At 39.6% G+C, this 144,179-nt stretch overlaps 5 protein-coding genes across 6 annotated transcripts in view; 3 read left to right on the top strand and 2 right to left on the bottom strand.

Moving 5' to 3' along the window:
- Positions 1-21,989, bottom strand: part of LOC135481034 (coiled-coil alpha-helical rod protein 1-like) — a 26,538-nt gene extending 4,549 nt beyond the window's left edge. Inside the window, exons 1-17 of the mRNA XM_064760964.1 lie at positions 21,947-21,989; positions 20,116-20,245; positions 19,617-19,662; positions 15,047-15,301; positions 14,446-14,633; positions 13,916-14,051; positions 12,170-12,277; positions 11,716-11,768; positions 11,221-11,308; positions 8,668-8,778; positions 8,134-8,240; positions 7,444-7,556; positions 7,162-7,261; positions 5,483-5,610; positions 5,223-5,293; positions 2,754-2,871; positions 1,568-1,669 (exon numbers count right to left, since the gene is read on the bottom strand). Coding sequence (XP_064617034.1) covers positions 1,568-1,669; positions 2,754-2,871; positions 5,223-5,293; positions 5,483-5,610; positions 7,162-7,261; positions 7,444-7,556; positions 8,134-8,240; positions 8,668-8,778; positions 11,221-11,308; positions 11,716-11,768; positions 12,170-12,277; positions 13,916-14,051; positions 14,446-14,633; positions 15,047-15,301; positions 19,617-19,662; positions 20,116-20,245; positions 21,947-21,959 — 1,867 coding nt within the window. The 5' untranslated portion in view covers positions 21,960-21,989. The remainder of the gene's footprint in view (positions 1-1,567; positions 1,670-2,753; positions 2,872-5,222; positions 5,294-5,482; positions 5,611-7,161; positions 7,262-7,443; positions 7,557-8,133; positions 8,241-8,667; positions 8,779-11,220; positions 11,309-11,715; positions 11,769-12,169; positions 12,278-13,915; positions 14,052-14,445; positions 14,634-15,046; positions 15,302-19,616; positions 19,663-20,115; positions 20,246-21,946) is intronic.
- Positions 21,990-22,212: 223 nt separating this feature from the next.
- On the top strand, positions 22,213-38,139 carry LOC135480416 (kynurenine formamidase-like). Its single transcript, XM_064760245.1, has 8 exons — positions 22,213-22,269; positions 25,919-26,009; positions 26,340-26,441; positions 26,869-26,917; positions 27,783-27,868; positions 28,359-28,437; positions 31,564-31,667; positions 38,057-38,139. Exons 1-8 carry the CDS (start codon positions 22,267-22,269, stop codon positions 38,137-38,139), a joined length of 597 nt encoding a protein of 198 aa, XP_064616315.1. The 5' UTR covers positions 22,213-22,266.
- Positions 38,140-46,425: 8,286 nt separating this feature from the next.
- On the top strand, positions 46,426-52,748 carry LOC135480664 (palmitoyltransferase ZDHHC12-B-like). Its single transcript, XM_064760560.1, has 5 exons — positions 46,426-46,887; positions 47,819-47,952; positions 50,238-50,354; positions 51,184-51,350; positions 51,721-52,748. Exons 1-5 carry the CDS (start codon positions 46,785-46,787, stop codon positions 52,046-52,048), a joined length of 849 nt encoding a protein of 282 aa, XP_064616630.1. The 5' UTR covers positions 46,426-46,784; the 3' UTR covers positions 52,049-52,748.
- An 8,535-nt stretch (positions 52,749-61,283) lies between these two features.
- On the top strand, positions 61,284-118,442 carry LOC135481082 (tyrosine-protein kinase Abl-like). 2 transcript variants are annotated; one of them, XM_064761015.1, is made up of 13 exons: positions 61,284-61,584; positions 95,077-95,130; positions 100,948-101,118; positions 102,190-102,488; positions 103,384-103,579; positions 104,030-104,106; positions 108,147-108,231; positions 108,507-108,684; positions 109,113-109,297; positions 111,535-111,687; positions 112,565-112,654; positions 113,093-113,218; positions 115,590-118,442. In XM_064761015.1, the coding sequence occupies exons 1-13, from the start codon at positions 61,482-61,484 to the stop codon at positions 118,019-118,021; spliced, it is 4,149 nt and encodes a 1,382-aa protein (XP_064617085.1). In that variant the 5' UTR covers positions 61,284-61,481; the 3' UTR covers positions 118,022-118,442. The 2 variants fall into 2 exon arrangements, with proteins under 2 accessions (XP_064617085.1, XP_064617086.1); XM_064761016.1 differs by lacking the exon at positions 95,077-95,130.
- A 6,235-nt stretch (positions 118,443-124,677) lies between these two features.
- Positions 124,678-141,145, bottom strand: LOC135480679 (uncharacterized). The gene is made up of 3 exons (XM_064760580.1): positions 141,036-141,145; positions 130,885-131,016; positions 124,678-127,510 (listed from the first exon to the last, which is right to left on the bottom strand). The coding sequence occupies exons 2-3, from the start codon at positions 130,982-130,984 to the stop codon at positions 126,864-126,866; spliced, it is 747 nt and encodes a 248-aa protein (XP_064616650.1). The 5' UTR covers positions 130,985-131,016; positions 141,036-141,145; the 3' UTR covers positions 124,678-126,863.
- Positions 141,146-144,179: the final 3,034 nt, after the last annotated feature.

Below are 144,179 nucleotides of genomic sequence, written 5' to 3'. Positions count from 1 at the left end.
TGATTGATGGGTAGACACATGAAAATTTCAAGTCCTGTGATTGTAAGTGGTTTGTATCTACATGTAGATAAACCAATCTGTATGACTAAAATTTCATCTGAGGGGACTTGATTAAGTATTAAGTAAATGAAGTATTTACGTTTACAAAATATAGGCAGAAGCCGACAGTCTTTCAAACTACGCCAGAATGAACAAGAAATGTTTAGCTGCTGCGGTGCAAACACACGTGTGTAGGTGTCGCTTTAGTCACAGTTTGACATCTTCATCTCGTCTGCTGGTAGGCCTAGTATGCATGCATTGATTCAGGGTATGTTAAATTCTGCTGCAGCTTTGTATAAGGAGTGCCCCGTAGTTTAAACACAGATATTTGCCATGACACTCCACATACATAAAGGTACTGGGTAGTCATGGTGAATCTCCAGATTTTCTCCCAAATTCCTATTTATCACAAAATAACGATAATAAAACAAATCAACCTGTTGCGATGTTCATGTACTAAAAATCATTGTGATTAAAACTGAGGAACACATGATCTCTTGGTAGTGGCAGCATAGACTAACTGCTCAGTGAAGCTTGAGCTTGTTTATTAAATTCATGAACTGTCCACAATCAACGCAATGAATCCTGGGATACACTTTCCGAGTCCAAGGGCGAAACTATAGGTTATTTACCGTATAAGCTATTTTTAAAGAAAATCCAATAACCAATATTTTGATTAATTTATTGGTATTTTATGCCCTGGTCAACACTATTTCACCTATCTCATGGTGATCAGGTTTGTGTGTGAAAAAAAAACCTGGTGTGAAAAAAAAAATCTGGTGGGGAAAAGAAAAACTTGACACTGGTCAAAAGTAGTGTGAGCTATTAAAACAGTTAAAGGGAAGTATGTATGGTTGGGGTTTTACATTGTACTTAATGATGATGAGGAGTCCTTCAATGTGTCATGCATTGTGTCTTATTGTGGCTGGGCAGGTCCATGCCACCAAAGTGCTGCTGCCACTGAAGTATCATGCCAAAGACACCAGACATGACACCCCATCTAATCACATTATACTGACACCAGGTCAACCAGTCCCACTTTCTTGCTCTCACCTCTCAGTGCCGAGTGCTGAGTGACAAGCCAGGCAGCACAAGGACCATTTTTACAGTCTTTGGTATATACAAGCACGACTATATACAGCTGTACATGAATGTAAACTCGCTTAAATCCCACATCATGGTTGACACTGATATTACAGTACCAGACAGGAAGATAGTCTCACCTGCTTTCCCACATCATGGTTGACACTGATATTACAGTACCAGACAGGAAACTAGTCTTACCTGCTTTCCCACATCATGGTAGACACTGACATTACAGTACCAGACAGGAAACTAGTCTTACCTGCTTTCCCACATCATGGTTGACACTGACATTACAGTACCAGACAGGAAGTTAGTCTCACCTGCTTTCCCACATCATGGTTGACACTGACCTTACAGTACCAGACAGGAAACTAGTCTTACCTGCTTTCCCACATCATGGTTGACACTGACATTACAGTACCAGACAGGAAACTAGTCTTACCTGCTTTGGCATGTTCTCTCTTTGCATCGTTCACACTGCGCTCTAGGCCAGCCATCCGGTCTGTAAACTCTGCCACTAGCTCGTCTTCTCGTGTCTTCAGGGCTACAAGGTAAATCTGCCAAGTGTTACACAACACATTAAACAGGGCACATCAGAGGTCAGGAGCAGGTTGCTCAAATCTGTCTAACACTTAATACCAGATTTAAAGCAAGTCCTCAATTTTGCACTTAGCCCAAAAATAATTTACTCTGGACTGAAGCTGTACACTGGACTAAGGCACTGAAGCTTTACTATGGTCTAAAGGTTTACCCAGGATTGAAACTTTTACTCTGGATTAAAGGTTTACCCTGGACTGACGCTTTACTCTGGACTGAACATTTACTCTGGACTAAGGCACTGAAGCTTTACTCTGGGCTAAAGGTTTAGCCTGGACTGAAGCTTTACCCTGGACTAACCGTTTAGCCTGGACTGAAGTTTTACTCTGGACTAAGGCACTGAAGCTTTACTCTGGGCTAAAGGATTAGCCTGGACTGAAGCTTTACTCTGGACTGAAGATTTACCCTGGACTAAAGGGTTGCCCTGGACTGAAGTTTTACTCTGGATGAAAGTTAATACTGGGGCTTAAATCTTGATAAATCTGAACAGTCCAGTTCATTAGTTATGAAAAGCTAAGGAGTGAAATGACTGCAACTCTACAGGTACACATACAATACATGTGAGACACAGGTGGAATAATAGCTACATGTATGTCAAAGTTAACAACAGAACAAAGACGGTCATAACTCTGGCCAAAATGGGAAAAAAACAATCACCTTGTTTTGAAGCCTTTGTGTAAGGTTTCAATTTAATGCCAGGAGGCATGACCCAAAAAGGTGTGTAAAATTGTGGAAATTCCAAAACTGAACAAAACGGCAAATAATTTTGTTGATGGCACCTGATCTGTAAGTCGTCGAGTCAAAGTTGTGTATCATGTTTCAATTCAAGCATTCCATTTTACCATTCAAGTCCGGAAAACTGTTTCAAGATGGGCTAATGGATGACAGGTGTAAAACCAGCAGTGTACAGCACCAGTAGGGGATAAAAAGTGGGCAGAATATACACGAGAAAGGTAAGGCACTGGTGCTGGCTAATAAACGAAAATAAGATATAATGACTAGTGATAAACACAGTTTGTCAGTGCTGGTACCTTGCTGAGCAGAGAGTTGTTGTTTACCAAGTTCCGTCCTCAACTCCTCCAGGCTGTCCCTGCTTTCCTCTAACTCTCCCTCCAGCGTCTCCACCCTCTCACTAAGAAACACGCACTTCTGAAAAAAACACAAAAAAAAAGATAAAGTCATGTACATAATGGATTTCTGAGAAAATACAACACAAAGTCATGTACACAATGGATTTAAGGGAAAACATCAGACAAAGTCATGTACACAATGGATTTAAGGGAAAACATCAGACAAAGTCATGAACACAATGGATTTCTGAGAAAACACAAGTCAAAGTCATGTACACAATGGATTTCTGGGAAAACATGAGGCAAAGTCATGTACACAATGGATTTCTGGGAAAACATGAGACAACGTCATGTACACAATGGATTTCTGGGAAAACATCATACAAAGTCATGTACACAATGGATTTCAGGGAAAACATGAGGCAAAGTCATGTACACAATGGATTTCAGGGAAAACATCAGACAAAGTCATGTACACAATGGATTTCTGGGAAAACATCAGACAAAGTCATGTACACAATGGATTTCAGGGAAAACATCAGACAAAGTCATGTACACAATGGATTTCAGGGAAAACACAAGACAAAGTCATGTACACAAAAGATTTCTGGGAAAACATTAGACAAAGTCATGTACATAATGGATTTAAGGGAAAACACAACACAAAGTCATGTACACAATGGATTTCTGGGAAAACATCAGACAAAGTCATGTACACAATGGATTTCTGGGAAAACACAAGACAAAGTCATGTACACAATAGATTTCTGGGAAAACATCAGACAAAGTCATGTACACAATGGATTTCAGGGAAAACACAAGACAACGTCATGTACACAATGGATTTCTGGGAAAACATCAGACAAAGTCATGTACACAATGGATTTCAGGGAAAACATCAGACAAAGTCATGTACACAATGGATTTCTGGGAAAACATCAGATAAAGTCATGTACACAATGGATTTCAGGGAAAACATCAGACAAAGTCATGTACACAATGGATTCCTGGGAAAACATCAGACAAAGTCATGTACACAATGGATTTCAGGGAAAACATCAGACAAAGTCATGTACACAATGGATTTCAGGGAAAACATCAGACAAAGTCATGTACACAATGGATTTCAGGGAAAACATGAGGCAAAGTCATGTACACAATGGATTTCAGGGAAAACATGAGACAAAGTCATGTACACAATGGATTTCTGGGAAAACATCAGACAAAGTCATGTACACAATGGATTTCAGGGAAAATATCAAACAAAGTCATGTACACAATGGATTTCTGGGAAAACATCAGACAACGTCATGTACACAATGGATTTCTGGGAAAACATCAGACAAAGTCATGTACACAATGGATTTCAGGGAAAACATGAGGCAAAGTCATGTACACAATGGATTTCTGGGAAAACATCAGACAAAGTCATGTACACAATGGATTTCAGGGACAAGGTTTCTGATGTCCATAACAATGGTGCACATATCTGAGAAAGACACACGTAAGACAAGGCTGTGTCAGTATGCAAAAGAATAAGGATGCTCATGTATATTTCTGGGAAAACAAAAGACAAACTTACATGTACACTGACATTACATGCCACTAATTAATCAGACAATGTCATATGCATGGGTGTCATAAACAGTCATCCTCAATTCTAAGAAAACACAACACAAAAATACCCTATTTCTTCTAATTTTTGGTACACCTGGTCTGCTCTTTTTAGCTAGTATATACAAGTGATTGTTGCAAGAATATTTAGTTTCTATTTTCTCACATGGTTAGTCCATCTAATGAACAACATACTCATACCTATATATTCCAAAAAGCTGGGAAAGAAATTTATTATGTATATAAAGGTGAAATGTCAGGATTTCCTTCACTGATAAAACGGATATCTCACTGGCTAGAGTTAGATATCACTTTTGTTTTTACACACCCTGACATCACGACATCAAAAGGAAACATCTTGTTTTATGACATTCAAATGTGAGCTCCAGTCCAATTTAACAGTTCTCACGTCACTCAACAACACGACATCATACACAACCTCATGTGTGACGTGACTCCATATACACAAGTATGTGAAGGCTTACAGCCTAAAACATTGCTTAAACTTGTCACCAAATCACAGTATGGTAAAAAAAATAAATTATGAATAGAATATTGCACAGAGAAGACTGAACATGATAAATACAATTCTCATAAAAAGGTGCAAATGAAAACCCATGCTTCTTCACCTCTCACATGAAAAATATTTATGATTAATGCACAGGACTTAAGATGGCATGATACAACAACAGAGTGGCCTCCCTTGTCGCATATCACTTCACACTAAACAATATGCACATGTATTTGGCACATTTTGTTGAAATGGACTCAAATCTGTGTTTAAATAACCACATCATTGCACTTGCTCGTCCTCACCTCTGACCTCTCCTGAAGCGACATCTCCAAGGCAACCACAGAACTGCGAAGATTGGCTATATCAGACTGAACTGAAAATACAGCAAAACACAAAATGTTGCACGAACTGCTGAGAAAGAAAACTGTTGAGTCTTCAAATATCAGGAATTTACATGAATTATTTTATTTTTTCTCCCTCAAATTTTACACTCTCAAATATATGAAATCTTCACATTTAAGATTCTGCTGACATCAAACTGTTCGGTGGTCAGCTTTTATACCTTCCTGTCTGCAGGAGGCCAATCTTGTCTCCAACATTAGAGCGTCTTCTCGTATCTGAGCAGCAAGCGTATCTCGTTCTCTTGTCACAGCATCAAGCTCCTCTTGTAAGTGGGAAGTGGCACTTAATCTGCAACCAAAGTAAACATTTTTCATACAGGGCTCAAACACCATAATATACGAGTTTCGAGGTCAAAGGTGAGGCAAGTGATTAGTCAATTAATGTCAACAAAACAATTTTCAAAAGTCACATGACACAGTATGATTGTTTTTATCTTTGACAACAAAAGAGTTCCAACTCGAAACTACCATTTTATTGAAAGTCTCCAGGTTTTTTTCATGATCTTTCTGGCCCAAAATTCACTTTTTCCAGGCTATTTGGAATAAATATTTTAGTAAGTCAGCATATTACATGTACAGTATATGTAAAGCTCAGGCTGGTTCTGTAGTCTGCACACAGACTAGTAGTATCACATGTACAGTATATGTAAAGCTCAAGCTGGTTCTGTAGTCTGCACACAGACTAGTAATATCACATGTACAGTATATGTAAAGCTCAAGCTGGTTCTGTAGTCTGCACACAGACTAGTAGTATCACATGTACAGTATATGTAAAGCTCAGGTTGGTTCTGTAGTCTGCACACAGACTAGTAGTATTACATGTACAGTATATGTAAAGCTAACGCTGGTTTTGTAGTCTGCACACAGACTAGTAGTATTACATGTACAGTATATGTAAAGCTCAGGCTGGTTCTGTAGTCTGCACACAGACTAGTAGTATCACATGTAAAGTATATGTAAAGCTCAGGCTGGTTCTGTAGTCTGCACACAGACTAGTAATATCACATGTACAGTATATGTAAAGCTCAGGCTGGTTTTGTAGTCTGCACACAGACTAGTAGCATTACATGTACAGTATATGAAAAGCTCAGGCTGGTTCTGTAGTCTGCACACAGACTAGTAGCATTACATGTACGGTATATGTAAAGCTCAGGCTGGTTCTGTAGTCTGCACACAGACTAGTAGCATTACATGTACGGTATATGTAAAGCTCAGGCTGGTTCTGTAGTCTGCACACAGACTAGTAATATCACATGTACAGTATATGTAAAGCTCAGGCTGGTTTTGTAGTCTGCACACAGAGTAGTAGTATCACATGTACAGTATATGTAAAGCTCAGGCTGGTTCTGTAGTCTGCACACAGACTAGTCCACAGTGCATGTATTGTAAAGACAATTATGAGCCTAACCACAATCCTCCCCTCATTTTCCTGGAGGCCGTACGTGGGAAGGTCTGTCAGCAGCCTGCAGATGGTCGTGGGTTTCTCCCGGGCTCTGCCTGGTTTCCACCTACCATAATGCTGGTCACCGTCGTATAAGTGAAATATTCTTGAGTACGGCATAAAACACCAAATCAAATAAATAAATTTTCCTGGAAAAATAACTTTCCCCATCCAGGCATTTCAACTTTTAATTTAAAATTCCCCATCAGAATAGTGATAATAATAGGCTCTTCTTTCACATTTTTTGTCTCAGATTATTGAAATTAGCTTGTCACCTAAAATCAGTCTCACCATAACATGACTGATTCTTAAACATTCGCAAAACCAAACACGATTCAAAGTTTCACCAGTTTGTACCAATGGCTTACGTGTTCCTACCCCTCATTTCACACTCCTTACCTGTCCTCTGTAGGTGGGGGTGAGGTGTCTCTCTCTGCCGGTGTCTTCCTGCCCTGCTCTATTTGAGACCTCAGAAGTGCTTCCTTACGAGCGAACTGGGCTGAAAACATAATACGCAAAAAAGGACAGTTGTACCAACAAACATAAAAAATGGATTTTCTTTTGAGGCCGTTTGTAAGAGTCACTAATTCCTGTAACACTAGGCTTCATAATCTTTGTAAGCTGTGTATTATACAGTAAGATTAGGAACGAGGTATTAAAAGTGACAGAGGTGATACACACCTTGTAGCATTTCCAGACGTCCTGTGGCAAAGGTAACCCTCTGTCCATATGTCTTCAAAACATTCATGGAATGCTGGGTGGTGGTGGCTGTCTCGCTGAAGAACTGACCAAAACTGTGACATAATGAAACAGTGGAATGAAAATCACAATCACAATCAAAGTGAATACAAACAAACAATATCCCATTTTCACATGTTAAGGATCCACTTGTGCTTCCAGATGAAAGTTGTATATTTACTTCACTCATGTGATCTGGTAATGATAAGTTTGACGTTTTAGCTGTGGATTTACTTAACTCACCCCTTGAAATCTTTGTACGGTGCTTGGCTTTGGACTTTTTTATCCAATGCCAGTTTGATTTGTGGGCTTATCTGACCAATGACTGTTTGAGCTATGGACTTACTGAACTAGCGCCAGTTTCAGCTGTAGTTTTACTTGACTAATGCCTCTTTCAGTTGTGGACATACTTGACTAACGCTTCTTTTAGTTGTGGAATTCTTGACTAATGCCTCTTTCAGTTGTGGACATACTTGACTAATGCCTGTTTCAGTTATGGACTTACTTCACTAATGCCTTTTTCAGATGTGGACTTACTTGGCTAACGTGTGTTTCAGTTGTGGACCTACTTGACTAACGCCTGTTTCAGTTGTGGACTTACTTGACTAAGGCCTGTTTCAGTTGTGGACTTACTTGATTAACGCCTGTTTCAGTCCCTCTATCTGCTGATTACAGTCACTGAGTTGGTCATCCAGAGCAATGGCGATCTGCTGAGCATTAGTCAAGTCTTCCTGCAGTAGCTTCATGATAAACCCACAAAACAATAGTAATTCATTTATTAAAATTTATATACATGTATTTCATTGGTGTCTTACGTCTTTCGCTTTATGATGGGAAGAAAAACGGGCAGAGCCCGGGGGGAAACCCTTGGCCAACTGTAAGTTGCTGGAAGACCAGTAAATTATTTCTTTGTTATAATCCACATTTGATGACAGTGATGTTTCCAGCTAGTTTACACCTACATTGCTGCAGATTCTCTTTCAGTCATGCAATCACAAAAACAGCTGTACATGGAGCTGATCTGGACATTATTTGAACATGCCACTTAACATCACATAAGAAACGCAAATTGGCTCTGCTCTAGGAGATTCCCAACTTGAATTCTACACACTGTGTACACATGTCTTTGTTTTCACAGGTTATACATACACTACACACTAAAATTACCTGGTTCTGTTTCCTCTCCATCTCTAGTTGAGCGTCTCTGTCAGATAAGGAACACGTCAAGACTTCTGCCCGTGTCTTCTCAGATGCTAGATCAACCTCAAGCTTCTTTATCTGAGAGAATTAAAACAACTCTTTCTAAACTGCTGTAATATTTGAGCATATGAAGTGCATTTCTCAAGGCAAACAAAGGTCAGAAGCTAATTTTGGTGCTCAAGGATGTGATCGCACTTTCTCCAAACAAACCTCTACCACCTGTCTGTGAAACATCAAACAGGATTCGGTCACATGGGTAGCTTAGTCTTGGATCAAAACTTTGGTCAAACATGTCATTTATCTTACAAAACTACACAAGGTTCGATTTATATCATGGTTAAGAGTCCATAAAAAGGTGGAGTTTTAGACTGGAAATGCAAGCAAACAAAAATGCAAACATAAAGATGTTAATGTCAACACACAGCCCACACCTCCACCACAAAGTCTATTCACGTCTGAAAAACACAATTACCACTCAACAGCCCACACCTCCACCACAAAGTCTATTCACGTCTGAAAAACACAATTACCACTCAACAGCCCACACCTCCACCACAAAGTCTATTCACGTCTGAAAAACACAATTACCACTCAACAGCCCACACCTCCACCACAAAGTCTATTCATGTCTGAAAAACACAATTACCACTCAACAGCCCACACCTCCACCACAAAGTCTATTCACGTCTGAAAAACACAATTACCACTCAACAGCCCACACCTCCACCACAAAGTCTATTCACGTCTGAAAAACACAATTACCACTCAACAGCCCACACCTCCACCACAAAGTCTATTCACGTCTGAAAAACACAATTACCACTCAACAGCCCACACCTCCACCACAAAGTCTATTCACGTCTGAAAAACACAATTACCACTCAACAGCCCACACCTCCACCACAAAGTCTATTCACGTCTGAAAAACACAATTACCACTCAACAGCCCACACCTCCACCACAAAGTCTATTCACGTCTGAAAAACACAATTACCACTCAACAGCCCACACCTCCACCACAAAGTCTATTCACGTCTGAAAAACACAATTACCACTCAACAGCCCACACCTCCACCACAAAGTCTATTCACGTCTGAAAAACACAATTACCACTCAACAGCCCACACCTCCACCACAAAGTCTATTCACGTCTGAAAAACACAATTACCACTAAACACATACATCATCAAATGAACGAACACTGCATTAAAATTAAAATCTTAAGTCATTTACCCTAATTGTAATTTATTAGTCGTCACTGGTGTAGAATTATTCAACAATACCATTAAAACAATGCAAAGGGACCACTGACTGATTGACTGATTGATTGGTAGAGGTTCTTCGTTATTTCACTTTTATAAGAGTAGTAAGTTGATAAATTGAGACATTTGGAGGGCCCAGAGTATACCAGCGGCCTCGGATAAGGAAATGATCAGTTTTTCCACACCCAACCTACAAAATTTTTTCCATCCGCTTTAAACAGCAAGGATAAATTTGCATGCAATTTTATACAGAGACAAGTACATGTATCTTAACCATATATGTTAAATGTTTGTTAGAAGTTTCAGCTCCTAAAGTTATGTATTAGAATACTGATAAGCTTCTATAAATGCTCATTTTTTGGTGAGATTTTAGGGCATTTACCCAACAATCTGTCAGCAAAATCAGGATGTTTGTGGTACCGTTATCAAATCTGTCTGTCAGCTAAATCAGGATGCATGTAGTGCCGTAAGCAAATCTGACGGTCAGCTAAATCAGGATGCATGTAGTGCCGTTAGCAAATCTGTCTGTCAGCTAAATCGTGATGCATGTAGTGCCATTAGCAAATCTGTCTGTCAGCTAAATCAGGATGCATATAGCACCGTTAGCAAATCTGTCTGTCAGCTAATCAAGATGCATGTAGTGCCGTTTGCATATGTGTCTGTCAGCTAAATCAGGATGCATGTAGTGCCGTTAGGAAATCTGCCTGTCAGCTAAATCAGGATGCATGTATAGCCATTAGCAAATCTGTCTGTCAGCTAAACCAGGATGCATCTAGTGCCGTTAGCAAATCTCTCAGTCAGCTAAATCAGGATGCATGTAGTGCCTTCAGCAAATCTCTCTGTCAGCTAAATCAGGATGCATGTAGTGCCATTAGCAAATCTGTCTGTCAGCTAAATCTGGATGCATGTAGCGCCGTTAGCAAATCTGTCTGTCAGCTAAATCAGGATACATGTAGTGCCGTTAGCAAATCTGACTGTCAGATAAATCTGGATGCATGTAGCGCCGTTAGCAAATCTGACTGTCAGCTAAATCTGGATGCCGTTAGCAAATCTCCCCGTCAGATAAATCAGGATGCATGTAGCGCCGTCAGCAAATCTGTCTGTCAGAAAAATCAGGATGCATGTAGCACCGTTAGCAAATCTGACTGTCAGCTAAATCAAGATGCATGTAGCGCCATTAGCAAATCTGACTACAACCTGTAAATGAAAGATCTGTCCGATTTGGGTTCTCAAAAATTAGTTCTCAACAAACAAGTACCTTTTCTTTCCAGTTCTGGAAATCTTTCTTGGACACAATATCAGCTGACCTTTGTTGAACCATAAGAGCAAACACTTTCTCTCTCCACCTAAATGTTAACATACAAAAGTAAGTATAACTGCATGTACTAGGTGCTGATCTTTACCTATAATATTAAATAAATAAATATTTATGTATTTTGTGAGTTGTGACTTCCAGTACTTGGTATACACATGTTCATGTAACGTTCACGTAACATTCAAGTAACATTCATGTAACATTCAAGTAACCTTGATGTAACGTTCATGTAACATTCAGGTAACATACATGTAACATTCAAGTAACATTCATGTAACATTTAAGTACATTCATGTAACATTCAGGTAACATACATGTAACGTTCAGGTAACATTCAAATAACATACACGTAACATTCATATAACAATCAAGTAATGTTCATGTAACATTCATTAAAACATGTTACAGACAACTATTTCCATGTACACAGGTACATACCTTGTCAGCAGAAATGTCTCCAGCTTGGATTTATCAACACTTTCGACCTTTGACTGCCATGAAAACAAAAACAACAGACATGTAAAAAAAAAATTATGAAAATTATAAAAAAGATAAAAGTATTAGGTTTTTTTGAGTGGATTCCGTAAGTGAATACAGATGCAACAAAGACTCATTAACAATCACTTCTCCTCAACTACTTGTACATGTGTACAATGGCATGTCATATCACAAAGGGAGATCACTCCACTGTGAGAACATTTCACACGAGAAATTGCTTCAGGGAGTTTAAAAGCTGAACAATGATTCTTTACTCTAAAACAATGTAACAACCCCAATTTGAGTTCTTTTCTGGTGCTGAGTTTGTTTTAAATACTTGCAATTGACGACTCGAGTTTCAAGTTGCTTGACAAATGCGGACACTGATCCATTCATTCCCTAGTTCCAGTCCTACCTTGGATAGTTCTTTCTCTTGCAGGGTGAGAATGTCATTGGCAGCAGACAGGCGGATGTTTAGCAGCTGAACAGTCGACAGTAGGCTTTCCTTCTCAGTAGACAGTTCCTGAAGGAATCAAAAATAGACAACTTACTAATTTCACCCCAATACAGAGCAAACATAAAACACATCAGGCAGAGAAAATACCATGTGTGGGTTACATGCACTTTGATCCTCTAGACATACAACAGAGGCTTTAACGCCATACTCGAGAATATTTCATACCTCTTCAGACCTCACTATTTGTTTCTTTTCCAGCTCAACCCCCTCCTTCTTCCACACTTCCTCACCCACACTCCTCAATGTACCTCTTTGGAAAACTCACCATTTGTTTCTTTTCCAGCTCAACCCCCTCCTTCCACACTTCCTCACACACACTCCTCAATGTACCTCTTCGGACAACTCACCTTTCGTTTCTTTTCCAGCTCAACCCCCTCCTTCTTCCACACTTCCTCACCCACACTCCTCAATGTACCTCTTTGGAAAACTCACCATTTGTTTCTTTTCCAGCTCAACCCCCTCCTTCTTCCACACTTCCTCACACACACTCCTCAATGTACCTCTTCGGACAACTCACCTTTTGTTTCTTTTCCAGCTCAACCCCCTCCTTCTTCCACACTTCCTCACCCACACTCCTCAATGTACCTCTTTGGAAAACTCACCATTTGTTTCTTTTCCAGCTCAACCCCCTCCTTCTTCCACACTTCCTCACCCACACTCCTCAATGTACCTCTTTGGAAAACTCACCATTTGTTTCTTTTCCAGCTCAACCCCCTCCTTCCACACTTCCTCACACACACTCCTCAATGTACCTCTTCGGACAACTCACCTTTCGTTTCTTTTCCAGCTCAACCCCCTCCTTCTTCCACACTTCCTCACCCACACTCCTCAATGTACCTCTTTGGAAAACTCACCATTTGTTTCTTTTCCAGCTCAACCCCCTCCTTCTTCCACACTTCCTCACACACACTCCTCAATGTACCTCTTCGGACAACTCACCTTTTGTTTCTTTTCCAGCTCAACCCCCTCCTTCTTCCACACTTCCTCACCCACACTCCTCAATGTACCTCTTTGGAAAACTCACCATTTGTTTCTTTTCCAGCTCAACCCCCTCCTTCTTCCACACTTCCTCACACACACTCCTCAATGTATATCTTCGGACAATTCACCTTTTGTTTCTTATCCAGCTCAACCCCCTCCTTCTTCCACACTTCCTCACCCACACTCCTCAATGTACCTCTTCGGACAACTCACCTTTTGTTTCTTTTCCAGCTCAACCCCCTCCTTCTTCCACACTTCCTCACCCACACTCCTCAATGTACCTCTTTGGACAACTCACCTTTTGTTTCTTTTCCAGCTCAACCCCCTCCTTCTTCCACACTTCCTCACACACACTCCTCAATGTACCTCTTCGGACAACTCACCTTTTGTTTCTTTTCCAGTTCAACCCCCTCCTTCTTCCACACTTCCTCAAACACACTCCTCAATGTACCTCTTTGGACAACTCACCTTTTGTTTCTTTTCCAACATAACCCTCTCCCTATTCCACACTTCCTCAGGTAAAGGTCCTTTCTCATACTCCCCAATGTACTTCAGACAACTCACCTTTTGTTTCTTTTCCAACATAGCCCTCTCCTTTCCCCACACTCCCTCAGACAAAGGTCCCCTCCCATACTCCCCAATGTACCTCTTCAGACAACTCACCTTTTGTTTTTTTTCCAGCATAGCCCTCTCCTTCTTCCACACTTCCTCAGGTAAAGGTCCCCTCTCACACTCCCCAATGTACCTCTTCAGAGAGCTCAACTGATTCTCCAGTTTGACAATCAATTCATCTTTAGTTCTAGAAAGCAAACATATAACCTACAGGTTCTTGTCTATCTCCTACACTACATGTATGAAGGCACGGTAGATAAATGAGTTCATCCTCAAAAAGCTTCACAAAACAAGACAACTTTCAGGCCCACAAATAATATTTTTTCCAAAGAATAAGCCACACTCACATCTGAGGCTTGTTACTAGAGTATACCTGCTACAACAGGTATAGCCTGCTCAATGTGGTTCAAATCGTCCACCATAGAATCCAAATGTTCTACGCATTTTATTCAATGTAAAAAAAAAAAACATTGGAGTCAGAACAAAATGACCTTTGAGATGGTGTATACAGTACGTCTATTTAAAGGAGATATCTCCATTTAATGGACCTGTACGGACAGGAACCATGCTATAAAGTTTACCGTTGTGACTTCTCTAACTCCTCGATCCTGCTACAACTCGTCTCTGTGACACTCTGTAGCTGAGCCTGGAGCTCCGAAACTTTCTGCCCAAAGGACGTCCGCGTGGTCTCGAGCTCTGAGGTTAACTTGTCCAATCTGTCTGTCAACTCCTCCACCTCTTCCTGGTGGGCTGAGCTCAGTCTGTCCACCTATCAATTAGCGCCCCCCCCCCCCCCAAAAAAGCAACCGTAAGTTTGTGTGATGGAGTCTTGTTTTTTTGTCCATACGTCATGACAAGTGTCATCATTTCCAAGTTATCTTCATACAAAGATGAACTTCTTTGAAAACAGAAAACTGCACTTTCGGATGCTCATAAAGGCTTAAAATGATACTTTTGATATTCTTTTAAGTTTTTGGGATAAGAAATTTATCAAACTTCCAAAAAAACTCTTACATGAGAATACAAGCCATTCTCACAAAAATCTCAAATGCTCTTGAAATTAAAAAGCCTCAAACATTTTATTTCAAATCAGACACATAAATGATGGAAATATGCATTTCTGCTATTTACAGCACACTATGTAAAGAGAACTTAATTTTCCCACACTGCATATTTTCTCACCTGATACTCATAGTTATCTGCCCTTGTTTTCAGCTCTGTCTCCACCGAGGCCATGGCCTGTAAGTGCTGTCTTTCCTTCACGGCAATCTCTTTCTCCAGCTCTACAACCTCCTGTTTATGATCTGCTTGCAGTGTGCGCACTTCCTCCTTCAACTGAGCGATCTCTGCTGCCTGTCTCTGAATGAGCTCATCTAAATGACGGCTGGTGGTCTTGTCGTCCCTTGACTTGTACAAGTCTACCCGAGCTCGGATGGCCTTCACATCAGAAGAGTTCAGTAAATACACATGGTTTTACATGACTGTAGATTATGCCAGGTACATAGCACTCTCGGGTTTTATGTTGTACATAACCATGTTTCAGTCACATGCTATGATGTGGAGGAGTCTTCTTGTGGCAGGGCGAGTCCATGCCTCAAAGTGCTGACGCCATTAAATTATTATGCCCATGACACCAAACCTTACACATGACCCAGTAATATTATACTGACACTGGGCCAACCAGTCCTGTTTCCTTGCTCTAAGCCCTCAGTGCTGAGGCATCAACAAGTACCATTTTTTAAAGGACAACAGAGAACCTGGCTAAAACATATACAATCAAATGCATGATCCTCAAGCTTTCTAATTCGTATCATACTTTATTATTTTAATGAGACTTCACGGAATAACATGTAAAACAAAATGTCAATACTGCACAAATAGCTGGGATAAGTCAAGGCAGTCATCTTGAGAATTTTATCCAATCAAACATGCTGCAATCAGATTGTGCTGCATAAGCTGTGACCCATTCACTCCATGGAGTGACACATGATAAGACAAAACTGCTGCATAAGACATCATTCTGAGATTCTCTTACAACAATTTAGATTTTACAAGGTGTTGTGGGGCAGGTCAGTATCATTTATGGACCACCACAGATGCAAAATCAGTTGATTTACAAGCCATGTAATATATCACAAATTATGACAGACAGTAGCATACGTCTCCAAACCACATTCATCTCCTCAAATACATTTTTTGTCATTAATTTTTGCATTTAGACAGCAATTTCTGAATAACAAACATTCAAATCAGTGCAAAAATTCATTAAGGATTGCCGAAGGGTTTATGGGAATGATTGAGAAGACGGCATCTCACCAGACAACGCTTAAATTTTTTAAAAATCTTGACATAATTTTTTTTCTCTGAATTTACTATAACTGAAGAATTTAAATTTTGCTCCTTCGTCTTTCTTGCATAAAAGGGGTGAATTTTTTCCACAATCCTACATTAACTTATCTGATTTACGTGTGACTGCCACTGTACATGAAAGCTGACTGAAATATTCAATTGTTATTCTTCACAGGAAAACTACGTGATAGATTCTCAATGTTTATTATATAAACGCGGTGTTCAAGCAAAGGTGATTTCTCGTACGTCCAAGATAACTAGGTCAGCACTGCTTTCATCTCAGAAAGCACCACTACAAAACTGAAGCATAAAATCCAGCAACACACAAATGCCTAGATCCGCCTCAGTCGTACTTAGATTTATTTACATTTGTTTCAGGACTGAGCTTGACTCTAGGTGTACAACAATCCTACTGTAATTTTGTAAACATTTAATTGGGGTCAAAATCACCAGCACAACCCCTTAGGAGGCTATGGCCTGAACAAGGAATACCGTGCATCTGCAGCTGGGCTATTGAAACTGCAGCTAGGCTAAGGGTCATTGGAGATCGTTGTATATGATAGTAGACTGCTATATCAACAGTTCAAGTAACGGAAGAAGTATCCCTCCAGTTGGTTCAGTTTCCAAGAAAACTATATTTATCACTTGGGCCTTCATCGTCGCAGTCCACAACTTTTATCTGTCATAGATAAACGTCAGAGAACTAGAGTAAAAGTTACGTCACCTTGCCATCCATAATGGAGACATGCAGAAGCTGTGTCAAGGTGAAGATTCATTAAACTTTTACTGGGTTGAAAACAATCTAAAAAATATTTAATGGCCGTTTAAGATACATGAAAAGATACATAAACATTAGTCAGGTGCTGTCTTTCACTTTTAAGTCTCCAGTATGACCCACCTCAGGTGTGATCCCAGGTCTCTTGACTTCGAGGTGGAGGCTTTCACAATTTTGAACGTATAAAATGTAGTAAACCTCTCTACATATGGACAGTGATGTACAGATTTCCACAAATACAGGGAGTTCTGAGTGCATGCCATACTGGTGGAAGGGTTAAACTTAAAGAACAGAGCCCCTTTAGATAAACTCTGCATCATCCAAAACAGGCCATTTCATTTTTTCAAAAAATAAAACGTTAAAAAATAGAAAATATTGAATTTATACAATGCACATCTTGGAGATATTGAACAGGGCTTAAGCATAGTGACATCAACAATGTTTGAATAGTCTTTAAACATGTCCTTCTTAATACATTTCCACATAAAATACAAATAAATGTAGTACCACATGTACACATGGAAATATATGTATAGCACTCAATCTCATGGTATGCTTAGCACCTACATGTAACTGGAATCTGTGATGTCACTGTGGGTAGTGTGCTGCAGCCAGTTCAATGCACTCAATCTCACAGTATATTTAGCACCTAACTAGAATCTGTGATGTCACTGTGGACAGTGTGCTGCAGCCAGTTCAATGCACTCAATCTCATAGTATGTTTAGCACCTAACTAGAATCCGTGATGTCACCGTGGACAGTGTGCTGCAGCCAGTTCAATGCACTCAATCTCATAGTATGTTTAGCACCTAATTAGAATCTGTGATGTCATTGCGGACAGTGTGCTCCAGCCAGTTCAATGCACTCAATCTCATAGTATGTTTAGAACCTAACTAGAATCTGTGATGTCACTGTGGACAGTGTGCTGCAGCCAGTTCAATGCACTCAATCTCATAGTATGTTTAGCACCTAATTAGAATCTGTGATGTCACTGTGGACAGTGTGCTGCAGCCAGTTCAATGCACTCAATCTCATAGTATGTTTAGAACCTAACTAGAATCTGTGATGTCACTGTGGACAGTGTGCTGCAGCCAGTTCAATGCACTCAATCTCAGAGTATGTTAAGCACCTAACTAGAATCCGTGATGTCACTGTGGACAGTGTGCTGCAGCCAGTTCAATGCACTCAATCTCATAGTATGTTTAGCACCTAACTAGAATCTGTGATGTCACTGTGGACAGTGTGCTGCAGCCAGTTCAATGCACTCAATCTCATAGTATGTTTAGAACCTAACTAGAATCTGTGATGTCACTGTGGACAGTGTGCTGCAGCCAGTTCAATGCACTCAATCTCATAGTATGTTTAGCACCTAATTAGAATCCGTGACGTCACTGTGGACAGTGTGCTGCAGCCAGTTCAATGCACTCAATCTCATAGTATGTTTAGAACCTAACTAGAATCTGTGATGTCACTGTGGACAGTGTGCTGCAGCCAGTTCAATGCACTCAATCTCATAGCATGTTTAGAACCTAACTAGACATTGTGATGTCACTATGAGCAGTGTGCTGCAGCTAGCTGAATACACTCATTCTCACAGTATGTTTAGCACCTAACTAGAATCTGTAATGTCACTGTGGACAGTGTGCTGCAGCCAGTTCAATGCACTCAATCTCATAGCATGTTTAGCACCTACATGTAACTAGAATCCGTGATGTCACTGTGGACAGTGTGCTCCAGCCAGTTCAAGGCACTCAATCTCATAGTATGTTAAGCACCTAACTAGAATCCATGATGTCACTGTGGACAGTGTGCTGCAGCCAGTTCAAGGCACTCAATCTCATGGTATGTTTAGCACTTAACTAGACATTGTGATGTCACTGTGGACAGTGTGCTCCAGCCAGTTCAATGCACTCAATCTCATAGTATGTTAAGCACCTATAAGAATCCATGATGTCACTGTGGACAGTGTGCTGCAGCCAGTTCAAGGCACTCAATCTCATGGTATGTTTAGCACGTAACTACAATCTGTGACATAACTGCGGGCCATGTGCTGCAGCCAGTTCAATATAGAAAAAAAAGCTCACCACAGAGCTTCAATCTGTATTTGTGTTTTATTCACTGAGAAAAAAAAATTGATGAAAACCACATCTGGAATCAGCATCAGTCTTTTAGATGATGCACACTTTATTCAAAGGTGGTCTAATTTATTTTTTTTAAACAACCTAATCATAAGACATAAGAAACTAAATGTATCAGATGGTTATGTCTGGGGAAAATCACTTTATACCACAAAATATGGCTTTGCTACACGTACATGGTTGCCATTTTATGTGCCACATTGGCATAAAAACTTTACTGCCTGGAAACTTTATCAACAATTGTCACAACCTGCAACACCATTGTACCATCTCCAAGAAGTGGGACCTACAAGTACTTCAGTTATGTCATGACAGTCACAACTATGCTTTTTCAGGCAACACACAATTTAAATGGGGGAGAGTGAAGTCAAGGGAGGTAATTCTGTGTGTGAGAGCAGCCACAATATTAGCTTTGCATCCTGTACATGGATTTTCTGATTACTATGTATGATATAATCCACACAAACAATAAATGTAAGTCTTACTGTACCTCATTTGGACAAATGACAGCTTGTTGTGGTGCTTTTTTCTCCTGTCTGAAATGAAGAATTATTATATTCTGGTAATTCTGAAATATCAACTGTAAATGATCTGAAAACCAGGTGAAACGAAAGCATTTTAAGCCTAAAAGCATACAATCATGCATCTATAATGATAATTCTTACCACTCCCTTTAACAATTTAATATTAAACACACCTTTCCAGCAATTATGACTGATTGTTTTGATCATTTTTTTTGGGGGGGGGGGAGGATTTTGTTTTCTTGGAAATTGAGCTAGTTGTCTATATTTAAAATTTTCTCATCACATCAAAGCCATTCTTCTGTTAATACCAGTTTGTTGATTCCTATTGAAGTGTATGAAACTATTATTTAGTTATTTACTTCAATGGAGCTTTAATGGCATGCTGAAAAACATTTCACCCACTGTAAACGACAATCAAACATTTTAACTGCTACACCATTAGCACCTGAAGAGCTTGATGATTACCTCAGCTGTTGGTTTTCCAACCGCAGGTGAATTAACTCTCCTGTTGTTTTCGCTAATTCTTTCCAAGGATCACTTGATCTTTTGCTTTCAAAGGCTGAAGGTGGTAGAAGGTCCATATTCCGACTTGATCCTGCAGGGTTTAAAAAAATAACTCTAAATACATTTTGCAATTTAGTTGTAATTCAAATGAACATGATATTGATTCTTTATTTGTATGATGGTTTGAATCACACTAAGAAAAACTGTTGGAGGACTCTGCATGGATAGAGACTTTTGGACACCACTGTTATTCACCAATTACTTAATTACTTGACATTGTTCAATGTTATACCCATACCCAAGAATTTTCCACATAATACATTATGGCAGTTACTTTTATCTGTAGAGGAAAGCAGAATGCCCAGGGACAGGTAAACCATCAAACTTTGGCAAGTTATTAACAACTTACTACTGAGCCACATCCACGTGCCCACTGTACACCCCTAGGTAACCAACCAATATCCAATCTATTTTCCACCCATATGTAGTTTTTCTAGCTCTCAAAGAAGGTATGCACATGTAGAGGGCATGTATTTTACTGTTTGGAATGACTGTTACACCATTATCATAAACTAATCATATTTTATCAATTTATTTCATTTCATTGCTTTTTAGTAATGCCATATGGACTCAAGACTTTTCCCCTTATAAAATGGTAATCAGTTTGATTTGGGAAGGGAACTTGAGTGTCTGGGGTAAACAGCAGATTTTTGACGAGTCACCAACAAACTTTGTGAACAACAACATTCCAGTGTTAATTTTGAATACAGGTTCTAATGTTTTGCGGACCAGTCACTAAAGTTGTACTAAACACAACTCATGCCAACCATGGATTTAAATAAGCCTCAAAGATTTGTAGAATCAGTCTTTGATCACTTAGGTGGCGGTTTCTGACTGTCCTTGTCAAACATGTGTGAGATGTTGTCTCAGTTAAGCCACTTGGACTTTTCTTGTCCCTTAACTTAACTATATTCATGCACAATAAGCCACATTCCCATTTCAGACAGTCATCAGTTTATTAGCTGAAATGTTGCAGGATCTCACAGTATACGGGAGCTGGGTGCTAATTTTCATTCAACGGCAACTGCATTAACCTGGCGTTGACATACATATTACATTAAATATGCACTTCATTGAAATTCTACATCAGAAATGATATCCCCATTCACAGCTGCTCGTAGTCAAAACAAAAAAACTGAAACTGTGAAGTAGAAAGACTTAGTTTGAAATGTTGACCCTTTAATGACCGTGGAAAGCATCTGCAGTACCAAACTTCCGAGGCCACTCTCTGCGGATGGATGTTAATTTGACCTCGAATGCAATTTTGTGGCAAGTATGTTACCGCAGTCTGCAATCTAAATGTGGCTTATTTTATAAACCCTGCTGTGAAGTCTGGCACGTTGTCCTACAGTTATTGTAAAACACAAAGAAAACACATAGTAAAAGAACATAATTTGTCAGTACAGTGTGCAGCCTACAAATCAAAATACAATTATGAAATTTCGTTTATTCCATGAGTGTCGGTTCTTTCTATTACATCTACTTGATTGTTCCATAATTGCAAAATTGAAGAACTATACCGGAGCACATCCACGAACGTCAAATCAAGCATTGTCAAGTTTCGACATGTCAAAAAAATTGAGTGAGTAGTCGGAGCTTAGCTCCAAACTGAAACTAAACAATTGTTACAGCATGTCTATTGCAATCTAGCACAATACACAAATATGTATTGTTCTCAGTTCCGTGCAAGCTAAATTAAAGATAACTGGCAACTACAAAACTGTTTCAAAACCTTTCCCATCCATGAACTTGCTCGGTGGATTCAAACCAGCCGCCATATTAGGATACGAGTGCGCGGCACTACAAGCGTAAAAAAATTTTTCAGCTCAATTTTGCAAAATATTTAAAACTACAGAGCAGTAACTTGTTCTTATATTCTTATATATATACGTGTGTGTTTTGAATTTGAAGTCAGGTCAATTTTATACGATATCGCGGCTGTGTATGAATATGACCTTGTGAAATCACATGACCGTCTGCTTTGCGGTAAGTACAAAAAATAAGTTGGACATAAAGATCGTGTCGAGTGTAACGTCTCACCTGTTTTTAATCATGGTAAGTGCAGATTTTAATTGCAAACATTGGCATATGCATGTATTTTTTTAACTAATGAGCTTTAGAAATCAAAATCACCGTGCCACCACTATAGAGGATAAGCCCATTTAGCTCCTACTCTAGATAGTGTCAGTGAAGGTGTTGAGCTATCTAGATATAAATTTTACTGTAGTACGTACCTACCTACATGTAAGTCACAAAATACAACACTTGGATTTTTCCTATCCCACTGGGACTTGAAAACCTTAAAATCACTTGCATTTTGTTGACCGTTTTTCAAGCCTTGAATTAAAGTCTTTATAGGAACATACCGCCGACGTCGAAAAAATTGCGTTGTTGTTTTAGACATCATCTACATAAAGCAAAAACTTCAAGATGTCTACTGCTACATATCTGACTTTGAGTGAACAATCGATTGCTGAGTTTTACCATGGGTTTCCCTTCGACCATTAACCCAGTCAAGTCGCTGTATTTAGAATGCCGGTGACATGTACCTCCCCTTGTTGTCTTGACAACAGGAAGATTCTTAGAGAACTTCAAATGTCAGACATTATATTGTGTTGTAATTATGTGGTCCACCATGTACCGGTAACTTCATTTCTGCCATAGAGATCCTTGGGAATTACGAATACTTGATAAAGCATTGTCGACAGAATGGAAGATCGTACTTGATTTACCAGACTCATAATTCATTTACATGTGCAAGCCACAACGAAGGTTGCATTGTGGGAATCTTTGCGCTGCCTCATTGGCATGTTATTTCGTTGGGAGGACTGTTTAGACCAGTGATGGATTTACCTTCATAATTCCATTAGTTGACATTTTTCAGAAAGTATAGAACCAAAAGGTTTAGTTAAAAGTCAAATGCAACTCATTTTTGTATTTAGCTGAATTAAGTCAAAAATTCTGAATTTCTTTTGATGGTGAAGATTGGTGCACTTGACCTGATTTCCAGCTTCAGCGTACTGTGTTAGATGCAAAAAGTTGAACTAGTACAGGCAAGATTTTGACCCGTGTTATTTGTGGTTAATGGGACGGCTGAAGTAAATGAACAAGGTTGGGAGAAACTGAAATTAGAGGTGAGAATGTTGGATATTTTTCAGTGCTGGCTTTCCAAAATTAGGCATAGTAGACACATTTGTATTGTTTGTAGATGATTTCCCGTATCTTGTATGCGGTGCCATTGATGTTTTTCTGCTGCGATCAGATATGCTTCTACTTGTACATATATTTCACCAATATTTAGTATATTCCCTTCTCTGCCATTTTCTGTGGAACAAAACTCTCTAATATTCAGTGGTTCTGCCATGAGTTTGTCACAGAAATGCAGATGATAAAATCTCGTAGTAAAAAAAAGTAGTCCAGACCATGTGTACCTTTTGATTGGCTGATTTTTATGATTGAGCTCCTGTGAGCCAATCAAGTGGCGGCGATATTACGATATATACGATATTTATCCCCCCCCCCCCCCCTCCCCCTTTATCCCATGTCCTGAGTCACATTTATGGGATAAAATTGATTATGGCAATGTTTGACAATGTGACAGCCACATCAGCTATCAGATCGTCAGATATGGTAACAATCAATATGTGGTTTAATTGAACTAATACAAGATAGAATTTTGGGTCCTTGAAAGTCCTTGCAAAATATTTTCTTTCACGGTTGTGAATCCGGCTTTCAATTGTATTTGGAAAATTGAATGGTAGATGCCCCACATTTTTCAGCTACATCTTGATTACAGAGACTTCAGCATCACACACATCCATGTGCCGTCATTGTGAAGGTCCATAAAGCATAGATTTTTACGTAAATGTCACTGTGAAGCAGAGTTCGGTATAAATTTCCATGTTATGTTGACCGGCCCGGATAGCACAGTTGGTAGAGCGTCCGCCTCGGGACCGGTAGATCCAGGATCAATCCTTGATCGAGTCACACCTAAGACTTTAAAAGAGGAAGTTGTAACTTCCTCGCTTGACGTTCAGCATGAAGGGGATAGTGCAACTACTGGTTGACCCGTATCAGTATAATGGCTCGGACGGGGCGGCTTACTTGCCTTCGGTAAGTCGTCTCAGTGAAGCAGCACTAAATAAAAGAGCGGTGGAAATCCGTCCTGCAACAAGGAGGCACATTACATGTACATGCACCCTAAGGATTCCTTCGTCGTCATATGACTGAAAAATTGTTGAGTACGACGTTAAACCCCAAGCACTCACTCACTCACTCACTCACTCACTCACTCCATGTTATGTTGACAGTGTGTGATTTGGTGTACATGTACTTCTTATCTCCAGAAACCATTTACATGTGATCTCAGCCATATATTATATGTAGTGACTGATTTGTACAGCTGGTAATAAATGGAGATTACAGTATGTTAGACAACATTAAATATCTTCACCCTTTATACATTGTGAACGTCAATAAAGCATGTTTTTTTTACTTATATGTCACGATGAAACCGAGTGTGGTATAAACTTCCATGTTTAATGTTGACAGTATTCCAAGGCTGTGTCTATCTGGCATAGGTTTAGCCATGGTTGTGTCTCACTGTCTTTGACATGCCCTATTCTGACAAAATTAACATGTGAGAGGTAGGGAAAATAGGAGAAAATTGAAAATGAGGCTGATTTTGGCTAAATCTATGCTGCGCGGACATGTGTGATTTGGTGTACCTCTTATGATTTTATCTCTAGAAACCGTTTACACTGACAATAACTAGATCTTCCCTGTGGAGCCTCTTATAATTGCACCAATTACATTAATTAAATCAGTGACTGGTACTGTGTGCATGTGATCGCTGGAGCCTGACACACCAACAGCATTTAACCTTATCATGTGACACTTAAGCTCAAGTGATCTTTTTACATGATTGTGCTATGTGTACATGTATGTGTTACTGACTGTCAAAGCACAAGGTGTAATTCTTCATTGACATTCTCATGTATTTCTTAAATATGAAAATGAGGACATTTCAGGGGTTAAAAAAGAAACGGGGCAACAATTGAGATAAAGCTTGAATATCTTTTATAGTCCATTGTCCATTGCAGTGATTAATCCTCATTGGTGGTGGATTTAGTTTTCCACCTGCAAAGAGTTCAAACTCTTTTTTTGTTGAAGGTAAAAACAGCCCTTCTATATCATGTGACTTATGAAAAATGTTATCCAACCTTTGTAGACATTACTTTAGCAATCACTTGTCTCACTGTGTTGCAGAGGCATGAATGGCACCTCTTTCCTTTAGAAACTTCCCAAGTTTACAGATGTTCAGATCCTCAATTTTCTCTTTGGATTGTTTACTCTAAATAACTTTTGGCAAAACTTTTTTTCAGACGTCCAGTGTGATTCCGCAATAGATGCCTAACACTTTTGACAGGTCACATAGTACAGTAGGACTCTATTACTTTTTGTGGTAAAAAAGTTCAAACTCGGAACTGCCCTATTAAGGAAGGCTACATCATCGGCTGATTACTTGTACAGTATGTCATCAATAAACCAGAACTGAGATGGTATAGGTTTTTATTGTTGAGTAACCTCTTCATGAAAATAGCTCACTTGATAGCTGAAATCATGGAATTTAATATGTACAGGTAGAAATCTACCTGTTACACATGCGTAAATGGCTGTTTTTTCTTGATGTGTTTAATTTTAGGACAAAGACCAACAGTATTCCCCTAGTCAGCATTCCCATAGGATGACAGCAGGAGAAGTCATTGATGCTCATGTCAGTCATCTCACCACAGGTGTGTCTGCCTATCATCACCACTTTGATGCAGCGAAAGAGGAAAACGTGTTAAGTGATACATGTAACCTCTCTCACTGAAAGCTGAATTTCAGTTTCACAAACTGGTTAACAAATAACAGTTCTCTCTGACACTGATGTTTGCTGATGAGATGATGTTCTATCACTTGAGCAAAAGGCTATGTAACACCAGCGTATTATAACTTATACGCATTCATTATAACAGAAATCACACCATGATTTATATCTCCAGATTTCTGTCTGTATTCTCTATGAGAAAGCATTACATTGGTGTGTTCTGTCAGATGAGATGATTGGTCTATCTTCACAGAAAGTCAGAAAGCAAGGGAGACAATCGAGTTTGAAGAAGTGTCGTATGGTGACAGAAGTGGGCAGAAACTTCAGATATTTGGAGCCAAAACATTACCTAGTGGTTTGTAGCCTTTTATTGCAGTTTTCAGGTGTTTTAATGTTTGTGACGCACTCCCCTAGTTACATGCATACTTTTTTCTTCGCTTATCTCATCTTAACCTCTCAGTGAAAACTTAGTTTTCTCCAGGGTACAGAGCTGCACCATGGACCTAACAAGGCTTGAATGATTTATTTATTTGATTATTGTTTAATGCTGTACAGATTAACTTTACACATACACATAGGGAGTCAGTTTTATGGGTGGAAGAATCCAGAGTGCTCAGGTTAACCGCTGACCTTGTAGCAAACGTTTCACCGCTGAACTTTCTCACATGTGACCTATATGTCCACCCTGTAACCGAAGGTGCATACCATATAATATTGATAGAGACAAGTGGTCTTTAGGGAGAGTGAATACTCACCTCTGTTTTGTTTTGTTTTTATCGCAGATGCCCCCATTTTGGTTTACATACACGGTGGATACTGGCAGGAGCTAAGGTAAACCATGTCAACTGCGGTATTGACATTTAAATCATAGATTAGTTCTTTTTTTATATTCATTTTTTCAATTTTACTTTTTCTATACATGCGCTTTGTCTAGCCCGACACCTCGGTCTAAAGGTGGCTTATATACACTGAAGCGCAGGGACCGCTGACCAACCTTAGCCCAAGAATTATGTTGACCTGATTTCACTATAATGCTTACAAAGAGCTACATGTACCCCATTCAATTCCGATGCATGTGCATTATATTCGTCCGTAAGCTAAGATATTTACGCGCATTTTGCCACAATCGCTTCTTGCCTTTACATCACCATTCTCCTGTAAATTTTAGCCCAAGTCAAAAATAGGCTCGTATTTAGCAGGCCGCTGCATGCTGCAAAGTTTTTAAAATCTGGGTCAGCGAGGCGCGCATGAAAAGTAACACAGTTGACCTATTTGTGAAATTTAAAATGGAATGGTTGCTGAAGATAACCCCTATTTTTTTACTGCAAACTTAATTTGACATTTTGCACAAATTGTGGGGTTCGTCATTCTGCTCCATAGGCTTTAGACAGGCGTTCTGATGTTCTTCGCCTGTAAATCTGAAAGCTTTCAGTTCATATGGTGCAGTTTCAGTCTAATTAATATGTGTTTTTTGTACAAAATAATTGCGGAGATTGTGTTCAGTGTTGTAATCAGATGACAGTGTTGTCCAGTTCATGTTATGCGCTACATGTATATGGTAGTCTGTCTTGCTTTATACAGGCTATACATTTATAAAGGTATACATACCTCCAGCAGTAAGTGGAAAGGTACGCCTTGCCTCTACACGGCCATACCCATGGCTCACACTCAGTGTTTTAACTTATGCCTGTTTCAGTATGGAACTCTCCAGTTTCATGGTGACTCCACTCTTCAAAGCAGGCTGCATTGTGATACCCATTGGTTATGATCTGGCTCCCACAGGTGAGTTTTAGGTTCAATTCATCATCTTATCTGTTTATAAACGTACGTGAAAGGTACAACAGGGTCAGATTAGTAGAGGTAGATGCCATGTAGAAAGTGGTCTGAGGTTCAATTCCCAGAGCGGTCTTGGCCAATTTTCAGCACTAGACTCAGTTCTGTGTCCAGAAAGTATTATCCTTAAAAATGACAAAACTGTTATGTACAGCATGGTGTTGTATTGAAAAAGGAATTTGGGAAATACTGTAAATTTGGACACAGATTAATGAATGGAAAGTGGCAAAGAATTTTTTGACAGTGGTGCATAATAATAATAATAATAATAATAACAAAACAATAATAATAATATCTTTATTTATTGAAGGTAATTCACTCAATTAGTACAAAACTGTTCTTCCTTAAGGCCTTCACGTACAAATACAAAACAGTACATAGAATCAGTTAAACAGTGACAAAGGACAAATGTGACTACATTTATGATATCCCTTTGCAGTTAGCATGACAGAGATTGTGAGTCAGGTGAAGAAGGCTGTGGGGTATGTATTACACATGGCCAAGAGGAGAGAATCCAGGTAAGACCATCCTGTCGTATTTAAAAAATATATCAACTTTTTCCCCACTTTCACAAAATTTCATAAGTCGACTTTTCTCTTAAAGCACATTGCATCATTTTGGAAAAAAGTTATGAGAAATTTGATTTAGGAAGTTTTGTGAAAGTGGACTCTGCTTGTTTATTTATACATGTATGATTGGTGTTCATTTGTGGTAGGGAAAAAACAAGCATAGCTCGTTGGAAACCCACAAACATCCTCAGGTTGCTGACAGACCTTCCCACCTATGGCTGGAGAGGAAGCCAGGATGAGCTGGAGCAGGACTTGAACTCAGAGCGACCACATTGTGCGGAGGCTCCTGGGTCATTGCTAACCCCCTTGGGACTGGTCTTGTACACTGTTTCTTCAAATGTTCCCCTGGTGTTGATTTAAGCCAATTCTGAGGATATCTTGATTAAACACATGATTTTTTCTGTGAAGCCCTGATATTGGAAAACTCACTAAAAACATAAATTCTCACCATTGAGGTGGAAAAATTGCCTTCATAGTTGCCGTCAAACATGCAAAAAGGTTGAAGAAATAGAGTGTTCAATAATTTTTTAAACCGAGCCTTCAACAGGAAGTTTGTAGTTTACCACACTCTCTGCTTCTGGGGCTTAATTTTTGGTGACAGTAAGTAATTGATGACCCTCCTGTGACCGTTCGTATGGTCTGGCATGACCCTCACATGACCCTTCGTATGGTCTGGCACATCTTTCATGTGACCGTTCCTGTAGTCTGGCATGACCCTCACATGACTGTTCGTATGGTCTGGCACATCCCTCATGTGACCGTTCGTATGGTCTGGCATAACCCTCACATGACCTTTCGTATGGTCTGGCACATCCCTCATGTGACCGTTCGTATGGTCTGGCATGACCCTCATGTGACTGTTCGTATGGTCTGGCACAACCCTCATGTGACCGTGCGTATGGTCTGGCATGATAACCGGCCCGGATAGCAGAGTTGGTAGAGCGTCCGCTTCGGGACCGGTAGATCCAGGATCAATCCTTGATCGAGTCACACCTAAGACTTTAAAAGAGGAAGTTGTAACTTCCTCGCTTGGCGTTCAGCATGAAGGGGATAGTGCAACAACTGGTTGACCTGTATCAGTATAATGGCTCGGGCGGGGCGGCTTACTTGCCTTCGGTAAGTCGTCTCAGTGAAGCAGCACTAAATAAAAGAGCGGTGGAAATCCGTCCTGCAACAAGGCGGCACATTACACATACATGCACCCTAATAATTCCTTCGTCGTCATATGACTGAAAAATTGTTGAGTACGACGTTAAACCCCAAGCACTCACTCACTCACTCTGGCATGAAACTCATGTGACCGTTCGTATGCTCTGGCACGATCCTTATGTGACCGTTCGTATGGTCTGGCACAACCCTCATGTGACTGTTCGTGTGGTCTGGCACAACCCTCATGTGACCGTTCGTGTGGTCTGGCATATCCCTCAAGTGACTGTTCGTATGGTCTGGCATAACCCTCATGTGACCGTTCGTATGGTCTGGCACAACCCTCATGTGACCGTTCGTGTGGTCTGGCATATCCCTCAAGTGACTGTTCGTATGGTCTGGCATAACCCTCATGTGACCGTTCGTATGGTCTGGCATGACCCTCATGTGACTGTTCGTATGGTCTGACATGACCCTCATGTGACTGTTCGTATGGTCTGACATGACCCTCAAGTGACTGTTCGTATGGTCTGGCATGACCCTCATGTGACCATTCATATGGTCTGGCACAACCCTCATGTGACCGTTCGTATGGTCTGGCACAACCCTCATGTGACCGTTCGTATGGTCTGGCACATCCGTCATGTGACCGTTCGTATGATCTGGCACATCCGTCATGTGACCGTTCGTATGGTCTGGCACATCCCTCATGTGACCGTGCGTATGGTCTGGCATGACCCTCATGTGGCCGTTCGTATGGTCTGGCACATCCCTCATGTGACTGTTCATATGGTCTGGCATGACCCTCATGTGACCGTTCGTATGGTCTGGCACATCCCTCATGTGACCGTGCGTATGGTCTGGCATGACCCTTATGTGACCGTTCGTATGGGCTTGCACATCCGCCATGTGACCGTTTGTATGGTCTGGCATGACCCTTATGTGACCATTCGTGCGGCATTGCATGACCCTTGTGTAACGGTTCATGCGGTCTGCCATGACTCTCATGTGACTGTTCGTGCGGTCTGGCATGACGCTCATGTGACTGTTTGTCCGATCTCGCACGACCCTCATGTAACTGTTCGTGTGGTCTGGCACGACCCTCGTGTGACTATTCCTGCGGTCTGGCACGACCCTCACGTGACCTTTCGTGTGGTCTGGCATGACCCTCATGTGACTGTTCGTGCATTGAGGCATTTGTTAAAGACTGATAAAATTGACGGCCATCTTATGAACAAGTGAACAATTTCAAGTGTGATATTGAGCAACAAAAATAAGTAATTTTCTGCTTGCTTGGAAATTTAAAGTGTCTGAAGTAAACCACTGCCCTTTGCCAGTTACCTGATAAAAACTGCTTGACTCCATTGTCATAGTCACAGGTCCTCAGGAATGTATGAAACAGCCTTTTCTTAAAACTCTTTTTTTTAACAGCAATGATAACAGAGAAGCTTCATTCTTTCCAATGATTAATATAAGTTGACAGTTTCAAGAAGTAAAACTGTGTTTATGTAATTATGCCTCGATTGTGTTCGGGTGGAGGAAACACGAGCCTCAGTACCACATATCTTGGACTATTTAATTCAGCAGTTTGATAGATTAAGCCACTTATAAGGCAGTACTTTCATATTTATTTATTTACTTATTCATGTGTTGTTTAGCATCATACTCAAAAATTTTTTTTACCTGTGCCAATAATGGTCACTTCCTTACATGTGGAGCACAGGTATGCACAATACATGTGTAAAGGACGTGGACTTCGGCGTAGGTAAGAATGCACACATGGTCACACAAGCTTTAGCAACCACTTATTGTCACAATTGTGTACAATTAAGATGTTATTAGAACAGATGACATGCTTTTCCATCAGAATAACAACAACAACAGAATATTGCCCATTTTAATCCACTTAACCTCTGGTTTGTTGTATAGGGGTGTCTACCTGTGTGGTCACTCAGCAGGAGGTCACCTGGCTGCCATGATGCTCGCAGTTAACTGGATTGAGGAGATAATGGTCAGCTCCAGCCTAATTAAAGGTGAGTAAAGGTAAAACAAGAACATGTTAGAACATCCACATAAGGGACATTTTCTTTAAAAGGAAAGACAAAAAATAATATAAAGTTAGTTATTTTGAAAAAAAGGTCAGAAACAGACCTAAATTGTCACAGCTGTTTTCTTCTGACCTGGTTGCTAACTCTATAAATCAGCTTTTAATCAGTGAAATTCTCACAAAGCCATTGACCAAAGCGCACCATGTTAAAGCAACCGAAAACATGATGTTGCATCACTCGTACACCACCTACATACACATGTATGATTAAAATGAAACCGGGGTTTGGGACGACCTAAGTGAATCCCCGGGATACAGGCACAGGGTTTTTATTTAGAATTGGAGAAGGGGGTCAAAAGTAGGTGGCTGAATTGAAAGCAGTTATGCCACAATTTCTATTGATTTATATTGTAAGCATATTCAAAGTAGACGGCTACAGGAACAGCAGTAGACATCCGCGTGCAGCCTGCTACTTGCCCTTTTTGTACACCCTGCAGGTACGTTTTTAAGTCACACCTGAATGGTCATTCATTGATAACATGGGTTCCTGGATGGTCGTGATTTTGCTTACGTTGAACTGCGCTATTTTGGTTGTGCAACATGACAAAGACAAAATGTTATGCTTTTTGAAACTTCATGCAGGATACTTTAGTGCATATATACATCTAATCTGGTGTTGTCTATTCTTTGAATGCCAAACGCTGCATGTACCCGTCCTCTTCATGGAGGTAAACAATGATGTTGTAGGTGCAATGCTGATGATCAGCATATATGATGTATGCGAGACCACATGTATAGACCTACATGTATATTACTCGTCCTCTTTATAGAAGAAAACAATGAAGTTGTAGGTGCAATGCTGGTGATCAGCATATATGATGTATGGGAGACCACATGTATAGACCTACATGTATATTACTCATCCTCTTTATGGAGGTAAACAGTGATGTTGTAGGTGCAATGCTGGTGATCAGCATATATGATGTATGCAAGACCACATGTATAGACCTACATGTATATTACTCATCCTCTTTATGGAGGTAAACAGTGATGTTGTAGGTGCAATGCTGGTGATCAGCATATATGATGTATGAGAGACCACATGTATAAACTTACATGTATATTACTCGTCCTCTTTATAGAGGTAAACAATGATGTTGTAGGTGCAATGCTGGTGATCAGCATATATGATGTATGAGAGACCACATGTATAGACCTACATGTATATTACCCATCCTCTTTATGGAGGTAAACAATGATGTTGTAGAGGCAATGCTGGTGAGAAGCATATATGATGTATGCGAGACCACATGTATAAACTTACATGTATATTACTCATCCTCTTTATGGAGGTAAACAGTGATGTTGTAGATGCAGTGCTGGTGATCAGCATATATGATGTATGGGAGACCACATGTATAAACCTACATGTATATTACTCGTCCTCTTTATGGAGGTAAACAATGATGTTGTAGGTGCAATGCTGGTGATCAGCATATATGATGTATGGGAGACCACATGTATAGACCTACATGTATATTACTTGTCCTCTTTATGGAGGTAAACAGTGATGTTGTAGGTGCAGTGCTGGTGATCAGCATATATGATGTATGCAAGACCACATGTATAAACCTACATGTATATTACTCATCCTCTTTATGGAGGTAAACAGTGATGTTGTAGATGCAATGCTGGTGATCAGCATATATGATGTATGCGAGACCACATGTATAGACCTACATGTATATTACTTGTCCTCTTTATTGAGGTAAACAATGATGTTGTAGATGCAATGCTGGTGATCAGCATATATGATGCATGCGAGACCACATGTATAGACCTACATGTATATTACTTGTCCTCTTTATTGAGGTAAACAATGATGTTGTAGATGCAGTGCTGGTGATCAGCATATATGATGTATGCGAGACCACATGTATAGACCTACATGTATATTACTTGTCCTCTTTATTGAGGTAAACAATGATGTTGTAGGTGCAATGCTGGTGATCAGCATATATGATGTATGCGAGACCACATGTATAAACCTACATGTATATTACTCATCCTCTTTATGGAGGTAAACAGTGATGTTGTAGATGCAGTGCTGGTGATCAGCATATATGATGTATGCGAGACCACATGTATAGACCTACATGTATATTACTTGTCCTCTTTATTGAGGTAAACAATGATGTTGTAGATGCAGTGCTGGTGATCAGCATATATGATGTATGCGAGACCACATGTATAGACCTACATGTATATTACTTGTCCTCTTTATTGAGGTAAACAATGATGTTGTAGGTGCAATGCTGGTGATCAGCATATATGATGTATGCGAGACCACATGTATAAACTTACATGTATATTACTCATCCTCTTTATGGAGGTAAACAGTGATGTTGTAGATGCAGTGCTGGTGATCAGCATATATGATGTATGGGAGACCACATGTATAAACCTACATGTATATTACTCGTCCTCTTTATGGAGGTAAACAATGATGTTGTAGGTGCAATGCTGGTGATCAGCATATATGATGTATGGGAGACCACATGTATAGACCTACATGTATATTACTTGTCCTCTTTATGGAGGTAAACAGTGATGTTGTAGGTGCAGTGCTGGTGATCAGCATATATGATGTATGCAAGACCACATGTATAAACCTACATGTATATTACTCATCCTCTTTATGGAGGTAAACAGTGATGTTGTAGATGCAATGCTGGTGATCAGCATATATGATGTATGCGAGACCACATGTATAGACCTACATGTATATTACTTGTCCTCTTTATTGAGGTAAACAATGATGTTGTAGATGCAATGCTGGTGATCAGCATATATGATGCATGCGAGACCACATGTATAGACCTACATGTATATTACTTGTCCTCTTTATTGAGGTAAACAATGATGTTGTAGATGCAGTGCTGGTGATCAGCATATATGATGTATGCGAGACCACATGTATAGACCTACATGTATATTACTTGTCCTCTTTATTGAGGTAAACAATGATGTTGTAGGTGCAATGCTGGTGATCAGCATATATGATGTATGCGAGACCACATGTATAAACCTACATGTATATTACTCATCCTCTTTATGGAGGTAAACAGTGATGTTGTAGATGCAGTGCTGGTGATCAGCATATATGATGTATGCGAGACCACATGTATAGACCTACATGTATATTACTTGTCCTCTTTATTGAGGTAAACAATGATGTTGTAGATGCAGTGCTGGTGATCAGCATATATGATGTATGCGAGACCACATGTATAGACCTACATGTATATTACTTGTCCTCTTTATTGAGGTAAACAATGATGTTGTAGGTGCAATGCTGGTGATCAGCATATATGATGTATGCGAGACCACATGTATAAACCTACATGTATATTACTCGTCCTCTTTATGGAGGTAAACAGTGATGTTGTAGGTGCAATGCTGGTGATCAGCATATATGATGTATGCGAGACCACATGTATAGACCTACATGTATATTACTCATCCTCTTTATGGAGGTAAACAATGAAGTTGTAGGTACAATGCTGGTGATCAGCATATATGATGTATGGGAGACCACATGTATAGACCTACATGTATATTACTTGTCCTCTTTATTGAGGTAAACAATGATGTTGTAGGTGCAATGCTGGTGATCAGCATATATGATGTATGCAAGACCACATGTATAAACCTACATGTATATTACTCATCCTCTTTATAGAGGTAAACAGTGATGTTGTAGGTGCAATGCTGGTGATCAGCATATATGATGTATGCGAGACCACATGTATAGACCTACATGTATATTACTTGTCCTCTTTATTGAGGTAAACAATGATGTTGTAGGTGCAATGCTGGTGATCAGCATATATGATGTATGAGAGACCACATGTATAAACCTACATGTATATTACTTGTCCTCTTTATGGAGGTAAACAGTGATGTTGTAGGTGCAATGCTGGTGATCAGCATATATGATGTATGAGAAACCACATGTATAAACCTACATGTATATTACTCATCCTCTTTATGGAGGTAAACAGTGATGTTGTAGGTGCAGTGCTGGTGATCAGCATATATGATGTATGGGAGACCACATGTATAGACCTACATGTATATTACTCATCCTCTTTATGGAGGTAAACAGTGATGTTGTAGGTGCAGTGCTGATGAGCAGCATATATGATGTATGCGAGACCACATGTATAGACCTACATGTATATTACTTGTCCTCTTTATTGAGGTAAACAATGATGTTGTAGGTGCAATGCTGGTGATCAGCATATATGATGTATGGGAGACCACATGTATAGACCTACATGTATATTACTCATCCTCTTTATGGAGGTAAACAGTGATGTTGTAGGTGCAATGCTGATGAGCAGCATATATGATGTATGTGAGACCACATGTATAAACCTACATGTATATTACTCATCCTCTTTATGGAGGTAAACAATGATGTTGTAGGTGCAATGCTGGTGATCAGCATATATGATGTATGCGAGACCACATGTATAGACCTACATGTATATTACTTGTCCTCTTTATGGAGGTAAACAATGATGTTGTAGGTGCAATGCTGGTGATCAGCATATATGATGTATGCGAGACCACATGTATAGACCTACATGTATATTACTCATCCTCTTTATGGAGGTAAACAGTGATGTTGTAGGTGCAATGCTGATGAGCAGCATATATGATGTATGCGAGACCACATGTATAGACCTACATGTATATTACTTGTCCTCTTTATTGAGGTAAACAATGATGTTGTAGGTGCAATGCTGGTGATCAGCATATATGATGTATGGGAGACCACATGTATAGACCTACATGTATATTACTCATCCTCTTTATGGAGGTAAACAGTGATGTTGTAGGTGCAATGCTGATGAGCAGCATATATGATGTATGGGAGACCACATGTATAGACCTACATGTATATTACTTGTCCTCTTTATAGAGGTAAACAATGATGTTGTAGGTGCAATGCTGATGAGCAGCATATATGATGTATGGGAGACCACATGTATAGACCTACATGTATATTACTCATCCTCTTTATGGAGGTAAACAGTGATGTTGTAGGTGCAATGCTGATGAGCAGCATATATGATGTATGCGAGACCACATGTATAGACCTACATGTATATTACTTGTCCTCTTTATAGAGGTAAACAATGATGTTGTAGGTGCAATGCTGGTGATCAGCATATATGATGTATGGGAGACCACATGTATAGACCTACATGTATATTACTCATCCTCTTTATGGAGGTAAACAGTGATGTTGTAGGTGCAATGCTGATGAGCAGCATATATGATGTATGTGAGACCACATGTATAAACCTACATGTATATTACTCGTCCTCTTTATAGAGGTAAACAATGATGTTGTAGGTGCAATGCTGGTGATCAGCATATATGATGTATGGGAGACCACATGTATAGACCTACATGTATATTACTCATCCTCTTTATGGAGGTAAACAGTGATGTTGTAGGTGCAATGCTGGTGATCAGCATATATGATGTATGGGAGACCACATGTATAGACCTACATGTATATTACTCATCCTCTTTATGGAGGTAAACAGTGATGTTGTAGGTGCAATGCTGGTGATCAGCATATATGATGTATGGGAGACCACATGTATAGACCTACATGTATATTACTCATCCTCTTTATGGAGGTAAACAATGATGTTGTAGGTGCAATGCTGGTGATCAGCATATATGATGTATGGGAGACCACATGTATAGACCTGCATGTATATTACTCATCCTCTTTATGGAGGTAAACAATGATGTTGTAGGTGCAATGCTGGTGATCAGCATATATGATGTATGGGAGACCACATGTATAGACCTACATGTATATTACTCATCCTCTTTATGGAGGTAAACAGTGATGTTGTAGGTGCAATGCTGGTGATCAGCATATATGATGTATGGGAGACCACATGTATAGACCTACATGTATATTACTCATCCTCTTTATGGAGGTAAACAGTGATGTTGTAGGTGCAATGCTGATGAGCAGCATATATGATGTATGTGAGACCACATGTATAGACCTACATGTATATTACTCGTCCTCTTTATAGAAGAAAACAATGAAGTTGTAGGTGCAATGCTGGTGATCAGCATATATGATGTATGGGAGACCACATGTATAGACCTACATGTATATTACTCATCCCCTTTATAGAAGAAAACAATGAAGTTGTAGGTGCAGTGCTGATGAGCAGCATATATGAGACCACATATGCAGACCTACACGTATGTTACTGTATAGTATAGTTTTAATCACATCAGATGTAATATACTTTTGTGTGTCTGTTGCAGGTGCAATGTTGGTGAGTGGTATATATGATGTGAGACCACTGGTGGAGACATACATCAACAAGCCTCTGCAGATGACCCAGTGAGTCGTAGTGTACCTGTATTTGTGAAAAGCCAGTTTTATTATGTTTTTTTTTTCTCTCTCTCTCTTGCAAACCAGGACCAGGACCAGAGATGATATCATGTTTATCTTAAATTGAAACTAAATATGCAAGTAGTGTTTTGGGTTTTTTTTGGTACTAGATATTAGTTGTTTTCATTTGAAGAGTTCATACGCAAAAACCGATAAACACCATTCTGGGTAAATTTAACGTTAGCATGCCTCTACACAGTTCGAACCGTCCCCTTCTTGTCTGTGAAGTCAGTTTTCCTGCAAAAGCCGATTAAGCCCTTCTGTCGAGCAGCAAAATATAATGATTGTTTTCAAACAGCGATAAGCGCCACAATCTATTTTTAACAACTCCCGATATATCCGTTCAGCCACTCAGCGGGTTGAATTGAGGTCACGTGTGTTGCAGTTTTGTACAAAATGGCAGCGCACATGTTTGGCCGACGTGTGACCGTTTGACAACACAAGTCGCTTCTAAAGTAACATAAACTGCGTGGATAACGGAAAACTTCAATGATATCCTTGAGCAAGTCATTCAGTCCCCAAGAGGACAGAAGCAAAAGCGGCTGCCAGGGAAATCTGCTCGAGCGATAGCGAAAAGGGTTCGTCATAGTGGGGATGAGAAAACGCCTGTGATATCTTGTAACCACAACAACCATAGTGTGTGCGTCGCAGCTTCTCTCTGAACACGACGTTAAACACCATTCAACATTAATAATTAAACTAATTAATGCCATTGTGTATTGTTTAAACTGTTAAAAATCGATGAAAATGTGGATTTATCTGGATTTGATTAAAACGTACCATGGGTATGTCTGTTTCTGACATGAAACAGACACTAGAAGTGAAGTTTACCTATTATTTCTCAAAGCTAGATTTTTGATGATGTTGCTGTTTAGGCCTACTACATGGGTTGCACTCTTAAATTTACAATAGGTAATGTTTTACCAAGACTTGTGAAAATATGACGATCAGAAAACAAGAAATCTATCAAAATGGAAAAAATGGATTTATCTGCTTTTGCGTATGAACTCTTCATTTGTACATGTGATCATCAGTCCAATAGACAAGATCAAGCGTTAATTTGACATGTATGTCTTGACGCCATGTTAACATTTATGAATTAGGCAACACCGTTTTTATTTTCTGTTTCATAGGCAAACTGACATAAAAAAAATCCAAAAATGGTTCAAAAAATTGTGAAGTGTCTGAACTTAATGTTTGCAATTTTCGACTTTTTCTAGGCTTTCCATTTATGTGTGTCATGAACAGGAACAGTATCTGTGACAGTTCACACTTCCCACAAATTTGGCTGATTTGTCAGAAACAGTTGCTGTCACAGTTCACACTTCCCATAAATTTGGCTTATTTGTCAGAAACAGTTGCTGTGACAGTTCACACTTCCCATAAATTTGGCTGATTTGTCAGAAACAGTTGCCCTGACAGTTCACACTTCCCACATGTTTGGCTGATTTGTCAGGAACAGTTGCTGTGTCTATTCACACTTCCCACAAATGTGGCTGATTTGTCAGGAACAGTTGCCCTGACAGTTCACACTTCCCACATGTTTGGCTGATTTGTCAGGAACAGTTGCCCTGACAGTTCACACTTCCCACATGTTTGGCTGATTTGTCAGGAACAGTTGCTGTGTCTATTCACACTTCCCACAGATGTGGCTGTTTTGTCAGGAACAGTTGCTGTGTCTATTCACACTTCCCACAAATGTGGCTGATTTGTCAGGAACAGTTGCTGTGACAGTTCACACTTCTCACAAATGTGGCTGATTTGTCAGGAACAGTTGCTGTGACAGTTCACACTTCCCACAAATGTGGCTGATTTGTCAGGAACAGTTGCTGTGACAGTTCCCACTTCCCACAAACTTAGCTGATTTGTCAGGAACATTTGCTGTGACAGTTCACACCTCCCACAAATGTGGCTGATTTGTCAGGAACAGTTGCTGTGACAGTTCACACCTCCCACAAATTTGGCTGATTTTTCAGCTTTATTTTATTTTTACACTCTCTGCCAACATGGAGAAAAGACTCTCTCTGTTAAACAGAAATATTAATTGGTTTAGCCTTACTTCAGTTTAGTGCTGTGTCCTGATCTTCACATTATCAAATTGCAAGTTTTGTTTGATACAAATGTATATAGACATCAGTACTTACACCAATTCAGAATTGAAGAATTGATCAAATTGGTTAAATTCTAAATACATTTAGATTTGACATATATGGTGTAGGTCGGAGTAAGGTCAGTCCTCGTGACATTGTGTTGGGGAGGATGTGTTGTGTTGTGATTGTGAAACTCGTGCACTATCCCGCTCAGTGTGGATATAATAGGCCTGTTCTGAATTACCTCCCTTGTTAAAAGAGGTAACGAGACATCGAAATGTTCATCCTCTTCAGCTTAGGTAAAATATATATATATATATATTTGTCAGAGTTTGCCAAAGATGTCTGTTGTATCTGATGATGGCCAGAATTTTTGTATTACATGTACCTTCAAATGGATAACAAAATAGATAACGTTTACCCTAGGCTATCCAAATTAATTTACAAGAAAAAAGTCTGTCTTAAAGCTATATCTTCAACTAACTTTATGCCGCTTTCACTGCGAAACTTGCCATTAGCCATTTTTTGAGGCTCCACCTAACCACATCTTACTCCTGTGAATGCACTTTTTGAACAGGAGAATGACCTCAAAGAAGGCATTTCAGCGCAGCCCTATTACTGTAGTTTCCAATACATCAAGGACCAGATGAGATAGCTGCTGTTAAAATTGAGCAGTCCTACTTTTTCAATTTTTATTTCCTATTTTTACATGTTTTAAACATAGAATTGCATGCATGTTATTTTCAGAGAGGAAGCTTGGGAGAACAGTCCAGACCATGTGATTCAGTCTGTTGTGAAACATAGCGCTAAAAGAAGACTTCTGATTGTCACAGCTGAGCATGATCCCCCAAGTTTCCAGGCACAAACTGAACACTTTAACAAGGTAGGTGCTGGGAGTCATATCAGCCTTGAGTGTTTTTGTATGTGATTTTTACATACCCGTGTATGTACATACATACAGGTTGTATTATGGTATGGCATCATTCACCCATCTGTAAAGTTTTTAGCTTTACCACTTTATTAACCACTTCAGGGTCCTAACAGTTAAAGCGTCCGTCTGGAGTTCGGAAGATCCAGGATCAAACCCAGGACGGGTCATACCAAAGACTTTAAAAATGGTACTTGTTGCTGTCTCGGTTGGCGCATGGCACTGAAAGGTTCAGAGCAAGGAAACAGAGCTGATTGGCCGATTAGCTTATGTTGACTACATGTGAAGCCGCTGCTATAACACCCGTGTTTGTATGTTGTAGGAGTTGGTTGCCAGTAGTATCAACAGTAAGCTAGTATATATCCCAAACACTGATCACTTTGATGTCATTGAGAAGCTGAGTGATCCAGAGTATTCACTGACAAAGGTAATGATGCCAAGATCAATTTATTGTTGATTTAAGTGAAATATTTATGATTTTAACAGATTTGTGAAAAGTTACGTTTTCGAAATCCATATTTAGTCTGTGTCATGTTTCAGCATGCATGGGTAGAAAGCTATTCAGTCTTATATTGGAGTGTAAAAATGGCTTTAAATGTTAAGGTGTGTATGGTCTCAGCTGTCAGCCAAAGTTAATGAACATCGTCAGAACAGCTTTCAATGGGAAGAATAGTGTGTGTGTGTGTGTGTGTGTGTGTGTGTGTGTGTGTGTGTGTGTGCTGGTGGTAGTGGGGATTTGTGGGGGAGGAGGGTGTGAGGATTGGGGGATGTGGGGGTATTGTTTAAGTCTGCATTGGGCCCTACATGTACACCTTCCTCATTGCTATGATTTTCACCACTGGCGTAACATTTGAATCATCCTGAGTGCTGTGGGAGAAAATGTGCAGTGTCGTGTGATTACAAGAAATGTATGCATATGTGGGCCTCAGCAAATAGAAGAATGAATGAATGATTACAGCTAAAAGCCACACTGGCAATTTTCCATCCATATAGTCCGGACCGAATAGAAGAATAACTTTCGTCTAATAACACAGCTTAAACACAGAACATTTACAATCATCCTTTATTAGTTACATTTCATGAATTCTTTATGGGGTAGTATGCATTTATACTGACTAGGAATTTCTAGTTTGTCAATCTGGCTGGTTGGCAGACTGATGTTAATGGATACATGTTGTAGAGTTTTGTACAATACAACTGCGGTTGCTGTGAGTTCAAGCCCAGCTCATGCTGGCTTCCTCTCCGGCCATAAGTGGGAAGGTCTGTCAGCAACCTAGGGATGGTCGTGGGTTTCCCCCTTGCTCTGCCTGGTTTCGTTCCACCATAATGGTGGCTGCCGTTGTATAAGTGAAATATTCTTGAGTATGGCGTAAAACACCAATCAAATAAATAAAATAAATATACAATACAACAGTGGGTTTGAACCCTTCGGAGACATCTTACCTTAAAAACAAAGGGTCAAGATTAGTGCTGCTCTGCTACATTATCTTGAGGACATCATACATGACAAATCGCCCTTTGTATCTTTTCAACATGTTTGTATTTATAGTTTTACTTATAAAAAAACAATGATTTGCAATTACAAATAATTGCGGATCATTGTTTTTTGTTGTTGTTTTTTTTTTTAAACATACTCTTTACACATGTGTATAATATATCTTGGCCTTTTATTTTCAGGAGCTCATCACTTTACTGAACGGTTAATAAGACCTTTACCGTGTCGGCAGAACCAAGTGTAAACTAGCCGAGAGGTGTGGGACAGTATCACGTGACCACGATAATATCCAAGTGGACAGTATCAAGCATTTTTCCCTGGTTGCGTGTAAAGAAAAGAATATATCTGATAGACATTATTTTGGATAATTTTGTTTGATTTGATTGATTGATTAGTGTTTTACATCGTAATCAAGAGTATGTGACTGATATGATGGCGGAAAGCATTATGCTGACGAGGAAACTGGGCAGAGCCTGTTGAAAAACCACCACAATCTTAGAAATAAGTCACAATTTCAAAAATTAAACCTGGTATTATCCATAATTGTTTTTTATAATAACTTACCCAGAATTTACTACAGCAAGCCTTATTTTGACCAGGTTACAAGAAATAGCAATTTAAAAGTGGTTTGAAATTTTGACTTAAGTCTAATATCACTTCGTGATCCACCTCAGCCCCTGATGATTTTACATAACTCTGGTGAAAATGATACACTAATAACTGTACATGTATTATAGATATGTAAGAAATCTTGCAACAAGATGTTCAGCACATGCCTTAAAGTATCTGCATAGCACTGCCATTGATCTCTGAACTCTTGTCTTTTTTTTATGTACGTACTCATATATTAATCTTTCTATGGTGCTGGCGCATGAGGCAATTAGAATAAGGAAAACAAAAGAAAAAAATTCCTCGGAAACAACTATAAGGTCACAAATTTACTATGCAGACAGTTGTTTCTTATAATTTTAAATAATGCTGTATACATATACATTTATGCATATATATATATATTACATATCCTGGCTTTTTGCCATAAAAAATAGTATTGACATTTTGAGGTAAATTGATGTTGTCAAATCTGTCTTATTTTAATTGCTGTGATGTATGTGACTAGGAATCTGAAAATAAAGGACAGCTAAAAACCTGGCATACATGTGGTAGCACAACCTGTCAAACGATGGGCCTGGGGACATGTTTTAGTCAATGCACAATGCCAGCATTTTTAATCATGCTAATGGAGTTTTTATTCATTGTTTTGAATAACCCGGTAAACACAATTCACTCATGATGTTACATTGTTGTTCTCTTTGATAATAAATGCATTCCAAAGTAAAACTCTACTGACACTTTTTTTGAATTGATGTAATTTGGGATATTATGATACTAAATTTCATTTTTCAGTAGAATTTCTGCTTGTACTACATGTAATTGGCTGGCAAAATTTTGTATGCACTTAAGGTGGAAAAGTTTTAAAGAAAACAAGGTCATCACTACGCATGCAATCAGAAAACATATTTTTTCAGTTTTGTTTTTAATTTGAACAATATCCTTCAAACTGGCAACAACAGATTTTGCTCCTCCTTTTAGTAGTTCTTGTCACTGATTATTGTCATTTTTTTTTTTTTTTGGTGTGGGGGATTTGTTTGTCTTCTTTGTTCACTTGTTTTACTAGTCATATTGTTGTTATCGTGAAAAAATTCCACCTGTCACTATTACTGATTTCACTTTATGTTACAAAATTTATTAACTTTTTTTGTCCGTCTCTGCCACCAGAAATAAACTGTTAACCACCCAAAGAAAGTGAGTTGCATCACTTTGAAGTTAATGGGGTTATTTTTCGTTTTCCTGATATATATTAATTTTTGAACTTTTTTGAACAACAGGTTTTATAGGGGCATGGCTAAATTTTCAATAGCCATAAATGTGATTGCAGTCATGGAAGTAAAATTTCTTGAGTACTGGTAATTGTCCCCAAAACAGGCAGTTAACCTAAAATTTGAGGTGAATGAGTCATTGACTTATGATGTGAAATTTTACATTCACATTCACGCATTATGATAATATTGGAGATATTGCCAGACTCTAATTGTTGTGTAACAGCTTAATTACATGGCCAGTTATTAAAAATTCTGGAAACTGATTTTTTCTTAAGGTGTTTGTTGATAATGACAACTGGATTTGTATGGCTTGTTCTCTGTTGCTTATAAAGTCAACATATTGTTGTCATTATGTATTGTATTGGTATTCATTTTATAAACCAGGGCTTAAACATGGAGTTTAGTACATTGTATCATATTGTTTTCTTGTTTTTTGCTGGGTTTTTGTTGTTGTTGTTGTTGTTGTTTTATTACAGTAAATGACCTAAAAATTTGCCCATGACAAAGTTTCACGTTCTACCTTATCCTCAGGCTGAAAGTTACATTGATCTTAGAAAGGTGTATTGAGGTTGTTTTATTAGGTAGGATGATATTCTACAGGTACTGGAAAAGCGGAAGAAATATTTTTTCTTCCATTTGTTTTCCTCTAAGATGCACTTTTTGGGTGAAATTTTAGATAATTAAAACAAGACTATAAGGCCTTCTCTGCAAGAGTATTAAAATTGAATGGCATGGTATAAAAAAAGATCTTCACCAAGTTCTTTATTTTGTTGGTCTAATTTTTGTATGAACGTCCTTAGATATTTCAATAATGAGTTTGTTGTCAGTTGCATGGGTGGTATAAACTACTACTAATAATACAAAGCGACAATCCTGAACAAAGCGACAATCCTGATGATTTTTTGTAAAAAGTTCATTTGTCTTTTTTTTTTATTAATTTCCATACTTTTATGAACTTTCAACTTGCATTACCAGATATGAATGGTAACATGCATAGATATTTTGTGAAAGGTAAAGATTATTCAAGCTATTATAAAATAATAACAAAAATTGGACTGGATTTGTTCTAATCAGCTTTTTTTTTTTATCTTTTTTTTTTTGAACGAAAATCCTCTATAGCCACTTTTAAAACAATCTGATTGAGTGGATATTTCACACAGGGTAATTTTCATCATTGGCATCAAATTTGCTCAGCTTTCCGGATTCTCTTATTTCTTTATATATTTGATTGGTGTTTCACGTCGTATTCAAGAATATTTCACTTATACGAGGACGACCAGCATCATGGTGACAGGAAACCGGGCAGGAGGTCTGCCAGCAACCTGTGGATGGAGAGGAAGCCAGCCTGAGCGGGGCTTGAACTGACAGCTACCGCCGTTGTGAGAGTCTCCTGGGTCATTACGCCGCGCTGATGTGCTATCCACCTCAGCCTCGGGCGCCCCTTCCAGTCTTTTAGAGGTTTTGTGTACATTGAGAACATATACCTTGTACGCCTGATTAAAAGCCAACAGATCAATCAGATAACAACTATGAGAGGCCTATCAACAGTTTTGATGTTCGCATGTACAGGTTGGCCTACATGCATTGTAGTCGTCTTTGATAGACATGCATAGACTACTTGCAATGACTGGGGGTAATGAGGTAACTATTAACAACCACTGTTCACATGAAAGCGTGCGTGAAAAACAACAGTTCTTGTCAAATTTAGAAATTCAAATTTGTACTGTAAAATTTTAGCTGAAAACCGCATGTTGATATATGATGTACTGAAACGATTTGTCCTTGCGAGAAGTTTGGTGAATGTCAAGGACGGTGGGTCGTGACGTCAATCAAGATGGAAACGATATCAACTTTATTTTTTCTGCGGCTTGATTATGCACGGGACTGATTTTGTCTGCTCCAGAGACGCCAGATCTATAGAGTTCAGGCGTATTGTAAAAGATGGTTGATTCTGGCTGATGTAAAATCGTAATTTTGCCTTTTATAACCAAATCACTGGCTCAGTATAGCGGTTTTTGGTTGACGCTAAGCCGGCAGATGAAAACAACAACAACATGTAATGTCAGAAATCTACCAGTCGATTTGCAGCCGTGGTTGATGAAGACAGCGCTCACTCATGACTTGCGAACATTCGGCCATTGTCCAGACATCTGCAGAAATTAGCCATCATATTTCTCATTTAACTAGTAGAAGTTGACATCAAAAATGATTTGTAGAAAGTGCCGATGTGGTGTGAACATTTTCATCCGAACTGTTCACACTGCTCTCTGTCTGGGCGTTCCGATAACTTTGATGGTAAAAGACACGTGTAAGTATCCTGGAATTACCAGTGGAAAAATTGTCACTATCTTAACTAAACTTGTGATGTCTTTTCGGAGAATCTTGTCATTTCGTACCCAGAATGTCATCCCTTGTCATGTTGTACCCTAACTGTGTCATCCCTTGTCGTTTCGTATATAAAGTATTTATGTTGTACCTTGTTTTCAAACAGTAAAAAGTTCATGAAACACAACTCCAGACCATTATTTACAATATATCAGCGTATTTCATGGTAAGATGATAAACTTTGATGTTTGTACAAATGTCCGTTTAGCCTGAGATTTTCATGATGTTAGGTATAGCGAGGGATGGTCCTCGACTTAAGAACTTGATGCAGTTACTTACACTTGTCAGATGTGTCGAGGCTGTCAGTGCAGCCATTCGCTTTGAGAATCACCAAGGAATCTTGGGGCCCACGCATTCAAGGAAATGGCCGATCGACATTGTGCTTGTCATAAAAGATATGTAACCCAAGTGTTTGCAAATTCAAAGCCATGGAGAGATATTTGATGGGTAACGCCGTGAACTGCGTTAGGTTTTTAGATGGAAGGTGCTCTGATATTAGGGTCGTCCTTGGCCGAACAAAAATTTGCCAAACCCAACGTTAGAGCAATCTCGAACTAACGTCAGATTTATCTTGAGGTAGGCTTGTACTGACATTCTGTAAGCGTCGTATGTTTTACAATTTCTGGTATTCAGAGCTTCTTTGAAAGTTACTTTTTGTCATGATTTAAATGAACACCTTCAGGTACCTGTGTACCTGTTTTTGACGACAGTGTAAGGGTGTTTATGTCGCAGATATGTTAATTCACAGCGATGTGGCCGTTAACTTTCGGAATATTAAATATCGCCACAGTCAACGTTTAAAATTTAATACGACTACATACTTGCGTCCTTATGCAGCTGGCGCTTTGTTTCAGCTCTGAGTCGTTCAGTGTTGCATCTAGAGGAACCTGCATATGGGATCAGCTACCTGGGACTTCTGCTGCTCTCCATGCTGATGTACTACTGTGCATGTCTGGTGGATCCAGGGTTTGTCCCTCTACCCAACAAGGTAGGCCTTTATTTATTGACTCAAGAACCCATTGGGCAGAAGTTTGAATTTTATACAAACAAGAACTTTATACAGTGCATCTAGACATTGTCACAAGTCTAACGGCCAGGTGCAGTTCTTGTCAGAAGTTTCATCATTTAGATTAAAGAGTTTCCAAGTGTGGCGCATGTGACTGAAGCAGTTCGTGCGCACACAGTTGCAGGTACACAAGGAAAAGTGTGAACAGAGAAGAGATCTCAAAATATTGTTCAAAAAATGGATTTGCAAGGCATATACATGTAGATAAGTGTGGATGCGGAGATAAGGTGAAACAAGAGGATAAGGGGAGTTATTTTGTAACTCCCTTTTCATATGTGTCGCAAGAGACATCTCCCACTCACTTGGTTTGTTTCTTTACATGTGTGTAGGGGGTTCCAGCCAGCGGAGGGGTAGGAAGGGGTTGGCAATGGCCGTCTCCCACTACCTTACTTCTCCTGCTGGTTTGGGCAGTTGCAGGGACCACACTATTGGCTGTGTTGTTTTTTTGTATGTATGAATGTATATAGCTTCACTTTTCACTACATGGTGCTTTATCTTGTTTTATAGATATATTATATCTTGTTTATCTTGTATATATTGGTCTGATTTTTGATTGGGCTCTGAAGTACATGTGTCCTATATATTTGTTTTCTCTGTGAAGGCCTTGGGGAAGAAGAGTTTATAAATATCAGTAAATAAAGATATTATTATATTATTATTATTGTAAAACACTTCCACATGCTTTTTAACCTTGACAGTTCTGTTTGCAGTCACAGGGACTGATAAACACACTTAACTAACATGCTCTGTCACTAAAAACAATAAAGCATTGTACATATACTGGATTAGATAATCCCGTTCATAATAAACAAGAAAGTATTATACATACAGTGTCGAGTTGGATGACGGTACAAAATCTGGGACAACTTTCATGCACAAATTTTTTCATAAAAGATGCTATCTAGGTTGTAGTGATCTCATTCACAATAAAGCAATCTCATTTTATAGGAGAAATGATAAGAAAAGTTGATTTACAAGGCTTTGTGAAAGCGAACCATGGTCAGTTAGAGTGAGTGATTGTTTGGAGTAAGCCATAGACATCTTGTGTAAGACTTGAATTATAGTTGAACAAAATGTGGTGCTGGGGGAAAAACGCCATTTAAAGTCCACCCAGCTTCAACACATCTATTCTTTAAGTCACAGAGGAACAGCGTTAACCAATATATCTATTCTTTACGTCACAGAAGAACAGCGTTAGCCAATATATCTATTCTTCACTTCACAGAAGAACAGCTTTAACCAATATATCTATCTTTTACGTCACAGAAGAACAGCGTTAACCAATATATCCATTCTTTACGTCACAGAAGAACAGGGTTAACCAATATATCCATTCTTTACTTTACAGAAGAACAGCGTTAACCAATATATCTATTCTTTACGTCACAGAAGAACAGCGTTAACCAATATATCTATTCTTCACTTCACAGAAGAATAGCGTTAACCAATATATCTATTCTTTACATCACAGAAGAACAGCGTTAACCAATATATCTATTCTTTACATCACAGAAGAACAGCGTTAACCAATATATCTATTCTTTACGTCACAGAAGAACAGCGTTAGCCAATATATCTATTCTTCACTTCACAGAAAAACAGCGTTAACCAGTATATCTATTCTTTACGTCACAGAAGAACAGCATTAACCAATATATCTATCCTTTACGTCACAGAAGAACAGCGTTAGCCAATATATCTATTCTTCACTTCACAGAAGAACAGCGTTAACCAATATATCTATTCTTCACTTCACAGGGGAATAGCGTTAACCAATATATCTATTCTTTACGCCACAGAAGAACAGCGTTAACCAATATATCTATTCTTCACTTCACGGAAGAACAGCATTAGCCAATATATCTATTCTTTACTTCACAGAAGAACAGGGTTAGCCAATATATCTATTCTTTACGTCACAGAAGAACAGCGTTAGCCAATATATCTATTCTTTACTTCACAGAAGAACAGCATTAGCCAATATATCTATTCTTTACGTCACAGAAGAACATCGTTAACCAATATATGTATTCTTTACATCACAGAAGAACAGCGTTAACCAGTATATCTATTCTTTACGTCACAGAAGAACAGCATTAACGAGTATATCTATTCTTTACGTCACAGAAGAACAGCGTTAACCAATATATCTATTCTTTATGTCACAAAAGAACAGCGTTAACCAGTATATCTATTCTTTGTCACAGAAGAACAGCGTTAACAACAATTCGGATGAGGAAGCAGAAGCGGAGGACAGTTGCATGCTGGGTACTCACAAACCAGGCGACTGTAAATACAGACGATGTGACTACTGTGAAATTCAGGTAACATTATGGTAATTGGGTGACAATAATGCTGTTAAATAGGCCACAATATGTACATTGTGAATAGGTCAGATTAATGAATGAATGAATAATTATGGTTTAATAATAATTTTCAGTATCCGTGTCATCATGGTAGTGTTGAGAACATGACAGTATGTTAGAACCAGGAAAAAAGTTGTTTTTTCACATGAGAATAATAAACATGTACCCTAATTGCTCAACCTTTTTGCATATAAAGGAGTCTTTCAGTGCAATTTATGCACATTTGTAATTTGATTTTAGAGACAGAAATACATTGGTTGGATTGGCCAGTTTCAGGGCTTCACAAAATGTACAATTTTACCACTCAACACAGAATAATGCCTTCAGGAAATGCTTAAATAAATAGCTTGTAAACAGGCAGAAAGGTTGAAGAATTTCAAGACTTTGTAAACCAGCCAACATGTAGGCTAGTTGATCAGTTACTTGTCTGAGGTTGGTGGTTTACTCCAGGGTTTCTTGCCCTATTTCTGTCTTGTGTAAGACTTTCTGTTTCCAATCACAAACAATATTGTACACAATTGTAAGAAATGTTTTCAAGCTCGAATAATATAGATGCACTTTTCAAGCCCACAAAGGCCTTAAGTGATGCTTTTGATGTCAACACTTAAGTTTCCCTCATAAGAAATTCGCAAAAATTCGAAAAAAAAACTTTAAAATGGATAAATCAGTCAGAATTGTGCATAATATGTCACTTGAAAAATGCTTTATGTGGAATAGAGTAGAAAGAAATAAGTATATGCGTATGTAAACGAAGTCCCATCAACCATCACTCGTGATGTATTTGCAGCAACCAATGAGAACGAAGCACTGTGAAGACTGTCAGCGTTGTGTAAGGAAGTATGACCATCACTGCCCCTGGCTAGAGGCCTGTGTCGGAGAGAGGAACCACAAGTTCTTCTGGCTCTTCCTCCTCACCACAGCTGTCCTCGTCTGGTGGACACTGCTCATTACGTGGTAAGTTTGGGGATGGCAGTGTTTCAAGGCAAGGATTTGTTTATTTATTTCAGTTGTATTTTAGACCGTACTCAAGAAAATTTCACTTAGAGCCAGTATTAGGGTGGTAGGAAACTGGGCAGAGTCCGGGGAAAATAACAACCATGGAGGGGAAAGAAACTTGTCACATACATGTATGTAAAGACCCCATGTTACTGGAACCATGACAATGTAAAACCTCTAATCGTAAATACGTACATTTGTAATCTAAATCAGTGAAATACCTATGTTCTTGAGTAGCCCGACCAAGTAAAAAAGCAAATATAAACTAAAATAAGCAAGTATAGTACAGTTTACAGATAATGTTGGTTTTGGTTTTTGTGACTCTCAGGAAAGCCATGGCGTTCCAGGTCGAATGGGGAGAGTGGTTCCATGACAACATGCTGTTTATCCTGGATATGATCGTGCTTCTGATAGGTGGCTTTGTGGTGACTGGCCTGCTGGCCTTCCATACATACCTCATGTCACGCGGCGTCACCACATGGGAGAGCGTCTCAAGGGAGAGAATCACGTACCTCAAGTACCTAGACGAGGACTACAATCCTTTTGATGAAGGCATCATCAAAAACATCTACAACTTCCTCTGCACCCACAACATTCGACGCTGGGAGCTCATCTACTCCAAGAAAGCCGAAGTGAAGAATTCTGGGATTGTGTGATGCGGTCCCGTGAAGATGTGACCACATAACTGCAGAAACTTAAAATCCAACCCAGTGACCTTGTTTGTATGTTTGTTTGAGGGTTTTTTGTGTATGTTTTCTCGGCATCTTAGTGCCAAACCATCTTTCTTGCTGAATTTAATGACAAAAATGTTTTTACCATTTCATAGAATTTTATCACATGCATACTCATTAACTAGACACATTTCCATGCCAAGTTGTCTCCTCTTGCCAACAGAGGGTGTTTAACCCCACAGAACAACATGCTACCTGTTAACAAGTCGGAGAACTTTGTGTGAACTTCATGATTGTTGGTGTGACATCTCAAACTTGTCAATTCACACATACATGTGTGTTGTGAACATTAAACCAACTTGATAGATGATGTTGCACAAAAAACCCCAACCTGATAACTTGTCGGAATCTCAGAGTCTGCACTTTTGAATGTAAAAATTAGCCTAAATGACCAGAAATTTTGTCCATGACTAGCTGGCCCATTTTTCATGATTCTGAGAGTTCTAATTGAAATTTGAGAAAAAATATTTTGAGGTTTGCATGGAACATGAAATGATAACTGTACTGGAAAAAGTTTCAGCGCGAAAAAAAAGTATTTTGTGACATTTATTTGCCCCTAAAAATGTACTTTTGTGGACAAAATTTTTGGTCATTTAGGGTGATATGTATCGTTCAGGGGCAAATAACTCTTACACATCTAGATGAGATGCATTCATTAGGTTACACTAACTTCATTTTTTCTTGTTTTTGGCAGCTTGTTTTGAGCTATACCTTCAGAGCTGTTTCATGCGCATGTATTTCAACGAAACAGAAAAGAAAAGATGAAAATTTCCGAAAGGAAAAACTATTGCAGTATTTGAGTGAAGCGCAACTGAACTGAATGTGATTATACTCTACCGTATGTAAATTTGTGTAAGAATTTTTGTGACAAATTGATCTCGGTGTTAAATACCTTTCCAATTTATTTTTGGGGGGGGGGGGTGGGGAAGAAAACGTACATCTTTGAATTATTTTTGTTGTATTTATGAATTTTTGTATGTATCTGTTTCTGTATATATAGCTTTTTTTTTTTTTTCTTTTTTTCTTTATTTCCTTACTGCCCTACTCTTCACAATGAAGACAGCTTTATACCAAGTTGTATTGTCTTTAACCCAATCTCAAACTGGTTTGAAACTGATCAAGGTTATAAATACACAAAAGTTACCACATGAGGAGTGTTAGCTTTACATGTCAAGACATGAAAACAATGTGAGATGGGGAGAAATCAGGAAACGAAAACAATGCAAGACAGGGGAAAAATCAATTTATTTGTGACTAGAAATATCTTTTAATAAACAAACTCATTACATGTATATCCCTGCAAGGTTTGGCCACGTTGTATTTGCCTTTAGACCTGATTTTACTTGGATTGGTACAAGAATATGTGCGATACTCTCGTCGTCTTTTTGGCTAAAACGAACACTGTCTCTGGGTGATAACTGTACAGCAGCTGGCCTCTGTGGTGTGAAGTTATTTCTTTCGTGAGTGGATTTGGGATAATCTGTGCAGTTCTTCATAACTCCTTGTCTTTAGCATGAGTCAAGATGTAAATGTACTGAAAAAAATTTTCCCTCCTGATGTTTACTGTGTTATAGAGTTATGTGTGCAAACTGTTTAAGCATAAATTCCAAGGAAACACATTGATTTACAAACTTTTGTAAAAGAGGGTCCTACCACTATATTTCTCCTTTGATACATCTAAATCTAATCTGAATAAAGGCATTAGAAATAATCATTTCATTGAGTATGATGGAAAGTATGCTAAAGAACATTATTTCTGATTTCAATGGAGGTAAGAAAGATAATTTTGTTTATTCTCTCAGTAATAACTAATTACATGTACATATGTAACGATTTAAAATTTTGTTGACATAACACTGGATGTTGCCACATGAAATTCAGATGACCTCTGCGTCATTGAGGGCTGCAGTTATGTACAGCCTCATACGGGTACGTATGATGATGAGGAAGATTCCCCGGTATGGAGGTCAAGGTGTTGTGTACAGGTGACCTAAGCTATACAATTCTTTTCAGAAATCAATCATTTTATCTTTGTTTCCTTTTGCAAGCTACAAATTAAAATTAAACAGTTCATAGGTATGTGATGGAAGCTGATGAGCTTCATTTTGGGATTTTTTTTTTTTTTTTTTTCTTATTTTGTCACAAATCCAGATTGATACATGTAGTCAGTACTTTGTGCTGTGTGAAATGGTCAGAAAGCGTTCACTTAGCTCCATTTTGTTGTACACCATACACTGTCTCTGTAAATACCAGAGAAAGAGTCGATGTTTCATTTCTTTTAGAAGAGGCCTAAGTACATTCCTATTTTATAGTCTGTGATCATATTTTATGGTTTGAAAACTGGTGCAGTATAGTATATTTTGTGCATTTCAGTAATTTAGCATTGTACATGTTCAGAGCGGTGAGTGATCTGCTGTTAAGTACAGCGATGATATGTAAATTGTCTGGGTGTTTTGAATCAGCACTACATGTGTAAGTACATGGATCCATGTTTTGTGAGAAATTTGAGAATGGAGTCATTTTACTCTTGCACAGAATATTGACAGAAATGTCCAATTTTTAGGTTGGAGTGAATGTGTGAAGATTAGGAGTCAATTCTGCAAAACCATTTGTGATTTCAGTCAAGATTTCAAATGTTACTTCTGAGCTTGTTTGACCACCTCATACATGGTGTTTAAACTTATTGAGAATAAATATGTGAAAACTTCAACTTCCAATACCAGAAACTAATCATTGTGAAGATGTTTTAAATTATGGCTGAACTCTGGAGTGGCTTAGTGGAATTGACAACTGGATTTTCAGGCATGTCTTTGCTGATCGTTGTCGTCGTCGTCTTTTGTTGTTTTTTTGTGTGTGTGTTTGGGGGGGGGGGGGGCGTCTCACATGGCCACCCATGATTTATTTGTGTGACAGACTTTTAGAATTGTTGCTTCATATACTCTGGCTAGTCTGTCATTGTCATGATGATAGTTTATACAGACGGTCATGTTTTGTAGTGATAGATCATACATACATGTAGTTATGTGTATGTCCATTTATAGGCCTCTGTATGGGACTATGTACACATGAATGTATTAGCAGTGGTCTGTTAGCCTTAAGTATGTGAAATATTCCCATTTACTATGTACCTATTACCTTACCATTTGTAATCACACTTCTAGGTCATTTACACCCCTGATGTTCATATATGGAGCAGTGTATTTGACGGAAATATTTCACCTTTGATGGTATATCTTTACCATGATGTACAAAAACTTTTATGCGCTATATACACAGGATTATTTGGGGGGGTATTGCTTAATTACTTCTGGGTGATAAACAACTTGTGAGAGTACATGCTATGTACAGGCATGTTTACCTGACAGTCAGGTTTGTTTGTATAACGACACATAATACCATATTACAATGATAAAGTACATGGTAGCTGTAAAGAGGAAATGTACCAGTCACAGTACAAGATAAAGTACACATATTTATCCTGCAGATAAACACATGGCTATTGTCCAGTTTCTTGAGCTACTTTAGGTCCACAGGATTGGGTAAGACGTTAAACCTCAAACATTCATTTATTCATCCCTTCCGTGGAATTGGTAAGTTGAAGTGGAAGGAATTGCCTCTGTCATGTGGACAAGAGGCTTACAAAGGCTGTAAGTAAGTTGGATGGTTTCCACAAAGCCATTTTTGACATAAGACATTGTCAGTTGCATTGTGTATATCCTTAACAAATCAAAATTTGTACCTTCCTTGCTCCCACTGTCCATATATGGAGGCCTTTGTGACAGAACGTCTATGACTGGACTGGTGAGACCATTTGCCCAGTCTATAATCGTGTTTTCCAGCAGTATGATGTGCATATGTGTTTGTCACATATCGGAAAACTCATCAGTTACATGCCAAAGGTCAGTGGTTTATCCTAGAGTCTCTGGTTTCATCCAAGGTGTGAAGAATCATTCGCTTTAAATAGGACTAAAAATATACACAAGAAAAAAAAAGACCGGGGGTTTTGTGCGTTATAGAAACTTATATATGTTCCTGTTTAAAAGTTATGCCACAATTGGCTGTAGGAAACAGTGGAGTATTGCCCAAGTGAAATGAAGTCCTGTTACACTGATGCCCAAAAACAGAGCATTTGCACCACCCAACTCATGCATTTGTCTGAAAATATGAGTTTCACCCTAATTGTGAAATAATGTCAGTTTTAACATAAAAAGTCAAAATTTGAGATGTGATGTTAACTTTTATGAAAGGTAGAGTTAATTGTGGGAAGACTTCACAAGCATTATTTTCAGACAAACCTGTCCAAATTTCTCGCGTCATGAGTGCCCCATGGGTTAAAACTTGTCTTTGAAAAATCTCGAAACGCATTCTTGATTCATGCGGAGTGAGGTACCCGTGTAGAAGTAATGCACTCGAAACTATTCTAACTTGCGCTTGGCTGGAACACGAAGTCGCGTTTTTGTTCGCTGTCGTGTTTACGTGTAAGCTGGTCAAAGGCGTGCATTGGATCTATCGATCGTTCTTCAACTGTTTAAACTTCATTATCACACTCCATTTCTTCTTCAAAAGGTGAAAAAATAATGTTCAAATATAGAACACGTAAATATGTCAAACACTGAATATTGCAAATACAGAGTGAACTTTATCACACTTCGTTTTAAGTGGAGGAACACCGTTTCCGGATAGGCTTATACCGTGGATTTTTTTTTGGAATCTTGAGGGTGTGGAGAGAGAGGAGTTTAAATCACGATTTAGGAGTACATATGCAAGGCTCAAAATGATCTCAACCTAATAAAGAAGATCGTACGTATTGATTTATGTATTTATTTGATTGGTGTTTTACGCCGTAGTTAAGAATATTTCCCGGGGAAAACAGAAAACCGTATATTAAAGTATACAACACACATAAACACGGGCCTTGAGGATAGCGCCCCGTTCACATCTACGATGCGATTAAGTGTCGAATCTAACCGTCTAATTTGACAAGTTTATTTCATGCGATTATAGCATTCGACTTGTCAGGTTTTCATCCCACTCTGTGAATTCGACGAGTCCATATGATAAATCGCATCATTTGAATGTGGTTTGACGCCAGACATGCGAATGACAAAGAATCAGTGGGCTCGGTTTGAGATTGTGTACTTGGACAAATAGGAGTTCCATATCTGTTCTGATCCATCAATATCTATATATATATATATATATATAGTTTGTTATATACAGTACCTCACTGAGGAAGCATTGTAATTCTGACGCCACAGAAGATGTCGCCGTCTCACCTGAATACGTATAAAATGGTAAAGCAATCAACTTGGTAACTTCGTGTTCCATTGATAGTTCAACGTTTAATACACGAGAAGCGTAACTCCAAAATACGAACGGCTTATTCCGGCTATGATCCATGCATCTATATATCCAATTTTGATTTAACACTTAGTCCGCATTTTGTGGCTTTGTCTCCATAATTATGGTTAATGCTCCCCATGATTGTTAATACTTTTGATGATGTGCCGAAATATCGCGTCAAAATCATGCATGTGGGTGTTTCGGAGTTACACTACCTGTGTATTACGTCAAACATTATGCAACCTATAACATAAATTTTAGTAGACATTCATTTGTAAGAATGTTTTCTAAATTTGTTTCTGGTCCCTGTCTTTCCTTATCAGTGGCAGGCCAGTGTTGGTTACAATATCCGTTTGTGAATAACGTTAGTGTCGGAAATACTGACATAGTTCTGGCGGAAACAATACTAATCGCAGTTTTTGAAAGAACCTTGCCCGAGATCAACTGGAAAAGGTTTTACACGGATTGTACAGCATATCGGTTTCGTAACAGCTGGAACCATCTTGCATCATTTTGTCTACATCTTGGACAGGTGTGCTCACGGTATTGCTTTTGTTTTCCTATATATATATATATATATATATATATATATATATATATATATATATATATATATATATATATATATATATATATATATATATATATATATATATATATATATGTATATATATAGTGGAATAATATATACCAGTATGACAGTATTGAAAGTTGTTTGCCTTACATAGACCATTATAAAATATGCCCACGATATAAAAAGTAAAAAAAGGAACAAAGGGGTCGGGATTGTGTTGGACGGGAGGGAGTGGGGTCGGTGTCGTGTTTGGTTGAGGTGATAGACTCGAGGAATCGTCGATATTTCGTTACATTGCATGCACTGTTCTAGAGCTTGGGGCGATCTACTGTCCTCCTCAAAAACAAAAATTATTCGGAAGCAATACTGATGAATATACACGAGCGTTATACCGACGACACAAACGTTTTGGATGTGGATGACATCCGAAAACGATTTGGAATTGAGGAATAAAGAAATTTAATCAAGGTAGCGGACTAAGCCTCATATATATAGTGCACCTTGATATCCAAGCGTGTCTCGATATAAAGCACATAACTTCCACATGTATGTACGTATTTATTTATTTATTTAATTGGTGTTTTACGTCGTACTCAAGAATATTTCACTTATACAACAACGGCCAGCATTATGATGGGAGGAAACCGGGCAGAGCCGGGGGGGAAATCCATGACCATCCGCAGGTTGCTGCCAGACCTTTGTATGTGCGTATGTAAGTAGGCTTTTGGTTTTACGTTGCAATTTTTCAGTGATATGATAACGAGTCTTTAGGTGTGGGTCTAAGTGTGTCTTCTTGAAGCAGGGCGAGTCGAAGTCGCATAAGTGCACAAAAATGTCAAATAAGTAAAGTAAATCTTCGTTGATGCAAGCAATGCGTTGAAGAGGCATAAGAATACGTGTGCCTTAAAATAAGCAGATAATGACAGATTCAATGCGTTTATCATAAGATCATCTTCGAAGAAATAAACAAATCTTGAATATAAGTTGTCTTGGTCTTTATAAAAGATCGGTAACGCCCAAAACATCTTGAAAAATTTTGTAAAGCAATTTCGCTGAACACGCTATATCTTTCATCGAAACACGTATTCAGCTGAATCAATCTGTATTGAGGAATACCTGTGATATTCTTTAGGTGTTCGTCTATTGATAACATTGCAACTGTCAAGATTTCGTTTGGCTTATTTGAATGTGTTCTCAGTTAAACACAGCGAACCCATCAAAATTCATTTCCCCATTTGAAGGTTTCTTGCATTCGACTCATTGCATATATATCAGGATTTGTTGGACTCATTTGAGGTGTTTGTATGTTCAACACAGTGAAACCATCATGATGTGTTCCACTCACTCGAAAGTGTTTGTGTAATAGATACATTGCATCCATCAAGATTTTTTTCACTAATTTCATTGTTAATCGCTTTGCATTTGTCTATTCTCATTTTAATGTTTAAGTGCATGTTAAACACGTTGCATCCATTCATAGTCATTTATTTTATTCATTTTCGCGAAAACTCATTACATTCATTAATGTTTGACTGACTTATTCTGAAGTATTCGTGTACTAAATCTATGACGCCGAAACAGACATTCAAAAGTTTTACGCAATTTGGAAAAAAACGTTGTCTTTACGAAAAGCAGCTAATCAAGAGCACGTGTTAACCTGAATGGCACAGCAATGAGAAATACTCTTGATATTTAATGCACACGTGAATAAAACAATTATTGTGTTTAATGCAATGTGTTTAATACATGAACACCTTATAATGTGTGAAACAGCTCTTGTTGGATGCAATGTGTTTAATACACGAACACCTTCTAATGTGTAAAACAGCTCTTGGTGGATGCAATGTGTTTGATACACGAACACCTTCTAATGAGTGAAACATCTCGTGGTGGATGTAATGCATCTATTATACGAACACACCCATATGAATAAAACCAATACTAATTTGTGTGGCTAATGGAAATTAAGACACAATCCATTGTCCATATAAAAGCACTTTATCTAGTGAAACTCGAGTAGAAAATGTTTTCAACAAGATTCCATGCTGTATGAATAAAACTCACTTTTTGACAATACATATATAGAGTGTATTTATACAGGTTATATCTACAAATACGATCTACGATTAGAAAATGAAAGAGCTTTAAATGTCAGTAAATGAATTGTTTTTTTTTTTTGGCCATTATTCTAAGTAATGGACGAATATTTACACGTATTGTTTTTATTAGTGGTACATCTACATGGGCGGCATGTGCATGTATATAGGCTGTATGATTTCACATTGCTTGTCAGCGCATTCATGCGTGACAGAATTAATATACACCTGTAATTAAGATGATGGATTCCGTTATATCAAAGATCAGATAAAGCGTCATCCACTGGTGCCTGTTCCGATATGCACTGATGATGGATGTTTGAACTCTTCATTACAACATGTAGACAATTTGACTTGGTTATGTATTTAATGTGCTGTTATCGAATTATCGAAAGTGTCAAGTAAATGAACATATAATATTACAATGTGACGAGGCCTTATAGATCGCTATGTATTCAAAAGTTTTATTGTAGCCAGCTTATCCGCTGCGATAATCGTTTTGTGGTTAAGTGAATTGTTATTTCTGCCTTTCTTTTCTTTCAACCTTGACGCCTACATTCATACATTGTGCAATATGTATGGTAATCATAATAAAGACTAACTTTGAAGCAAGCCTATGTCTAAGCCACAAAATGTACGTATCTATAGATCAAATCTGGAAGAACAAAATCAAGTTTTACACATGTATGTCTTGGATTATGTAGTCAATTTTGACACGATATGGCTGAAATCCCGCCAATCCCGCTAACCCTCAGTCGTTCATTTCATATACAATAGTCCACCGTTGTCATGCAGTATATACAGGCATGTATGAAAATACGCGCTCCTAACATGCTGTCGAGTGAACCGTGAAATACATTTCTGCCAGTCATTTTCCTTACTTTCACCCCCAATTATTCTTTGTCATTTTTTTTTTGTGTGTGTGTGTGTACGTGTTTATACCCTGGTGCTTTTTATTTTATTTTACTTATTTCTTGTTCGTGATTTCAGTTTAGTATTTGAGGGACGTATTGAGAGCCCCGTACATATCGCCCCGCCTTTGTCTGTCGGCACTGTATGCCTTCAATACTGTTTATCGCATCATATGACAGTTCTTGGAAAGGTCAAAGTTGAGGAGCCTCACTTTCGCATCAGTGCTGTCGTCAACATGGCGGCGACCAAATGAGAATTTCCTACATTGGGTGTACTTTTCTTATCATTTTCATGGTTTACTGTTGACCAGGGGTAAACGAATCCCCTTTGTTTGTGAAGGTGGGTGTCGTGTCCGCTGCCTTGTGCATGAGCTGCCCCCGTAATGCCCGCGTTGCTCGGCTAAGGAGGGTATCTTTTCGGTGGGGAATAAACCATGGGGGCTCAGCAGGGCAAGGAATCCAGATCAAGTTCCGGAAAGTCCAAAAAGACAAAAGAGCCTCGGGTACCCTCTGGGAATATATTTGCTGAGCACACTGGTAAGTTATAATGTTCTTTCTATACCTAGGTTTTATTTTGGTCGGCCGACCACGATGCATTTGGCTGTTGGGTGTGAAAACATTTAGCGGTAGTGAGCGTTGTCTATGCATTGCTGAGTGTCGAGAGCAGAGAAATCAATGTTTCTCCGGCAGACGTCTGCCTGTAAAACTCGCCGATTTTGTCCGATCTGACTCATCGGTATCACTGAAAATGTCTGGCCTTCTCTCTCACCCAATCCCCTTTCTAATAACAACACACAACGTACTTCACAATTATGTGGAAAAAGGCCAAGCCTACTGTGTTACTTATTAGTCAGTTTTGTTTTGCTTTGCTTTGCTTTGCTGTGTGTACCCTCTCTAGTATCTTTGAACATACATACATGATCGTGTATTGTATATGCGCTTAGCCTAAGATCCCCCCACCCTCCCGTGTTGTGTTTATAGGCTTTGGTTACAGCACTATGTCATATAGTTCATGTGTGGCAGCTGTCTACATGTATTTGTGAGTGTCGCTATTGTGAATGGCTTGTACAGTTAGCTACTAAAGCACTGTATAATAACCAGCCCAGCGAATGATCGAGGCGAGGCCAGTCAGTGCTATGTGAAAGTAATCAGTGATGCGTGCGGTTTTCTACGCCTAACTGCTGTTTTGTCCCTATAATTTCCCACTGTCATTCCTTGACCCAAAGGGCTTTACATGTGTGAGAGAGAGACCAAGAGTGTGTGTACATGTATGAACATTCATATTGTAGTACAGTGTATGAAGTGTTGTATTCACATGTATATGTGTATACATAATTTTTTTTTTCCCATGGACGTACATTAATACTTGACAGTATAGTGAGAGAAAATGCTCAGCAGTGTATTGCAAAATGATTAAATAGCTGCTTATCAAATTACAATGCTTTGCTGTGGTTGTGACTGGTCCGTTCATGGGGCAAACAGTAACTAGTTGGCCATTTACATGTACTTGTAGAGCAGACCATACCTGCATCGTAACCAGTAAAGACCAACTCCTATTTCAGTCCTATAAGTAGGGCAGCCTGACTCAAATCTGATCAGTGCTGTTCATACATGTATATATGGTATTCTACGATACACTGCCCGGGCTTAGCCATAAAACAATAAACAATGTTACATGTTAAGCCTTTCAGGTCGAGTCGCCTTATCCCTGAAGAATTATGGTGACCTAAAATTTCATCCTTGACTAAGTTGCACATTTTACTCGATTATCCAGGGACTCTATGGATCTGAGAAAGGCTCTTGGAAATTAGTATCATATCCCAGTGGAATGATGGAAGTTTCAGCACCCATAGTAATATTTTGTGACATTTATTTGCCTCTAAAATGCACTTTTTCTGACAAACTTTTAGGCCATTTATAGTAAGGCTGAGGGAGGCAGCCAGAGTACTGTTCATGTACATGTGTAAAACTGTAGCTGAGATAAGTAGTTTTAGTACACTGTACATGTCACAGAGTTGACCAGGATGATCATTTTATAGTGCAGGGTACCATAATGATATCACACACTTTCTGAAGAGGGACACATTGTATGCATCCATATTGACAGTTTTGCTGAGCAGCACATCTTCTTACATCTTTTCTGGACTAAAAAATGTAGATTTTCTTTTGAGTACCGACAGTGCCTAATTCTGAAAACAAAACAGGAAATTATTTGTGACATATTTATCATTTATAAGACATGTATATGTGTATATAATATAATAAAATGAATATATATATATATATATACTTATTTTAGTCCAGAAAAGATTATATATACATATATGTATGTGTGTGTGTGTGTGTGCGTGTGTGTGTGTGTGTGTGTGTAATGAATGACATGTTAAATTGGAGCAAACCATGGCCAAGTGATTAAGATACATGTACTTATGTATCTTTCAGTCCCTGAAACAAGCAAAGTTCAGTGAATCCCGACAGAGGACAAGAAATTTATCGATTCCCCACTGTCACGATATGTGGGGCCTTTGTGACAATAAGCAATTAACACAATCATGTGACCATATACACAGTCCAAGTAACAATCATATAACCATTTACACAGCCTAAGTTACAATCATGTGACCATTTACACAGTATAAGTAACAATTATGTGACCATTTTCACAGTCTAAATAACAATCATAAGACCATTTACACAGTCTAAGTTACAATCATGTGACCATTTTCACAGTCTGAATGACAATCATATGACCATTTACACAGCCTAAGTAACAACCGTGTGACCATTTACACAGTGTAAGTAACAATCATAAGACCATTTACACAGTATAAGTAACAATCATGTGACCATTTACACAGTCTGAATGACAATCATATGACCATTTACACAGTCTAAGTTACAATCATGTGACCAATTTCACAGTCTGAATGACAGTCATATGACCATTTACACAGTATAAGTAACAATCATGTGACCATTTACACAGTCCAAGTAACAATCATGTGACCATTTACACAGGAACAACGTTAAACCCCAAGCACTCACTCACTCACCATTTACACAGTATAAGTAACAATCATATTTACACAGTATAAGTAACAATCATGTGACCATTTGCACAGTCCAAGTAACAATTATGTGACCATTTACACAGTATAAGTAACAATCATGTGACCATTTACACAGTCTAAGTAACAATCATAAGACCATTTTCACAGTCTAAGTTACAATCATGTGACCATTTTCACAGTCTGAATGACAATCATATGACCATTTACACAGTATAAGTAACAATCATATGACCATTTTCACAGTCTGAATGACAATCATATGACCATTTACACAGTCTATAAGTATAAGTAACACTTGTTGAACATCACTTGTCTCTCGTATGGCGTGGATATGTGTAGCTACATCACACATGAGAAGTTCATCAGTAACTTGCCAAAGGTCATTGGTTTAATCTAAGTGATTTTGTTCACTCATAGGTCTGACTGCCATCATGTAAGTGAACAATTCATGAGCATGGCATCAGCATCTATAAGATAATAAGTAAATATATAGATGTAATACATAGGCAAAGTTTTCATTTTAATGTTAACTACCTATAGTGTAGACAAGCCTTGTATAGACAAAATGTATGTGATAAAATCATGTCACAGGTTGTCAGCAACCAAATCAGATGTACACATATATATGTTTATCATTTATGATCACATGTAGCATGCAAAAATCAGTTTCAGTTCAGACTTGCTTACCTCCAGTAAGTGGTGAAGGCATCGTTCACACTGGTCAGAGGTCACAGAAATCTACATCAGCCTCTTTGCAACAGCATGGTAGTTTGTTAATATGTGTACCTTTAGCATTGTGTTGGTAAAAAATTGGTTTCAAACTTTACAACATTCAGTGAATTAAGAAAACATAAAAATCAGCTGATCTTGAAGATGTTAATTTACATTAACATGTGTGTAGTGATGAATGTGGTGGAGGTCAAAATTTTGTGGAAGTGGATCCAGATCTTGTGTTCAGATCAGCAGTATTGGACGACACATTCTGCTAGACAGATAGACAGAGAGTACCCTGCCGATGCGGTTACATGTACACGTGCACTTACATGATCGTGTGACCATTTACACAGTCCACGTGTACAAGTATGCCTTTATAATAGCCCTTCCACAAATCCCGCCGAGGCCATGTTGTTTTAATAATTTTCCTTAAATTTGCATGTAGACTGTATTGTCTTACATGAACATGTATGTAGTATAGTGGATGCTGAAAGCACTTTGCCTACCTCAGCATTTTTACCGGCTAGCAGAGCGGATAAACATATAACACTGCATATGTTATATCAGCTGATGTAACACTCTGGCTGAGCAGTTGATTTTGTTACATCAACAAATTTGGTGGTTTATATTACTGAAGACACCTGATCTGAATGCCTGGCCCAGCTAGTGCTGGAGACACTTGATCTGAATGCCTGGCCCAGCCAGTGCTGGAGACACTTGATCTGAATGCCTGGCCAAGCCAGTACTGAAGACACCTGATCTGAATGCCTGGCCCAGCCAGTCCTGGAGACACTTGATCTGAATGCCTGGCCCAGTCAGTGCTGAAGACACCTGATCTGAATGCCTGGCCCAGCCAGTGCTGGAGACACTTGATCTGAATGCCTGGCCCAGCCAGTGCTGGAGACACTTGATCTGAATGCCTGGCCCAGCCAGTGCTGAAGACACCTGATCTGAATGCCTGGCCCAGCTAGTGCTGGAGACACTTGATCTGAATGCCTGGCCCAGCCAGTGCTGGAGACACTTGATCTGAATGCCTGGCCCAGCCAGTACTGAAGACACCTGATCTGAATGCCTGGCCCAGCCAGTCCTGGAGACACTTGATCTGAATGCCTGGCCCAGCCAGTGCTGAAGACACCTGATCTGAATGCCTGGCCCAGCCAGTGCTGGAGACACCTGATCTGAATGCCTGGCCCAGCCAGTGCTGGAGACACTTGATCTGAATGCCTGGCCCAGCCAGTGCTGGAGACACCTGATCTGAATGCCTGGCCCAGCCAGTGCTGGAGACACCTGATCCCGATGACTGGCCCAGCCAGTGCTGGAGACGCCTGATCTGAATACCTGGCCCGGCCAGTGCTGGAGACACTTGATCTGAATGCCTGGCCCAGCGAGTGCTGGTGTTTTGATGTATGGGAATGGTTTTGTCCTGATCTCATCTTTGTAGGAGATACTTTATTTTGGGGGCCAGTGAATTATTTTATGCTTGTTGAAAATGTACTTTTAAATCATGTACATGCACTTAAATAAACATGTACAGGGGTGTGTACGAATATCAGGATTGTACTTGTTTGTATGCTGTCATACTCCCAGAATCGTCATGTTTACAACAGCATTTACATGTACATGGACTTCTAGGCTCAGGTACACATACATGTAAGATCCTCTCTACAATACGTCCAATTTGATAGTGAGCTGAACGAATACACGTACATGTACATGGACTCCTAGGTTCAGGTACACATACATGTAAGATCCTCTCTACAATACGTCCAATTTGATAGTGAGATGAACGAATACACGTACATGTACCTGGACTTCTAGGTTCAGGTACACATACATGTAAGATCCTCTCTACAATATGTCCAATTTGATAGTGAGCTGAACGAATACACGTACATGTACATGGACTCCTAGGTTCAGGTACACATACATGTAAGATCCTCTCTACAATACGTCCAATTTGATAGTGAGATGAACGAATACACGTACATGTACATGAACTCCTAGGTTCAGGTACACATACATGTAAGATCCTCTCTACAATACGTCCAATTTGATAGTGAGCTGAATGAATACAGGTACATGCACGTGGACTGCTAGGTTCAGGTACACATACATGTAAGATCCTCTCTACAATACGTCCAATTTGATAGTGAAATGAACGAATACACGTACATGCACGTGGACTCCTAGGTTCAGGTACACATACATGTAAGATCCTCTCTACAATACGTCCAATTTGATAGTGAGATGAACGAATACACGTACATATACATGGACTCCTAGGTTCAGGTACACATACATGTAAGATCCTCTCTACAATACGTCCAATTTGATAGTGAGATGAACGAATACATGTACATGTACGTGGACTCCTGGGTTCAGGTACACATACATGTAAGATCCTCTCTACAATACGTCCAATTTGATAGTGAGATGAACGAATACACGTACATGTACATGGACTCCTAGGTTCAGGTACACATACATGTAAGATCCTCTCTACAATACGTCCAATTTGATAGTGAGATGAACGAATACAGGTACATGTACATGGACTCCTAGGTTCAGGACACACATGTAAGATCCTCTCTACAATACGTCCAATTTGATAGTGAGATGAACGAATACAGGTACATGTACATGGACTGCTAGGTTCAGGTACACATACATGTAAGACCCTCTCTACAATACGTCCAATTTGATAGTGAGATGAACGAATACACGTACATGTACCTGGACTTCTAGGTTCAGGTACACATACATGTAAGATCCTCTGTACAATACGTCCAATTTGATAGTGAGATGAACGAATACAGGTACATGTACATGGACTCCTAGGTTCAGGTACACATACATGTAAGATTCTCTATACAATATGTCCAATTTGATAGCGAGATGAACGAATACACGTACATGTACGTGGACTGCTAGGTTCAGGTACACATACGTGTAAGATCCTCTCTACAATACGTCCAATTTGATAGTGAGATGAACGAATACACGTACATGTACGTGGACTTCTAGGTTCAGGTACACATACATGTAAGATCCTCTCTACAATATGTCCAATTTGATAGTGAGATGAACGAATACAGGTACATGTACATGGACTGCTAGGTTCAGGTACACATACATGTAAGATCCTCTCTACAATACGTCCAATTTGATAGTGAGATGAACGAATACACGTACATGTACGTGGACTTCTAGGTTCAGGTACACATACATGTAAGATCCTCTCTACAATACGTCCAATTTGATAGTGAGATGAATGAATACAGGTACATGTACATGGACTGCTAGGTTCAGGTACACATACATGTAAGATTCTCTCTACAATACGTCCAATTTGATAGTGAGATGAACGAATACACGTACATGTACCTGGACTTCTAGGTTCAGGTACACATACATGTACATGTAAGATCCTCTCTACAATACGTCCAATTTGATAGTGAGATGAACGAATACATGTACATGTACCTGGACTCCTAGGTTCAGGTACACATACATGTAAGATCCTCTCTACAATACGTCCAATTTGATAGTGAGATGAACGAATACATGTACATGTACCTGGACTCCTAGGTTCAGGTACACATACATGTAAGATACATGAGTTTGAGATAGAACACCGCAGCATCTTGGTGACATCGCTTTGTGTCACGACAGTGTCACTTCACAACCCATGACCATCATCAGGGACATTACCATGGGCTTATAATGGCAAGTTTCTAAACTCCTGTATTGCATTAAAATTAAACATGTTTTATTAGTTAGCAACCTTTCTGTTCCCAGGGGGGCCTCCGTGTCTCAGTTTGTTAGCGCGCTAGCGCAGCGTAATGACCCAGGAGTCTCTCACCAATGCGGTCGCTATGAGTTCAAGTCCAGCTCATGCTGGTTTCCTCTCTGGCCGTACGTTGGAAGGTCTGCCAGCAACCTGCAGATGGTGGTGGGTTTCCTCTGGTCTCTGCCCTGTTTCCTCCCACCATAATGCTGTCCGCCGTCATATAAGTGAAATATTCTTGAGTACGGCGTAAAACACCAATCAAATAAATAAATAAATAAATTCTGTTCCCAGAGGTTAAATCATAGATGCTGAATGTGCAGCACACAGGCAGGCTGCACAGTACACATGTGTGATATTGTGAGAATTACATGTAGACTCTGAGGTATGCTTGATGTTGGAACAGAAAAGCAAGTTCTTTGTGCATGTTTACAATGATTTCCTTTAAAATTTAAACTGTGGAATACCTGTTATTTCATACATTGTATCTGTAGCATTTTAATATTGGTCCAGTTCAGTACATGGGCAGTGGTATACTGTGTATGAATTAATACATACATAGGCACAGTGAAAGGCTTGTCCAAGGCTGCTTAAACAGTATACGAGATCTACACACATCTACACTACACTACTATATTGTAAGAGATGTCAGATTGATTTATTATACATGTACATGTATGTATTGGGATGAAGGTCTTCGTATGCATGCATGTCAGCACACATGTATATGTGGACCCGTCTGTATTAGCAATCCAAATTTCCTTTTGCTAATTCTTAACAGCCTAGTCAGGCTTCTAACATGTGGTAAATAATACAAAATGTCTCCTCCAAAAGTGCATTTTAAGAGGGAAATAAATATCATCGAATATTACTTGTTTGCTGAAATGTACAGTTTGGCCAATAGGATGTGATCCTACCTTCCAACAAATATCAAAACACGTTCCTAAGATCAAATGATCTCTCAAACTTGGGCACGATGCGCACTCTCACTATGGTTGAAATTTTGGGTCATTTACCCTGATGTATTCCGGTGAACTTTCTATGCATATGTTTTGTATAATTTTAATAATTGCTTTAATGACCTGACAGGCAAGTCCTAATACTGTGGATGAATACAGATATACAACAGATCATGGTCACTGCCCTGAATCTGACAACAGCGTACACTAAATACACATGGACTGATGGTAGCATTACAAAACAGACTGGGATCGTTCAGAAATGATTGTCAAAGTCACTGTCACTTGATATGAGTCAGCCTTTCTTGATCCGAGTCGATCTGAGTCAGCCTTTCTTGATCTTAGTCAGTCTTTTTTGATGTGAGTCAACCTTTCTTCATCTTAGTCAGTCTTTTTTTATATGAGTCAACCTTTCTTCATCTTAGTCAGCCTTTCTTTATCTTAGTCAACCTTTCTTTATCTTAGTCAACTTTTCTTTATCTTAGTCAGCCTTTCTTCATCTTAGTCAACCTTTCTTTATCTTAGTCAACCTTTCTTTATCTTAGTCAACCTTTCTTGCTCCTCCCTCCTGGCTATTCCTGATGCCACTTTCTGCATTTCATTGTTAACATTTGTTGTTCACGTGTACATGTTAGAGTGTGAATTGTGCTCCTTGTCAAATAACTACTTGTACATGCAAAATATTTATTTATTTGATTGGTGTTTTATGCCGTGCTCAAGAATATTTCACCTAAATGAAAGCGGCCAGCATTATGGTGGGAGGAAATGGGGCAGTGCCCGGGGGAAACCTACATGCAAAATACATCTGCTAACTTGGATATATATATATATATATATATATATATATATATATATATATATACACGTACATGTACAGTCAAGCTTGAAGGGATTTTAAAGGTTGGCAAAGGACAAAATGGCAAATTTTCCAGGCACAGGTATTCACATTATGAAGAAAGTGACAGTGTTACTTTTATTGTAGTTTTGCCCTATAACAAATAGAATTTTGTGCTCCACAAAATACATATTGGTGTAGCACATTGTCCTTGACCTTCTGCTTATTCCCAGGCTTGTTAAAGTCAGCTGGCTCATTGATAAGGGTGACCCTGTGTATCACTGATGTCCTCTTCTGTTTTTCACTGAGGTTTGAGCTGTGGATGGTCACGAGTTTCCTCCCGGGCTTTGCCCTCTTTACTTCCACCAGAATGCTGGCAATGCATTGTTGTATAAGTGAAATATTCGGTGTAAAAACCCAGTAAAATAAGAAAATAAACATATAGTTGTCCTTTGTACGCATACTGATACAATGTCTAATACAGTACATGCACATGTATACCTGTAAGGGGCTGGGATAAACCATCTCTTCAGTGTTTTCATAAATTTAGAATCTAAATAGTGAAGAACATCAGAGATTCATGTACATGTACTCTGGGTGGCTGAATTGAATACACATATACAAATATATGTGTATTTTCCCTGCAAAAGTGCATCTTAAGAGGCGAATAAATGTCATAAAATATTCCTCGTGTTTGTTGAAACTTACATTTTTCCAATAGGATGTAATCCTGTCTTAAAACAACATAAAAACTCCTTTCTAAAATCAAAAGATTTGTCTGAATCAGGGAGAACTTGTGTATGAGTACAGTATCATTTAGTGTTGGTTGAAATGGTCAGAGTAAATACCTGCTAGTCTTGTCTCAATATCCAGCATCACAGACCCATGACATTGTGCATATCTACATGGGGGCTGGTAGTCAAACAACAGAGCATGTATTGCTGCTGTTGGGACTGCATTTGTCTCCCCTTTCAGTCTGGAACTCTTCGGGCTGAATCAATTATAGTGTGGATTATACAGGGCAGACTATGGTTCATTGTTTACAGCTCGTGTACATCTCGGGTGTATTGTGTGTTAGTAGATGTATTGTTTGTAGAACACTTGTATAATTATCTCAAGGATTATGCATGTATATGTGTACCTCAGAGAGTCTAACATTGCATGATTGTAGTATATGTAGGCCTGTACTGGTGTTTCCTCCTCTGTGTAATCGGCTGTTGTAAACAAATCGTTAAGTGACTCTCACATTGGCGAAAGGCTAATTCACTTGGGTGTAAAAATTCTGTCAGTAATGTAATACTCTGTTGAGACATCATTCTTCTGTTGTGAAGTAATTATGTTTAATACTTGTACACAGTTGTAAATGTCGCAACAGTTCATGATTATTTCTTGTAGTTGCCATCAGCCCTGGCCCTGATGAGTTCATTCCTCACCCTTTTCCATTCTTTGGAATTTTTGGACCATTTGTATATACCATTTTGCCTACTGGTATTGGGCTACTGTTACTTACAGACAACCAGGGCCATGTCTAGAGTCACTTCAGTACTGGAAAACATTTGGGCTCTCAAACTGCTCAATGCCCAAACTAAACAAGCTGTTTTAAAAATAACAAGTAAATTAAACAAAAATATACCAATAAAAAGTTGTTTTCATACAAATTTATTTCATGCACAGACTTAAAAGCTCTTAGAAAGCATCATTTTGAGATGTATTTGTGAAATTTCTTTATGCACAGTCACAATGTCACCATCAAAGTCTGGGATCAGAGCCTTTATTGGTTTTTTCTAGATATGACCACTTATAGCACAGTCGGTGGACCTGTCCCCCAACAGGCGTGTAATAACGTCATGCTGGATGATTCTGAAGGATTCTGCTACACAGTCGTACAAGTAATCAATATGTATGTTTTGTCAAATCAAAAAACATAAAATACATGTAGTATGGGTAACAGAAAAATTGAGAATGAGTGAACATTTACATGTAGACTGTAAATACTGTGTGTATCTCTCTACAGTTTGTGTTGATGTACTCCAAAGGTCACTGAGTGCACAGCAATTCACTGCTTATCAGGTTTCCAGATAATAGTGTTTTATGCTGAACTGGTTTGGATGTGGTCATGGTGTTTATAATTAACTGGTGTACACATCATTTTAGGTTGTAGAAGAAAATAAGCGTAGGAAAGATAACCGTGCATTGTTTTCCTTTTATGTATGTACTTGTATTCATGTACAGTACATGTATAAACACAAAAAAAAAAAAAAAAAAAACATATCTTTGAGCAAGAAAAAGAAAAAAAACCCTAACCCTACCCAATATGTAAGGTCAGATAATTATTGTTTATTTTCGAAATCATAGCTTGTGTGAAATAAAAAAAGGTAAGGGGGCGAGTTGTTTTATGGCAAGGTTTTATTACTATACGTAAAAAGGTAATTACATGTGTGTACCCACGTTGAAGAGGTGACCTCTTTTCTGTTTTTATACATTCAAGCCCGTGTTCAGTTGTTAATGATAATAATTAATATGGAACTGAGCCACTCGTACATGTATTCAAGGAAGATATCACGGACTGCTTTGTACATGGATGTGCCCTGGCTCATTTTACAACCAATTTTGCCAGAATCCAGGCAGATTTCCGTAACTTTGTCTCATGAGAATTCATGGAAATCAGATTTGAAAATCCTCTATTCAAATTGATCCTTAAGTAATCCGCTTTCACAGGGCAAAAAAAAAAAAAGTAATGAAATGTATGCTTTGTCAGAGAAAAATATTTAATTCTTCCCACTGGTACAGGTCTTACTGATCATCACTTTATAAATAAGACCATTTGTTCAAATGTCTCTTTTACATCAGTTCATATACATTCCCATAATTGATTTGCAGAAATATTTTGGGAATTGGATTCCGTGATTATGATAAAAAACAAGGAGAGTAAAGCGATGTGCATGCCCATGGACTTGTATAATTATAAGAAAACATGGATGATTTTATTTTTTTATTTGATTGATGTTTTACGCTGTACTCAAGAATATTTCACTTGTAAGACGGTGGCCAGCATTATGGTGGGAGAAAACCGGGCCAAGCCCGTTGGAAACCCATGACCATCCATGGGTCGCTGACGAAAACACAGATGAAGAATCTGCTGGACAATTTTACAGTGCTAGTTTGACAATATCCACCATTAAACCTGACCCCCTTCATATACAACACATGTACATGTATGTGTAAATATTCAACCTTTTCAACCACTAAAGCAGTGGAATTTATGCGTACAGTTACTATTGAAAATGAGAGTATAAATGATTTGTTTGTGTCAATAAAGTCGCAAGTTTCATAAAGCTGCGCAAATGGAGATGGGAGGATTTTTCAGCTAATTGTCATGTTTAAACTGAATACAGTCATTGATTGGATGAGAAGTTGGCCTAATAACTGAGCATTGATTTTCCACGTCTCGTGTCTAGCATGTCAAAATGACCTTTGTAGTCTAGCCACATTGCTGTTACATCTACTGTATAACACATGCACAAAGCGCCATGGGTTGAATTCCAGGACTCCTGAAAAAGATCATCCTTTATTGGTTACATTCCCAAGAAAAAAAATGATAATAATATTTTCAATGATTTCAAATAGAAATGTAAGGATTTTATTGGTGTAGAGCGGATATATAGAGGTCTCCCACAGTGGTCCTGTTTTTTGTGCTTGATTGCATGGTTGCATTCCCAAGAAAGTGTAAAAGATAGTATTTGCCAGGATCTCAAATAGAGGTGTATGATAGAGAGGAATCCTACAGTTTTCCTGTTCTTTGATGTCTGAAACATGACAAAAATACCAGCATGTCCTCTACATGGGGGAATATAAACAGACAGACATGCTCATATATGGAGCATAGATGATGAAATGACTTGTCATGGCCATTGGCTCGTTTGCATACATGTAGTTTCCTCCTTTGGCTTTCCTTTATGCTTTTTGTCTGTTGACTTTGAGACCTTTCTGATCTACGAGACCACAAGGCAAGTGCAACCAGAATGTTCAAAGTCCCTGAATTTGTCATTGGGACTTTTAGTATAGGTAAACGATTAACTAAGTGTATGTAATTCTCTTCACATGTTTGCTAGGTGTTTATTCTAGCGTTCTGAAGGCATTACTCTGTGTTGACTGATTAAATTATACTTTTTGTGAAGCCCTGAAATTTGCAAACTCAACGAATGTTGACTTGTCTCCAAAATTTAATACAAATGCGCATAAATTGCACTGAAAGTTGCTGTTTCATATGAGAAGAGGTTGTGGAGTTAGGGTACACGTATGTGTTCTTCATCAGCTCACAGACTGAAAAAAATGTGTCCACATCAAATGCCACATGCACACGAGGTCAGCCGGTTACCTGGTGGAAGCTACTAATTGCACAGCACTGCATGAACATGTGGTTGTATACATGTACATGTATGTCCTTGGATTTAAATGTCACAGTATTATTTGTGGAAACTCCCATGTATTTGATAATTATTACACAGTATATAAAAAAAAAAGATACTAGGTAATGAAAAGTGGTAGTGTAGGTGTCTCCTTCCTGGATGAATATAGATGCTTAAAGTAGCATTTAAATTAGAAAATATAATTACATGTGTAAAATGAGTGTCATTATGACGAACGTTTTTTGTGACTTGTTAGCATGTTGTTACAGTTCTAATAATTGACCTCTTTATATGAATCACTATCAAGGCCATGGATTGGTAGATCGTTACTTCTGCTTTAGGGCTTACAAAAAGGTCTTGAATGGACATATATATGTCTATGTTTGTAATGGTATATTTCACAAGCCAAGAGGAGGATGGCTTGCTGTAATGTGATACAGGACCTGATAAAATGTACTGTGAATGTACTGTGTTGCAGTGGGTATACATGTAAGTTCTAAAGCACATGTACATTTACATTGTAAATAGAAAAACAAAAGAAAATTCAGTGTTTTTTAACTGAAATCACCCGAAATTTCCTGTGTTCCATTTCGAAATGAGCAGCCTGTGGCTTCTAAATTTTGGCCACTTTTGCACTATTTGCTAAGTCGTAGCAGTTTTGGCCCCTGCTTTGTTCATAATGGCTCAGTGGGGTAAGGTGTTCCTGTTGTTGCAGACAAAGGTTCTGTTTTCTGTCTCTCAGCAGTTAAATAAGAGTAGGAATTGGTGAGTGAAACGAAAATTAATCGACGTTGCCATTATGTTTTAGTGATGCAGGATAACATAAATATATACAAGTAAACACGTTTACAAGGAGAAAGGTCAGGACTGGGGATGTGGTGATGCTGACACCAATTAATAAAGTTCTACATCTAAATGTATATTTGTACATGTACATACATGTACACTACCGAAACCTTTTGTTCCACTCATTAATTTAACACAACTCCGAGAAATGAAAGTCCCATTTTGACTCAATATTTTGGCACTTTTGCCATCTTGAGAAACACATTTCATGGTGAACATTACAGGTACATGTACATGTATGTATGTATACACATCTGGAGACAAAGCCACAAAGTACAGACAAGGTGTGGAATCAGCATACGATACAGGAGAATAAAGCAGCAGGATAACATAGCTGCCAGACATCATCTAAGCAATGTTCTATTATAGCGTTAAAGCCATGGGTAAAAGGTGAATATAACAGATGTATACAGGTATTGTGACAAAATCTAGACAAAATTCATGTACATTATTTAGCATGAATGGTACATGTTTTATATCCTGAACTTATTCACATTTGCCATGTGAATATACCCAGGTGTTTGTGGTTGCAATTGAAAATGACAGTGGAGCTGAGGAAGTACTGCACACTTGTATAATGCACACTTGTTTAAACATCATACATGTACATAATTGTATTCCCGCAGGAAGTGTTTAAGAACATGGGAAGGAATTGTACTTGTGAATGTACTTCACTACATGTCCCAGTTGATGAAATCTGTATTTATCATATGTTAGTCTTCCTTCAAAGAGGAAATGCACAGTGGAAGACGACATATTTAAGTCTAGTGTGCTTGGTGTTGCAGTGATCAAGCTCTCAGACTGATTTCAACACTCATGTAAGGCAAAAGCATCACAACAATAAACTGAGAAGTCTCACATGTGACATTTCATTATTTTGAATAAATTTTATGTCATTTCAACCAAATTTTGTTTGTTATTGAAGAAACTTTTTTGTCTGAGTATATGCTTTGTATTACACTAGTCTTTATATTAATTGGTGGACCAAAACAGTTGTCGGCAAACAAAGCACATGTATAAGACTTTGTATTGTAGTGAATATAAATCATTTTAATTGATTTCTGTCCTGTGTATAGGCAGCTATGGTCTTCTATCCCCATGGTCCTGTCTGTACACTATGTTAGAGAATCTGAAATTGATTTCTGTCCTGTGTACAGGCAGCTATGGTCTTCTATCCCCATGGCCCTGTCTGTACACTATGCCAGTGAAGCTGATATTGATTTCTGTCCTGTGTACAGGCAATCATGGTCCTCTATCCCCGTGGTCCTGTATGTACACTATGCCCGTGAAGCTGATATTGATTTCTGTCCTGTGTACAGGCAGTCATGGTCCTCTATCTCCATGGTCGTGTCTGTACACTATGTTAGTAAATCTGAAATTGATTTCTGTCCTGTGTACATGCAAACATGGCCCCTTATTCCCGTGGTCGTGTCTGTCCACTATGCCAGTGAAGCTGATATTGATTTCTGTCCTGTATACAGGCAATCATGGTCCTCTATCCCCATGGTCCTGTATGTACACTATGTTAGTAAATTTGAAATTGATTTCTGTCCTGTGTACATGTTAACATGGCCCTGTACCCCTGTGGTTCTGTCTGTACACTATGTTAGTAAATCTGAAATTGATTTCTGTCCTGTGTATAGGCAGCTATGGTCTTCTATCCCCATGGTCCTGTCTGTACACTATGTTAGAGAATCTGAAATTGATTTCTGTCCTGTGTACATGCAAACATGGCCCCTTATCCCCGAGGTCGTGTCTGTACACTATGCTAGTGAAGCTGACATTGATTTCTGTCCTGTGTACAGGCAAACATGGCCCCGTATCCCTGTGGTCGTGTCTGTCCACTATGCCAGTGAAGCTGACATTGATTTCTGTCCTGTGTACAGGCAGTTGTGGTCCTCTATCCCCTTGGTTGTGTCTGTACACTATGCCAGTGAAGCTGATATTGATTTCTGTCCTGTGTACAGGCAATCATGGTCCTCTATCCCCATGGTCCTGTATGTACACTATGTTAATGAATCTAACATTGATTTCTGTCCTGTGTACAGGCAATCATGGCTTCATATCCCCATGGTCCTGTATGTACACTATGTTAATGAATCTAACATTGATTTCTATTCTGTGTACAGGCAATCATGGTCCTCTATCCCCATGGTCCTGTCTGTACACTATGTTAGTGAATCTAACATTGATTTCTATTCTGTGTACAGGCAATCATGGTCCTCTATCCCCATGGTCCTGTCTGTACAATATGTTAGTGAATCTAACATTGATTTCTATTCTGTGTACAGGCAATCATGGTCCTCTATCCCCATGGTCCTGTATGTACACTATGTTAGTGAATCTAACATTGATTTCTATTCTGTGTACAGGCAATCATGGTCCTCTATCCCCATGGTCCTGTACTATTTACATGTATATATATGCTGCACTATAAGATCTTAAAATGACATTGACTGACTGTGTTGAGAGCTGGGTAAACTGAGGGAGGCTGGCCAGTGTATAGGGGAAAGGAGATGTACATGTAGCCTGACACTGAGCAGGTGCTTTTCACAACAGCAGCCCTCCTTACCACAGTATCCTTTTACATGGGACTAGGGTCAGAAAGGTTTGTGGGGTGGGGAGTGCAGGGGAAAGGGTTGATGGTAAAGCTCAAATTCTTTTGGGTAAAATAACAACAGTTTACATACACATAGATGTGTAAGGTTTGGGGGCACAGTTTTCTGTAAATTTTCCAGCATTGTCAAAGTTGCTTTAACATGCACGCGCTACTGTTGTAAATACAGTAACTAATAACCAGTGAGAATTACATACATGTGTGTAGAGTGTTGTTGTTGGTCACTGCAGGGTTATTACACAGAGTTGGGCACTTAACTTTTCGTCAGGGAGGGAAATATGATTTTCAAGAAGTGGCTGCCATCATAAAAGTTTAGATGACACAAAATCAGCCAGCTTCCCAAACACCTTGCCCATGCATTCAAATGATACTGTATTCCCTATCCAGTGAGTCAGATGTCTGAACAATTTGTTTACGCCTAAGGACAACCACCAGTGACAGTTTGCTTGCATTTTCACTTGCCTAGGACAAGACAGTGACATTTTGCTTGCCCACATGTATTTTCATTTGCCCAGGGCAAGTAGACAAGTTCCAGCTCTTACGTTAACATATTTTAGTATGTCAACCAGGTTTCCCCCAGGCTCTCCTCCCACCGTAATGCTGGCGGCTGTCATATAAATGAAATATTCTTGAGTACGGTGTAAAACACCAATGAAATAAATAAATAAATAAATGAGGTATGTCCATCCTTGGTATGTCCACTTTATACGGAATAATTCATCAGAAGAAATTAGTAGAAAACAAGCAGCGTTCCAATTCAAAAGATAAAAAAAAGGCGTAAAGATTTATATATACAGTCTACATGTTCATGTGTGAATACCTGTAAGTTTTAGAAAAGGGAAACTCATTTCAGGATGCAAAACACTTGATGGCCAATTAAGTTTAGTTCCTTCTGGATTTTGTCTTACGAAGTAGGGAGAGGTATTGTGAGAGGGGATCAGATGCTGGCGGTGGCAGTGGCGGTGGCCAGTTTGGTTAAATGTTTTTGACCAATCATAGGGATGTGTTGGCCACCCATAGTGCATGGATGGCCAAAGGCAGTTTGCGATTTTTTGTGCCCGAACTCTCCACAGGGTTTGCCATTACCAATATGATTTACAACTCCATAATATACGAAGGCACTACTCTGCAATCCTTACGCATACGATAAAGATACGTAGTTGTGATGGTGTAATAATTGTTGTTAATTTAATGACAATATCTTCAGACTATCTAATTAGAGAATGTGACTTATGTATCTGTGTGTGACTGCGTCATTCATCTGTGTATGACAGTGTCAATCCTTCTAATTTATTTTGGTTTAACAGTCAGTATTTGAACATATCACATGACTTGAACATTCTGCATTTTTATGAACTGCTCAGTCAGGGGAGCTACCGGTATTCTCTGATTGCCTTGTTGCACATTTGATGTTTTGGGAAGAGTCTGCATGTATATGAAGAACACAAAATGAACCTGTATTGAACAGAGAACACTGTACAGATTCCGAGAGTAGCAGAATGACGTCATAATACAAGTTCAGTCAGCTTCAGCTTTTCTTACGTCATGCAACAAGACACAACGTCATAGAAGATGTCATTTGCGATATCATGCTATATACAAAAGTCCGTGAAGGCCTACAGCTAAAAACATTGCTTCAACTGGCTCAAATACACAAAATCACAATATTGTCAAAGTATAAATAATAGATAAAATATTGCACAGTGAAGGTTGAATATCATAGATAGTTTTCTTGTGATATTCAACTTTCACTGCAGCATCCTCTACATGCATGTTGACGTTGCACTACAATCCATTTTTGATGTAACAATGGCACATGGTCCTGCTTCACACTCTCACCACCTCAGGAATGATACATGTATACATGTGTGTCTGTGAACAGTGAGTGAAACTTGGAGAAGGTTTATGTCAGAGACAGTGCTGCTGTGCATCAGTATTCAAGATCATCCAAACAGAAATCTTTAAATGTGGCTTTGACCAAAGGACAATGATATAATTTCCTGAAATGAGGAGGGATTAGTGAGTGATGGTGAACACAGGTCAGCGTTGAATTTGGGTCGGTCTGATGTCAGGTGGTATATCTGTGTGATTGATCAAGTATCACTGGGTGTGGATCCCTGCCCATACAGCTCATACAGTTACCATACTGGCTGTACAAATCCCTGCAGCACAAGTGGGGAATTTCATCAGCTTATCAGTAACTTGCCAAAGGTTGGTGGTTTATCAAGGGCCAGTATACATGCATAAGTAAAAGAATTCTAGAGTTAAATGTTAATACCTACATGAATTGGTACATTTTTCTTTTCACTTCTGTTTAGTTTAAACTTATTTTATTGACACTTGATCAAAAGGATTGAGTGACAAGTTATATAACACTCTCCTTTTAAAATGTTATGCAAAAGTTGAGTAAAAATACATTTGTAATATATTAATACTGTAGGAAAAAAAAGACAGGCGCAAAGAGGTTAACAGGAAAGTGTAGACGGGTGGGAGAAGTAGGGATGATGAAACGAGCTAGATTCACTGTTGGCTTTTCACGCATTATGACACGAGAGCTGTGATATTGGAGCATGGACTGTAAATGAGAATTTGCGAATCACATGGTCTGTCTGGCCGAGAAAGACTAATAGTGCGCCTTAAGTGATTAAAGTAGGGGTGATAAAAGCAGGGGCGGGAAAAGTACATTTACTGTAGGTATGGGAAAAGTAGGGGTGGGAGAAGTACATGTACTGTAGGTGTGGGAAAATTAGGGGAGGGAAAAGTACATTTACTGTAGGTATGGGAAAAGTAGGGGTGGGAAAAGTACATTTACTGTAGGTATGGGAAAAGTAGGGGTGGGAGAAGTACATTTACTGTAGGTATGGGAAAAGTAGGGGTGGGAGAAATACATGTACTGTAGGTGTGGGAAAATTAGGGGAGGGAAAAGTACGTTTACTGTAGGTATGGGAAAAGTAGGGGTGGGAAAAGTACATTTACTGTAGGTGTGGGAAAAGTAGGGGTGGGAGAAGTACATGTACTGTAAGTATGGGAAAAGTAGGGGTGGGAGAAGTACATGTACTGTAGGTGTGGGAAAAGTAGGGGTGGGAGAAGTACATGTACTGTAAGTATGGAAAAAATAGGAGTGGGAGAAGTATATGTACTGTAGGTGTGGGAAAAGTAGGGGTGGGAGAAGTACATGTACTGTAGGTGTGGGAAAAGTAGGGGTGGGAGAAGTACATGTACTGTAGGTGTGGGAAAAGTAGGGGTGGGAGAAGTACATGTACTGTAGGTGTGGGAAAAGTAGGGGTGGGAGAAGTACATGTACTGTAAGTATGGGAAAAGTAGGGGTGGGAGAAGTACATGTACTGTAAGTATGGGAAAAGTAGGGGTGAGAGAAGTAGATGTACTGTAGGTGTGGGAAAAGTGGGGGTGAAGAAAGTACATGTACTGTAGGTGTGGGAAAAGTAGGGGTGGGAGTACATGTACTGTAAGTATGGGAAAAGTAGGGATGGGAGAAGTACATGCACTGTAGGTGTGGGAAAATTAGGGGTGGGAGAAGTACATGTACTGTAAGTATGGAAAAAGTAGGGGTGGGAGAGGTACATGTACTGTAAGTATGGGAAAAGTAGGGGTGGGAGAAGTACATGTACTGTAGGTGTGGGAAAAGTAGGGGTGGGAGAAGTATATGTATTGTAGTTGTGGGAAAAGTAGAGAAAAGAAAAGATGGGTAGTGTCACTGTTGTGACATAGAAAATTCAGTTCTGTGTTACGGGTCCAACTAGTGTCCATGTATAGGTGTACTTCTCTAACTCTTAATGAAAGCCCTTCATGTAGATGTAGATTATCACAGTTTCCAAACACATACAGTGTACATATACATGTCTATCCCTCATGTAGAATCTCCCTGTGGATGTCTGGTGTACATGTACAGTGTATTTACAGTAGACCCAGCAGCTGATTGGCTTAAGCTGCCAGTAAAGAGGGTATCTGGAAGCACTTAGCTGACTATCTCTGCTATTTCATGGTTATGACTGGGTTAATATGCACTGGTGGTTAACTGACAGCTGAGGGACAGGCCAGCCTGCTTGTACCAGGCCTGTCCATATCTCCCTCCTTCTTTCCCCTCCCCTGCCTACTGAGTGTGCTCCCCCCCCCCCCCCACCCTACCCTGACATCACTAGGCTCATGTGTACATCTTGGGCCCCTTTCATGAAGCTTACTTAGTGTTAACTTGCTCTTAGGTAAGTACACTTTATATCTCTGCAACATATGTTGTCAAGGTAGTTAAGGGCTAACTTAACCAAGTGAGCTTCATGAAACCAGCCCCTGTACTTTTGAGTCACATCTGATCCATGTGTCTACATGCCTGTGTATAAATCTGACATCAGACAATATACTGAGGTTTTCACTGAACAGAAAGGGTCACATGGGCGACCTGCAGCCAATGTCATATATTTACTGACTGGATCATCTTACATGTATTTTATCTTTGTTTGGTTTTTAGACAGTGGTCACATGGCTGAAGTGAGTCACCTGTACATGTACATCAGTCTGCTGTGCTGAATTGATGGGTGTCTTCAGGATAAATTTGTTAAATGATGGTTACTCAGTGACAGGATATTAAAATATATGGTGTCAGTAACCCTCATATTGCGTCTCAGTTTCATGTAATTCAGGAGTTTTGTTAAAACACATGTACATGAACCTGGCTTTACATAAGTAAAAATTTATAGATGTTGGCATTAAACAGTAATCAAATAAATACATACTTGTATACACTATGAATAAATTCATGTATGTACATGTATAGACTTCAACAACATACAGCTACAACCTTTGAAGTCAGTGTGTATCACTCAGTTTAATAGTTTATGGTATGGTCTTTTTCTCTGCTGTTGAGTTCATCAGAATAAGGTATTTCATAGTCACCTGGGAACACCACTGGCTATACATGTAGGTTTACATACTTTTTGTTTTGAAGGAAAACACAAGTCTAAGCTAAAAATATCATCTTAATGATGATCAGAAAGGAGCCATATTGTTTCATGAAGCAGAACTTTGTCAGTGTATGTGCTAACAATTAGCTTTTGTCATGATTGCAAGGAAACTCAACACTGCATGATTTACATACAGTGTAGACACAAACAGAACCCTGGACGAATGTGCGTGCACAATGAAAGAATTTAAGGCTGTGTCATTGTGGTTGCACTGGTTACAAGAAGGATTCGGTTTTGTAACAAAGGAAACTAAAAAAAACATCATTTACTTGTACCTGTTACAATACCTATGCATTTTATCTACATATAACATCTACATGTATTCATGGCACAGGAGCACTTGTTGGCTGAGTAGACAATTGAGTCCTCCCAGAGGTGGTAGTACATGTGTAAGTTCAAATCCAGTTCTTGGCATTTGCGTCGTCCTTATTAACCACATCTTTTATATCATCCTGTTTGTCATATGGTGGAGCAAATCCAGGCAAGAGAAACAGCTGTAAAAGCAAATCATACATGTACCTGTAGTAGTGAAATATTCACAATTCCATGTAATATCTGTCTTGCTGAATGTGATAATGATGATCCAGACATCTGCGACTTTGTATGCTAAGGACTGGGGGGATGTTTTTTGTTTTTTTGGTGGGAAATTGCCTTGTTGACACTGGCAGAAACATTATTTTGCACGCTTTTGTCATACAATAAGCCAGTTGCCTATTGTATTCTCCTGGGTATAGAGAAATAATTTGCACAGTTTTATGAAGTTTGCAACTTAAATGACACATACTGTGCAAATTATTTCTCATGTATCTTTTACGGAATGTGTCTGTAATTGTTGTGTGTAGTGTAGGAAACAAAAATGTACAATGATGGTACAAGTGGTTATTTCAATCTTCAGGGCCATATCTAGTCATTTCAGATCTGGAAAACTTTTCTTCTCCTAAACTGTTGGCTGACTACACAAGCTGTATTAAATCTAACAAGTAAATTTTAAAAAATATATGATAAATTACAAATAAAACGTTAAGTTTTCATACAAATTGTTTTCATTCACAGACTTAAAAACTCTTAGAAAGCATCATTTTGAGTTGTGTTTTTTAAATTTCTTTATGCACAGTCACTATTAAAGTGTGAGATCAGAACCTTTAATGTTTTTCTAGATATGGCCCTCTTACGTGTGCATGTATGCAGGGAATGCACAGGTGAGCTAGCCAAACTCGCTGCCTGTACTTACATGTAGAGCACTTCCCTTCAGTCCCTCACCCATCAAATTCGTGGGTACATGTATAACTGGGTGTAAAGGTTAAGGTTACAGCTGGTGTAGTATACTGGCATACATGCACTCTATACACCCGCAATCCGCATCAGCATCAGTTGGCCCTCTGCCTGTGACCAAGGTTCTAGGATGTGATCTGGTATTGAAAACCTTTGCCAGGACACCGTATATACATGTACATGTATAGCATAATTTCTGTATGGCCCAGCTCTGGTACGGTACATGTATTTGCCAGGACACCGTATATATAGCGTAATTTCCGTATGGTCCAGCCCTGGTATGGTACATGTATTTGCCAGGACACCGTATATATAGCGTAATTTCCGTATGGCCCAGCTCTGGTACGGTACATGTATTTGCCAGGACGCCGTATATATAGCATAATTTCCGTATGGCCCAGCTCTGGTAGGGTACATGTATTTGCCAGGACACTGTATAAATAGCGTAATTTCCGTATGGCCCAGCTCTGGTACGGTACATGTATTTGCCAGGACACCGTATATATAGCGTAATTTGCGTATGGCCCAGCTTTGGAATACCCTCAATCATCAACCTTTTCAGTTGCCTCTGCAGTCAATATTTTTAAACATTTTCAGAGATCTGTAGGGTGTAGAGAAATAATTTGCACAGTTTTATGAAGCTGGCATGTTTAAGGACAAAGTTGCATCAGTTTTGGCATCATTTTCATGATAATTGTATGTGTACTTGAAGAGTTCTATTGTTTGAAAAGCTTGAAGATTACAGTACATTTTGATTGTGACTGGTCTGTCATCACTGTAAGCTGGGTTAGTTGCATGGGGGTGGGGTGGGGTGGGGTGGGGTGGAGGGGGGTGATTTTCAGTCATTGTGAATAGAAATGTGTAGATGTATGTGTGGTATATATCATGCTTGTGTTTCTGATACATTTAAAATTTAACAAAATTTTAACAGGGAAAAATTTAACAGGGAAATGAAAACATAGCACAACGTCAAATACTAGTTCTGCCAGCAACCTGCAGGTGGTCAAGGGCTACCCCTCCCACCATAATGCTGGCCTGCGTCATATAAGGGAAATATTCTTGAGAACAGTGTAAAACAACAATCAAATAAATAAATATCTAGAGATGTTATCTAAGCTGTATGCATGTACATGCATGACTGATATATTCTCTGTATACATGGACGTGCATGACTGATTTATTCTCTGTATACATGTTCGTGTATGTACATGAGTGATATATTCTCTGTATACATGGACGTGCATGACTGATTTATTCTCTGTATACATGTTCGTGTATGTACATGAGTGATATATTCTCTGTATACATGGACGTGCATGACTGATTTATTCTCTGTATACATGTATGTACATGAGTGATATATCCTCTGTACACATGTACTTGCATGACTGATGTATTCTCTATATACATGTACGTGCATGACTGATATACATGTAGTCTTTGTATACATGGACGTGCATGACTGATATATTCTCTGTATACGTGTATGCACATGAGTGATATATCCTCTGTATACATGTATGTACATGAGTGATATATTCTCTGTATACATGTACATGCAGGACTGATATAGTCTCTGTATACATGTACATGCAGGACTGATATAGTCTCAGTTGTAGTCAGTCAGTCAAATTCAGTGTCCTGAACGGATGTAATTTAACATCAAATACAGCTGTCTGTACACGTAGTTCATCTCAGACCCTAAGTACATGTAAGAATCTACATGTACTGTAATTTAACGTCAAATACAGTGTATACAGATGTCTGTACACATAGTTCATCTCAGACCCTAAGTACATGTAAGAATCTACATGTACTGTAATTTAACGTCAAATACAGTGTATACAGATGTCTGTACACATAGTTCATCTCAGACCCTAAGTACATGTAAGAATCTACATGTACTGTAATTTAACATCAAATACAGTGTATACAGATGTCTGTACACGTAGTTCTCAGACCCTAAGTACATGTAAGAATCTACATGTACTGTAATTTAACATCAAATACAGCGTATACAGATGTCTGTACACGTAGTTCATCTCAGACCCTAAGTACATGTAAGAATCTACATGTACTGTAATTTAACATCAAATACAGTGTATACAGATGTCTGTACACGTAGTTCTCAGACCCTAAGTACATGTAAGAATCTACATGTACTGTAATTTAACATCAAATATAGTGTATACAGATGTCTGTACACGTAGTTCATCTCAGACCCTAAGTACATGTAAGAATCTACATGTACTGTAATTTAACATCAAATATAGTGTATACAGATGTCTGTACACGTAGTTCATCTCAGACCCTAAGTACATGTAAGAATCTACATGTACTGTAATTTAACGTCAAATACAGTGTATACAGATGTCTGTACACATAGTTCATCTCAGACCCTAAGTACATGTAAGAATCTACATGTACTGTAATTTAACATCAAATACAGTGTATACAGATGTCTGTACACGTAGTTCTCAGACCCTAAGTACATGTAAGAATCTACATGTACTGTAATTTAACATCAAATACAGCGTATACAGATGTCTGTACACGTAGTTCATCTCAGACCCTAAGTACATGTAAGAATCTACATGTACTGTAATTTAACATCAAATACAGTGTATACAGATGTCTGTACACGTAGTTCTCAGACCCTAAGTACATGGAAGAATCTACATGTACTGTAATTTAACATCAAATACAGCGTATACAGATGTCTGTACACATAGTTCATCTCAGACCCTAAGTACACGTAAGAATCTTCATCATTGTTTTAATTTCCATGTTCGAAGTTGTATGCTTTGATCAGTTTTCAGTCAGTTTAAGTTTAAGCTTTTACATGTATATATTTCTGGCATACATGTACATTGTAGTGTTGAAGTCTGTGGAGTATGTACCTGATAGCAGAAATGATTAAAAGGTCCAAGCAGGTACTTCTACATGTCCCTCTCCTCTGACACCTGTCCATTGTAATTTACCTGTGCGGTTAACCTTAAGTACTACGTGTACGTCAGTTTACCCATGGGAGACTACAGTTTAATCAGCAGCCATGTGGCACCTGGCTGGCAGTGTACATGTAGGACTATTATTAAATCCCTCATTACCAGGTGAGTTATGATGACATCTCTCGCACACCTGAATGTAATGACATACATGTACCTGGGTGCCTCGTTTTGTCAAATGAGCCTCAGGTGGACATACCTGAAAAGACACATAAAATTAGGTAAATTTTTTTTGTAATGGAACAGAATTATGAACGGGATTGCTTTCTGTGGATATATCATGCATTTTGCAATGTAGTGAGTGGTTAAACTTGGTTGATACCTGGTGAGGTTTTGAACCAGGGTGAAGCTGTAATTGTCATCAATACATGCAGTACGTAGGAAGGCCTGTCAGCAACCTGTGGATGGTCGTTGTTTTCCCTAGGGTTCTGCTAGGTTTCCTCCCACCATAATGCTGGCCACCATCGTATATGAGTGAGATATTCTTGAGTATGGTGTAAAACACTGATTAAATAAGGAAATAAATAAATCAATACATGCACATGTACTTGTACATGTAGTGTGTGTGTGTTTGCGTGTCAACTATCCAGATCACATGGTCCCAACAACAAAATAATGAGTTTACATGCCTACCTGTACGCGTACCTGCCTGCCTGTACTCGTATCTGCTTACCTGTACGTGTATCTGCCTACCTATGTGCGTATCTGCCTACCTGTACGTGTATCTGCTTACCTGTACAGGTGACAGGTCATTTGTCATTATCACTTAATACATGTAGCCACATATACGTGTACAAGTAATGTGTTGTAGTATAGTGATGGCATACCACACATCCTTAATTGTCACATTAAACATCTATGTTAGCTGTGTGTTCATACATTAAATTTCATAGATAATAAGCTTGATTACAAATGTTTATCCACCCATTTATCAGTGATACAAGTAGGCTTATCGACCGTGGCAGTGGTAATGATAATGGTAATAGTGATGTTCAGGGTCAGAATTTCGCCGCGAGTCCGCGAGCCTACTCGCGCCAAGACTCATGCAAAAGTCCAGTGGGGCGAGTCCATGTGGACTCGCGCAAAACGTAACATGTATACATGGTTTGTTTGGTAAAAAATTTCACTTTCTGACGCGTGTTCCTGTCTCGAATAACTTAAAATTGGGAACCGACGGATGTTGACACTGTCGGACATTTACGACTGCCGTAAATTGGCCGAGTATTGCCATACATAAGACGCAGTCGCTGATTGGTCATGCAGAAATGTGTCAACCAATCAATGCCGTTTTAACTCTGTTGAGGTTGACGGCCGCTGCCAAACTCCTCACCTCGTTTTTTGACAGCATGATCTCGGCTAAGCATCTGCGGGAGAATATTGACTATAAGTATTTTGTTCAGTCTTAACATTGAAGGCAGTTATACTGAATTTAGTGTCTTTAAAGATATAACTGTGAAGAAACTACTGGTTAACAAAACTTCGCCCTGTTTGTGCAGAAAAAATGTATCTTTGTATGGCAGAGGAATAGTTTGTTTTCTGTCGGACACTCACACGAGGGCCGAATGACTGTTTACAAAAATGGCGTCCCGTGGGAAATGCATATCGAAAAGGTCCATTGCTCTTTGGGAGGACGATTTAAAATCAAATTTTGAATTTACGTTGGATGATGGAGGAGAGAAAGTAGTGGCTGCAACATGCAGTCTGCTTACATTTATGTTGTTATTTGAGTGCTTCTGTTCCTGATGAATAAATCTGTTGAAATTTTCAACACTGGTTTTAACATCAAACTAAAAACGCAACTTTGTATAATCAGCTAAGCTTTTCTCATATGTTTATCATATGCTGAATTATGGTATTCATTTATTGTGTCCTGTTGCCTGATTGTTAGTTGGCACTTGTGACAAGGGCTCGCCATCAATAAAAGTCGATTTAGGTTAATTTGTCACCAAACCGTTTGTGTTTAAAGTTTTGATAAATCTAAACATTAAAAGAGTTAAACTGAATTTTAGTTGTTTCTTACATGTATATACATTTATTTTGAGAATTTTCGTTTTGACTCTTTGGGCTCTCGCAAATGGCAGTAGTGGGAGTCCACCTGGACTCTCGCGTCTCCGCACGAAATTCTGACCCTGATGTTAATGCTGTAATGGCCTACTAAATACATCTTACTTCATCACTTTATCTCTGTAAAGGCATTTAGGAACTTATTAAAAGTGGTTAACTAATTAGCTGTGTATTATTATGGTATACATGTGTATCTGTGTTTTGGGCATACTGTGGTCCTATCCCAAACTAGATCATTTATACATGTAACAGTGTCTGTACGTATGTGTATGTATAGATCTATATATACATAATTTGTTCATTGTCAGTTTGAGGAGATCTTCTCAGTGACAGTTAGGCCTTATGTATCTATGTATACATAATTTGTTCATTGTTAGTTTGAGGAGATCTTCTTAGTGATAGTTAGGCCGTATGTATCTATATATACATAATTTGTTCATTGTTAGTTTGAGGAGATCTTCTTAGTGACAGTTAGGCTGTAAGAAATCCTCCTTAAAGAAGTAAAGAATTAAATGAAATACATTTTGGTGCATAGCATGTATAATTGAGGTTTCACATTTGTTTTCACGTACAAACATGTACAGTGTAACCTAACATTTCTCCCATGACTTACATGTGAGTATATATATATATATGCTGTATACATGTAAAATTTTGCAAATTTTGAATGATTCTGAGAGCCCTGTTGGTCCCTATAAAAGTGTTTTATGCGCTGATTGGATTGCAGGGGCATATCCCAGAAGAAAAATTTCATTTTCAGCAACAAAGCTACGATTTCATGACATTTATTTGTCTTAAAAAATACCTTTTTGGGGGTGAAGTTTTAGGTCTTTTACTGTGTATATACAGTGTGTACAGTGACTGACTAACTGACATAACAATTCCTCAGCAGACAGGTATATCAGCATGTCTGAGTCGTATCAGTTGGTCCTATTTCTGACTCTATCAGCCACATAATTATCCACTCACCTGCTCAGGTGTTCATTTCTCTCCACCTGAGTGGTTAGTTAGCGGCTTGAATATTCTACACTCCAAGTGACAATATTACCTGTGGCAGATACATATATATATACTGAACAAATTGCATACATGTGCACCGTTAAATTGGGTTATTGTACACACATATAGCCACACATATAGATCAGTCTATATGTGATTTGCATAAATGTATGTATATATGTACACTGTATATTAATCGGTGAACAATAGGCTATTGGTGTTCTGGTCATACATGTACAGTGTATAAAGGTGCATGTAGAGGACTTTCAGTTTTATTGACATGATGGGTACCTTGATATCAACCTGACGATAGGATCAACCTGGAATCATGTGAGCTTTGTTTGGATGAATTTGAAAGTGGACAGGGAAGAATTTGGACTATTCTCAGAAGCATGTACATTGATATATGTGGATTATCTTGTATAGTACTGCGTAGGAATTCAGAACCCTTGTGTATATCGGAACTATAAGTACATGGTCTTTTATTTAGTTTTCACACAGGTAATTGGATACCTGTGTCATATTAATAATACCTGTGCCAGTTAGGAGGAAGGTGACAGGTACAGATAGATACTTTTGCAGGAAGTAGAATTACTTATTACATGTACAGTATGTGGAGAAACCAGTGTACATGGACAGCATTCCTTTCATCTCAAACGTTTGAGTGTATACAGGATTTGGGCTATATCACCTGGATTCCATGCACAGTCGGACATTGGCGTGAGATTACTACATAGTGCAGAAAGCTGATCTATTATGCATTTGCTGGTGGTGTTTTAATGAATGAATGTTCAGGTGAAGCACAGGTAGCTGTGCACAGGCATAGGGGGATCTACGGGCACCTGCAGAATGCCTCATGGGCGCTGGTCTCGTCTTAAGAGGAAAGGTGAATCTTTGGATATTTAACATACTGTAGGACAGGTGTACAAATGTCTCTACATACTTGTATTTGATCATGGTTAGTTTTTGTTCTTTAATAATAATGTGTACCTGAAGATTAACTCCAGGTACAATTTACGTCCTATAGTCAGGGTAGAATTTGCTCTTAACTTGTACATGTGCGTGGCACATTCACACCAGGTACATGTTTTACCTGTGGTGTACAGGTACGTGTAGTCATGGTAGAGTTTGTTCTCAAATTGTACCATGTACCTGAAGATTAACTCCAGGTACAATTTACGTCCTGTAGTCAGGGTAGAATTTGCTCTTAACTTGTACATGTGCGTGGCACATTCACACCAGGTACATGTTTTACCTGTGGTGTACAGGTACGTGTAGTCATGGTAGAGTTTGTTCTCAAATTGTACCATGCACCTGAAGATTAACTCCAGGTACAATTTACATCCTGTAGTCAGGGTAGAATTTGCTCTTAACTTGTACATGTGCATGGCACATTCACACCAGGTACATGTTTTACCTGTGGTGTACACATATGTGTAGTCATGGTAGAGTGGTAAACTCTACCTAATCAACTTTGTCCAGACAAGTGTAATAGGTTAATACATTGATTATGTCTTGTACATGTAAATTGTCATGCAAAGTACACGTATGTAACAAGTTTGCTCAGTATGTAACAACTGTGCTTGTTATGTAACAAGTGTGCTCAGTATGTAACAACATTTTGTAACAACTGTGCACTTTTCTTAACAACTGTGCACATTATGTAACAAGTGTGCTCATTATGTATAACCGTGCACATTATGTAACAAGTGTGCACAGTATGTAACATCTGCAAGTGTGCAAATTATGTAACAAGTGTGCACATTATGTAACAAATATGCACATTATGTAACAAGCGTGCACAGCTATTGTAAGGCATGTACATTACTCATAAATGTACGTGGGCATGTACATGTGTAAAAAATCCATGCAGAGTACACATAAACATACACATAAACGTACACATGCTGTCTATGAAATGGAGATACATGTACCTGCATACTTCACACACGAACGTTCACATGCTGTGTAGAATATCCCCATGTATGCATCCACATACACTGTACACGACACTAACATGTATCATACACGTGATGTGTAAATCCACATACACTGTACATGACACATAAATGGATTATACACGTGATGTGTAAATCCACATACACTGTACATGACACATAAATGGATTATACACGTGATGTGTAAATCCACATACACTGTAGGCTACATGACACATAAATGGATTATACACGTGATGTGCAAATCCACATACACTGTACATGACACATAAATGTATTATACACGTGATGTGCAAATCCACATACACTGTACATGACACATAAATGGATTATACACGTGATGTGTAAATCCACATACACTGTACATGACACATAAATGGATTATACACGTGATGTGCAAATCCACATACACTGTACATGACACATAAATGGATTATACACGTGATGTGTAAATCCACATACACTGTACATGACACATAAATGGATTATACACGTGATGTGCAAATCCACATACACTGTACATGACACATAAATGGATTATACACGTGATGTGCAAATCCACATACACTGTACATGACACATAAATGGATTATACACGTGATGTGTAAATCCACATACACTGTACATGACACATAAATGGATTATACACCTGATGTGCAAATCCACATACACTGTACATGACACACAAATGTATTATACACGTGATGTGTAAATCCACATACACTGTACATGACACATAAATGTATTATACACGTGATGTGTAAATCCACATACACTGTACACAACTTCTACCAATACGAAGTTAGTTTCTTTGGCTTTGCGCTACATTTTATTGTTTTGTTGTTTACATATACATGTACATGTAGGCCCCTTTGTCTGCTTGTCGAAACATGGAGGGCTTTCAGTTGTTTGCATGGCATCTACATGTACTTCTGCATGGTTACTTTGCCATGTAATATGAAGCATGTGTGTAGCGTGTACATGTACAGTATTTATGTGCATGATATACTTTTCTTTTAATCAGCATGGCATGCTCATGTGTATGTACACGTACAGGTATGTGTGTGAACCAGTGCTGCATACTAGGAGACATATGCTTAGCCTTTAATACAGGTACAGGTAGAAATTACCTGTTTAGACTCCTGGTTATTGCAAACCCTGCCAATCCCTGCTGTTCCCTGAATATTTGATATTAAATAAACAATAGGATACAGGCATTTGTATGATACAGGATTTTTGTACACATTGTATTTAATTTGATGCAAATTTGTCCCAGTTGTCCCATTTCTTTATGCAACATGTAAATTTGTGTGTGACCTGAACAGACTGTTGAAGTGAGAATGAGCACACATTCAATGTGTACGTGGAGCATGTATAGAAACACCACTCTAATTCTGCTGAAAACACTCATTACAGTTATGACCTGTGGTAATAGCATACATGTGCATTTATCAGCCAATCAGAACCATGGATTACATCAACTGCGAAAGCAATGCTTACTTAGTTTAAAATCATACTATAAGCTGACGCACTGGTGTGTGGAAGTCCAAGAATTTTGACACGGCACTGAAAATTGCGTTTTGACTTCCCCGACAAAAAAATACCCGGGGTCATTTTGACTCCCATGTTTGAAAGTCTAGATGTATGTGTACATGTATACATACATACTGAACATGTACATGTTGTTTGAAAATGTACACGTGTCTGCCAACAGCCTATAGATGGTCATGGGTTTCCCTCCGTCTTTTACGGGTTTCCTCCCACCATAATGCTGGCCACCATTATAGGGCTTAAACAGGTACATGTACATGTAAGAGAAATATTTGTGAGTATGGCTTAAAACACCAATCAAATAAATAAATAAATAAATATATGTATAGGTTGTAAAAGTAACAACTTGCATGTAGACTGCAGATGTGTCTGGAAACACTGGAGCGGGTTGAATACGTTGTGTTGTTAGGTTGTGGTTGTGTGTGTGTGTGTGTGTGTGCATCAATAAGTTTAATGTACATAGTACAAGCAAATGTCCTACATGTACATGCTCATCTGTTGTTAAGTTGTAAAGCTATTTTCTGTTGTTTTATTTTCTTGGCGTCACTTAATATGATGAGTCCAAATGCATTTATAAATGTCTTGCCGTAATACTGGTACATGTACATGTACTTTGTGTACATGTGAATATTTTGTTTCTGTGTCTTGGCAAGTTGTGGTGGCCGAGGCCTCTCTATTACTTCTAGTCCCACATTCATTTTGCACAGGCAGTGTGCTGCTAAATACACGTGTATATGTATAAGAGTTTGTATTTCCTTATATGCACACATATACATGTACATACATGTACGTGCACAAGAACATTTTTGATTTTACTAAATTTAGGCATGTCATGGTTACATGTGTTCATGTTAAATGTGTATTTTGCATACTGGAGTGTTATAGTGTATTTTGAAGTTAGATTAGTTGTTTGATGTGTACCTGTAGTTGTTTGATGTGTACATTGTAGTTGTTTTGTTTCCCTAGGCTCTCTCCGGATACACACAGAACACGGTCCAGATGGCATGATAAAGATTTCAGGTACTTATTTACACATGTGTACTTTAATGTACATGTATATATGTACACAAATCACTCACCTCTACATCATCCATGTTGTATCTCGCCCCCCAAATTTGGCCCGTAAACACTGCACTTTCTGAAGCACATAAATGCCTTAAATTTTCCCAATAAGAAATTAATCAAACTAAAAAGGTAAAGCTAAAGTTTAGGTGAAATATAGTACTTCAATCATTCACATACATCTCCGTGTAAACACCATTAATTCTCCTGTCTTCCCCTGGGCTCTGCCTGGTTTCCTCCCATCATAATGCTGGCCGCCATTGTACAAGTGAAATATTCTTGAGTACAAATGACCAATCAAATAAATAAATTCTACTCTCATTTATATGAACACTATTAATGCTCCAAACTGTTTGCATACATCTACGTGTAAACACCCATTAAGTCATTTGTATGAACACCATTAGTGCAGTAACTGTTTGCATACATCTACGTGTAAACACCCATTAATTCTCCTGTCATTTGTATGAACACCATTAGTGCAGTAACTGTTTGCATACATCTACGTGTAAACACCCATTAAGTCATTTGTATGAACACCATTAGTGCAGTAACTGTTTGCATACATCTACGTGTAAACACCCATTAATTCTCCTGTCATTTGTATGAACACCATTAGTGCAGTAACTGTTTGCATACACCTACGTGTAAACACCTATTAAGTCATTTGTATGAACACCATTAGTGCAGTAACTGTTTGCATACATCTACATATAAACATCATTAATTCTTCTGTCAACTACATTAACACCTTTAGTTCTTCAACTATTTGTGAACATCTACATATAAATGCCATTAATTCTCCAACTGTAAACATCATTAATTCTCTCTTCATTTACATTAACACCATTAATTCTCCAGTCATCTTTATATGTGCACATGTACATGTACTAACACAATTACTTACATGGGAACAGAGTCGGTGGATCAAATGCCTGAGTTAAAATCACCATTCGTGTGTATTTTAATTAATACACTAGTACTGTTCATCATGGCACAATCACCTGTCATTTTCCATTTATTCTGCTATGTAAAACACCATTTGTACATGTACTCTTGTCAATGTCATCTTCATGCATCAACCCTGTCAGTGTTTGTACAGAGCATTCACATCTGTATAACATGTAACCCACGTGTACTGTAGGGCTAACAGTACTTTGGCATTTCAGTTTAACATTAAGGTTACATAAAATGTACATATGTCTTCATCTGCTTGTACTTTTAACCAGTTGAACTACTAACATTTGTGCCATTTGTTTACCTACGTGTATCTTATCTATGTATTAATTTTTCAAATTTTTTTTTTTTTTTTGGGTGGGGGGGGGGTTGTCCTTGAAACTCTTGTTTTCTGGGAAGTTTATATTAAAAACATTATCTTCTGTGTTCAGTTAACTCCACTAACCGTGGACATGTGAGGCAATTCAGGCTTGTCTGTTTTACTAGACGGGCAGTTAGAACTAGCTTATAAGCTCATGAGATACTCACATTGTATTTACCTTCTTAGTCCATCTCTTCCTCCACTTATTTTTCCTTTCTAACTCAAATGTTCTTGTGCGTGGCGTATACATGTAACTCTAATTAAGTCAAAACTTGTTTCAGTGCTGATATTACATTTATAAGTATGCTTCTTAGTGAATCAAAACCAGTATGATAAAGGCCACCTTTCTGTGTATGTACTCAGCGATTTTGTGTACATGGGCTCCATGGCCAAGTGGTTAGCATGCCAGCACGAAGACTCAGGAGCCTGTTTCAAATATGATTGCTGTCAGTTATGCTGGTTTCCTCTCTGGTCGTATGTTTTCGTACATGTGTATGGGAAGGTCTACCAGCAGTCTGTGGATTGGTTGCCCTAGGCCCCGCCCGGTTTCGTCACACCAGTATGCTGGCTGTTGTTGTACATGTATGTGGGAAGGTCTACCAGCAGTCTATGGATGCGTTTCCCCAGGCACTGCCTGGTTTCCTCACACCAGTTTGCTGGCTGTTGTCATACATGTACATGTACATGGGAAGGTCTACCAGCAGTCTGTGAATGGGTTTCCCAGGCACTGCCTGGTTTCCTCACACCAGTTTGCTGGCTGTTGTCATACAAGTACATGTATGTGGGAAGGTCTACCAGCAGTCTATGGATGCGTTTCCCCAGGCACTGCCCGGTTTCCTCACACCAGTTTGCTGGCTGTTGTCATACAAGTACATGTATGTGGGAAGGTCTACCAGCAGTCTATGGATGCGTTTCCCCAGGCACTGCCCGGTTTCCTCACACCAGTATGCTGGCTGTTGTCATACAAGTACATGTATGTGGGAAGGTCTACCAGCAGTCTATGGATACGTTTCCCCAGGCACTGCCCGGTTTCCTCACACCAGTATGCTGGCTGTTGTCATACATGTACATGTACATGTATGTGGGAAGGTCTACCAGCAGTCTGTGAATGGGTTTCCCAGGCATTGCCCGGTTTCCTCACACCAGTATGCTGGCTGTTTTCGTACATGTACAGTCATGGAAAAAATTATTAGACCACCCTTGCTTTCTCCCATTTCTTGTTCATTTTAAAACCTTGCACAACTGAAGGAACATTTGTTTGGGCAAAGAAAGTGATGAAAACAGAAATAGTTCATAAGGGTTTTATTTAAGAGGTGATATCTATCAGTTCTCTATGACTTTCTTGACAATGACCAAAATCACTTAAGTTCATACATCTGTAGATGTGGCAACTGTATTCTCAAAAACATTTTGGCATTTCATTTTTTCTCCTGTCTCCTAGTCACGTAGTCACATGACTCTCAGTCTCATACGGGAGTTAGTACTTGATTGCATGCCCATTGTTTTTGATGACTGCAGCCATGCACCTTGGCATGCTCTCCACCAGTTTGTTACATTGCCCTGCGGTCACAGCAGCCCATTCCTGTTGCAAAAATTCGAACAAATTTGCTTTGTTTTGGGGCTTGTGGTTCACCATTTTGAACTTGATAATATTCCACAGGTTTTCAATTGGATTCAGATCAGGTGACTGAGCAGGCCAATTCATGGTTCGAATGTTCCGGTTCTCTATCCAGGTTTTAACTGACCTTGCCGTGTGGCAAGGGGCATTGTCTTGTTGGAAAATCCAGTCATTCGAGCCAGGAAAGAGTTTAGCAGCTGATGGAAGAAGACTGTTTTCAAGAGTAGCTCTGTATGTGACTTGGTTCATTCTCCCTTCACACAACTGCATCTGTCCTGTTCCACCCATACTGAAACAACCCCAGATCATCACTGATCCACCCCCATGCTTTACAGTAGGAGCAAGGCAGTCTGGTTTGTAGGCTTCCCCAGGCTTCCTCCTAACCAGTAAGTTGGCTGGAGTAGGCATCAACTGAAAATTGGATTCATCACTGAAGAGAACTTTAGCCCAATCATCAACAGTCCAATTCTTGTGATCCCTCGCAAAACGCAAGCGGGCCTTCCGCTGCCTCTCGTTGATGAAGGGCTTCTTCCGTGCCCTGTGCGACTTTAAACCAGCTCCAAGAAGTCGGTTTCGAACAGTTCTTGCTGAACAAGTCACATTTGTTGACAATGCCCACTCATTTCTAAGGTCTCTGGAGGTCTGACGACGATTCTTGATACAGGACCGGATGAGTGCTCGGTCATCTCGTGGGGTAGAAAGACGTTTCCTGCCTCGACCAGCTAGCAGTTTTGTAGTACCATGTTCGGCTTGCTTTTTCTTGGTGTAATGAACTGCTGTCTTAGAGATCTTCAGTTTTTTGGCCACTCGTCGCTCGCTCAATCCAGTATCCAGCTGTGCCAAGATGGCTGCCTTTCTGGCTCCACATAATTCTTTCTTTTTATTCATTATGGGAGCTGACAACTACCGAGTTGTGCTGCGTCTTAATATATAAACAAGAGACCCCTATTTATGTAAGCCTACATGTAAACAGGAAACCACTCTTTATGTATTCTCTGCGGCCGTAAGTGGGAAGGTCTGCCAGCAACCTGCGGATGGTCGTGGGTTTCCCCCGGGCTGTGCCCGGTTTCCACCCACCATAATGCTGGCCGCCGTCGTATAAGTGAAATATTCTTGAGTACGGCGTAAAACACCAATCAAAAAAAAAAAAAAAAAACTCTTTATGTAAGTCTGCATGTAAATGGAAAGCATGAAATTGCCTCGCATACACCCTAGGAATACAACTGACCTTAAAGCATATCAAATATGACAAAGTATTATGGAATCAGCTGGATTTTTGTCGTATTCATTGTAATCTTCGGTTAATACACCTTTAGGGTTGCCAGGCATTAAAATGAACAAGAAACCAAAGAAAATATGAGTGGTCTAATAATTTTTTCCATGACTGTATGTGGGAAGGTCTACCAGCAGTCTGTGAATGGATTTCCCAGGCACTGCCCGGTTTTCTCACACCAGTATGCTGGCTGTTGTCATACAAGTACATGTATGTGGGAAGGTCTACCAGCAGTCTGTGAATGGATTTCCCAGGCACTGCCCGGTTTCGTCACACCAGTATGCTGGCTGTTGTCGTACATGTATGTGGGAAGGTCTACCAGCAGTCTGTGAATGGATTTCCCAGGCATTGCCCGGTTTCCTCACACCAGTATGCTGGCTGTTTTCATACATGTATGTGGGAAGGCCTACCAGAAGCCTGTGGATCGGTTTCCCAGGCACTGCCCGGTTTCGTCACACCAGTATGCTGGCTGTTGTCGTGCATGTATAAGTGAAATCTGCCTTGAGTGTGGTGTAAAGCATCAGTCAGTTAAAATATATTATAACTACATCTTGTAAGCAGATGTGGTATTTGAATATCAATTGTTTGTCATTGTTCACAATCTCTTTGTCATTGTTCACCATCACTTTGTCATTGTTCACAATATCTTTGTCATTGTTCACCATCACTTTGTCATTGTTCACAACCTCTTCACGGGTTGTATTACATGTAGTTTCAAAACTTTAACTGTTTTGCTTCATATACATGTACATGTTGGTAAATGGTCAGTTAACATACATGTAAGTCTATAATCTTTCAACCGCCCCAGCAACCAATAATTTGAAACATTCTTACAGAACTATTTAGTGTAGAAAAATAATTTGTACACTTTTATGAAGCTTTAGTCTGAAGTGACAGAGAAAAAAAAAATAGTGTGATTTTTTATTATCATTACATGCACAAATTCCTCTGAAAAAAGTGATTTAGAGGTTGAAAACGTTCAAAAGTTAGCATATGTGAATGATTTCACATGTAGGTGAATGTATCCAGTGTTTGTCAGTGGCACTGGTATAGAGCTTTTTCCAGGAGACCTTGTCAGAACATTCTGATGTGGTGTCCATGGGTTGATGAACATGTTCTGACATTTTGTATGGATATCTGATTTAGTTGGTTATACCTGTATCAGGCTGTAGACTGTATGTCCGGTTATTTATGCGAGTCTACAAGTCATTGATGCACTAAATATAATTCTTTAAGTCAGTGGCAAACTCTTGGAGACATCATGGAGAGTTAATATGTACTGGTACATGTGAAAGCATCTCCTTAACATGCACAGGCATATGACTTCTAGTTTGATTTTAAGCATGTATGTTGTTTTTTTTTTCTAGCATACACATACAAGTGTACTGCTAAGTCGTTCAGTGATTCACGATAATGGTAAAATTGATGGTTGTAGACTCATTCAGATTCTAATTTATAGTTATCATGTTATTATTTAGAGCCAGAGTTGATCAAGTTTATTATTTTCATTTTAACCACTGTTTCACCACAGCTGTTTTCATGTCTTGATCTGTGTGTGTTTCACAGAGGCATTGCTACAAAACCGGCCGCTCCCAGACGCCCCGCTTGACTCCCTAGGGGCAAAATGGATGTCCAAGGAGAACTTGCTGCTCAGTCAAAATGAGGAGGACCCTAACTTGTTTGTGGCCCTCTATGATTTCCAGTCAGGGGGAGAGAACCAGCTTAGTATTGTCAAGGGTATGTCATATATACTAGGCTGAAGTTTCATTTTGAGCTCTTCAAACACTTGCATGTACATGCACGCATCATTTTTGTACACAGGAGCTGGATTCTAAATTAACAACAAAAAAGTGAAAACCTTCTCTTTTTCATGGAGAAAAGTTACTTTTATACATGTAGTAGTAATTTACTAAGTTTGAAGAAAGACAAAATACTTTATTCTTATTATTATTATTTGAATATGTCATAAAAATCATTCTTTTTACACTGAATTCAGCATATAAGTCCAGTGTATTACCATTGAATATCATGTATTCACCGTGTACAATGTACTCCGGTCTCCGGGAGAGCAAAGGACAGCCTAACAAGTTATCCTTGAGCCTCTCTGGAACAGATAGGTAAAGCCCTGACACACAGCGACTAGCAGACCCCTGACCAAAGAGGTTGCCTGTCAGAATCCAGTTCTTGCTGTTTTGACTGTGGCTTCAAGCCCAGAAATTTGTCAGGTACATGTACATGTACCCAGCACTGGTCAGTGGTTTCCTCTGAAATCGCGCGTTTTCCTCCACCGTTAAACGCAGCACTGGTCAGTGGTTTCCTCTAGGATCTTGGGTTTTCCTCCACCCTGAAACCCAGCACAGGTCAGTGGTATCATCCGTGATCTCTGGGTTTTCCTCCACCCTGAAACCCGGCACAGGTCAGTGGTTTCCTCTGGGATCTCGGGGTTTTCCTCCACCCAGAAACTCAGCACAGGTCAGTGGTTTCCTCTGGGATCTCGGGTTTTCCTCCACCCTTAAACCCAGCACAGGTCAGTGGTTTCCTCTGGGATCTCGGGTTTTCCTCCACCCTTAAACCCAGCACAGGTCAGTGGTTTCCTCTGGGATCTTGGGTTTTCCTCCACCCTTAAACCCAGCACAGGTCAGTGGTTTCCTCCAGGATCTCAGGTTTTCCTCCTCTCTTAAACCCATGACAGGTACGACATCAGTGAACTATTCTTGGGCATGGCTTTGATCACCAATCACATTGCAAGTCATTGCTAGTGCATCTATTTACCTGTTGATTAACTTCTCTCTCTCTCTTCCTCCATAGGTGAGCAGATGACAATCCTGGGATACAACCGTGGTGGGGAATGGTGTGAGGTGAAGAACAAAGCCCAGGAAATGGGTTGGGTGCCCAGTAACTACATTGCTCCCGTCAACAGTCTGGACAAGTTCTCCTGGTACCACGGCCAGATCTCACGCAATGCCTCCGAGTACCTCCTCAGCAGTGGTATCAACGGTAGCTTCCTGGTGAGAGAGAGCGAGAGCAGTCCAGGGCAGAGGTCGATCTCTGTCAGGTATGAGGGACGTGTCTATCACTATCGCATCAGTGAGGACTCCGAAGGAAAGGTAATAACGTGATTAAAGACTTATTTGCAAATGGTAATGACCTCTTGTCAGTTTACCTGCTCATGGGGCTCTGCTCACCAGCTTCTGTAAGGGGGAGCAACTTGGAACTGAGGTGTCTAACGACATGAAATGTGATTTTGTTACTTTGCTGATTCTGTATGTACCTGTGAGTAACTTGCCAAAGGTCTGCTGTTCCATCAGCTATAAGATTTGCTTAATTGCCATTGTAGAAGTTGGTTTACACCCATAAAAAACACGTATACACTGGTTCCAGTTTTACTTGCTACTGTTTTTTTAAAAGGGCTTATTTGATGGCTTTGTAATAAATTAATGGGTTATTTGTGTTTTCTCTTGATACATGCAACTTGTCATGTAACAGTATTGTATATTTGTGTGTATACATTGTACATATACGTGTACATGTAACTTAATAAGATAATTTAGCATTTAAAAAATAATTTTGGACTTGGATAACATACAGTATGTATGTGATATTGTAATGGTGGCTAATTGTATAGATTGTATAGCGGGGGATTTCCTGTTTGTATCTGTGGTCAAGGTCAGGTTTTTGTGAAGTTTGTGGCCTTCCAAAATTTTCTTTCATCCTTCATACGCACTGTGATCACATGTTTCTAACCTCTTCTATTTAATTTATTTATTTATTTTTTTAATTGGTGTTTAAATTTCACATGTGCAAATGTAGCCTGTATTTTTGAGGGAGGAATGCGGTCTCAACCCATGACCGCCCGCAGATTGCTGAGAGAGCTTCCCATGTACAGCTAGAAAGGAAGAGAGCTTGAGCTGGACTTACCGTGACTCACCACAACCGCATTGATAAATTTGTAATTGCTTTATTTTCCCCTCATATTACGCTTTATATTATTGTATTTTACAGGTTTATGTGACGGCAGAACATAGATTTAACACACTAGCTGAACTGGTTCATCATCACTCAATCCACGCTGACGGCCTCATCACAACCCTGCTGTATCCCGCCCCCAAGAGAAATAAGCCCACGGTGTTTGGCTTCAGCCCTGAACCAGATCGCTGGGAAATAGAGCGTACAGAGATTGCTATGAAGCACAGGCTAGGTCAGTTGGCAGGCGGAAACTCAGCCATTTTTCTCTATTATGGTGAAAAACTCAACCATCGTGCGATATTAAAAGTTGATGAAGTATAATGAATGTTCCTTATACTTGTACTAAACAGAACTCTTAACCTTAAGCATTGTCACACAAGTGAAATATTTTTTAGCTTGGCTTAAAACACCAGTATAACACATAGCAAGTAATAATACAAGTAATGTTCTTCAAGAGTGTTCTTTGTTGTTTGAGGTCAATTAAGAAATTGAAATGTAATTCCAATCAGTAGAATACCAGTTGCTCTGTTTTAAAATATGTAATATGTCTTTTGCCAGTTACACTTATTATGCTCAGATATACCTGTATGTTAATCGTGGAAGCACCTGTCAATTTGTGGTTAGCTGCGTGTGATTGGTTCTTGGTCTGTATTTGCATATTCATGATGAGAACTCTCCACAGGTGGAGGTCAGTATGGAGATGTGTATGAGGCTGTGTGGAAGAGATATAACAAAACAGTGGCAGTTAAAACATTAAAGGTGAGTCCCTACTGTTCTCAACTGTCTGTCATCATGTCCACATTGGACATTTATGGACTAAAGCTGCTGTCACAGCAAGTATCTACTTACATCTTTCTGAAGGTGGGAAAGTGCACACTCAGAAAATGCACACTCATTAGATTTCTCCAATGACTTCAGTTGCACAACTTGCCTGATTATAGAAGTTCTCTTGACCTTAGAGAGGAGTTTTGGGGCTTGTGTGGAATATGGAAGTATAATAAAGAGAGTAAAACCAGCAGTGACAGTGTGGTGGTTGTCAAATAGTCAAACATAACTGGTGAAATATGGCCAGTAAGTTCATGTCTGGTTTTTAATCTAACTGTCGCTAATGTTTACAAAATAGCATCTTATCCCATCTGTCCCAAAGGCTCCATGGTATAACAGAATTAGGAGAAAAAAGTGGAGTAAAGTATTAAATGTCAGTGGGTTAGGAATACTCAAAATGCTGTGTTGTCATCACAGGTACATGTAGGTAGAGGAATACTCAAAATGCTGTGTTGTCATCACAGGTACATGTAGGTAGAGGAATACTCAAAATGCTGTGTTGTCATCACAGGTACATGTAGGTAGAGGAATACTCAAAATGCTGTGTTGTCATCACAGGTACATGTAGGTAGAGGAATACTCAGAATGCTGTGTTGTCATCACAGGTACATGTAGGTAGAGGAATACTCAAAATGCTGTGTTGTCATCACAGGTACATGTAGGTAGAGGAATACTCAAAATGCTGTGTTGTCATCACAGGTACATGTAGGTAGAGGAATACTCAAAATGCTGTGTTGTCATCACAGGTACATGTAGGTAGAGGAATACTCAAAATGCTGTATTTTCATCACAGGTACATGTAGGTAAAGGAATACTCAAAATGCTGTATTGTCATCACAGGTACATGTAGGTAGAGGAATACTCAAAATGCTGTGTTGTCATCACAGGTACATGTAGGTAGAGGAATACTCAGAATGCTGTATTGTCATCACAGGTACATGTAGGTAGAGGAATACTCAAAATGCTGTGTTGTCATCACAGGTACATGTAGGTAGAGGAATACTCAGAATGCTGTATTGTCATCACAGGTACATGTAGGTAGAAGAATACTCAAAATGCTGTGTTGTCATCACAGGTACATGTAGGTAGAGGAATACTCAAAATGCTGTGTTGTCATCACAGGTACATGTAGGTAGAGGAATACTCAGAATGCTGTATTGTCATCACAGGTACATGTAGGTAGAGGAATACTCAAAATGCTGTGTTGTCATCACAGGTACATGTAGGTAGAGGAATACTCAGAATGCTGTATTGTCATCACAGGTACATGTAGGTAGAGGAATACTCAAAATGCTGTGTTGTCATCACAGGTACATGTAGGTAGAGGAATACTCAGAATGCTGTGTTGTCATCGCAGGTACATGTAGGTAGAGGAATACTCAAAATGATGTGTTGTCATCGCAGGTACATGTAGGTAGAGGAATACTCAAAATGCTGTATTGTCATCGCAGGTACATGTAGGTAGAGGAATACTCAAAATGCTGTGTTGTCATCACAGGTACATGTAGGTAGAGGAATACTCAAAATGCTGTGTTGTCATCACAGGTACATGTAGGTAGAAAGAAATCAAAATTTAAAAGTCTAAGTTTCAGGACCCAGGGTATGATTTTATTTTATCTTTTTTATCTGCCTGTTAACTATGTGAGCCAAATTTTTGGGTTGTTTACCATATGTAATGTTTGACAACACATACGTTATAAAGTTTATAATAATCTATGCTATAACATTCTGAGGTTCACATTCCCATTTCAATACTTCCTGCCATAAACTGTAATAACATTAGTGTAGTAAAATATAGACGTGTAACATTTATGTTGACTGTTCAAATAAACACAGTGATGATAAGAAAACTATACCACGTGACTACAGCCATATGCCCTTCAGCAATAAAGAAATGTTACATACATATTAGTACATGTACTGTACCTAGGCCCCCAATCCCCACCCCCTGACCTCAATGACTATAATCTATAATGATCATGTGATCACATTGTAGCCATTACATGAACTATATTATATATGTTACTATACTGATAAATTGCAATCAATGACCTATGTTTTTTTTTTAAAACAGGACTTGGGTCATTTTTCGTACATTCTCAGTGAAGTGTGTGGCATTTCACACTAGAGTTATCTCCCCTTGATTGACACAGTTGCTACTTTAGATAGATGCTGTCGTGATGTATTTTTAGCATTTAGCTATTGTGTATTTTCTTGCTTTTATGAGTTTTTAGGTTCAAACATAACCATTTATAAACTCTCAGTGAGATATCCCTGTCAGGTGAATACTTTGATCTGATGTCTCAGTCACCCGTTTTAACAGCTCCAGATACAAGTGTAAATTTGCGATTCCCTAATTCCTGAACCTTTTCGTGTGTGAAAGAGCTGCGTTTAGTGTAATTTATGCAAATTTTCAAGTTGATTTTTGAGACAAAACTACATTCATTGGAGGGGCCAATATCAGGGCTTCGCAAAAAGTGTAATATCATCTGTCTACACAGAATAATGCCTTCAGAATATGCTTGAAAAAACATCTTGCAAACATGCGACAAGGTTGAAGAATCATGTTATCTGCCACGTTCACTCCATATGTGATGTAGCGTTTCTTGCTCTCAGACCCCTTAGCTGCCACATTCACTCCATATGTGATGTAGCGTTTCTTGCTCTCAGACCCCTTAGCTGCCACATTCACTCCATATGTGATGTAGCGTTTCTTGCTCTCAGACCCCTTAGCTGCCACATTCACTCCATATGTGATGTAGCGTTTCTTGCTCTCAGACCCCTTAGCTGCCACATTCACTCCATATGTGATGTAGCGTTTCTTGCTCTCAGACCCCTTAGCTGCCACATTCACTCCATATGTGATGTAGCGTTTCTTGCTCTCAGACCCCTTAGCTGCCACATTCACTCCATATGTGATGTAGCGTTTCTTGCTCTCATACCCCTTAGCTGCCACATTCACTCCATATGTGATGTAGCGTTTCTTGCTCTCATACCCCTTAGCTGCCACATTCACTCCATATGTGATGTAGCGTTTCTTGCTCTCAGACCCCTTAGCTGCCACATTCACCCCCAAATGGGATGTAGCGTTTCTTGCTCTCAGACCCCTTAGCCACCACATTCACCTCATATGGAATGTAGCGTTTCTTGCTCTCAGACCCCTTAGCTGCCACGTTCACCCCATATGGGATGTAGCATTTCTTGCTCTCTGACCCTTATCCGCCACATTCACCCCATAAAGGATGTAGTGTTTCTTGCTCCCAGACCCCTTAGCCACCACATTCACCCCATATGGGATGACGCGTTTCTTGCTCTCAGACCCCTTAGCCACCACATTCACCCCATATGGGATGTAGCATTTCTTGCTCTCAGGCCCCTTGGCTGCCACATTGACCCCATATAGGATGTAGCGTTTCTTGCTTTCAGACCCCTTAGCTGCCACATTGACCCCATATGGGATGTAGCGTTTCTTGCTCTCAGACCCCTTGGCGGGCACATTCACCCCATATAGGATGTAGCGTTTCTTGCTCTCAGACCCCTTGGCTGGGACATTCACCCCATATAGGATGTAGCGTTTCTTGCTCTCAGACCCCTTGGCTGGCACATTCACCCCATATGGGATGTAGCGTTTCTTGCTCTCAGACCCCTTGGCTGGCACATTCACCCCAAATGGGATGTAGCGTTTCTTGCTCTCAGACCTCATTTCTAAAAATAGCCTGGAGCTAATTTCACAAAGCCATGTATGACTTAAGTCAGAATTTGAAATATGATCTTAAACCTTATTTGTTGGCTTTAACAATCAAAACTTCCACTTTATAAATATTATTATATTAAGTCCAAACTGATAGGTTTAGTACCAAAAACTAAGCATTGTGAACATACTTAATTTTAACTTAAGTCACAAATGGCTTTGTGGAATTTGCCTGAGTAAGTATACTACATTGTTGTATTTGTGTCCTGTTTTCTTTTTCCAGGAAGACACGATGGCATTGAAAGACTTCTTAGAAGAGGCAGCTATAATGAAGGAGATGAAGCACCCCAATCTAGTCCAATTGTTAGGTATGTATCCCTGAACTCTCCCATGATTTATGAGGGCAGTAGATCTTTTCAGTGTTGTCAATATTTAGGATTTAATCTTTCTGGAAATAGCACCAATTCTACTACTGAAAATTAGCGAGACAACTATGAGTTTTGAAACGGCAACCTTTAGAATCAAGCACCTCATTACCAGTCATTTTTACTTAGCTACATTTTACAAAGCAACTGGTTGAACTACTATTCTTTTTGGCTGTAACTCACCCTGTCAATTAACCTGTCCTTCATGAATGTCACAGGTGTTTGTACGAGAGAGCCTCCATTTTATATTTTAACGGAGTTTATGACTCATGGGAATTTACTGGATTTCTTGCGCACGAGTAACAAAGAGGAGTTAGGTCCAACTGTACTCATGTACATGGCCACACAGATTGCCTCGGGCATGGCTTACCTGGAGGCTAAGATGTATATACACAGGTAAGTGGGCAGATGTTTGTGCCAAATGCTAGGACACATGAGATGCTTGTAGTGCCTTTTTGGTAAATTATTAACTTCCCCTGCTCTCAGTTTTTGTGAGGCCATGGTGACAAAAAAGTAATGTGGTTGACAGTGCTTGTATCACCAGTTTTGGCAGGCTAACATCCATTGAATACCACTTGTCTTTCACCAGTATGGTGTGTATACCTTGAAGTGATACATGGGAAAGGTTGTCTGTAACTTGCTAAAGGGCAGTGGTTTACCACTGGCTCTCTAGATGCAGAAAACATATCAAATAATTGAAAAATTTTTGGGGATGCCGTTGAACACCAATCAGTGCAGTGAATCAGTTATTTTCGCTTCATGAAAGCATCGTTTTAATGCAACTGTCAACTAATGTTAACCAATGCACCCTTTCTGTATGGCAGAGATTTGGCTGCGCGGAACTGTCTGGTGGGGGAGAACCATCTGGTGAAAGTGGCAGACTTCGGGCTGGCGCGACTAATGAAGGACGACACCTACACGGCGCATGCTGGGGCCAAGTTCCCCATCAAGTGGACGGCACCAGAAGGACTTGCCTACAACCGCTTCTCCACCAGATCGGATGTCTGGGGTAAGACGCACTGACACAGTACAGCTATGATGAGATACTAGGTTAACCTACGTGTGCTAATCCGACTCAAGACAGTTGTGACAGAGATCAGTGAGCTCTTTAGTTCGAATCCTGTTCTGGCCGCTTTACCTGGAGAAGGGTGGTTGGTTTCTTTGGGCACTCCAGCTCCCTCCACCCATAAACCTAACCTTTTTGTCATGTAAGTGAAAACATCTGTGTGAACGGCATCAACACAATTAAATAAATAAATCCAGGTAATCATACCAGCTCTGGTCAGACCGAGGCACTAACTCCCATGAGCAAGTGTACAGGTATGTCATGGAAGGACATGGTTGCCATTTCTAGGTAACAGTCATCACGATGTTGCTGAAATATTGCCGATGTGGTGTTAACCCATAATCATTCATTCCAGTTAAGAAATGCTCACCTGTGCCATCAGCTTTTCTGCAGTGTTATTATTGTCTGTTCAGTTGTGATGGGAAAATTGCTTTGCTTAAGAGTGACTGTTGTCTGTTCAGTTGTAATGGGAAAATTACTTTGCTACAGAGTGACTGTTGTCTGCTCATTTGTTTTGCTGCAGAGTGTTTATTGTGTGTTCAGTTGTAATGGGAAAATGGCTTTGCCACAGAGTGACTGTTGTGTGCTCATTTGTTATGCTGCAGAGTGTTTATTGTCTGTTCAGTTGGAATGGGAAAATCGCTTTGCCACAGAGTGACTGTTGTCTGCTCATTTGTTATGCTGCAGAGTGTTTATTGCCTGTTCAGTTGTAATGGGAAAATGGCTTTGCCACAGAGTGACTGTTGTGTGCTCATTTGTTTTGCTGCAGAGTGTTTATTGTCTGTTCAGTTGTAATGGGAAAATTGCTTTGCCACAGAGTGACTGTTGTCTGCTCATTTGTTTTGCTGAAGAGTGGTTATTGTGTGTTCAGTTGTAATGGGAAAATGGCTTTGCCACAGAGTGACTGTTGTGTGCTCAATTGTTTTGCTGCAGAGTGTTTATTGTGTGTTCAGTTGTAATGGGAAAATGGCTTTGCCACAGAGTGACTGTTGTCTGCTCATTTGTTTTGCTGCAGAGTGTTTATTGTCTGTTCAGTTGTAATGGGAAAATGGCTTTGCCACAGAATGACTGTTGTCTGCTCATTTGTTTTGCTGCAGAGTGTTTATTGCCTGTTCAGTTGTAATGGGAAAATTGCTTTACTACAGAGTGACTGTTGTCTGCTCATTTGTTATGCTGCAGAGTGTTTATTGCCTGTTCAGTTGTAATGGGAAAATCGCTTTGCCACAGAGTGACTGTTGTGTGCTCATTTGTTTTGCTGCAGAGTGCTTATTGTCTGTTCAGTTGTAATGGGAAAATGGCTTTGCTACAGAGTGACTGTTGTCTGCTCATTTGTTTTGCTGCAGAGTGTTTATTGTCTGTTCAGTTGTAATGGGAAAATGGCTTTGCCACAGAGTGACTGTTGTGTGCTCATTTGTTTTGCTGCAGAGTGTTTATTGTCTGTTCAGTTGTAATGGGAAAATGGCTTTGCCACAGAGTGACTGTTGTGTGCTCATTTGTTTTGCTGCAGAGTGTTTATTGTCTGTTCAGTTGTAATGGGAAAATGGCTTTGCCACAGAGTGACTGTTGTGTGCTCATTTGTTTTGCTGCAGAGTGTTTATTGCCTGTTCAGTTGTAATGGGAAAATGGCTTTGCCACAGAGTGACTGTTGTGTGCTCATTTGTTTTGCTGCAGAGTGTTTATTGCCTGTTCAGTTGTAATGGGAAAATGGCTTTGCTACAGAGTGACTGTTGTCTGCTCATTTGTTTTGCTGCAGAGTGTTTATTGTCTGTTCAGTTGGAATGGGAAAATGGCTATGCCACAGAGTGACTGTTGTGTGCTCATTTGTTTTGCTGCAGAGTGTTTATTGTCTGTTCAGTTGTAATGGGAATATTCTGTTCGGGCTTCACCAGCAGAGCTTGGCCCGTCGTCGTATTATAATCCCAGGATTTCATGAAATCTATTCCCATATTAACCAAGCTGAATGGATATACTTCCTTGTAATTTTCCCCATGTTGTTTTATGGCAGCATTATATATGCATTATGAATGTATTCCTGACGGCATGACTTTCAGCAAAAATTGTCTGAGAATTAGGTTTTCAAAATTTTGTAAAACATGAATATTAGTACATTTTTACCTTTTCTAGTTGAATCTTTATAGTGGTTTGTGATGATTTATTGTTGTTTTCCTTTTGTATTCCAGCATTTGGTGTCCTCCTCTGGGAGCTGGCCACATTTGGGATGTCCCCATACCCAGGGGTTGACCTGACGGAGGTGTATCACCTGTTAGAGAGAGGGTACCGAATGGAGAGGCCCGCGGGGTGCCCGGCTAATGTATACAACCTCATGCTGAGATGTAAGTGGCAGTCTTCTCAGAGTGGGTACAGCTGTTGGACCTGTCCATTCCAGAGTGTGGATCAGTTCCCAGAACTGTGAAATGAACTGACAGAATGAATACCTTGCAATGTGGCTGAGTAATTTTCGACCCAGTTTTGTAATGCGTGACAAGGACTTCCAGGTTTCCTGCACCATACATGGTTGCATCTAAATGTACACTGTTTTGTCATTTGATCAAATGTAAATTCAGTATGTGTTTTGAGTGCATTTGAAGCAAGATAAGTTTGATGTAAAATAAATTGAAGTTAATATGACTGCAGCTAAAGTATTAAATTGCCTAACACTGGAGATTCATGTTATTAAATGCTATCAAGAGTAACTCGATGACTGGTGGCTCACATTTACACTCTGTAGAATTTGTGCATACACCTGGAAGCTGTAATATGGACTGAAGGCTGCCGTAAGCTATTTTGAACTATTGATGATTTGAATAAAAGATACAGTCAAGATTATTCAGTAGCAGTTAAAATGTGAACAGAAAATGTGAACAGAAAAGCTGACTCCCTCTCAGGGGGCAACCAGAACTTTTATTAATAAAAAAAATAAATAAAAAATATTAGTGAAGCACATGTAATTTATTTGTGGAATAAAGATTGCCTTGTTTACATTTCTTGGCCCAAATTTACCATTAGTGAGGGACAGTTAGTCTCAACTCTGTCCGTTGCTTGTTTTTTCTGAATAACAGCAAATCTTAATACTGACACTATATTGTTGAACATCTTACGCACATTTGTCGTAGTTTGAAATGAGAGGTCGTGTTTGTATGATTACCTCCCTTGAAATGTACCACCAACATATGGTTTATGTGTGACGAGTTCCTCTTGTTTGCTTTTAAGGCTGGCAGTGGGACCTCAAAGATAGGCCAACGTTCAAGGAAATCCATTACCAGTTAGAGAACATGTTCCAGAACTCCAGCATCAGTGAAGGTTAGTTTGTGTCTTAGGAATGTACATTTATCTATTAAAAGGAATGTAAGGAATAATAAAAACTTAACTTGTAATTGTAGTGAAAAGCTGTTCTTTTCTTTTCTTTTTTTTGTTGATAATTATACAGATTATTTTGTCAGTGGGTTACCATTGATGGGGTGAATTCTCTCTGCCACCAAAGTATTATGAAACTGTTGACTGACCTAATTCAGGGTACAGCTGATTTGTTTTGTCTGGGAAAATGATTGGGCTAAAGTGTCTATGATGGAGTAGTAATTTAAAAAAAGTATATTTCTCAAATATTTATGATAGGGGGATGCTTTTCAGCTACATGAAACACCATGCGCCAAGCCTGGTATTTACTTCGGTCTGCACTTTAAATTCTTGGCCGAAATCTCCCTTATTTCCTGATGACATACTGATGTTTCTGTTCTGCAGAGGTGGAGAAGGAACTTGAGAAATCAAGTGAGAAGCGTCGTCCGCCAAACCTACCGTCCAAAAAGACGGGACGAGGCCATAGCTTTGAAAGTGCTGATGTGAGCGGAGATGGGAGGAGTAGTGCTGGTGAGTACATTTGGTGTGATGCGCAGCTTTTTACACAATTATTTATATTATCTGATGACTGATTGAAGTACATATGATTAGAAGAGGTGCCAGGCATTAGCAGAGAAAAGAAAAGAAATAATCAAAGACAAGCAGCTTCATCTACCTCATGACTTGGTTTTTTTTATTTTGCTTACTGTTGTTCTTCAAGCTTTTGGCGCGTTTGCAAGATCTGTATTCAAGCATATTCTAAGAGCATTGTTGTATGTAGTCTGATACAGTTGTGTTATTTGTCTAGCCCTGAAGTTGACCCACAAAACCAGTGTAGTTCTGTTTAGCCCTGAAGTCGACCCACACAACCAATGTAGTTTTGTCTAGCCCTGAAGTCGACCCACACAACCAATGTAGTTTTGTCTAGCCCTGAAGTCGACCCACACAACCAATGTAGTTTTGTCTAGCCCTGAAGTCGACCCACACAACCAATGTAGTTTTGTCTAGCCCTGAAGTCGACCCACACAACCAATGTAGTTTTGTCTAGCCCTGAAGTCGACCCACACAACCAATGTAGTTTTGTCTAGCCCTGAAGTTGACCCACACAACCAATGTAGTTTTGTCTAGCCCTAAGTTGACCCACACAACCAATGTAGTTTTGTCTGGCCCTGAAGTTGACCCACACAACCAATGTAGTTTTGTCTAGCCCTGAAGTCAACCCACACAACCAATGTAGTTTTGTCAAGCCCTGAAGTTGACCCACACAACCAATGTAGTTTTGTCTAGCCCTGAAGTTGACCCACACAACCAATGTAGTTTTGTCTAGCCCTGAAGTTGACCCACACAACCAATGTAGTTTTGTACCCTAAATCAAATTAGAAAGGTGTGTAAATTGTGCAGAAAGTAGCTCTTTTTTGTTCAAAAAGGTTGATAAATGAGGGTATTTGACTTCTCTGCCCTCTGATAAGCCTGTGAGAACTTCGACATTCAGTGTAACCAACCGTATAGTGTCCCTTCCCCGATTTGCTAAGTGGGCTTAATTTTCACCTTAAACCTAGCGCATTTGTCGTCGAAAATAGGATTTTCAGAACCGTGTGAGATGATCCGGAATATCAGTTGCTGGCACATGAGCAACATTTGTTGTCCAGTTTTGAATATTACAGCGGCGAAGGACAGTCACATTATACATTCAAGGTCATGTGATCCCGAAAAAATTGTGTCACAGTTTCTATTTTGTATTTACTCAAATGACATTTCCGTAGACCCTGATTGGTTGATGTAGGCGACAACGATCTCACAAGATCCAGATTGCCTGCAGATGAGCAAAATCATGTGCCAGGCTCATTAGTTTCTGGATTTTGTGTTGCTCAAAATTAAACAAGCTGAAGTTATGGATCACTGTTCCAGACTCGGGAATTCCTATTGTGGTTACTCGCAAACGAGGATCTGTTGTCTAGATCAAGACAACAAATGTTGCCCGTGTGGGCTGGGCTTTAAGTTTCGTCCGCTGACAACTGAACAGACATTCAACAAATAAATCTTGTAACTATTGTTAATCATTCTTAACATTAGTTCTGTGTATCCTTACTTACAACTACATATAGTTGATTTCTGTGCCATAATGCACGGATCATAATTTAGAATATCTATTGCCGCTTAAAAGAAATCTTTCCTTGAACCCTTTTTTTTTGAGGCTACAGAATAAGATAATACAGTTGTCTTGTATACTTGAGGGAAAATTAACAGTGTCGTGAATAAAGTCTATGATATTAGTAATGTACATGTTTTATCAGGAGCATGCTGAAGATTATGTAGATGGATTATACATTTATAAATGACTACGGTACTTGTATAAATGACTACGGTACATGTACAAGTGTGGTAGCATTTCAGTTTATAAACATTATTCAATAGAGCTATTAGTCATGAGACAACTCTCATTGCTCTGTGAAATTTTGTAAAATACTATAGAATATTAGACTATACCACAGATTTGTTCCAAAAAATCCATATTGACTAATCACTTCAAGATATCTGTACATGTATTTACCACGGATAACTTAAATTATTGGCTTTCAGTAAATTTCAGACACGTGCATGTGCTATTTATTGTGTTAAAATGATTCTAAGGTTTGATCAAGTTATAATGTGACCCAGTTTTTCAATATTAGGAAATTTATTCCAGACTTGGTAAATCATGCACTGACGAGATGTTTTGTCAAAGGGAACTACTTACGGCATTCTAAAATAATAGAACGATTTGAATATGATTTGTGCTGATCAATGTTTGGCTAAAAATCACTGGTACGGCCTCTTTAAGGCATTATCACAGGTGTAATATGATGAAATTGTCCCAGTTGATCATTTTTTTTTTCTACATTCTTCTTTTGCTGTGTTGTAGGTCCAACTCCCCCATCTTCTAGACGTGCCTTGCCAATTCACGAAGACACTGATTCTGTGCTAAGGCAAACCGCAGATGTTTTAAATCGCAAATCTTCTAAAAAGAAAGCACCAACGCCGCCTAGAAGAACAACATCCTTTAAGGACCAGCATAGCTCATGCCCTGAAAACCAGGACATAGACTCTGAGCTTAAGAGCAAAATTAAGATGCAAAAAGTGAAAATAGAGAGCAGGCCGTTGGCAGAGGATGAAAGTGAAAATCATCATCACCATCATGATGCCAACGATCACGAACAGGACTCGCTGACGACAGAATTAGGTCAAGTCTTGAAAAATAGGTTACATGGTGGTTCCAGGAAGATGTCTGGTTCACCAAAGCACCACCGTTACGCTGGTGATATAAGGGCACAAGATGATAGTGGGTATTCAAGGAGCAGCATGGAGAGTATAGAGAGAAACAGGGGCGGATCTGTGGCGGACACGGGTCTCAGGACATTCGAATCCTGCCCTGAGCGCAGTAGCGGCAGAAGGAACTTTCATATGCATCCTGTACCAAGTGCTAGGTTTCTTGGTAAGGAGTCCAAATCTGACCGCGTGAAGGTGGACAAAGAGACGAGCACCAGTGAAGAAAGTATTGACAAGCAGCAGGGGATAGGTGGGAAGTACCCCCGGGTACCGCTGCCTTTCCCACACAAATCTGTGAGCTTAAAGAAAGCAAAGACTTTCCCTGACGCCGAGAACGGCGCAGAAAGACTTCTGGACAGTCCTCGCTTAGCCACTCTGGACATGACCAATGTGAAACAAGCAATAAATAGATACGGGACCATCCCTAAGGGTGCTCGCATCGGGGCTTATCTAGCATCCATGACGGAGAGTCACGAGGATGACTTAGGGCGCGATAAGCACCCAGAGGAGGTGGATTCTGGCACGGACACTGCCAGTATCTCCTCTTGCCCTCCTATACATATTCCAGATCACAATACCCAGACTGAAACCGCTGCTGCTGCTGCGGCAGAGCAGGACAAATCCGACAGGACAGGAGCAGGAGATGAAAAGGGTATCACTCTCGAGCCAAATCTAAAACCGTCAGCTTTTGCGAGGTCTCAGTCTAGCCACGGTTTGTCGGAGATTGCCAAACCGGCGTATTCGGGCGTGTTACAGCGTCACAAGTCAGACCTCACCCAGAGCAAGTCCAGCCCTACCGGCCAGAAGGGAGAGCTGTCTACCTTTAGGGGAGAAGGGAACAACTCAAAACAGTGGATTGGCGAGTCTGCGGACGAGGGTCATCAGAAGACTGCCATGGCGGACACGGTTAGCGAGTCGAGACCCAAGCCAAGCCCGAGGATGAGTAGATCACATCTAGAGAATACGGAGGTGGAGAAGGTGCAGTTGATGGAACATCAAGTCATCCTGAAGCACTTTCCTCCCCGCCATCCTTCCACTTCTTCAGAGGAGCCCAACATGGAAACCAAGAGCTTGTCCTCCAGCGACAACACACCTGAGAGGCTCGGTGGCAAGTCGGTGTTTCCCCCGCACCTGAAGACCAGCCATGGCATCCTCCCGCCCCCGCCGCAACGCGGCATGGAGAACAACACCAATAATACCGAGTCACATGCAGGCGAGTCTGTGATAAAATCAAGCAAGGTTCAACAAGCGAACGATACGAAGTTCCCACCGCCGAGACCGCCTTGGCCCCCCAAGCAAGACGCTTCTGAGCTGGATGGCCAAAACCAGCAGTCCAGCGCGGAGCAACACGGGAACAAAGAGGAAGACATTTCCAAATTGCCCTTCAAACTGAAGTCTGTTGGCAATCACGCGACCACGGAAGCCTCTCCCAGCATTACCGCGCCTCCTGGTGCCGACGTAGGCAAGAAACCGTCTCGATTTTCCAAGGAAGGCAAGTTGGACTCGCCGACGTCGGCAGAGTCACCGCCAATCAAGGCGTCTCCGACAAACGCCAAACCTGGTGGGCGCGAACAAGCCATTTATACACCGGTGATCCCTCTGCAAAAGAATGCCCTGGCCAGTCTGCCCAATTCGACGACAGATGGCGCTGGCAACGGTACTAGTCATGTGATATCCGGTGCCACGAACTCAGAGTCTGAAACCGACGAACTGTCCAAAGAGGTTATAGTGGAGGCTTCAGATCAGCTGAAATCCTATATCGAATCTCTTGCCACGAAAGGTGCAAAGACAAGCACGAATTTCATGCTGCTTTCTGAACAGGTGCAATCGTTTTACAACCTCTGTTCCCAGTTTATTGACACTTTGCCGCCTCATGCAAAATTCCACACTCGTGAACTGCTGTCTCGCTTGCAGTCATACGGTCAGAACTTAAAGACTTTCTCTACGAGTAACCCTTCGAGTGGTACGAAACTGTTAGACGACATACAGAGTACTAATCAAGAGGTTTTACACGTGCTGCAGAGGTAGTCTGGAGCCCTAACTGTGCATACATATACCCACATATAATAACTATTATTATTTGATGTCCAACGTTGCGTTTTGTGATTTACTTATTATTATTATGTTCTCTTTTTACCATGGGGTTTGTCGTCACTTTCAGTTGCAATACGTGTATAGCTGTCCATTGGAATGTTAACGTACGCGAGCTCTCTGCCTGAACAAGCTGAAGGTGTGAGACCAGCTCAGTGCCTGAACCAGCTGAAGGTGTGAGAATATTCCTGCCGGGCATCCCACTGAGTAGAGTGTACAATATAAAACTAAAGTGTCTTCTTTCTTATTTCGAGCCGTTGCCAAACTGGGGGCACTACAACTCCATCCGCATGATGTAAATGTAGACCATCTAAATATATACATATATAGATACATGTTATAAAAGTTTCCAGTATAGTTTCAACTCGGGCTGAATTTGAAAGAACATCCAAATTCGTAAGTGAAGACTTAACCAGAATGCTCCGGGAAGAGCTGGGGGTAGGAGAAACCCAACCCAGCTGTTCATAAAATCAGATCAGTATTATTGCGACCCCAGAACCGCTCAAGGTTTGTTGTCGATGCGTCCACTATTGTAGTCACACTTTAGTCAACTATCCCCTTCTTTCTATTCACAAGTATAGTATCACCGAATCCCAGAATGAACTTTTCTATTGGCTGGACGAGTTGCCTCCCTTGGGCTACCTATACTTTACCGAACCGCTAGGCGGCAGATAATTGGAAAGTGATTTAGTCAGCGTAATTACTCTGACGTCGGCTTTTAAATTAATATCCCTGTACCTTGTAATATTCAAAAGCTCATAATGTTTTTACGTGGAGGATGTATAGAAGAAATGTGTACGTTAAATATTTGTTTTATTGTGTATTTATTTGCTCCGGAAAGACAATTGTGATTGTATTGCATCGCGTTGTCTTGAATTTTAAACGAAGCTTTTCATTAAGGTGTTGTTGTTGTTGTTTTGTCATTTCAACGAGTAAGCCTAAAAATTAATGACATTGGCATCGTTGGTATGCGCATTGAACTATTTGGTGAGCCATGACAGAAGCCTGCTAATTCAGTTCTATACTTGACAATGATTGGAAAGAGGACCAAGTCCGGCGCTTGACTAATGAGGTCAAGTGTTCACGGTCACGTGTTCGAATCCACTTCACGCTGGTTCGGCTTAGGTTTCAGTCGGTAAATTTACCAGGTACTTGCCGAAGGGCGATGGTTTAGTATGGACACCGTGGTTTCCTTCACCCATGAACCTGGCCGTCGTAATATGAGTCAAAAGGTCTTTAATACTCCTTTAAAAACTAATTGAAGAAATATTATTTATTTAATTGGTGTTTTACGACGTACTCAAGAATATTTCACTTATACGAGGGCGGCCAGCATTATTTTGGGTGGAAATCCATGGTCATCGGCAGGTTGCTGGCAGACCTTCCCACTTACGGCCGTGGAGGAAGCCAGCATGAGCTGGACTTGAACTCACAGCGACCGCATTGGTGAGAGACTCCTGGGTCATCACTCTGTGCTAGCGCGCTAACCAACTGAGCCACGGAGGCCCCAATTGAAGAAATAAGTAAATATATTGACAGTGAATCGAACACGAGCCATCGATCTCTGTAATCAATGGCCCTCTGACCGAAAACGCTCGAGCTTCTACTTTTGAGTACCTGGCGAAGGTAGATGGTTTACTCTGTACACTTGTTAAAAATTCAAGTGAAACACATACATTCTCTTTTGGCATACACGTACATGTCTGTACCGCTACCAGTAATAAAAACGGGTACATGTATGTTTGAGGTTTGGCTCACCAGAATAACTACGTGTACACGTGAACGTAGTGCTTCCTCTCATCTATATGCGCTGTATTATCGGACATTCGTGTAGCAGTCATATGGCAATTCTAGTTCGATAGCAATCAACTGAAATGGACGTGTAGGGTCAATAATCGCAAGACGAATTCCCCAAAAGGGTTCAACACGAGGACAAAGGAACCAAGTGTGTCGTGTATTAGACTAGGACGGATTCATGTAAAGACAAGCCGCCAACAGTTTAATTCATTGATTCCAGAAAGACGCAAGGAATGTTTAATTTTAAGGCGTGTAGTTTTAATCAGTATGGAAATCATGTACACGTACGTGGGAAGACCTGGCATCAACATGTGGATGGTGGGTTTCTTCGTACTCTGCCGCCAATGCTGGCCACCGTTAAACGTTAACAGTTCAACTTCTAATTTCTAGCTTCAAACTAGAATAGGTAACCTAATTGTACTCTGAAGTTACAAGTTGCAAGTTCTACCTAAAGATCTTTATATTGTAGAGTGCGGCGTAAAACACCAATCAAATAGATAAATCGTATACATGTATTGTGCTAGTTAGTTGTTAATGATAAACATGAAGAGCGGGCCGTGCCTTAGTGCTTACTTCTTCTTGCCTTCCATTTGCAGAGACAGCATGCGCGGATTCAAACCCGGCCTTGGACAGGGTATTTGTTAATGCCCTTGCTCTCACTGCTTGTGGGCCTTGGCGACAATAAGCGGTCAACGAAAGCTCGTGTGGCCGACTGCGCCTGTGGTACATATCTGTCTCGTCTTCCACCAGTATACGGTGTACATATCTGTACTTCACATGTGAGGAACTGGCCCGGATTGCACAGTTGGTAGAGCGTCCCCTTTGGGAGCGGTAGACCCAGGATCAATTTGGTGTCGAATCACACCTAAGACTTTAAAAACATTGTAACTTCCTCGCGTTCAACATGAAGAGGGTAGTGCAACGACTGGTGGACCTGTATCAGTATAATGGCTCGGGCGGGGCGGCTTACCTGCCTTCGGTAAGTCGTCTCAGTGAAGCAGCACTAGATAAAAGAGCGGTGGAAATCCGTCCTACAACAAGGAGACACATTACATACACGCTAAGGATTCCTTCGTCGTCATATGACGGAAAAATTGTTGAGCACGACGTTAAAACCCAAGCACTCACTCACTCTTCCACCAATACACGTGTACTTCACATGTGAGGAATGTAGTACCTTACGAAAGCCTTGCACTCCGATTTTTCCCAGGCTTGAAATTGACCCCCATCCGATACTTGAAACATTCTTGACTACAGTGTACATCAGCTATCAAATAAAATCTATACACACGTGTATTCAGAATGTATCATTGGGTTTTAACGCCTCCTTGACGGTATACGAACCATATCGAGGAAGTATGTCCTGAACCGTTGGACCACTACTCACTAATATCAGAATAACCGCTCTTTACATCAACTCACGGTTGTCTAGACTCCGGACAACACCTCATTTTAGCCAATATCAATAGTGACTGGTTGTCTAGATTCAGGGCAAAACCTCAGTTTAGTCGCTTTCTGTACTGAATTACACCTCATTTTAGCCGCTCTCTATACCGACCAACGGCTGTCTAAATTCAGGACAACACCTCATTTTAGCCGCTTTCTGTACTGAATTACACCTCATTTTAGCCGCCCTCTATACCGACCAACGGCTGTCTAAATTCAGGACAACACCTCATTTTAGCGGTTTTCTATACTGAATTACACCTCATTTTAGCCGCTCTCTATACTTACCAACGGTTGTCTAAATGCAGGACAACACCTCATTTTAGCGGTTTTCTATACTGAATTACACATCATTTTAGCCGCTCTCTATACTGACCAACGGCTGTCTAAATTCAGGACAGCACCTCATTTTAGCCGCTTTCTATACTAAATTACACCTCATTTTAGCCGCTCTCTGTACCGACCAACGGCTGTCTAAATTCAGGACAACACCTCATTTTAGCCGCTTTCTGTACTGAATTACACCTCATTTTAGCTGCTCTCTATACTGACCAACGGCTGTCTAAATTCAGGACAACACCTCATTATAGTCGCTTTCTATGCTGAATTACACCTCATTTTAGCCGCTCTCTATTCCGACCAACGGCTGTCTAAATTCAGGACAGCACCTCATTTTAGCCGCATTCTGTACTGAATTACATCTCATTTTAGCCGCTCTCTATACCTACCAACGGCTGTCTAAATTCAGGACAACACCTCATTTTACCCGCTTTCTAGACTGAATTACACCTCATTTTAGCCGCTCTCTATTCCGACCAACGGCTGTGTAAATTCAGGTCAACACCTCATTTTAGCCGCTTTCTGTACTGAATTACTCCTCATTTTAGCCGCTCTCTATACCGACCAACGGCTGTCCAAATTCAGGACAACACCTCATTTTACCCGCTTTCTGTACTGAATTACACTTCATTTTAGCCTCTCTCTATACCGACCACCGGCTGTCCAAATTCAGGACACCTCATTTTAGCCGCTTTCTGTACTGAATTACACCTCAGCCGCTCTCTATTCCGACCAACGGCTGTGTAAATTCAGGATAACACCTCATTTTAGCCGCTTTCTGTACTGATTTTCTCCTAATTTTAGCCGCTATCTATCCCGACCAACGGCTGTCTAAATTCAGGACAACACCTCATTTTAGCCGCTTTCTGTACTGAATTACACCTCATTTTAGCTGCTCTCTATACTGACCAACGGCTGTCTAAATTCAGTGCAACACCTCATTTTAGCCGCTTTCTGTACTGAATTACACCTCATTTTAGCCGCTCTCTATTCCGACCAACGGCTGTCTAAATTCAGGACATCACCTCATTTTAGCCGCTTTCTGTACTGAATTACACCTCATTTTAGCCTCTCTCTATACTGACCAACGGCTGTCTAAATTCAGGACAACACCTCATTTTACCCGCTTTCTGTACTGAATTACACCTCATTTTAGCCTCTCTCTATACTGACCAACGGCTGTGTAAATTCAGGACAACACCTCATTTTATCCATTCTCAATACTGACGTCTGGCTGTTTAGATTCAGGGCAACACCTTCTTTTAGCCACTCTCAATACTGACGCCTGGCTGTTTAGATTCAGGGCACCTTATTTTAGCCACTCTCAGTACTGACTTACGGCTGTTTAGATTCAGGGCAACACCCCATTTTAGCCATTCTCAATACTGACGTCTGTTTGTTTAGATTCAGGGCAACATCTTATTTTAGCCACTCTCAATACTGACGTCTGTTTGTTTAGATTCAGGGCAACATCTTATTTTAGCCACTCTCAATACTGACGTCTGTTTGTTTAGATTCAGGGCAACATCTTATTTTAGCCACTCTCAATACTGACGTCTGGCTGTTTAGATTCAGGGCAACACCCCATTTTAGCCACTCTCTATGCTGACTTACACCTCATTTTAGCCGCTCTCAGTACTGACGGCTGTTTAGATTCAGGGCAATACCGCACCTTAGCCGCTCTCTGTACTGACTTGCACCTCATTTTCGCCGCTCTCAATACTGACGTCTGGCTGTTTAGATTCAGGGCAACGCCTCATTTTAGCCACTCTCAATACTGACGTCTGGCTGTCTAGATTCAGGGCAACACCCCACCTTAGCCGCTGTCTGTGCTGACTTACACCTCATTTTCGCCGCTCTCAATACTGACGTCTGGCTGTTTAGATTCCGGACAACACCCCGTTTTAGCCGCTCTCTATGCTGACTTACACCTCATTTTAGTCACGCTCAATACTAACTTCTGGCTGTTTAGATTCAGGGCAACACCCCATTTTAGCCGCTCTCTATGCTGACTTGGGGCCTCCGTGGCTCAGTCGGTTAAAGCGCTAGCGCAGCGTAATGACCCAGGAGTCTCTCGCCAATACGGTCGCTGTGAGTTCAAGTCCAGCTCATGCTGGCTTCCTCTCCGGCCGTACGTGAGAAGGTCTGTCAGCAACCTGCGGATGGTCATGGGTTTCCCCCGGGCTCTGCCCGGTTTCCACCCACCATAATGCTGGCCGCCGTCGTATAAGTGAAATATTCTTGAGTACGGCGTAAAACGCCAATCAAAAAAAAAAAAAAAAAAAATCTATGCTGACTTACACCTCATTTTAGCCACTCTCAATACTGACGTCTGGCTGTGTAGATTCAGGGTGACATCTCATTTTAGTCGCTCTCTATGCTGACTTACACCTCATTTCATCCGCTCTCTTTATATTGACTTATGGCTGTCTAGTTTTACGGTGCTTCCAGCCGTTCTCTGTACTGACTATACTGACTTATGGATTTACAGCAACACCCGATTCTAGTCGCTTCGTATACTGACTTATGGCTTTTCAGATTGACGGTACACTCAAAAAATTAATCTGTTAATTTCTGTTAAATCTGTTTTCTATATGATGGTGGGATATATTCTGTTATTTTAACACATTATTGTGTCAAATTCATGATAATATCCTGTTTGAAATTTAATAGAATCTTTATGGGGATTTAATAGAATATGTGTGTTATGTTTAACAGGACAATCTGCTGCAATAACAGAATACATTCTAGCATTACCCAGACTTTCTGTTAAAATTAACAGATTAATTTTTTGAGTGTAACACCTCCCAGCCTTTCTTTATGCTGACTTATGGTTTACTAGACTTACGGTAGCACACCCGTCCAACTTCAGTTTAGGGTTAGAGGATGAATAGCGAAAACAAAGATGAGAGTAAACGTTTCCTACTTTTATTTCATACATTTTTGTATAATTTCTATATTATGAAAAATATGTACAACTTCTAAAGGAATATATCAACATAGAGACTTTTGTTATTAGCACAGTATTTAGTCCAGTACAAAAGGTGTACAAAAGATGGTACCATTCAATCAACAGACGTTAAAGAATTAATGAACTTCATCGAGATATCGATTAAACCGAACTGGATGAGAAAGCAATGTTTTTGCTTGGTCTACAGGCAATATGGTTCTTTAGGGTGTTGTGACTTAAGTACATTTATAATGGTTTATTCAAACACATCGTCCATCTCACACCCAATTATCCCTTTTTGTATAACACAAAAAGACTTTTACACAAATAATCTCTGTACCCAAATTGACCTTTTGGGGTGGCCTTTTACATATGAAGTATAGACCGACATACTCAAGAAAATTAAAAACTCGACACTTGGTTAATGGAATCTCACGATGGGGATATTGCCTGCATAAAGTTGAAAATATATGTTTATCTGAAACAGGATACAGGGTATTTTATAACATCAGTTTATGGAGAAACCCAAAGTACACAACAAACCAGCTGTTCCAAACACAATGCGCATGTTTTGTATTGGTGCCATCTTTGGTCGAACAAACATTTTGCCAAACCTAACGTCAGGGCAATCTTGGATTAATGTCTATCGTGCTTTTATCACCCGAGTAACAATACAAAAGATGCACATTGTGTTTGGAACAGCTGGCTCGTTATGTACTTTCGTTTTCTCCATAAACTGATGCTATGATATACCATGTATATTGTTCCGGGATGTCACCATGGTGATAGCAGCATGACAGACATCTACTATCATAGTTATATGTCCACAATTTGTCCATTGTGACACTGAGTTAACATTTTTTAATTTTGTTGAATATATATGTATATATACAAACATTTATTGAATTAAAAGAAATCTGAATATTTGTCAGTTTACCGTGTTTATAAAAACACTGTAACAGTATTTTTGGTACAACTTTATAGTTATATCAGTTTAGATTTTTTCCATTGTCCTTAAACACACAAAACTCGCCATGCCAAAGACAAACAGTCGCTCTCGGTCTATACTGACATGGCGCCAACCAGGTCGGACGTGAAAACTACATGTTCTGCCGACTCGTCCGAAACGTCAAACCTGGGTACCAGTTAGAGTCGCATCTTCAATTCAGAACTGAGTGAGAAAGGCCGTTTAACTTCCGACAAAAAAACAAAAAAAAAACGAAAAAAATAAGAACTTGACTGGACAATCAGTGTACATCCTGGCGTTCCTCCAGAGCTGTAGATGCTTAGGTCGGATATGTAGGAAGTGCCACTACTCGATCTGTCATCTACTAGATTTAAAATTTACTCAAATCGACTTTCCAATCCTTCCAAGTTGTGACATGGAGACAATCTTGACGTTTTCAGTCCACCCGTGCACTGAAGATACCACAAACTCCATCCATTTCCATTCCAAATGTCACCGGGCAATGCTCCAACGTCATGGGATACAGTGCCTGGAAACCATTTTAATCAGCACAAACTTCCGATGTATATTTCTCTTCAGCCAGAATAGGTTAAACATTATTCTCTCAGAGTTTGGTAAGATCTTTTGGTTTAGGAAGTTTCGGTAATAAATAAAGGGATGAAAAGTCGAGAAATGTGCTAGAAAAGGAAAGGAACCAAAGCGATACTAACCTGCGGATGACACAAACTAGCTGTATGAAGCGAATGCCACACTGGTTCCAAATGCTGCCCATGTCTCAAATATATTACATGTGTGTGTTTCAACTATGGCTTGTGTCATAAGACATATTTTTATGTCTCAAATAACCCACGTGCATGATAATCTCGCGTCTCAAAATGGCTTATGTGTCCTAGATGTCACTTTAGGGTCCAAAATCTTTTATCTTGTTTCTCAAGGAGCAAACACAGGTCCTACACCAAACTCATGCACAGGCTATGCACCAATTGTATGTCCTTGATTAATGATTTATGTTAAGCTCTAGTCCTTTATACATGTATATGTTTATGGCTTGATTGTCAGATTTGATCCTTGTGTCACGAAAATAAACATGGTTGACAATGTATGTCGAACGGTATGAGTTGATGTCTCGATTTTCACCAGTCCTTTGTGTTTTCCCCGAAAACAAACAAATGTCAAACATGTCCTAAGAATCTTACATGTCTCACATATGCCTCAAATGTCAGCAGTATTTGAGTGGTTTCACACATCTTTTAGTATCTTTTGCAGCAGAGTAAAGCAACTCAGCCGAAGGGACAGCATAGGTCGATGTTGTCAATGTTCACGGGTTTGCCGTTGACAGTTATCTCCCCTGTTTTGCTCACCTCGGCCTTCTGCTGCGTTTCGTGGAGCTGTTTGAGCAGAAATTTTAACTCTTCGGTCGTCATGTGGTCGTATTCACGTTTTTTGTCCTCTAAAAAGTCGTCCATGCGCTTATCAGATATCCCCGGTGACCGCCGAGCGGATTTCGTGAGAGAGAACAACTGTGACAAAATATCTAGACACTCTGAGATGAGCTGATGGCGTTGAAATGTCTCAGACGACGAAGCTGACCGACCAAACCGCCGGTGTTTTCGGAAATATTCGGGATCATACGGGCTCTTGATAAGGCGAGGCGACTTCCGGTTCCAGCGTGGAATCTGTGGCCGATTGGACGGGAACTTAGGAAGTGGGCGTGGTCTGTTAGTTGGACGTGGTCTGTTAGTTGGACTCGGCCTTCTGATTGGCTTGGGCCGGATGTTGTTGGTGGTTTTCTCCGGCTGCCATTTTTGACGTGGCGGACCCAGGCCCTTTCCCCACAACGACAAGTGTTTCCGGATCGCACTCATACCTTCTTTTAGTTCATCTTCATTGTCATGAATCCATTTCTTCAACCGTATTATCAGATCGGCTGAAATGGTGGAAAAATCATCAATATTAAGTTAATCAGTTTACAAAAATATGAAATACAAATTTCATTACTTTTTGTGTGATTCCAAAATTTCAAATAAACATCTATGTTTTGTGATGTCCACCTCGTGAAGTTATGGTGTATTAAGTAAATATTTTTCTTAATCCAGAGATATTCAGTAGCATTCGCCGGAAGTATGAATTTTTAGGCCTACGTCAACAAGACATTTTGGGGCCTCCGTGGCTCAGTCGGTTAGCGCGCTAACGCAGCGTAGTGACCCAGAAGCCTCTCACCAATGCGGTCGCTGTGAATTCAAGACCAGCTCATGCTGTCTTCCTCTCCGGCCGTACGTGGGAAGGTCTGCCAGCAAGCTGCGGATGGTCGTGGGTTTTCCCCGGACTGTGCCCGTTTTCCACCCACCATAATGCTGGCCGCTGTCGTATAAGTGAAATATTCTTGAGTACGGCGTAAAACACCAACCAAAAAAAAAAAAAACAAAAAAAAAAACAAAAAACAACAAGACATTTATAATGAATGAACAAGTATGACTTAACACCACATTGGCAATATTTCAGCCATATCGTGGCGGCAAGGTGCAGGGGCCAATCCCTCATAGCCCTTTCGGTGTTATGTCATTTGAAATACGATTTTGAGCTTGTGTTTTGATTCAAGATATAAAGGTTTTGTATCATATCAACTTTCAGTACCAAAAACTAAGCATTGTGGCGAGGTTTTAAATGCTGTCATGTCAGAAATGTTTTGTGGTATCGGTTCCTAACAGGCCTGCTATGGTTGTGAAGCACCCCTTTTTGAAGTCTTGAAATCATTATGTAAGATGCACTGCCGCCGGTGGAGGATTCATGAGCGCGCAGCTCTACGTCACTGGGTGTTAATAATGCACTGAATCCAAGCGACTGGATATGACGCATAGTTCAAGGAGTGCGTAGCTACCAAGGAATGGACCATCGTCAATTTCCGGACAGTGCGACAAGTGGGATTAACCTACTTAAACTGGATTGGTTTGATCTGATTTATTTATTCACCTGATAAACATTTTATGACACATGCAATATAAGACCAAAGTGCAATAAAACAGGAAGGAGTAAAGCTCTAAAACTCAGGTCGCTGTGAGTTCAAATCCAGCTCATGCTGGCTTCCTCCCCGGCCGTATGTGAGAAAGTCTGGTTACAACCTGCAGATGGTCGTGGGTTTGCCCCGGGCTTTGCCCGGTTTCCACCCTCCATAATGCTGGCCGCTGTCGTATAAGTGAAATATTCTTGAGTACGGCGTAAAACTCCAATCAAATAAATAAGTAAATAAATTTATTTGGTTGGTGTTTTACACCGTACATAAGACATGGGAGAAAACCGGGCAGATCGGTGGGGGGTGGGGATCACAACCATCCGTAAGTTGCTGGTAGGCTTTCCCACGTTCGGCAGGAGAGGAGGCCACCATGAGCTAGACTTGAACTCCACGTCGACCACCTTGTTGAGAGGCTCCTGGGTCACTGTGCTGCGCTGGCGTGCTAGCCTCCTACAATTATCGAGCTTTGAGATTTTACGTAAATGTCCCAATATGTACTTTAATCCATTATCCCTACACTCTGGTTAGTCAGCGCAAAGTCCACATCCAGTTTGTAGATAAATACGAATCACTGATTGTGGACTTTAGCGCAGGTTGGTTTACCTCTCGTCCCATTTGAACGTTTCGTTTGTTTAATTGGTGAGCCAGTGGCTTACGTATATATGCATGTGTAATTAGTTGTTGTCTTTGTATTGCACGTATTTGTGGTTGATCCGATTAAGTATACATAAACACCATTTGCATAACAAAGATAAGCCGTCTCCATATTTACGAATTTTCGCCCGGCTATGAAATAAATTGCATGAAGAAACATGTTACCTTTTATAACCGAATTATGAATGATGCAACATTTTGAAAAAAAAAAACATGTTCGTAACGTTATTATGTTTGCTTGACAAAAAGTGACACTTTCTGTAAAATTTAATAAATACATACCCCATCCCCAGGAAAAAACCCCAGAAAAGATGTCTGTGAGTCAAACTAACAAAGCGACAATAATATAATAAATAACAACGTGTCAGGTGACATGACTTGAAAAGTTACCTCAGCCAAATAAAGTGCTCCAAAAAACTGAAACAAACTACATAGGATCGCGTGACCATTTCACATTTAGGCAAATGTTTGCGTGAACATTTCATATTTAGGCAGATGTTCGCGTAACCACTCACATTTAGGCAAATATTCGCGTGAACATTTCACATTTAGGCAAATGTTCGCGTGCCCACTCACATTTAGACAAATGTTCGCGTGACCATTTTACATTTATTCAAATGTTAGCGTGGAAGATACCGAGGTATTGCAAATATTTGAAATGACATGAGGGAATTATCCCTTGAAACTTCCCTGAGCTTTATTTTTCAGAGGAGTTCTCTTACCGCTCTGGTCTTAAAAAAGAAAAATAATCTTATCACATCGAATGTTAGTAAGCAGAATAGCATAGGTCGTGATCCCATACATTTACCAGGGCTATCTGGTACCTATATCTAACTACCTTTTGAAACGTCCACACAAAGCGTTTCAAATGACACAAACTTACATTGTACTCAAGGACGTCCACAAACCTTTGATCCAAATGTAAACAATCGAGTCTGAATGTAAACATAGCTGGAAAGACGCCGTTGTCCGTAAAATGATCGATCATGACCAGGGAGTGACATATTTATCATTTAGTGATAACCTCATTTTTTGTAACTACCACACTGTCTGACAAACTACTACGTGTTTTGTGACCTGATTAAAATGGGCTCATGAGTATGTGCTTAAACTGCACTATATCCGGTTAGTTTATCTCACAGCTTATATATCATGTTAAACTAGGAATGACACTAAGTGCTATCGTTAAGGTTACAATTCGTGCAAGATTGTTTCCCAAGATTTGCCTCTTGTGAGCGGACACTGATTGGGTAATACTGTCACACAGACATTACAGGTTGTTGATACGCTATAAATTTCTGCCTTGCTATTTTACACTTTGTTAAAATATAAAATGTTTTTGACAGAACTGAATACTTTTTGTCCAGTGTTATTAGTGATACGCCATCATCTTGAATCTCGTGTTTCAACATGGTTCACAATTTGAAATTCGAAATCAGGGATCAGGGACAGGCGTAATGACAGCGTGCATGTAAAGTTGATGCTCAATATTTTCTTTTTAATCGAGAATTCTTCTTCTTCAAATGTATGATTAAATAAAGTTAAAGTTTGATATTATTTCCTGTGATTTAATGATCAAATTGGTGAAAAAGAAATTGATTGGCCACCTTGCACAGGTGGCTTTTCCACGGACTTACCAAAAACTTTCTGAAGTGTTTGTTCCGACGAAGATAGAGCATGGGTGCCTGGTAGAGATAAGACAATAACACAACCCAGCAGTAGGCATACGTGACCCATCTTCACGAATGCCGAATGAGAATGGTCAAATTCTGAAAATCATAAAAAATAGAACACCAAATCAATATGACTCACAATGTACATGTATTTGAAATTACGAATGTATATGAAAAAAAAAACGTACATTGTCTCCAAAAACGATGTCTATACATTGGCCGTTTTGAACGAATAGCTTTTTGCTTTGGGGTTTATCGTCTCTTTCAAGAAGCTATAGCGGAGATTTGGGATAAAAAATGCGCAAATCCAGTCGATATTTTGCTATTATTTTAGAATAGCACAATTAATTACTTTCCACAAACCATCAGCTCAGTCTGCATACATGTTAACGTTCAAAATAGGTTCCAAAGTTACTATCTATAAAGCGGGTCGCACTGTAACTTTTTCAAACTTTAGAATCACTTCAGCACTATAAATACTACAAGTGCGAGCTTGATGTCTACGAGACAATAATTTTGGTTAATTTCTTGGTAGAGAAAAGTGTTCATTGCTTTGCGAATAAGGATATTTCATCAAAAATCTCCGGTGTAGCCTGTTTAAAACATTATCATCACGCTGTTTCCTTGCACAAAAACAGACCTAATATACGTTGTGCTGCATAACTAAATCATAGTGCAGGGACACTCATTCATTCATTACTCTACCTATCCCACTTTTGCTTATACACAGCCAGCCCAGGGAAGTAGGCCTCCCCGGGTTACGGTTGAGTTTTAGACTCAACGTTTCATGTATTACAGAGAAGACCGAATACGCAGTAAAGAAGCCGGGCCTGCTACTTTAGCCTGACCAAAGATGTTCAGTCAAAAAGCACAAAGAATGTTTTGTTGGAATTCTGTTGGTGAACTAGGAAATCCTGGAGGGCTAGTCCATTGAACTGAATCAGTGTTCATGTGATGACAGCACAGCAGGTTGAGTAACTCTAGCCCAGTGGTGTCTAATAAACTAAGTTTGCTTAAGCCTAGGTACTATTGTACTATTTGTCATTTTTTAAAGCATTTACATGAACAGTTAGAATAAAACTCTGAGGTAAATTGACAAGACATCCCATTTCACCGGTTTACACGTGACCATTTGCCAACAATATATCACACAGTCATCCCTGCTCTTTCTTTACGCATCATGCTGTAGGTCTTCGAATATATTTGTCAAGATTTGATGTCGTCAGACGTGCCAGATCTATCGTACTGCTTTTTTTTTTTCGCTTTGATGGTCTAAATTTGAATTTGAGTTTTATCTTACCGGATATCTCACTAGTCTGCCGTATGGAAATTTCGACTGAAGAATCACAAGTCTGATCTGCTGTATTCACATTGGGTGTCAGGAACAGTGTACCGTTAAATAAGAGATGGAAAAATTGAAGTGTTTTCTTCAATCATCTAGATCGGCCCGGATAGCACCGTTGGTAGAGCGATTCGGGACCGGTAGATCCAGGATCAATCCTTGATCGAGTCACCCCTAAGACTTTAAAAGAGGAAGTTGTAACTTCCTCGCTTGGCGTTCAACATGAAAGGGATAGTGCAACGACTGGTTGACCCGTATCAGTATGATGGCTCGGGCGGGGCGACTTATTTGCCTTCGGTAAGTCGTCTCAGTGAAGCAGCACTAAATAAAAGAGCGGTGGAAATCCGTCCTGCAACAAGGAGGCACATTACACGTACATGCACCCTAATGATTCCTTCGTCGTCATATGACTGAAAAATTGTTGAGTACGACGTTAAACCCCAAGCACTCACGCACTCACTCAATCCGCTAGACCGGCCCGGATAGCACAGTTGGTAGAGCGTCCGATTCGGGAGCCGTAGATCCAGGATCAATCCTGGGTCGAGTTACACCAAAAACTTTAAAAGAGGAAGTTGTAATTCTCTCGCTTGGCGTTCAGCATGAAAGGGATAGTGCAACGACTGGTTAGCCCGTATAATGGCTCGAACGGGTCGGCTTACTTGCCTTCGGTTAGTCGTCTCATGCAGTGAAGCAGCACTAGATAAAAGAGTGGAATTCAACCCACTACGCCACCACCCTCGTCCCTTTCGCCTGACCTTACATCGTCATGTGATATTTTTCAGCAATTTATTAGGAAAGAAAACAATTTAAGACACAGAGGAAGAATGTATTTTTTTTTTTTAACAGTCTTGTACCTATTATCCACTCATTCTGTCAACATTCGAGGTAAACTGCTTTTCCGAATAAAGTCAGCGCAAAATCTTGGCACAAAATTAACTTAAGGAGAGCAACTATTTAAAAATAGTACATAATGCTAGATCAGTGGCGTCTAATAAATTACTATTAACATCAATGTACTTTTGTATATCTAATTCTGCTTAAACCATTGTGGTAGGGTTGTACAAATTGTTAGAGATTACGCTGTTAATACATGACAAGTTGGAAGAAAACTGTAACTGAGGCAAATCGACGAGAGACTAATTTCACCGGTTACGTGTGACTATTCCAACTGGAAGTCTGTCTCTTTTGCTTTATCGAGCTGTCAATGACGCCGGAACGATCAAAGTGTCTCACGTTTTCTCGGCAAGCGCGTTTTGTTTAAAATCGTAAATCGTTGCGATCTATTCTAGCGTGTAATCCATGTTATGTCTATATGCTCTGTCCAGTGACCTCTTCTTAAACATTGAGATATTGGAGATTAAACTTTCACACATAACTGATTATTAGCTTGGACATTTCTCTGTAGACGCTGTTCTCACTTTCAGGTCAAACTATAACAGCGGAAAGTCAATAGTATTGTCGGTCAGCCAATACTCAAGGTTATGTTTAACGAGTTGAGAAGCTTTCAGAACGTTACAGAAGCTGGCTGGATTATTTGCGTTTTGTTTACTCGTTTATCACCTCTTTGAAGTGACCTTCTTTTGGGACCTTCTTTTTGTTTTCTAAGAGGATAACCAAGAGTTGTATATTAACCATAAAACAAGTGTTTATTCTTTAACTTTTCCTTGTCAGGCTTGTGGTACTTATTTGTTTATTTATTTAATCGGTGTTTTTCGCCGTACTCAAGAATATTTCACATACACGGTTATATTATGGTGGGAAGAAACTGGATAGAGCCCGGGGGAAACCCACGACCACCTGCAGGTTGCTGTCAGACTTTCTCACGTACAGCCAGAGAGGCTTGAGCTCACAGCGACCGCATTGGTGAGAGGCTACTGGATCATTACGCTGCGCTAGCGCGCTCACTGACTGAGCCATGAGAAGGTGTAGTTGGCAAGTTTTCTTCATTTTATACCAGTTTGCAAAAGGTTCCGACAATTTTAGAGGTTTGAAGGTGCTTAATTGAAGTAAGGAATATTTTGTGTCAAATACCCTTACAAAGTGATCACCAGACATGTGACAGATATATCTCTGTCACACCTATTGATTTAAATGTTGATAAAACGGTCATCAGCAAGGTTTACCAACACACCGATTACCAATCACACCCTCCGACTTCCACTGAATTCCGGTATTTGGATACTCCTAGTGGTCACGAGGACACCTGATAAAGCCTTGAACACAAAAAACTGGTTTCTATCGATCCCCAAAATAAGCTAAAAAGGGGGCTAATTTTCCCATGGACGACAGTTTAGGGCTAAGCTAAGAACTTGGCAGCACAGGTGACTTATGCAATCAAACCATTTGACAATCAAAGACTTGGCCCTTATACCATTTCACCAGACACATTGTGAATCGTTGGGCACAGTGTTGTGATGTATTTGTTGAATAAACTGAGCGTAGAAAAGAAGCTGTTTATTTTTCTTGATCCAAATAATAACAGTTAATTTATTATGCCCGTGAAGTCTGATCTTCTCAATAATATCTGATTTAAACCATCACACTGTTTTGTGTAAAGTGACACAAACGAATTCAAATTTATTTAAACTCTAAATCCGTCGTTTTCCACAAACAGACCAGACGTGTGTGGAGTTGGCGCGATGTTCACGATTAACAGTTCTCCACAAAAACACCGACCAGGGCTTCTTATATAGGAACAACTGACAGAAGTACAAATAACTGAGTGGCGTAATTACTAAAACCGGTCTGTAATAGCTATGAAGCTGTGTTCCTTTTGCAATCTCACTATCATTTACCCCTTCTCGCCAACATAGCATATTAGCCTAGTCTTTACACACCAAACTTTTTACTTAATATTTTAGGTGTATGCTATGTAACACTCCGTAGAAAAATCTTCAAAAGTCAACATGAAAATAATTTGTGCTTAAAGGACTTGGGGTACTTCAGCAGCCTGCGGGTCGTCGTGTCTTTCCCCCGGGCTCTATCATGTTTCCTTCCACCATAATGCTTGCCGACGTCGCATAAGTGAAATATTATTGAGTACTGCGTAAAACACGAATCAAATAAATAAATAAATAATAAATAAACAATTGGAACAATTGGTCGACAAAAGAATTTCATTTCAGTGACGGAACCGATGTATTGCCACTGCGGATGATGTGTCTGCCATACTGCAAGCTTCACTGGTCACGAAGATTTTATTTCAGTTGTTTATAGACAGATTAGCGCCAAAGTTGCACATTTTATCAGTTACAGTTGTGAGAGAAGAAACTACAGTTCGTGTGGAGGGAGTCGGCTGAGCGGACATTTTGTATCCAGACGGCAACTTGTCTTTTCAGCGTCTCGGTATAAAGACACGGTTGTTGTTATTGGCAGAATGAAGTAAACAAGACTAAATAAAAATAAAACATCTCAGTGTCGGCGTAGGTCACAAAGACACGCTCGTCGTGTCGGGAGCAAGGTTTAGGGAATCCGCACTCGAGTATTTTTACTCATGGGTTTGTCACATCAATATTTGCAATGCTTGACGACAATGTTATACTGTCAAATCTGAGGAAATAACTTTACGTAGCTAGTCATGAACGGCAAAACAAACTCCGAGATTTCACATCAGCTATGACATGAGGATCACAAAAACAAGGCGGAAGTAATGAGGCCTGGACAGGCCTTTACACTTCCATATCGAGGTCCGACACAGATATTAATCAGTTTAAAATCTTATTGTCTATGAGTAAGTAGTAAGTTTGTGGTACGCTGCTTACTCACATGGTCACCTCAATCTGGCTTCCTCTCAGTCCACATCACTTTTTTACGATGTCAGGTAGATGTGTCATATATCATAGCAGAACTAAACAATATCAAATCTCCAATTTCAAGCCAATGAATTATGTTTTGTTTAAATCGTATCAGGCGTGTCATCTCGCCTTGGCTATTGAACGCACCCGTTTAGAAGTCATACCATGCAAATTAGCCACAGCAGCCAATTCTTGAACAAATTTATTCCATCTATCAGAGGTTTCGATTGTTTCCAAGAGAACAATGTTGCCCCGTGTAATGAGGTCGTAGAAAGCTTGCGTCATTCAGTTCAGTTATGTAAATTACGTTAACAAAGCTTTCAGAGGGTTGAGTGACACAATTTGGATTAAACAAAGTAAATTATCTTACTCTTCACAACATTAAGTCATCGTTTACATGAACCAGTGACACAGTCGTCATGTAATAATTGGTATAACACACACCTCACACATAAGCAAATTTCAAAATGCAAATGTATTTGTTGATCCCTGGTTAAGCGAATGGCCTGCATACACTATTTGGACATTTTTGGAGTAAGTATGTTTGTCGGTGCTGAAACAAAGGAACTTTCATCCGATGACTCGCAATGAAGCTTTAAATGTAAGCAGCGGCAACGATGAATGATTATTGTTTAACGCCCTTACGCAATATTGCAGTTGTACTGTGGCAAGGGACAATAAAAATGGGCTACGGTTTATAATACTTCAGTAAAAGCAATATAAACTATTGGAAAGACAAGAAGAGTTGGCAACACAATTTTATTGATGAAAAATGAATGTTGGATAGCAAACGCATATGTCTGACACCAACGGATTTTTATCTGCATTAATACAACGGTTTATATATACTTTCTTTAAAACACTTAAAACGACAGGAATATCAAGAAATGTTGGCAATACAACTCTTTTGGGTCGAACAGCGAATACTTAAGGCCATGTCCGCAAGAGTAAACGCATACGGATAAATACGGATAGAATGGTATATGGACACTCATACATATGAATCCACGATGTAAAATAGCAAGTAGAAGTGAGAAAAAGGAACAGAAATGAATCACATTTCCTATCTGGTAACACACGAGCTTTTGGTATTATGCAGTGCAATAAACTACAGCAGGGACAGCAAAGCCAGATCAGTAACGACAACGTAATATAGTTGGGAACTGATCACACGTAACTCAAAAAATCCAGCCTCTTGACATTTTGCATCTGTTGGGGTTTTATTCTAATAAACAATTTATACGTTCACAGGCTCTACGGATTATGTGGATAAGATCAAATATCGCAGTAATGTTAATAGTAATTTGTTGGTCGATCAGTGGTAAAAAATGGTCAAAGTTTTGTCGGCACATTTTATAAATAATAATAAGATAAAAAGCCAAAAAGACACCAGGCCTCTGGGACAAACCGAGAACCCATGATAGATATTACTGACATTTAACAGATTTTGAGCAGATAAAAAGCCCGCATTTGAAAACGAAAACATAACTTAGGTGAAAATGCCAACAGATTCTACAGAAATCAGTTTGACTTTATAATGTACACTGTTGAAGCTACAAATGGGTTGTTTATCGCCAGGGTCAGTTGAAATCATCAATTTCCCGCGGTTTCCTTTGTCAATCTTTAAGCTTGTTCATAGAAGTTCTATCTGACAAACAAAGAAGTTGAACCCAGACTGAAAATAACTTTGATCGAACAATTAACAGCCCGCCTTTCCGGAGCCCCTAGCGTTAATTTCGTTTCCTCGATGTTAATTGGTTTAGAATGTGTAGTTTAATTACTGATTTATCGGAAGCTTTGCCTACATCAATGCGTGCGCCAAAAATCAAAGTGGCAGGGTGGGCTTTGAGGGATGGGTGAAGGGGTAATAAATTCGATCTCGTTTATGTTTAATTGTGTGCATGTCGTTTTTAAGAAAAAAAAAATATGCAACTGCAATGCAAATGAGAAATATTTTTTTGCTTTGCATCAAAAAAGATGAAGGATAAGCGTAAATGAAAGAATGCAGGAAATGCTGACAAGTGGAAGAGTGGCACATGCAGACGAACCGGTTTATGGGATCGAACTCATGCCCTTGGACCCCGTCCCTATGATGCGTCCGGTCATTCGACGGACGTGTAATTAAGGCGTTAAATAATATGCTGAGGTCTCGTAATTGGTATACAACTACAGCTGACTGAACGGAAAACAACCCGAATCTGTTACCCCTTCAACCAAACGGCATCATGTTCTTGGCTCTAATAATCTGAACGGCTAAACACTATTAACGGAATTATCACCTTGCCTTGACCGCGATGCTTACCGGTTTTGTCTTAACAGGTGTCAGTTATCACACTGACTTTTCGTGTTGTAGTCATTGGACTAATTTTGTTGAAAGTTTATCTGGCTCCAATCTAAACATAGAACAGTTGATGTTGTCGCTCTAATTTTACGAATCAAACTCAAAGCAGCTGTTTCTTCTCTATGTTATCTTGTAAATGACATGAGCCAGATGCTTTTTACTTAAAGGAGAAGACAATTTAAATATCAATCAAATAGCATGGAAAAGAGTATGTATTTCCTCGCAGGTGCATGCCATAAAAAATCTAATATGTACCTCAAGTTGATAAATTATAAATGAAGTCAGCGCCAAAATCCGCTGTGGGCGACTCCATGTTGCCTAAGAACTAGCCCTGAAGTCTTCTGTGTTAGGAGGAGAATTGCTGTTCGTAGTTAGCTGTTCGTACATTCCCGGTAGAACTCTTCTTCCGAGAAGGTAGCGAACAGTACAGTTCGTTTTCCGCTCGACACGCAGGTTCCGAGTTTACACGAACAAGCCGGCAGGTTTAACGACTGTCATGTTTTTGAGTTTTCTTCTCCTTTAACTACAAAGCTCAAAATAGTGGTAGAGATCGATAATACCTCCTTATACAGCTGATAAAACGGAGTAACCACACTTTCCCGAGAACGGATCTAATATAAAGGACTACTTCATCGAGAGCAAAACCAGAAAAAAGATGTCAGTGTAGTAGTTGGGAAATGGTCACACGTAACAGGTGAAAAACACGGCCTCATTGTCAGTTTACCTCATCCAGCGTTTTATTCCGACTGTTCATGTAAACGCATAAACAGTAGCAATTCACACGCCGCTAGCACCATGGCAGAATTAAGTGAAAAAATGCAGTGATGTTGATTACAATTTATCAGACGTCGCTGGCCCAGAATTAATCAAACTGCTGTGCTGTCATTACAATTAACATACATTGTAACATTAGTACAATGCAAAGGGACCAGGTCTCGGGGATGCCTAGTCCACCATCAGAATCCTGGTCTATACACTAATACAATGACACTAGTCTCTGGGAATTTGAGGTTGGGTGTTATTTTTCCGGTTGACGGTTTGAACTCTGGTTTGGATACTTCACTTGCTGTGTTTATCGTCCACCTGTCCAGATGCTAATCATCACACTCTGGTGTGAAAAGGTAGTGATTTTCTCTTACCGTCGACGTGTAGAGGAAGAAGGACTTCGATTTAATGTTTGGTTCTACAGGAACGTCAGCAAATAACAAGATTCCAAGAACCACCGAAAACGGCAACAATGTGCGAAGGTCCAAGAGACTCTCGATTGACCACATCAATTACATTGGAATTTCTGTCCACCCTTATTGACATGCGGTTTTTCGAGATTATCTTGTGTATAGAAGCTCAACAAGTAGTTCAGATATACGCACATAAAACAGTTGTCTCAGACATCTTATGATGTCATTCATTGTGTTTGGTAACAGAATAACAGGTTCGTTAACTTAATTCGTTAACGTAGTTTAAAGGATTATGGTTTTATTTCGATTAATTTACGTCGTAATTAGGCATCAGGACAAACATTCGTATACCACTAAGCATCCATAACGCCTGTTCAAAGTCAATAATAGCAAGGTCCGTTTCCATAACAGTGTTACAAACACAATTACAACATATGTATAGCAAGGAACTAGACACAGAATAGGGACAAGAAGCTGTTAAAAGTTTTCAATGATAAAGGAAAGTTGCATGGAGTGAACTTTAGTAGCTAAATATCAAACAATCTCCTCAGTGCCATGGGATAAAGGTACATTTGAAAAGAGGTGATAAGTTTTACATGGAGATAACAAACCAGAAATAATAACACAATGATTCCCTCACAAACTTAGGAACTATTCGGATGTATGATGTGTATCTCCTCCATGTGAAGTCAATCTGAACTGCCACGAGTTTTGCAATTTATATCGAATTAAGATATAACTCACAGTGTAATAGCCGGCAAATGGTTACACGTAATCAGCGAAATACAGCTACAGCATACAGAGTAAGACCAGAGTAGCAACCACAGTTTTATAGCTGGCAAATGGTCACACGAAACCGGTGAAATACAGCTACAGCATAAGGAGTAAATCAAGAGCAGCTACGACAGTGTGATAGCTGTCAAATGGTCACAAGTTTGCGGTGAAATATGGCCTCTTGTCTATTTACCTCAGTTACTGTTTTATTACGTTCATGTTAAATTTTAAAAAGTACCAACTTAAGCGTCTCTTGCTCAGTCTCTTCTTTTCTGCCTCAACGGAAATGTCTTCTCACTGACCGTTGCGCAACTGTAAATCATTTATTTATTTTACCGAATGTACCTACACTCCTTACGCAAGAGTATTACGACTGCAGTAATGATTCATACAAAGAGCAGAGGGAAAGGAACCGAGCCCATCTATTCATTACACACATAAGAGACAACAAATCCCGGACAAATTGATTTTAAATAAAGTACTTAGTTTAGAACTTAATAAATTACTGTCAATCGTATTGATCAAAATGTGGTACTGATCACGCATGTAATACATCTCTAAAAAAAACTGAGAGAAGATCGAGGTGAGTTTGAACAATATCATCAAGACGCATCCTATAAAGTTTGAGACAATGAAATATAATTTAAGATTAAATCATACAATGTATCAAACGTTCTTGAGCTTACCTGATTCAATCAGCCTTTTCTTATCCTCGAGTTAATACACCTGTTGAGGTCGAAATGTTCTTTTAAAGCCTTTTTGTTGTTTGCCAGAAAGCCGGTGTGATATAAGTTTGATTAACTGTTATCGTCACAGCGTGCTGGCTAGGACTGTCTGAGAACCGCTGTGACTGGGCGAGGAGGTTATATAGCCCCTCAGTCCACGATTAAATAGATTACTGCAGGTAAGACAATGTTTATTTGTTGGTTTTAGCGGCGGCCGATGTGTCGAGCCTTATACAAATACGTCTGCGTCGCCTGCTCTTTTAGCTGGCCAGTCATCTGTATTGACGACCAGGGCAAACACGAACCGCATAGTGCTCTTCATCACCTCCGTCCACGCCGGTTCGGCTCAAAACAACCCCGGACCGAGCAAACATAGCACCGGCTTCCGTAAACGATTTCTGTACCTCGTGTATCATCTGTACAAACTCCACCCCCATCACCTTACCCTCACTTTCCCTCAATCTCCCTTTCAACACTTGCCTCAGTTATCTTCACATATAGATTTTCCACCAGTTAGTTAGGTACACTGCAAGTGTGTCACCCCATTGAATCCTTGAAGAGAAGACGTTACATCTCACCCATACGTGCCCCTGCCACCTACAACTGTAACACCGTGGCACGTGGAACCAAGGCTGACAAGGCACCTCCAACGAGTTTATGTATTCAACAAGCTTAATACTTAATACGCTGCTAGTTTTAAAAGATAAATAAAACTAGTAAAAAGTACAGATTTTACTGCAACACGTTACGTTAAACACATAAGAAAATTCATGACCTGGGCCTTGGGTCGTCTCAGCTGTGACTAGTTAAGCATTTATATGAACAGCCAAAATAAAACGCTAATTGGTGTAAATGAAATCCGAATTTCAGGGGTTATGTGTGACCAACAACGCCTAATCAATTACATTTTTTTACTCATTTCTCCCATCACCCTTGTGCTACGGGCTGTAATTTGCTACTTTTTAAACATTTACGTTATCAATTAGAATAAACCCTAACCGTGGTAAATGGACAAAAGGCCTTATCTCACCGGTTACGTGTGACCATTTGTTAACTATAGACCTTATTTCACCGGTTACGTGTGACTATTTGTTAACTATAGGCCTTATTTCACCGGTTACGTGTGACCATTTGTTAACTATAGACCGTATTTCAGCGGTTACGTGTGACCATCTGTTAACTTTAGGCCTGATTTCACCGGTTACGTGTGACCATTTGTTAACTATAGGCCTTATTTCACCGGTTACGTGTAACCATTTGTTAACTATAGGCCTTATTTCACCGGTTACGTGTGACCATTTGTTAACTATCACGCTGTTGTCGTTGTTCTGCTATTATTCACTGAATTGTGTATTCATCATCTCATGAACCAGTTACCGTTCAAAACGGTATAAAGCTAGCAGGTACTTTAGACTAAAGCTGTTTTTGTAAAATATGGTTGAGGTCGTAGCTGTGACCATATGCCAAATATCACCCTGTGGTCTCTACTCTGGTTTTACTCTCTGTGCTGTGCGTCTTTTATAATACTGCATAGAGCTCGGGGTTTCTGATGGTAACTAGAGCGTTTTACATCGATGACTTCGTTTATCAAATATTTCAGTTGACATCTGTATTATGTTCAGCTATACTTAAATGTCTTTCTCCGGTAACAGTTATGTATTTGTCAAGCAAATCCGGGTTACTCAGAGCAAACTTTTTGGAACGTTTTCCCATCCATTTCATCCAATCACGTTTATTTTCCGAATGTTGGCGAATCAAAAACATCTGTCCAATGCGAGCACACATATTATATTCCTTAGACTTTATTAATAAAGATTTGTCTCAAGGACATCATGTACGTATTTTACTGGCAAACAATCGTTACATTCCGGCCCTGTAGAAGCGGCTGTCCCCCGTAATGTGTTGTACAGTTTATGTATGGGGCATGTGACTCTGTCTTGCCAAAACTTCAGATGAGAAAAAGCCGTTGGCCTTGTGAATCATCACAAAATCCTGAAACTAAACCACATACAGACAGATCAAAGGACAAGACACAGTTTGCATTTAAAAAAAAACGAAAACGGAGCCCAACGAACAATAGTTTTTTTTAACTGTGTTGCTGGTCAAAAAGCAAACAGCTGTTAGGTTCTGTATACATTCTATTGACAACATAGGCATCAAAACTAACAGCCAGAAGGGGATCTGTCAGCAAATGTGGAAATCCTGTAAAGCTTGGTGATAAGTATGACGCAAAAAACGTTATACTTTCATATGTTTTCTTGGCCAAACAACAGAGCCTTGACTAAAACCTTGCCGGATGACCCAGGAGCCTCTCATCAATGCGGTCGCTGTGAGTTCAAGTTCAGCTCATTGCAGGTTTCTAAAAGTATATGTTTAAAGGATTGTATATTCTCAGATAGGTCGTACATAGCTTGGTCTACTGAAAATCACATGTATAAGTGCTAGGGGGCATGTAATTTGCTACTATTTAAGAGTTTGCATGCAAAGTTAGAATAAAACTGTAACAGCGGTAAACTGGCAAGAAGTCGCATTTCACCGGTTGCGTTTGTTCATTTGTCAACTATCACACGGTTGTTGCTACCCTGGTATTACTGTCTAAGCTGTACGTTCGTATATACCGTGGTCTCGTGAAGCGTGCAATAAGTGTTTCTATATATTATGTAATTCACCCGAAGCCCAGAGATTACTTTGCGAATCTACCTATAGCAAGGATACAAAACTGAGCCACAAAAGTCATTACGCGCGTAACTATTAGAATTCTCGTTCGACCATCTTAGTAAATAAATTTAAGTTCATAGTGCCTCAGAGACGCTCTTGCCCTTTTTAGAGATACAAACACAAACAAACCGATTTTAAATGTTAGCTCAAAGAGTTTACGTGATATGCAAGAAATAATAATTTTAAAGTGGTTTGAAATTTTAACTTAAGTCTAAGATCTCTTCGTGATCTGGGGGGCCTGTTCTCCAGTGCCAAAGCTGATAGTATAACTAGAATGGATAATACTATGAATTTGTTATGGAAAATACCTAAGGAGATTTCCTTCCGCCAGAACAGAGAGGAATATGAGGGATTTGAGTCATGTGTGTGTGCTCATATTTGGCATTC

The sequence above is a fragment of the Liolophura sinensis genome, chromosome 13 (genome assembly GCF_032854445.1).
Source record: "Liolophura sinensis isolate JHLJ2023 chromosome 13, CUHK_Ljap_v2, whole genome shotgun sequence".
Lineage (NCBI taxonomy): Eukaryota > Metazoa > Mollusca > Polyplacophora > Chitonida > Chitonidae > Liolophura > Liolophura sinensis.
This window is presented reverse-complemented; position numbering and strand designations above follow the sequence as displayed.

Bases quoted from the DNA above. Each gene is read 5' to 3' on its own strand.
- LOC135480416 (XM_064760245.1), top strand. The intron at 26,918-27,782 runs GTAAACCATGTC...TGCCTGTTTCAG, and splicing joins GGATACTGGCAGGAGCTAAG to TATGGAACTCTCCAGTTTCA. The intron at 27,869-28,358 runs GTGAGTTTTAGG...ATCCCTTTGCAG, and splicing joins TTATGATCTGGCTCCCACAG to TTAGCATGACAGAGATTGTG.
- LOC135480664 (XM_064760560.1), top strand. From the start codon at position 46,785: ATGATTTGTAGAAAGTGCCGATGTGGTGTGAACATTTTCATCCGAACT. The intron at 46,888-47,818 runs GTAAGTATCCTG...GCTTTGTTTCAG, and splicing joins TTTGATGGTAAAAGACACGT to CTCTGAGTCGTTCAGTGTTG. The intron at 47,953-50,237 runs GTAGGCCTTTAT...TCTTTGTCACAG, and splicing joins TTGTCCCTCTACCCAACAAG to AAGAACAGCGTTAACAACAA.
- LOC135481082 (XM_064761015.1), top strand. From the start codon at position 61,482: ATGGGGGCTCAGCAGGGCAAGGAATCCAGATCAAGTTCCGGAAAGTCC. The intron at 95,131-100,947 runs GTACTTATTTAC...TGTGTTTCACAG, and splicing joins TGGCATGATAAAGATTTCAG to AGGCATTGCTACAAAACCGG. The intron at 108,685-109,112 runs GTAAGTGGGCAG...TCTGTATGGCAG, and splicing joins GCTAAGATGTATATACACAG to AGATTTGGCTGCGCGGAACT.
- LOC135480679 (XM_064760580.1), bottom strand. From the start codon at position 130,984: ATGGGTCACGTATGCCTACTGCTGGGTTGTGTTATTGTCTTATCTCTA. The intron at 127,511-130,884 runs GTAAGTCCGTGG...CCACCATTTCAG, and splicing joins AACACTTCAGAAAGTTTTTG to CCGATCTGATAATACGGTTG.